General features: G+C 46.7%; 3 protein-coding genes, 1 long non-coding RNA gene and 1 pseudogene across 8 annotated transcripts; 2 read left to right on the top strand and 3 right to left on the bottom strand.

The window, feature by feature from the left end:
* Positions 1 to 14386: 14386 nt before the first annotated feature.
* LOC138823907 (large ribosomal subunit protein eL33 pseudogene) lies at positions 14387 to 14827 on the bottom strand (annotated as a pseudogene).
* A 12301-nt stretch (positions 14828 to 27128) lies between these two features.
* LOC138805318 (uncharacterized) lies at positions 27129 to 31356 on the bottom strand. Its single transcript, XR_011365493.1, has 3 exons — positions 31151 to 31356; positions 27688 to 27820; positions 27129 to 27529 (listed from the first exon to the last, which is right to left on the bottom strand). It is a non-coding gene; the product is annotated as an uncharacterized lncRNA (long non-coding RNA).
* A 6591-nt stretch (positions 31357 to 37947) lies between these two features.
* Vash1 (vasohibin 1) lies at positions 37948 to 56759 on the top strand. Its single transcript, XM_070029204.1, has 7 exons — positions 37948 to 39155; positions 44599 to 44687; positions 45818 to 45874; positions 47532 to 47606; positions 50090 to 50471; positions 52042 to 52154; positions 52946 to 56759. Exons 1-7 carry the CDS (start codon positions 38853 to 38855, stop codon positions 53016 to 53018), a joined length of 1092 nt encoding a protein of 363 aa, XP_069885305.1. The 5' UTR covers positions 37948 to 38852; the 3' UTR covers positions 53019 to 56759.
* Positions 56760 to 59852: 3093 nt separating this feature from the next.
* Angel1 (angel homolog 1) lies at positions 59853 to 109778 on the bottom strand. Of its 5 annotated transcripts, none has more exons than XM_070029136.1 (11): positions 109737 to 109778; positions 83823 to 83937; positions 78450 to 79028; positions 77433 to 77659; positions 77011 to 77080; positions 76028 to 76461; positions 73531 to 73657; positions 73107 to 73217; positions 63511 to 63580; positions 62658 to 62821; positions 59853 to 61967 (listed from the first exon to the last, which is right to left on the bottom strand). In XM_070029136.1, the coding sequence occupies exons 1-11, from the start codon at positions 109764 to 109766 to the stop codon at positions 61807 to 61809; spliced, it is 2088 nt and encodes a 695-aa protein (XP_069885237.1). In that variant the 5' UTR covers positions 109767 to 109778; the 3' UTR covers positions 59853 to 61806. The 5 variants fall into 5 exon arrangements, with proteins under 5 accessions (XP_069885237.1, XP_069885258.1, XP_069885247.1 ...); XM_070029157.1 differs by lacking the exon at positions 109737 to 109778 and adding an exon at positions 109517 to 109533; XM_070029146.1 differs by lacking the exon at positions 109737 to 109778 and adding an exon at positions 91179 to 91683.
* On the top strand, positions 92043 to 116094 carry Lrrc74a (leucine rich repeat containing 74A). Its single transcript, XM_070029189.1, has 15 exons — positions 92043 to 92163; positions 93607 to 93732; positions 96200 to 96372; positions 98377 to 98484; positions 99749 to 99845; positions 100719 to 100768; positions 101518 to 101599; positions 102124 to 102209; positions 102664 to 102858; positions 105922 to 106017; positions 110917 to 111063; positions 112283 to 112390; positions 113097 to 113179; positions 113336 to 113466; positions 114699 to 116094. Exons 1-14 carry the CDS (start codon positions 92127 to 92129, stop codon positions 113346 to 113348), a joined length of 1401 nt encoding a protein of 466 aa, XP_069885290.1. The 5' UTR covers positions 92043 to 92126; the 3' UTR covers positions 113349 to 113466; positions 114699 to 116094.
* The last annotated feature ends 26823 nt before the right edge of the window (positions 116095 to 142917 follow it).

The raw sequence follows: 142917 nt of genomic DNA, 5'->3' as shown, positions 1-142917 counted from the left end.
CTCAAACAATTGGCCCTCCCTCAAGATCATGCCTTGCTTGTTCCTCTCTTCCAGAAAAGTAGGGACAGAATGTCTTTGTTCACAGAGGCTAGCTTTCCTCACAGAGCAGTTACCATCTCAGAATCCCTGCCATGGACTTAAGTCTTGCAGAAGGTATAGGCCCATCTGGCCACTAGCATTGCCAGTCTGTCACTGGCTTACTTTGTGATGGCATTCCAGCTTCTTTCCTGGGAAGAAGGAAAGGGCTTGGAACTGCTCGTTGCTTTTCTCTGTTGCTTCTATACTTGTGGTAGCTCGTTCATGGTTTCTGTTTCTCTCCTTTTCCTGTTTAGGAAATAGAGTCTCTCCTGTGTTAACTAACTCTTCTTGCTCACGGAGTCAACACAGTGAATGCTTCCTATCCACCATCTTGCCGCTCTGAGCCCCAGGCACCTTCTGTTAGAGTATATTAGACTTTGCCAGAAAACCATGCAGACATCCAGGTGCAAAGAACAGAGAAAAGGTTTATTGCCAGTAAAGGGACCAGCAAGACCCCTTCTCACAAGAGAGAAGAAGCACCAGCTATTGTCCAAGGTGACCTATATAACCTAGGAGGTTTAGGAGGGGCTAGAAGGGTTTAGGAGGCAGAGACCCTGGTGTGGACATAAGGCCAGGGGCTTCATCATGGTGGACTAGGATTTATGGCTGCAGCCCAAGTAGTAGATAAGGGGCCTTGCAGCTGCCCAGACCTGAAAGTCACTCTAAGGGGATTGTGCTGCCTTATATGGTGGTGGCTACTCCAAAGGAGTGTCATGGTAAAGGGGGGTTGGAGGCTGATTATTTACGGCCTTTACTAAATGGGCCTAGTGTTGCCTAGGAAAGGAGCATGCTAAACCATGGGAAGGGAGCTTACTAGGCTAGCACCTTCCACACACTCTGTAGCAGAGGGTCTCAAGATAATTATTGTAGCTAGTTTCATTGTTTGCTTGTTAGGGTATGCCAGTATTGTGTTTGAACTCACAGCCTTGAGCTCTCAGTGTTTTCACTCAAGGCTGGTGCTCTACAATTTGAGGACCTCTCCACTTGCTGATTTTTATTGGCTAATTGGAAACACGTGTTTCTTGAATTTCTCTACCCAAGCTGGCTTCAAACCTCAGATTTCAGTCTCTAGAATAGCAAAGGCTAAAGGGGTGAGCACCAGCACTTGTCTCCCTTATTCTGCTTATGAGGATTCTAGGTTTTTCCACAGGAAAGGAAGGACAGTTGAGAGCAGAGATGGGTGTACTTCTGCATGGTTCTACTTCCTGGCATTACCCCTGGAAGAGCCTGTGGGGGAATGTCACTATTCTTGCTCATTTTGTGGTTTGGTAAATCACTTCATACGACATGTGAAATGATTGACTATGCCAGTGGGTCATACAGGGTGTCCTGCCAAAGCATCAAAAAGCAAATGAAGCCAGGTATCAGTGGCTCACACCGGTAATTCTAGCTACTCAGGAGGCTGAGATCTGAGGATCACAGTTCAAAGCCAGCTGTGGCAGGAAAGTCTGTGAGACTCTTATCTCCAATTAACCACTAGAAAACCAGAAGTGGGGTAGAGGGCTATCCTTGAACAGAAAAGCTTAGGGAGAGTGCCCAGGTCCTGAACTCAAGCCCCAAACAGGCAAAAAAAACCCGATGAATGAATGACAATAGTGACCAACAAACACCCAACCTGGTAAATGAGCTGTGGGTCATGTGTGTAATGAAGAAGCCAAAGTCAATGTGGCCTTCTTCAATCACCCTTCCATCCCCTGCTCTAGGCAACCTGCTTGCTTGGTTCTGTGGCCAGAAGTGCCTTCCCGTCATGTGACCCGATGTGTAAACAGGACAGTATCCACCAGGGCTGAAGAAGTAATGGACACATAGGACACCAAGAAGGAAAAGTGTATCCGCATCCAATTCCAAATGAGGTGGAAAATGCGACAAACTGGTCCCACTATCCAACATCTTACACATACAGTGATGACTCTTGGCCCCGGATGGTGTTTATGTTTATAATGATATGCAAGGAAAAATAACAGCAGTGTCAGCCACACCAGAAAATATCTTGAGACTGTACAGAGATAAAACACTAGGTATACTTGATTTGTTTGCTATGTCTGTATTTGCTTAAGCTTTGATCGTACACATACACTATGCGTGATGTACTGAGTACTCCTTACCATGTATGTCTCCCTGCTTTTCCTTGCTTTTTTCTCCCATCTGTTTAATGTTAAGCCACACCCAGGCTCCTCCCCCTCCTTCTGACCTCTCCCTCTCCAGCTCTGGCCACACCACTCTGTTCTGGAGTCCTGACAATGACCTTCCTCCTTTCAAGCATCCCTTGTCTCCTCTTACTCCCTCCTGCGCCTCCCACAGACAGCTCAGCACACTGCAGCCAGCTCAAGCTTTCAACCCACTTGTGTGGTCTACCTCTCTTCCTGATTCTTACTTTGCTGAGGATAAAGAACTTACAGGTTCTTTGTTCTGGTCGCTGCCTGACTCCTGCTTCATCTGGTTTTTACTTCCTCCCTCTCAGGAAAACCCCACATCCTCTCAGTTTCCTTCTCAGCACTTACGTGCCTGCTTTTATCTCTGCACATGCATGTGTGCGTGCACACACAGACACATATGTACCCTTTCCCTGGTTAACCCATATGGACCAGCAATAGCACTGACTTCTCAGGTGTGTACTATCTAGTTCATTGTCAATGTCCTCACTTGAGACAGCACATCTTGCCAGTGTCGGAGCTCTACCCTAAGCCCAGCACCCAGAATAGGGTCTAGCCCCAGTGAAGTTTTCATTAATAAAGCCAATCATTTTTCATTAATAATTAGCTAATAGACCAGTGCTGATCAGTCTTCCATATTTTATAAGCTGCCAATTCTTTTATGCCCCTCAGAGGTGAGACTGTCTTTTATTTGTGCTTTATGCTGATATTCTTGCCTAGGCTCATGGTCCTATGGGTTGGTCTCGTCCCATCCCCAAGGCTGGATGTTTGAAGTTTCCCTGGCCAAGCCTTTGTCATGTCAGGCAGTGTGCTGTACACACTCCCCAAGTCCTAGCATCAAGGCTCTGATTGGAAACAGAGAAGGGATAAGACTTTCCAGTCTTCGCATTCCCTCCTACCCTCAGCAGAGCTTCTAGATCCTCCTCCTCTCCCCCGCCCCCATCACCTCTTCACAGACACCTGGACTTCCATGCTGCTCCCTTCTGGCACCTTTAAGGCCCAGAGCCTCTGACCAGGGCTTTGAGCATTCTTACATCCCATTACCTAAGAACTGATGGGCAGTCAGACAGCTCCAGCATTGCCTCTTGTGAAGATACAATCTAAGAATAAACCCCAGCTGGTATCCCTCCCTACCGCCTGCAGTCTGAGACCACACAGGACCTGAACAAAACTTAACAATTTTAGACCAAAGTGCTGCATGAGGGCTTGGCAAAGCTGCAGAAAGAATTTTGGAGCAATTAACTATGAATTTAAGAAGCCTCCCTGTTCACGTGGCCAGCCAAATCACAAGTGTATTCCCTTTTCTCATCACTATATAGATAAGACAATTAAATATTATAACTGAGGCACAATTGAAATGCTGTAATTAAGGACAGTGGGGGTGAGGAAGAAAGGGGCTCTAATTCTGAAAAGGTTGTGCAAAAGAATGATACACATGTTCACCACCAGAGGGCAGGCTTCCTGCTTTGTTCTCACTCAATTTTAATTAACAGAGAAATGATTTCCCAACCAAACAGTCAAACAACCCAGCCTTCCAAAGTATGCAAACACATTTAGACTCCTAGAATGCCAAAGAGAAACAAGTTTTTGTGGGGTTTCTAGTGGTGGTGGTATTTGGCCAACTTTAACCTTTACAGAGAGAGAATTTTAAAGAAGCAAATTCCAGGTTTACAAATTGTCCCTGGCCAGCTTGATTTTCTGTTACTTCATCCTGCCTCTGGACAAAAATCACCTTCCAAAGGGACAGGATGTAAGTGTGCTCAGTTGACTCATGTCCTTCTGTATGGATGTAGTACAGAGAGGCTTGTTTATCGGCTTTCTGCCTTTTGTGCTCTGTGAATCTTATATAATGCCTAGCAAAACCAGCAGTGAGCAGCTCTGAGCTGGTTGAAGAGAATTCAAGTGGAATTCTTCGATCAGCTGGGTGACCAGCCAGGGGATGTGTTTCTCAAGATCTTGATTTCAGAAAAGGAGGGTGTGGAATTCACAGCTGCATGGAAATCCCTAATTGCAAGATCTACAAGAGGAATAGTGATTCCAGCACCTGAAATAGTGTGGGACAATGGCCCACTAAGGGTACCTTCTTCTTCTTTTTCTATTTATATAAGAATGGTTTTCTTTCTATACTTTAATAAATGCATAATACATCACAAGAGATGGAATGAAGTAGATATGAAAATCTATATACTGTAGATAAAAGAGGTTTACAAATTTGTAAAATAATACCATTCCATAAATGTCTGTTCTGGAAAATATTGCTGCTTTCAGAGAGCCTATAATCTATGACATTTTGTACTTACTTTAATCAATTGTATAATTTGTATTTTATATAATTTAAGACATATTGATGAAAGCTAGGCACCTAGGGCTCACACCTATGATCCTAGCTACTCAGGAAGCTGAGATCTGAGGATCTCGGTTCAAAGCCAGCCTGGGCAGGAAAGGTTGTGACACTCTTATCTCCAATAAACCACCAGAAAACCAGAAGTGGCACTATGGCTTAAGTGGTAGAGTGCTAGCTTTGAGCCGAAGAGCTCATGGACAGCACCTAGGCCCAGAGTTCAAGCCCCGAAACCAACAACAAAAAATGATGAATAAGTATTTTAAATTTTTACTTACAACAAAGCAAATATCAAAATGCCTCATGTAAACAAAAGCTCTTGAGAGTTCTCAATCATTTCTAAAAGGGATAAAAAGGCCCTGAGACCAAAATGTTTAAAAACTGTTGTTGTTGTTTTTTTTTAGTATTTTAATCAAGCCAGTATTGATGGTTCATATCTGTAATCCTAGCCACTGAGACCTGGAGGGTCTCAACCTGGGCAGAAAAGTCCAGGAGAGTCCACCTCCAGCAAAAACCTGGGCTGAAGGTGTGGCTCAGGTGGTAAAGCACCAGTCATAGAGCTCATTTGAACTGGGTGAGCATGAGGCCCTGAGTTCAACCCCCGTACCTGTCCTCTTAACCAATACCTTTCTTTGTTCTCTGTTACTTGTTTTTCATTCTACCGAAGGAGTTATATATTCATGGAGGTTAATGTCAGCATTCTCTACAATAGCAAAGAAAAAAGATGATCTGAATAGCTAATACCAGGTAAAGTTCTGATAATAACATATATGATGTAGTAGCCCACAGTATTCAGTATTATATAATAACAAAATGACTGGATAGTAATGCTAACTGACAAGATATGTCAGTAAAATGTGTAGTGAAGCCTTAGATACAAAAAAGAAAACACTAAACAGACACTACATTCTGCTTTGCATTTTTTCTTTAAACTAGTGGCTGTGTGTGTGTGTGTGTACACACACATGTATACATGGGAGTACTATGGCTTGAACCTAGGACCTTGGTGCTGTCCCTGAGCTCTTTTACTCAAGGCTGGTGCTTTACCACTTGAGTCATACTTCCACTTCCATCTTATCTTTTTATTATTAATTAGAGGTAAGAGTCCACAGTGTTTTCCTGCCCTGGCTACTTTCAAACCTAGATCCTTATATCTCAGCCGCTAAGTAACTAGGATTACCAGCATCCAGCTAGATATATTGTTTAATAAGCTACCAGTGTCCATCTATCTATCTACCTACCTATCTATCTATCTATCTATCTATCTATCTATCTATCTATCTATCTATATTTTTTATAAGCAGTATTTTTTTTTAAGTCAGTCGTGGGGCTTGAACTCGGCCTGAGTGCTGTCCCTCAGCTCTTCAGCTCAAGGCTAGCTCTAACACTTGAGCCACAGCACCACTTCCGGTTTTCTGGTGGTTTATTGGAGATAAGAGTCTCACCAGCTGGGCATTGGTGGCTCACACCTGTAATCCTAGCTACTCAGGAGGCTGACATCTGAGGATCGTAGTTCAAAGCCAACCCTGGCAGGAAAGTCTGTGAGACTCTTATCTCCAATCAACACCAGAAAACCAGAAGTGGTGCTGTGGCTGAAATGGTAGAGCGCTCACCTTGAGCTGACGAGCACAGAGACAGCACCTAGGCCCAGAGTTCAAGCCCCACGACCAACAAGAAAAAGAAAAGAAAAAAAAGTCTTGCGTTTTTTGTGGATGGGTGCTTGGGGCTCCCCCAAGTTTCTTACACTGGGGGCAGAGAACCCACAGTCCTTTTCTATTTAGCAAGCTGAAGAGTTTCTGGATTTTAAGAAGCAACTTGCCCCCGCAGCCCTCACCAAGTCCTAGTCTCCATGCTCAGGGGACAGCCCATGTCAAACTGCAGACCATACAAACCCACAAAGCTGCTCTGGCTGTGGCCGGTCTGGCCCAGGAGAAGCAGGCATTGCAGGGAGGTCCCACTACCTCCTCCGGTCCAACTCCCTGCATCCCTCCTCTGGGGTAAAGGGCACACTCACATTTGCTTCACAGTCATGCTAATGACCTCCCTCACTGCCTTGGAGGGCTTGAAGTGCAAAACTCTACCAGACGGAAGGTTTGTACTTCTAGACAACCCTCCTCTACCCCATCCATTAACCAGGTTCTGCTCCATCTCTCCCAGAACCAGGGCCAGAAATTCCTCCTCTAAACTCCAAAGGGAAGGGGCTGGGAAGGTGGCTCAGTGGTAGAGCACTTGCCTTGCAATGCATGAGGCCCAGGGTTCGATTCCCCAGCACCACATAAGCAAAAAGAAAAAAGCCGGAAGTGGCGCAGTGGCTCAAGTGGTAGAGCGCTAGCCTTGAGCTGAGGGACAGCGCCCAGGCCCAGAGTTCAGGCCCCACAACTGGACCCCCCCAAAAAAAACTCCAAAGGGAAGGTAGTTTTATTTCAAATTCTCCAATGGGCAGCACCAGAGGCCCCGAGTTCAAGACACAGTATTGGCATGCGTGTGTGCACACACACACACATTTTGTATTGTTTTTCTGGGGAGTGGGGGGATGGTGTTTGCAACTAATAACTAAGGATACATTTACTCAGTCTGTTGCAATAGCAGAGAATTCACTAAAGTGGAAGATGGTCTTGGAGAGAAAGGAGTGAGCCTGGAGCTGTATAGAGGGAACTAAATGAGAGTTAGGGAGGAAGCTGAAATCCTAGCTAACTTGGGAGGCTAAGATCTGAGGATTGCAGTTTGAAGCCAGACTAGACAGAAAAGTCTATGAGATTCTTATCACTAATTAACCAGCAATAAGCCAGAAGTGGAACTGTGTGGCTCAAGTGGTAAAGTATCAGCCTTGGGCAAAAATGCTAGGGGAGGGCAAGAGGCCCTGAGTTCAAGACCCAGAACTGGCACACACACACACACACACACACACACACACACACACACACACACACACACACACTCACACACACACACACACACACACACACACATACACATCTTTTGTCCTGTTGTTCTTTCACTCCCTCTTTCTTTCTCAAGTAACAGGAGGAGGATATGGTTGAAAGAAAAGGTTCAATTCCTTTCATTCCCCCTAAACACACATTCAAACACAAGGGCTTCTGTTCCAACCTTCTGGAAGGAAGCTGGCTGCCCCCCGGGAACTCCTGCCAAATCATGGGGTCCCTTAAGGGTGTCATTTGAAAAGAAAAGAGAAAACAGATTGCAGGGTAGCTACAGTCATGTGGAGAGTTACAGTTCTCCTGGGCAGTGTCTAACATCTTCTCAATAGACACAAGTCCTTTCCTACCCTGCCCCTCCAACCCTCTCAGCCAGATAAAGGAGTTTTTCCACTCACCAGGCACAGAGGTTCAAGTGGGAGGAAAGAAGAGGCCCCTCCCCTCCCTGTTAGCAACTCTTTCCAGTGTGTGGAAGGTTTGGATTTGCTCTGCTGGCAGTAGGTAAAACAATCCGGGGTAGGGGCTGCTTTGGACGCAGAGAGAAGACTGGCGACTTTTCCATCTCGAATCACGAGGCTCTGGGTGACAGAGCCAGATGGAATCATGATCTGGGTGTGGAGACAAAATGTCCCTTGAAACTGGTCATGCCAAGGAGAACATGAGGTTTTTGACTACACCACAACCAAGAGATGGAGCATGAGATTGGTTGTGACATGCCAAGGGCACACAGCTCTGACTTTGGAGGACTGAGCCTGGGATGTGATGTAGCAAGGGCCCCTTCCTGAGCTGATGCAAACAAGCATGGTAAGACTTGGTGTTCATGCTGACATGCTGGTTAAAAACTCCCAGTCATCAGGGCTCCATCCTCAAAACATCATCTTTCAGCCTGGAATGCACCTGTTTCTGTAGCATCCAAGTCATACATGGAAGTATATTACTGTTTTTAAAAAAATCTCTAAATGGTGACCTCCTCTGTCCACTCTTAATGAACATCCTCTAAGCTGCCAAATTCCAAGGTATAATTAGAAATACTGAACAACAATACAATGTGGATGGCAGTTTGCTCGAAGCTCCCCCTATCCAATTAGAGGAATGGTAACAGATTTCCCAGAGCCCAAGAGATGAAATCCATCTGTCACAGGCTGCTTCCCAAGTCCTTCTTTCCAGGATAGCACTTTGTATCACCTAATAAAGCCAAAAAGGAACACCTCTCTGGCCTCAGAGCTCTCAGTGTTCCAACCAGAGATCAGAGAACAATCTGTGGGCTAGCTAATCCTCTCCTCCTGAGGCTTTATTGTTCTCTTCTACAAAGTGAAGTGATTGGCCATGAACTGGTGGCGTTCAAACTTTATAAAGCAGTGGAAGCTTTTGGTTTTTTTTTCCCAAGAGGAAGACTTCTGTAAACTTCTCCTTCTCACGAGGAAGAAGTATACTAAATGTGCCTCCAATTTCCAGGGGGAAAGAGCTTATCTCATTGTGTCATAAGTCCGGATTGATGATCAGTTCACATGCATTGGATCGCTGCCTGCAAGCATTAAGTACTTAATGTTGAGGAGGGAGATTTGGGCTTCTCTGGAAAAAGTGCATCATCGACACCCATCCTTCCAGGTTATTCCATGGTGATGCAGAGGCCAGGGGATCTGGGCCTGGGGGTCATTTTACAAATCTGGAACTGCTAGCAATGCAGGTGGTTCTGGCTCAGAGGCATACAAAGAAATTCTGTCCTGTGGAGGTTTGACTCACTCCGCTCTCCCATCCCCTATGAGAACAGCAAGTTTCCTTCTATAGTTAGCCCTAGAATGAACCATGAGGGAACAATCATAGGCTCCTGCAAGTCTGCATCAATACTGCAACTTATGACCTGTGACCAATCATACCAATGGGCTGAAAGTGCTATGCATACTGTAGGAACTGTATCTCACTGGGCATATGGCGCCTACTTATAATCCCAGTTCCTCAGGAGTTGGAGATAGGGAGAATCGTGGTTTGAGGCCAGGCAAAAAGTTTGCAAGGTCTCATCTTAATCAATTAAACAAAACTAGGTGTGGTGACACAGACTTGTTAGCCCAGCTACAAGATAGTTGTAAAAAGGAGGATCAAGGTTCAGGTTGGCCTGGCATAAACATGAGATCCTACTTGAAAAATAACTGAAGCAAAAAGGGCTGAGGACATGGCTAGCTCATGGGAGACCCTAAGTTCAAACCCCAGGACTGGAAAAAAGCCAACAAAGTCTACTTTGAATTTTGATCTTTTCCCAGGTTTGCGTTAGGAGGTAGGGGAATACTCTCAATTCTAGGCAGCAGCAGAGATCTGCAGCACCTGGTCAACTACTCCATCATGAGGAGAAACTACTGGAACTCCCCCATGAGCTGTGTTGCCAGCACAACCTGGATATTGCTTCTGGTGTTCACATCCCACCAAGTCCACAAAAGCCCATCTCAGCTCCTAAATCCATTATGTCACTCTGGTTTGGTTTTTATTTGCAGCACGTATTTAATTAATTATATAAGATATTCAGTGTCTTATTTCTCTGTGTATGCCAGCCAGTACTGTTAGCTATTTTGTTCAAGATTGGTGCTTTCATATTTGAGCCACAGATCCACTTCTGGTCTTTTGGTGGTTAAATGGACAAAATAATCTCCTGGACTTTTCTATCCAGAATTGGCTTTCAACCTCACCCTCAGATCTCAGCCTCCTGAGTAGCTAGATTTATAGGTGTCAGCTATCAACACCTGACTTATACTTTATTTTAAAGTAGCTTTGCATTAGGTAGCTTTGCTTAGCCATAAGCTAATTAATGGAAGTGTTCTGAGCAGAGAGCAGAACAGGGCAGAGGGGACATCACTGTCTTTTAGTACAACAGGGTAATTTGGAGTGAACTCAAACCATTCTCTAATTTTTGTATTTTTATTGTTATTATTAAAGTGATGTGCTGTGGGGTTACAGTGACATAAGTCAGGTAAAGAATACATTTCTCTTTGGACAATGGCATCCCTTTCCTTACTCTCTCCAAGCTTTTCCCTCCAGTCTTCACCCACAAGTTGTATAGAGTTCCTTCTCAACATAGTGTCCAGTGAGGTCCACTGTTGCCTTTGTTCATCCTTTGTCCCTCCATTTCTGTGCCTCCCCTTATACTCCCAAAGACATATAAATGAATAAATGGAACAACAACAAAAAACAGCAAAAAGAAAAAGATGCTCTGGCTTTCATTTCCTGGAGTTCATTTCAATAAATAGTATTTTGTGTGATCAGATGCACTAGGCATTGCGCCTTTCTCAAACCAGCATGACTTAACTCCACTGTCTTCATCAAAACAATTTTCTAGAGTTGCCAATAACCATCCATCCCAGGAAACTCCCCAAAGGACAAACAAGAAAGAATGCAAAGGTGGTTAACACACCAAGATTCTTCAAACCTCTCAGGTGAAACTCCTCACTCTACTCCCTGACCCCCCCCCACCATAGTCCTCACCAATCCTAACCAAGCAACCCGCCTCCATAAACCCCTCAAATCACACTTCAAAGTCCTCACAAATCTCCCAACTTTTCCCTCTCTTACTGGGAAGCTACTAAGGTACAGAGGTGCTGCTGCTGCTCCTTGTTACCAGGAGCAAGAAGTTCAGTCCTGCTTCAGCAACTGGCCGCCATGATAACCCTGGAGAGACAGGGCTCCACAGGAAAGAGATGTGTATACAGGCTGTGTGTGTGTGTGTGTGTGTGTGTGTGTGTGTGTGTGTGTGTGTGTGTGTGTGTGTGTGTGTGTGTGAATTATCCAGGGACTTCTTCCCTGCTCACGTCCAGTGGGGTGATGGCCTGAGTATTCTTTTTCCTCTGTGGATGCAATATCCAAAATGCTTGGGCTGGATGGAGTCCCAGAAATGACCTCATCTCCCTTCTTTTATGGATTAAGTCATTGGAGGGAGGTCAGCCAAGGAGCTGGGATTGGAACTCTGGGCCTCAGCTCTGGGCCAAGTAGCCTGCACTTGTGCATTCTTTTGTTTGCTTATTTTATTATTAAATTATTATTATTATTATCATCATCATCATTATTACTTGAGCAGTCATTTGCTGCATGCAGGGCTCTGTGCCGTGTGACAAGTGTTCAGAAGTGAAGTTACGTTTTTAAGAATTTGCACTCTTGTAAGCAAGGCAGGGCCCCATGTTCTTTCCTGAAGAAAGCAGAAGGAAGGCAGGAAGGTGAACCTGGTCTGTGAGAGCACCCAGCTCCTCAAGCCCTGAGATCCAAACACTTGGAAAGCGCAGAGAAGAATTTAGAGAAAGACTCAAAACTTCTAGGAAAGGGTGTTCCTGGGCTGGAGTTCGGAGAGAGAGGCTGGGTATGGAAAAAGGGAAGGATCATGAGAGGGACGGTGACCTGTTCTCGAGCAAAGTACCAGGGACATCCACGGCAGAACACTGACCGGGAGCTCTGCGTGGATAGGAACCTTCAGGGGCTCAGGGAGCTCTGGGACACAAGGCAGCAGAGTCACCCATCCCTGCACAGCCATGTGAGTGGGATCAAGGGAGAGCTCAGGGGTGGCCGCTAAGCAGGCCCAAATGTCCTGGCACCATGAAGGTCTTAGCACCTAGATTCTGAATCTTTAAAACCACCCTGAGGAGCTGGTGCTGCAGATCACAGGAGCAAACATAAGAGCTGAGGAGATACTAGGGTTGCTCCCCAAAACTGGGTCAAGGGAATGGTCTTCTCCTTTCCTTCCCAGCCAACACTGGGAGTGGACATTCCAGAAGTCTGGACAGCCTGTTTCCCAAGAATCTGGTTTTAGGAGAAGGAAAAACTGTTTCTTGTGTTTGCTCCTTGAGAAATAGAAATCCATGCAGGCTCTGCTGTCTCACACCTGTCATTCTAATCAAGAGGCTGAGATCTGAGGATCCTTGTTTGAAGTCAGCCTAGGCAGATTAATCTGAGAGACTTATTTCCAATCAACCAGTAAAAAGATGGAGCAAGTGGTAGAGCACCAGCCTTGAGAAATATAGTTAAGCAAGAATGTGAACCCCAGAGTTCAAGCCCCAGTACTGGCACACACAAAAGAAAAGAGAAGATGAGAAAAGGGAAGAGGAGAGAAGAGATGAGGAGAGGAGAGGGGTGAGAGGGAGGAGGGGAAAGCAAAGCAAAGCAAGAAAGAAAGAAAGAGAGAGAAAAAGGAAGGAATAAAGAAAAAAAGAAATGAAGGAAGAAAAAAAGAAAGAAAAAGAAAGAAATGAAGAAGTCCTGAGTAATGTGATATTGGGACAAAATATGAGGTCTCTATGGTGAAAAATGTTGTGATAAGCATGGTTGTGCTGGTAGCTTTAGTGTGGCCTTGTTTGTGATCATTCGGGTAAATGCCCAAAAGTGGGATTGCTGGGTCATAGGGGAGTTCTATGTGGAGTCTTTTGAGGAACCTCCATTCTGCTTTCCAAAGTGGTTGAACAAGTTTACACTCCCACCAACAATGCAGTAAGGTTCCGTTCTGTCCACATCCCCTCCAGCATCTGTTGTTATTAGAGTTCTTGATTACAGCCATTCTAACTGGGGTGAGGTGGTATCTCAATGTTGTTTTGATTTGCATTTCTTTTATGGCTAGGGAGGTTGAGCATTTCTTCATGTGACTATTGGCCATCCTTCTTTACTCTTCAGAGAAGTTTCTCTATAAGTCTTGAGCCCACTTATTTATTGGGCAGTTGTTTCTTTGAAGATTTGTTGTTGGGGGATTTAATTTTTTGAGTTCCAGGTATATTTTAGATAAGAGACCCTTGTCCATTGTATGGCTAATAAAGATCTCCCAATCCTTGGGCTTTCTATTGATCTTGCTAGCTATGTCCTTTGCCATGCAGAAGCTCTGCAACTTCATGCAATCCTATTTGTCCAACCTTTCTTTGATTTGTTGTGTTTCTGGGTCTCTATTAAGAAAATTTTGGCCTGTGCCAAGGAGATCTAGGGTTTCTCCTATTCCATCCTGTAATGTTTTCAGAGTGTCTGCTTTGACTCCGAGGTCTTTGATCCATTTGGAGTTGATTCTGGTGCAGGGTGATATATAAGGATCTAGCTTTAGTTTTCTACAAGTGATTAACCAATTTTGCCAGCACCATTTACTGAAGAGGCTGTCTTACTTCCATTCTATTTTTAAGCTCCCTTATCGAAGATTAGATGGTTATAGGTCTAAGATAAGGAACCAACCCAGATGCCCCTCAGTAGATGAATGGATCAAGAAAATGTGATATATATACACAATGGAATTCTATGCCTCCATCAGAAAGAATGACATTGCCCCATTTGTTAGGAAATGGAAAGGCTTGGAAAAAAATCATATTAAGTAAAGTAATCCAGGCCCGAAGAAACATAGGTCCCATGGTTTCCTTTACTTGCAATAGCTAATATATGTCTGAGACAAGCAGAAATGGTCAGATAAGTTGATGTTAGGTGAACCCCAAGATAAGGACTCAAATGGTTTTTCTTTCTTGCTATTGTTTCTAACATATTTATAAGATATTTCTTTGTTGCTTTGTATGTCCCTCCCCCACGGTATAACCCCTGTTTTCAGTGTATTTGATGTTGATATAATTTGTGGAGGGGAAGGGAAAATCCAATTGTTTAAATTGGGATACAGGTGGATCCATTGCAACAATGAGATGTACAAGACCTTATATCGAAAAACAAACTTTACAACTTTGGCAAGGGGCGGCAGGGGGGGGCGGCGGGGGAGGGGATGGGAAGGATTGGGATGGGAAGGGGAAACAAAGGAGGAAGCAACAATGCTTGATAAGAAATGTACTCATTACCTTGTTCATGTAATTGTAACCCCTCTGTACGGTTTTTCATAATAAAAAAAATGATGTCTCTGTTTTTAAAATGATCCTCCATCTTCCCAGAAAATAGGATTTTTTTTACAAGAGCACAGATTTACTTTATTTAATTTTCATTCGTTTAAATTCTGGAGGGATATAGCATCATACGGATTCTGTGTCCAATGGCCTTAGCAGGAAGGTTGCTTCAGAATTTGGCACGAACTATGCCACTGTTTCCATGGGCACGTGTTACCTTTCCCCTCTGGTTTTGTTAGGTTTGCTGCCAGGAGCCACTGTGTTGTTTTTTGGTTTGAATACATAAGCACATCTCTTGCCCAAGTAGAAATTGGCATCCCCTTGGGCATAAACGCCTTCAGTTTTAAGGAGAGCTGTATGCTCCCTTTGGTTCTGGAGACCCGGCTTACAGCCTTGCACCACAGCCTTCCAGACATTTTGCCTTTCAGAAGTCCTGTTACCAGCAGGCCTCCACAGGCTCCAAGGAGGCAGAGAGAGGAAGGTGAGGCCCCGCCGCATGGCTTCGTGGGAAAAACACTTCTCTGCCCCATCCCCTCCCCTCCATTTAGGCATCTTCCACAATCGCCAGAAAAACAAGACGAAAATGTAGGGTGGATTTTGAATGGCACAAAGGACACTTCTTTTCTCCTAGGAAGGTACCTCTATAGGGACTTTCTTGTTTTGTTTTGTTTGACCAGTTCAGGGCTTGAACTTGTCCTGTAGCTTTTTACTCAGGGCTGGTGCTCTATCACTTGAGCCACAGCTCTATTTTCTGGCTTTTTGGTGTTGAATCAGAGATAAGAGTCTCATGGACTTTTCTGCCCAGGCTGGTTTTGAACCATGCTCTTCAGATGTCAGCCTCCTGACTAGTGAGGATTGTAGGGGTGAGACACAGGTGCCCAACTGATTTTAATTTTCCTTACACTCTTCTGTACTGTTAGCATTTGCTACAATGAAGACATACTAGTTTTTTAATATTTCCACTAGAGTGTCTAGAAATGCTACTGTCCCCTGAATACTATAAGCACAGTGGATAGCTTTATTATCAAATCTTCCAATACTTATTGCATGCCAGCTATTTGCAAAACAATACACTATATTGTTGTTCAGAAGCCACATTTTAAAATACAGAATATTGGGGTCTTTATTATACAGTTAACAGGCTGCAGGCTGCCAGTTGTTACAAGGGCCTGCAGCATGCAAATACACATAACAAAGCTAGGAAGCATGCTAAAGAGGAAAGAAATAACAAGAACAATACCAATAAACCAATTCAACTCCAATGGAGAGCTGAATTGGGGACTCCATGATAATTGGAAATGAGCCAGGAGACAGGACACAGACACAATGACAGAGACACACATGGCATGGAGTCCAGCAGCTAGACTGGTCCTGGCCTAAAATAGGTCGGCACAGGGGGCATATCCTCAGGAAATTCCCAGTCCCAGACACTAGACTGACAAATTCAGTAACCTATCAGCCAAGTGCCTGCCCCTGTCTCCAGGAGTCCGAGTATGCCCATTACCTGGGAGGCAGGTGATGGGGGTGGGGGATGGGGTTCCTTCCCCCAGTAGGAAGATGCCAGACCCTACCATCCACCATGTGGCCAATATGGTGCTGACCAGACCTGACCTTCTTATTCAATATGAAGACCAGACTACACTCTAGCCATGGCGCCAAAGAACCAAATGTTTACTTGAGGAGCTAAGGTATAAATATGTGCAACATAGCATCTATTTCTATGAGTAACAGAACATTTGTCACAAATCCCCATAGACAAACTTTGAATTGGAAATAATTGACTTATACAGAAAAAAATTCTCAACATATTGAGCATGTTCTATACAGAGGATGTAAGTCAGGCATTGTGAATAGCTCTGGAAAATACCTCCACGCCTTCAAGGTTTTGCTCAGGCACTCTGTCAATCTGACAAAACGTTGTCTGGCAGATACAACAAAACCCTTTGTAATTTCTCAGAATCCCCAATACAGCAAAGCAGCTCTCCGTTTTGAGAACACTTTGGTAGTTAAGTCATGTGACTGGCTTAAACTCCATGGCTTGCCTGTAGGGAACTCGGAAGCTGAGCTCTAAGATCAGGAAAGGGTTAAGAGGTTGGGCTGCAGCTTCACCAGTACTCCCAAGGCTGGGAACTGGACCCTGTTGAAGGGTGAAATAAAGGGAGCAAGATAAATGTCAAAGTCACAGCTGCAGATTTCAGAAATATTTACCCCAGTCAGTTATCACTATGTCCACAAACTATCTCATATCAATAGCTGTAACAACAAAATAGGTTACAGTCTTGCTTTCTGCACATACCTATGGTATCCTTCCCTGTACTAAACTAAATCAATGGACGTGCTTACGGGAATCTGGTGTTCAAGAGCCTTGAATCCCCCGGTTCCCCACTTCCTCTACTCTCTGTGTGTTTTTCCTCATTTCTTCGGCTCCAGTATCCCATTGTCCTGTCTCAGGTTTGCGGGACACAGCAATGCCGGTGGTAATCAGGTCATGGAGTGCCATTCACACATGCTTTAACTCCTGTATTTGACTCTCTTTCTTTGCTTTCCAGTATGTGCTAGTTCACATTTCAGTGTTCCTTAGACTAGAACCACATTAAAACAGTTGTCTCTATGTTTGAGTGTGGTAGAAGATGATCTACATTCATGGCGCTGAGCTCCGTATGACACTGACTCATGTAGGCTGGCAGCCACCTCTACCTCTGAGCAGAATGACTGTATTTGGGAGTCACCCCACATGCCACAGACCCAGGTAACTGGACTCCATCACTTCCTTAAATTGCATTTGTGAGTGTCTTTGATGAGGGTTCTACCAGAATTAGCATACCACCCCTCTCATCTCTTTCCTTCTATGTCCAATGGCAGGCACTGGTCGGTCTTGTGTTGCTGAAGTTCCTGTGGGCCAGAGCCCTCCCACTGCACCTTCTATATTCACTCAGCAACTATTTATTGAAGTCCTACTATGTGCTAGGTGCCCAGAGAAACAGTCATGTTCCTTCAACTTCACAAAGCATAAAATCCCCTGGCAAAGACAAGCCCTATTCAAGTCCTATTCACATAGTCAAGTAGAGTTCCTCTAAGTGCTTTTCTTGGGGCTTGAACTCAGGGCCTGGGTGCTTTCCCTGAGATTTTTTCACTCAAGGCTGGTGCTCTACCACTTGAGCCACAGCTCTGCTTCTGACTTTTTTTTTAACTAGTTGCTAGGCTTTACGGCCCTGGCTGGCTTCAAACTGCAATCCTCAGATTTCAGCTTCCTGGGTAGCTAGGATCACAAGAATGAGCCACTGGTGCCCAACCTTCTAAAGGCTTTTTAACGTTTTTTTGGAATTATCATTATAAAGGTGATGTAGAGAAAGGTGGCAGTTACGTAAGACAGGTAAAGAGTACATTGCTTTTTGGACAATGTCATGCTTAACTTTGAAATAACTGTACACATGCATAAAAGTACACAGAAATGCCTTAAGTTCCTGTGCACGCTTTACCAGCTTCCTCCAAGGCTAACAACCTTCTACATCACAGGACAAGCTTGGGAACCACGAAATTTACCTGGCTACAATACTGTCCACTGAACTGCTGCTCTTCTAAACAGTCATCTGTAAACACCTTTCCATACATTGATTGATATTCATCACAAGCCTAAAAAGCCAAAACTATCACCATCCCATTGTATAGATGCAGAAAATGACATTGAGAACAGTTAGATAACTTGCTAAAGACAGGATTTACGAGAGGACTGCAACTCCACACAGTTCTGTGGGATTTTCTCTCCATTGCTTGCCTTTTCATAGAAGCCAAACCAGCCCAAGCCAGCCCAAGCCAGCCCACTCAAACCCAAGCAAACCCAAGCCAGCCCACTTTCTTGTTTAAAGGCAAAGAATCTATCTGGCTCTCGATAAATGGCTGGGTAACTACTAGAAGTTCTAACGCTTGGAGGCCTCCTTTTAAAGTCAACACATTTGCTTTCAAAATCAAAGTTGGTTTCAATGGCGAAGGCTTCCCAAAGGAAATGACTGCTTCCATCAATGCCTAAGGAACAATGTTCAGTGGGTTCACAAAAGCTGAGCTTGCAAACATTTCCCTCCTGCGGAAAAAGGACTTCTATTGAAAGATTGTAACTCTCAGAAGGAAGTGTCTTTGTTTAAAACGACACAAAAATAACCCTGCAAAACTGCAGGTGCCTTTAAGGCAAACCGCAAAACAAAAGCCTCAGAAAACCGAAGGTTTCCTCACTGATGGGGGCAAGGAAAAGGGGGCAGATGAATGAAGGGTAAGCAAATACAGTCAGTATATCCAGCATACATATATATGTAAAATGGAATTGCAGGGGGGTGGATGGGATTGGGAAAGATGGAGGAGAACAGTGGAAGGGGTAACATTGATCAAGATACAGTGTATTCATAATCTGACTGGTTGAACTGAAATCTCCTTGTACAACTACTTAAACATTTTTAAAAAGTGAGAAAAATATATACACTGTTTTTGACTGCCTTGTTTCTACTAAAGTAATTAGGAACAAACTCCCCACAAACTGTTTTCTGGTCCTAGCGGCTGCTTCAGAGGTGTGAGACAATCCCACAGATCTTCCTTTTTTTTTTTTTTTTTGTCAGTGGTGGGGCTTGAACTCTGGGCTTGGGCACTGTCCCTGCACTCTTCAGCTCAAGGCATGTGCTCTACTGCTTGAGCCATAGCACCACTTCCTGTTTTCTCACGAACTTTCCTGCCTGAGCTGGCTTTGAACTATGATCCTCAGATCTCAGCCTCCTGAGTAGCTAGGATTACAGGCATGAGCCACTGGCACCCAGCTTTCTTTCTGTTTCTTAAAGTGGGACGTGGGACCCCCATTCCAGTACAGAGGAACTGGATTGTTCATCCACAATGGAAAACAGAGACCCAAGGAATTCTATTCTGCCCTTCTGAAAATAACTCCCTTCTAGTAGTTCCATATCATACTCTTTGTGAGTGCTCAATGCTAGCAATACCTTTGCGTCTTCATTCCCTCATGCAGGTGCTCAGGCTACATAAAGTTTGTTTTCAATAAATCTGTTCATATGTTCATCAACTCAATGACTTCTCAGGGCTGGCTGAAAAGACTTAAAAGGATGGCGGTAAAATGTTGCCTCCTGTTCACCACATACCTCTCAACCTAGTGCAACCAACAACCGATGCACATGAATCCCATTACCATTGGAAAGCATCTATTCCAACTGAGAGAAAATGGAGGAAAGAAACTGAACAGGAACAACGAAAACAAAAAAACCCCCAAAAAACCTAACACCCTTCCATCTCACTGAGCATGTATCATTTAACAGCAGGTGTCATTAATAAAGTGCAGAAGTTACTTACATGACCACAGAGCACCCCATCTCCCCTCTCTCCTTCACTCGGTGGTTCTTGAGCCAGCCCAATGGCTGCCATAAAAAGTGTCTCTGGTTTGGTTTGGTTCTGCTTCTTTTTTTTCTGCCAGTCCTGGATCATAAGCACAAGGCCTGTATGCAGTCTCATAGCTTTTTTGCTCAAGGCTATAATGCTCCACTTCTGGCTTTTTGGTGGTTGAGATAAGAGTCTCATAGATTTTCCTGTCCAGGATGTCTTTGAATCACGATCCTCAAATCTCAGCCTTCTGAGTAGGTGGGATTACAGCAGTGAACTACCGGTGCCTGGCGGCAAGAGTTTCTTTTTAAAGGACTTACTGCTGATGTTCATGTTTAACAATCGCATCCACAGTTGTCATTTGAGATGATGCCCATCCTCTGATTTAAACCAGGAAGCCAGGCATTTTGGAGCATTCACCTTGAGCATTTTCAGAGCAGAAAGCAAATGTGCTTTAAGTCAGCATCTCCTTTGCTACTTGATGTTGGACCAAGAACTAAGGAAATGTAGTGATGTGTCCCACCAGAAGAAAGATCCCTCTGGCATGCAGAAGGACGCTTCTAGCTCTTTCTGGAATGCTCTGATGGAACTGATGGCCATGTAGCCCATACAGGGTGCTGAGCTCAAGCACCAAAGGCTTCAAATCCTCCTCAAGAGCCAATTGCCCCAAATGTGGCAGAGATGCTATGTTGGTAGGAGCTGAGAAATAGGTGTGAGGGGCTTAACAGAGGCCAGGTGAAGCTTTAGTGCCTAAGGCTTTATAACCTGGTGCAGGTGGAGGCCTGGTCTTCAGTGCAATTTCACATCCTGCCAGTTTAACAGGTGAGATAAATCCAGGTTGACTTATGGAGCCCAAAGAAATGTCAGTGGTGTCTTTGGATTTCTTTGGATGGCATTGCAAATTCTAGGCCATTTTCATACCCTTCCCTTCCACTGAGAAACTGAGTGTGATCTCTTTTAGGGGAGACAAACTTTACTCTCTCAGGAACAGCGGGAAGAGGGATGCATCTGCAGTTTTATTGCTTATGGCAGGAGAAAACCAAGAGGTAAGAGCATACAGCGCACATTTATTGAATACAAATTTATGTGGCACATGTGGCTCATAAGAAACTGAAGACCCAATACATAAAGCTAAACACCTGATTTGGACAGAAGAAGTAAATTAGGAAAATGTGGCAAGGCAAAGGGGCTTCAGCTAGGTAGTTAATTAGGTAGAGAAATAACTAGAATATGAGAGATAGTCTAGGCTTATTTGTAGGATTTTCCTCAGCCTCAACTTCCACTCTTTTTTTTTTTTTTGGTGCAAGTCCTAGTCTTGAACTCAGGACCTGGGTATTGTCCCTGAGCTTTTTTGCTTAAGCCTCATTAGTGCTCTACCACTTAAGCCACAGCCTTACTTCTGGATTTTGGCAGTTAACTGGAGATACGAGCCTTCTAGGCTTTCTTGCCCCAGATGGCTTTGAACTACGATCCTCAGATCTCAGCCTCCTGAGAAGTTAGGATTAGAAAGCATGAGCCACCAGCACTCAGGTAGATAGATAGATCGGTCCATACATAGATAGATAAGATTTTTTTAAGTAGCATTTTAAATTTGCCTTGGATAGGTAACTGAGGTTCCCCGAAAGCCAAGAGCCCAATAACATTTTCTATTTAATAAGCTAAAGATCTTCCCAATTTTGAAAACCCGTAATCCTAGTAACTTGAAGATATTCCAGGCAGAAAAGTTCAAGAGACCTCTTCTCAACCTGCCATCCCAAGATACATTAAGGCTGAGATGGAGAGCATTGAGGTGCTAAGCTAGTCCAGGCCAAAGGAAAAAAAAAAGGCTGTGAGACTCCATCTCTGAAGAAGGGAAGCTGATGCAGTGGTGCAAGCCTGTGATCCAGAGATGACAGGAAACAGGAAGTAGGTGAACGGAGGCTCAAGTGCATGGCTGGCAGGGAGGCAAGACCTTATCCTGAAAATATGCAGTGGAAACCATGGCTGCAAGTGTGGCTTAGTGGTACTGCGTTAGCCTAGCAAGTGTGAGGCCCTGAGTTCAAACTCCATAAAAGAAGTGGGAACCAGGAAATGAGTCTGTGGGGAGGGAACAAAAGGAGGGGGGAATGATGGAAGACAGCGGTGAATCTGATCCAGAAGCACGGCACAGGGGAGGGATCCAGGATTGCAGACTAGGGACAGAGCAGTATCAGAGCTCTGTCTGCTCAGTCAGAAACACAAAGCTCTAATCAAGAAATCCAGCTCAAGGGCTGGGAAGGTAGCTCAGTGGTAGAGTGCATGCCTTGCAAGCATGTGGCCCTGGGTTCGATTCCTCAGCACCACATAAACAGAAAAAGCCGGAAGTGGCGCTGTGGTTCCAGTGGTAGAGCGCTAGCCTTGAGCTGAAGAGCTGAGGGACAGCGGCCAGGCCCAGAGTTCAGGCCCCATGACCGGCAAAAAAAAAAAAGAAAAGAAAAGAAATACAGCTCAAGAGTAGACAGGCAAAGGCAAGCAATCAGACCCCAGGACTAATCAAGAAATATTAAAACATAGATCTCAGAAAGAAGATAAAAAGCAACATCAACAACAAAAAATACCAGTTCAAGCGAGGTGCTGGTGGCTCACACCTGTAATCGTAGCTACTCAGGAGGCTGAGATCTGAGGATCCCAGTTTGAAGCCAGCCCAGGAGACTCTCTTTTTAAATTTTTTTGTTTTACTGTAAAGATGCTGTACAGAGGGGTTACAGTTACATGAGTAAGGCAGTGAGGACATTTCTTGTCAAGCATTGTCACCTCCTCCCTGTTGCTCTCCTACTATCCCTTTCCCCCCCTCCCCCACCTTCCTTACTCCTCTTCCCCCCACACCCAAGTTGTAAAGTTCATTTCCAATATACTGTCCTGTGGGTATCATTGTTGCAGTGGGTCATCCTGTGTCCTCATTTCAGCATTTTGTTATTCCCCTTCCCCTCCCCAGATTAGACATATATATATATACAAGATTCAGGGTGCCAAAATCAAGTACAGTGACAACAGGGGATATACCATAGGGGGAAGAGCATACAAAGGAAACAAAAACTATGCAGAAAAAACTGGACGTGGCACTGTGGCTCAAGTGATAGAGTGCTAGCCTTGAGCAAAAGAAGCTCAGGGACAGTGCCCAGGCTCAGAGTTCAAGTCCCAGGACTGGCAAAAAATAAAAAAATAAAATTAACAAGTTCACAGAACCAGATATATAGCAGTAAGGCACAGCCCCGTGCTCAAAGCCTACCCTACTATATGTTAGATTTCAACCATTCTAGACTGCGAGAAAGTACCAAAGCTAACATATATCCCACATCAGTAGAGAGACATGCCCCATCAAAACATCAGCTACCTAATCAACTGAACACAACTCACTAGGAAGTTCTCAGGCACTCAAAAGTCAATACCAAAAAGGGCTTCAAGACAGGCACCAGTGGTTCATGTCTATAATCCTACTTACTCTGCAGGCTGAGACCTGAGGATCACAGTTCAAAGCCAGGCTGAGCAGGAAAGACCATGAGGGTCTTATCTCCAATTAATCACCAGAAGATGCTGCTGTGGCTCAAGTGGTAGAGCATACGCCTTGAGCAAAAAGAAGCTCAGGGACAGTGCCCAGGCCTAGAGTTCAAGCCCCAGGACTGGCAAAGAAAAAAAAAGGAAAAAAAGGGGAGGGGGCTTCAGTGGGTAAAACCCATCACAGATATACAAGAAATATGAGAAATCAAGGAAATGCCACATTTCCAGAAAACAACAACCACTCAGCAATAGAACAGAAAAATAATGATCTAGAGGAAATTTCATTCACAGGTAGAGCTAAAAGATCTACTGATAAAAATGACTGGTGAGGACTGGGAAGTTGGCTCAGTGGTAGAGTGAGAGTGCTTGCCTCACGCCCTGGGTTCAATTCCTCAGTACCACATAAGCAGAAAATGCCAGAAGTGGCGCTGTGGCTCAAGTGGTAGGGCACTAGAGCTGAAGAGCTGAGGGACAGCGCCCAGACCCAGAGTTCAGGCCCCATAACCGACAGAAGAAAAAAAAATGACTGGCAAAAAGATAGAAAACCTCTACCACACATTTCATGGATGTGATGAGACTAACCAAAGAATAATGGAAGAATAATGGAAGAATTCATGGAGAACACAAATAAAAAGCCAAATGAATTCCAAAAGATGGCAAAGGAGTCCAATGAAACAGTAGTCACTCGATAAAAGGAGAGGAGAGAAGGCACTGATGAGCAAATCAAATTGGAACCTCTGTGCCAACCTTTTGAAAGTCAGAAAACAAAATAGCTGCAAAGGTGTTTTTTGACTGAATAGGTGTAAGAATGAATATAGTCCAGGAGCTGGGAAGGTGGCTCAGTGGTAGAGCGCTTGCCTTGCATGCATGAGGCCCTGGGTTTGATTCCTCAGCACCACATAAGCAAAAAGAAAAAAGCCAGAAGTGGCGCTGTGGCTCAAGTGGTGGAGTGCTAGCCTTGAGCTGAAGAGCTGAGGGACAGCGCCCAGGCCCAGAGTTCAGCCCCCACAACCGGACCCAAAAAAAATTAAAAAAAAAAAGAATGAATATAATCCAGGCTAGACCCATTATTATATGTTTATTACAATATTCACCTTTCTTCTGACTTTAGAAGAAATTATAAATAGAGCATATTGTGGGGTCTCGGCACTAGGTTTGCTGGGCTGTTGATGGTCCTCAAGGTTGGACTCAGGGCCTTGTACTCGTAAGGCAGACACTCTACTACTTGAACTAGTCCTTTTTTGCTTTTGTCATTTCAAACAGGCCATGCATTTTTCTCCAGGCTGTCCTGGACTACCATCTTCCTATTTACGGGATGAAAGCTGAGTGGCACAATCAGCTACTGACTAGATGAGGGCTTGCCCAGGTTGACTTTAAACCTGGGATTACAGGTGTGAGTCACTGTGCCTAATATGTTGGTTCTGATTTCTGAGAACTAGGATATTCTCTCTCTCTCTCTCTCTCTCTCTCTCTCTCTCTCTCTCTCTCTCTCTCTCTCTCTCTCTCTCTCTCTCTCTCTCTCTCTTTCTCTCTCTCTCTCTTACTCCCTTCCCCCCTGTCTTTCTCCTTCCCTTTCTTTCCTAAATGTTTATTCATTACAATGAAAATATATTTAAGCAAAGAAACTGGGGCCGGGCGCTGGTGGCTCACGCCTGTAATCCTAGCTACTCAGGAGGCTGAGATCTGAGGATCGCGGTTCAAAGCCAGCCCAGGCAGGAGAGACCGTGAGACTCCTATCTCCAATAAACCACCAGAAAACCGGAAGTGGCGCTGTAGCTCAAGTGGTAGAGTGCTCGCCTTGAGCTGAAGAGCTGAGGGACAGCGCTCAGGCCCAGAGTTCAAGCCCCATGACCGACAAAAAAAAAAAAAAAAAAAGAAACTGGGAAACATAAGAATATGACTCATTTTATGACATACCAATGCTGAAACTGACAGCAGATGCAGGGACCCGGGTCACCCCTCAGCATGGCACTGATGGACCTGCTGGTGCAGCCCAGAACATGATTTCCCACTGGAACCAACCAGCAGGACAAACCCTTTGGTTCTTGGAACAAGATAGCTCTCTGACTTTCCAAAGAGAACAGGCCCATGTCCTATTCTTATATGCAAAGATAACACCATTATCTCACACTGGCCTTATTTCTGCAGAGGTGGAGATGGCTGGCCTGGCTCCAGCCTCCCTTTTTCACCCAGTCTGATGAGCATCTGGGCAAGGAAGACAGGTTGTGGTAGCAGAGAAAAAGAAGAAGTACCCAACCCTTCATATATGAGTTTCATATATGAGACCAGTACCTCATTAGCTGACAATTTTTGCCACAAGGTAAAGTTAGGCAAGACTTCATAGGTTCAAATTTATGAAGTTAGCCATGGAAGCCATTTCAGTGTGTAGTAATGGAGTATGTTTGAGCTTTTCATCATAGTGACTCTAAAGAGAAAAGATTTATTTGGCTTCAGGCTCCGGAGGTCTCAGTCCTTGGCCCCTTCACCTTATTGATTTTGGCCTGTGGTAGGAGCATGATGGTAGAGGAGAACAGCTCACAGAATGGTGTCTGGAAAGTAAAGAAAGGGAGTACTGGGGTCCTAACGTACGCACAGCCCCAGTGACCTAACTTCCTACCACTAGATCCCACCTCCTAAAGGTTCCATGTTCCAACAGTACAACAGGCTGGAGACCAAGCCTGTGACATGGGACTTTGCGGGATATTCTAGATCCAGACTATCAGAGTGCTGTGTGGTCATGAGGAGATTGGATGGCCTGAAACTTGGGAGTGGTCTTTGGATCACTGTTGACAGACACCACAAACACAGACTCTTACGATGACCTCCGTGTGGTTTAAACAACTGGAATAGACCACAGATACACACTGTGGCCCCTAAAGCTTCCCAGATAGCAGCACTTGCTGTCCTTGTAAAATAGTTATTGTAAGTCTTGATTCTTCCGTAAGCATTTTCATTTGTGTTTGTGTGTGTGCGTGTGTGTCTGTGCATGCACATCCAGGTACCCCAGTCCTAGGGCTTGAACTCAAGGCATGAGCACCATCCCTGAACATTTTTGCACAAGGCTAATGTTCTACCACTCAGCCACAGCTCCACTTTTGGCTTTTTAGGTAGTTAATTGGAGATAATACGCTCACAGACTTTCCTGCCCAGAATGGCTGCAAACTGCAATCCTTAGATCTCAATCTCCTGAGTAGCTAGGATTATAGGCATGAGCCATCAACACTTTACATTTTCACTTTTTCTTCTTTAAGACTGTCTTTACAATCTTTTTTTAGCTTTTTTAGAAAAAGCTTATTAATTTCTTACTAGCTTGATAATTTCTTAATATCTTATTCATTTCTACAAAATAAAATCTTCCAGGATTTCTGAAAGATTGCATGAACTCTAAAGGATTGCAATGATTTGCGAACAGTTGACATCTTCTCAGTCTTCTAGTCCATAAACATCATCTACCTACTAGATTTAGAATATAATTTCTTTTCAATGATATGTCATTTTCAATCAAGAATTTCTGCACATATTCTATTAGATTTATTCCAGGATATATAGTAGTTGGCCATTGTAATTGCCAAACACTAAAGATAATTAGTTAAATGAGATAATGTCTGCGGAAAGTAATTTATAAAATTTCAAACTACACAAATTTGAGATCTTCATTCTCACCAACAGACTTAAACACACCATTGTTGAAAGCCAATAAAATATTTTTGTTGTTGGTGGTGTTGGTTGTGGGGCCTGGACTCTGGGCCTGGGTGCTGTCCTGCAGCTCTTCAGCTCAAGGCTAGTGCTCTGCCACTTGAGCCACAGCGCCACTTCCGACTTTTTCTGCTTATGTGGTGCTGAGGAATCGAACCCAGGGCTGCATGCATGCAAGGCAAGCACTCTACCACTGAGCCACCTTCCCAGCCCTCCAATATTCTTAAATCACCCTTCCCAGTAACTACTGAGGCCACACAGCCAGAAAAGAGACTTCAGAGACCAAGAAGAGAATTAATTACTGGCCTGAAATGAACTCTTGAGCATTCTCAATTGGAGGCTGATTTTCACACAACAGCCACTAGGGGGCCCTTGGTGGTGGAGCGGGGGAGGAATTTCATCATTCAAAACCCAGAAGCTCCAAGATTGCATTCAGTCCATGAACTACTGAAACTGCCACTGAAAATTGAGGTATCTTCACAGGAATCATCAGCTACAGAACAGACTCGGATGGGCTGCTTCCTTGGGAAGGTCCTTGATGAGGAGACACTGGCTTTCAGCTGCCTCTGGGTCTGAACTGGAAACTCCCAACCCTCTCCTCTCCTTCCTTGTTCCATCAGTCTGGAGAAGAAAAAAGACAACAATGAAACCTCTGGGTCAATAATATTACTTAGACAACACCAAAAGAGAGGAGAGAGAGAGAGAGAGACAGACAGACAGACAGACAGACTGTTGTTATCTGCCCCTACATCATTCCATTCTAGTCCCTTGCATCTCACCTGGATCAGTGTAGCAGTGACTCTGGAGGTGGCCAGTATCTGTGTTTGTTAAGTCTTCCTAATGACTTAGGGGCTGCCTGAGGATTATCTGATTCCATAGGAGTATATATTCATGGTTGTCTATTTTATTACCCTGTAAGGATATGCAGTTTATTCTCGACCATAGATATCCATGCTAGTTCACTTTCTGGCAATATAATAAGACACACCTTAATATCAACTTGTAAAAAGAAAAAGGTTATTTTGGCTCCCAGGCTGCAGTTGATTAATTGGCCTTGTTGCTTTTGGACCTTATGGTGTGAGCAAATCTGCTCACCGCATGACCAGGAAGCAAGTGAGAAAGGAGGGGGCTAGAAGTTCTATAATCCCCTTCAGAGGCATTTTCCCAATGATTGAAGGACCTCCCACTAGGCCCTACCTCTACCTTTTAGTTTGAGAGACACTCCCCACCACCACCCCCTTAGGGAATGATGGTAGAGGTGACATTGATTAAGATGCCTTGTATTATAATCCTAGCTACTCAGGAGGCTGAGATCTGAGGATCACAAATCAAAGCCAGTCCAGGCAAGAAAGTCCATGAGACTCTTAGCTCCAATTAACCATCAGAAAACTGAAAGTGGCTCTGTGGCTCAAGTGGTAGTATGCTTACTTCGAGCTGAAGAACTCAGGGACAGCGCCCAGGCCCAGAGTTCAAGACCCACGACTGACAACAAAACAAAACAAACAAAAATAAACAACCCCCCAAAAAAACATTGTACTTATAAACTGACATGCTGATTATAAAATTTTTGTGTGTGTTGGTCGTGGGGCTTGAACTCTGGGCCTGGGCTCTGTCCCTGCCCCCTTCAGCTCAAGGCAAGCACTCTACCACTTGAGCCACAGTGCCACTTGCAGTTTCCTGGTGCTTTATTGGAGGCAAGAGTCTCACGGATTTTCCTGCCTGGGCTGGCTTTGAACCATGATTCTCAGATCTCAGCCTCCTAAGTAGCTAGGATTACAGGCGTGAGCCACTGACACCCAGCTATAAAACCTTTTGAACAATGACTTAAAGATATTTTTTAATTAAAATAAAAAAAACTTCAAAAGGGTGATATTGTCCAAAAAGAAATGTACTCTTTACCTGACTTATGTAATTGTAATCCCTCAATAGATAACCTTTATAATGACAATAAAAAGTAAAATACAATGTTTATTGAAAAAAAAGACCCTCTCTTAAAGTGAAGGGCCTCCAAACATCATTCAAGGTCCAAAATAGCCACATACAAATTAACTTTGTCCAGTAGACATACATGTATTTCGGGAAAGATAATCTCATTCCAATTCATAAGCAATCAACAAGTTTTATGACCATTGCAAATTTATTTTAGCATTGCTAATTATATGTATCCTTAAATTTTCCCCTTAATGAATTTTAACCACTGTCTCGTTCTCTCACTAAGGAGTCAAGTAAATAAAAATTTTAAAACAAATTCATTTTATATTTGTATGAAAGCTATAGTTGTTACATTTTGAAAAGCATATTTTAACATAATGATTCTCAAAATGAAGTCCTAGCTGGTGCCAGTGGCTCACACCTGTAATCCTAGCTACTCAGGAGGCTGAGATCTGAGGATCCCAGTTCAAAGCCAGACAGGGCAGGAAAGTCCATGAGTCTCTTATCTCCAATTAACCACCAAAAAACCAGAAGTGGAGCTGTGGCTCAAAATGGCAGAATAATAGCTTTGAGCAAAAGAGCTCAGGGACAGTGTCCTGGCCCTGAGTTCAGGCCCCATGACCACCACACCTCCCCCCTTCATCCCCCCTCACCGCCCCCCCCCCCCCCCCCCCCCGCCAAAAAAAATCCACACCAAAGTCCTAGACCTGCCATAGGATGGGCCTGGAACTTGACAGAAATGATGGAGCTCAGAGCTGACCCAATCCTACTGAATGGGAAGTTCTGGGACAGGACCAGCCATCCATGCTGTAAGCAGCCTCCAGTTTCTTCTGATGCTTACTCAAGTTGGTGCAGCCATGCTTCAGCACATTCGCCAAGCACCCCTGAGGCACCGCTTTCCCACTGACTCAGCTGAAGCGCTGCCACCTGACAGCTGTGGAACTTCTGACACAGCCCCTGTGGCAGGCGAGAACAGGCCAGCCACCCTGGTATTTCATCTCCAGACACCAGCCCAGTGGTCCTGTCATTCACTCCTTGTGTCTCTTCCCACCAGTCAAAGAATAAACAAGGGTCCTTTGTGAGCCCAACAAAAGAGGACTGTCAAGATTGTTTTGAAGGGGTCACCTGGGGCTTGTTTGTACCTGTTGCTTTGACCCTGGAAATGTTAAACTACCGCCACCTCAAGCTTCACAGTTAATTTTTCCAAAGGGGCCAAGTCCCCAGAGAGAAGATCTGAGGACAGAGAAACATGATCGCAGCCCAGTCCCAAGCACTGTGCTTATTCTCTGCCTCCTGCAATAATAGAGTGTTATTTCACTGAGGGCAGATGCACAATCACAAACCCATTCTGTGCCAGGCGGGGCACATATGCCACCCATTTGTCTTGCAGCCCAACTGGGCATGCTGCCCTGCTAACAGGAAGCCCTTCCTAACTGCAGAACACCACACAAGCCAGACAATCACTCTGTACCAGGAGAAAAGCTTCCATAAACACTGCCTTCCCTACCCCCACTGCCTACCATCCACCCACCCCTTCCAAGCCTGCTGGGGCTGGCAGCTGTGGATAGCACAAGGGTACAGAAGGGCCAGGGGCAGCACACCAAGGGACAGGCATCTGGGGAAGCACTAGAGCATAGTGATCAAGAAAGAGGGTTCCAAATGCAGGCCAGGATGCTATAAAGGCACTTGCACACCCGTGTTCATTGCTGCACCATAGTCAAGTTATGGAAACAGCCCAGATGAGTGGTTCCAAAATAACATGGCACCTATAGACAATGGAATTTTACACAATATAATATTGTTATTTAAAGGGAAATAGATAGACTAAAACAAGTCGGTTTAAGGTAAGCCAAGCTCAGAGAGACAAACAGAGCATGTTTTCTCCCATGTGCAGTAGCTAGACCTAAAACACACAGGGACACAGATACATTCTAAAGGACTCTAGGCATTCACACACAGTGAAACCAAAGGAGGATACTCTTAGGGGAGGAACACAAAGGCTCAATGCCTATGTGCATCTAATCCTATGACATAATATGTATCACAATAAATTCCAGGAAATGGGAACATGAGGCTTTTTTATTGTTGTTTTTGTTTTCTTTTCTTTCTGTCTTGTTTGTTCATTTATCTATCTTTGGGAGGGTGAGGGGGCAAAGAAATGGAGGGGCAAAGGGTGAACAAATGTAGCAGTGGTACTCACTAGACACTACATTCAAAATGAACTATACAACTTGTGGGTGGAGATGGGAGGGAAAAACTGGGAGAGAGCAAGGGAAGGGGCAACAATACAAAAAGAAAATGTACTCATACCTTGATTTATGTAACTGAAATCCCTCTGTACATCACCTTTATAATAACAAATTTTAAAAAAAAAAAAGAAAGAGAGAGGACTCAGCAAGGTCTGGGTTCAAATTTTACATTGCCTCATTTAGCCAGGCTGGGAATTTGAGTGTGTTGCTTCCTTCTCTTAACTCCTATTGTCTCCAGTAGAATGGGTGATCAGGGTACCTTCCTCCAGGGGGCTGTAAAAAGTAAAGACCACACAATTATAAGGTCAGCATCACATGCAGAGCCACTCCCCAGAACCCCAAGTTCTGGGCACCTGTCTATAGATGTTGATGGCTGTTCATGATGAAATAAGTCCCCTAAAAATACCCTTAGCAGGGACAGGAACATTAGCTGCAGTCAAGCTAATAGAGGCTGGGGTGGGGGTGGGGGGGCGGGGAGGAGGAATTAGGTATGGAGGAATCTTTCCATCAGCGAAAAGCCCAGTCAGCAGCCCAGTGCCACCTGCAGTCCAAACCCTCGGGTTGAAGAGCATCTTCCTACATATCATCCCATCCCAGCTAGCCCCCAATATACACAACTTAGCCACACCTGACACAAACAAGAAGACCCTCTCTATCGCTTGCCCCTCCCAAGCTCTAAAGGGCTCATCTAGAACCAGCTTCTCCCCTGCTAGGGCACACCACAGAAGAGGCAGACTCAGACAGGAATGAAGAGAGCCCTGAGTTCAAGAGTGATCCCCATCAGGCACAAATAGTTCAGGCCTACAATCATAGCTATTCAGAAGGCCGGGATCTGAGGACTGAAGTTCAAACCAGCCAGAGCGGAAAAGTTTTATAAACACTTACCTCCAGTTAACCAGCAAAATAGCCAGAAGTAAAGGTATGGCTCAAGTGGTAGAGTGCCAGAAAAAAACCCAAATGAGAGTAAGAGGTCCTGGCACACACACACACACACACACACACACACACACACACACACACACACACACACACACACACACACACACACACACACACACACACACACACACACACACACACACACATTAACTGCCTGTGCAAACCTAAGCAGGTCTTGTCGCCTCTCTGAGCCTCAGCTTGCCATCTGCGAAATGAGATCTAGACAAGAAGGTTATTAAAGGTCCTTCCAGTGGTGATTTTCTGTGCTCTGTCACCAGCAGAGGCTTTGCTTCCAGGTAGACCTGCTGAGTGACACACCCATGAAGCCTGATCCACTCTAAGTCTGGCCCTTGCCGCTGTCCAAGGTCTGGACCTGTTATTACTGTAGGAGGCGGCCCCCAGGGAGAAGCAGGGGTGTGATTTCTTGGTTAGAATCCTTTAGAACAGACACAATGTGTTCCAGCCTCTTCCCAGCCCTGGCAGCTAAGCCAGGCTGCCCAGGAAGTCTCAGGCAGAAGCTCAGATTGCACAGATATATGGCAACACAGACACTCTGCCAGCCACAGGAATCCAGCCAAGAAGAGATAATGCAGACTCTGAAGCGTGCATCCTAATTGCTAGCTGCTCCAGGTACAACAGTGTTCCAAGCTGCTTCCTCCAAAAGCCCCTACCTTCCAGACACAAGGGTTTGGATCATATGGGCTCCAAGGCCCCTACTGACACACAAAGATCGCAGCTCACTTGCATGGAGTTTCTTTCCAGTGAAAGTCCAGAGCAGAACAAGATGTCTGCCAACTTCCCCAAACTCTTAGCTATGAGCTAGCCACCATGGGGTGGCTAGAATAAGAACTCTGGAGTTGGAATTCTGGCTGTGCAAACTTGGACAAGTTATACTCTTTAACATATTGACTCTGAGTTGGCTGTAAGCTATAAGCTGGTGTCAGCAATACCAGCCTTGCAAGATTGCCCTGGGATGACAGGAAACTACATGTGGAGCAACGACATTGTACCTGGTGTTCAGGAAAGGGTAGTTATTTTGATAGGGACATCACTCACTTAGCTGAATAATGCACAAAACACAGGAACACTTTAAGAAAGAAGCAAAATGGACCTCCATCCAAAAGTTCTTTGGGTACTTTATGTAGAATGGATTGGCTTCTGTTTGGATGAAGGAAGTAGACTTATTCTCCACTGCGAATTTTATATTCAATTTGGACAGATGCCAAACCTACTGAGAACTCTCCAAGTTTGTTTTAAGTCACCTGGAGAAGACTCAGGCTGCGTCAGCTTTGCAGGTTGTCACCATTTGAGGGGTCAGATCTCACTTCAGTGATGTCCCAGCCCAGCTGCCATTAGCATTACCAAGCCCCACCTCTAAGCAATTCCATCAGAATCCCTGAGGCTGTGGTCCAGGTAGCAGTAATTGCCAGAGTTCCCTGGGTGGTTCTAACATGAGATCCATTTCACTGAAACATCTCTGGTTGTATCCTTGGGGCCCACAACCAAGCACGATTCAAAGTAGACACTTCCCCTATGCTTGGTGAATAAATGAGTGAAGATTATGACTCACCTTTTTCTGCTGCTTCTGTGTTCATAATTAATGAGGGAAAAAAGTTCAACCCAAAGTAACAACTACAGAGCAGCACTTTCTAATAGTAAATCATACAAAGAAGAAAAAGTTCTAAAATCTGTGCTGTTCACCACTGTAGCCACAAGCAAAATGTGGCTGTTGCATACTTGAAATGTGACTGGTATGATTGAAGAGCGAGATTTTCCATTTTATTTAAGGGTGAATTTAAATATCTGCATATGACTCATAGTTCCATATTGGACAACACACATATGGAATGTCTGCATTTATAAGCTATGCCTGGTACACCTCTATATCCCTTTTCAGGGTACTAACAGCAACCACCATTACTCCCTGCCTCACCACCTACAATGTGGCCAGATGTCTAATTTAGTTGCCACTCACCTTTTCCAGCCAGGGGAGAGGCCCAGGACCCAAGCTAAGTTCACCAGACTCTCCTCTCTGGGAATTAGACTCCAGCTTTACTGTCTCAAGAACAGAAAATGAGTCAGAGCAGATTGGTTAGATTGTTGACGCCCTACGACAGTATGGATTCTTTTCTAGAACATAATTACTCCAGAGTGTGATAAGAACATTGGTAATATACATGATGTGTGAGCTAATAAACATCATTATCATCATTCTTGTCATCATCAAAATCACTGGCACCCAGCAGTTCCGAGGTAACAGTTCTTGTACGGGGGACACAAATGCCTAAGCTTCTCTTAAGCATTATTGCTACATCTGTAAAATGGAATCGTGCCAGTCCTTCTTCCAGAGTTTTTCTGATGACTGCAAAAAAGTGAGTATGATCGAAATAGCTTTGAGCCAAATAAGGAGTTAACCATATGTCTGTTATAGGTGCTGCTCCCTGGATGTAGGTGTAGGGGTGTCATGGGAGAGGAACAGAAAGAAGCCTGGATCCTGTTGACAAGCTTGCAACCTCAGATAAGATATTTGTCCTCCTTAGGTGTTTGGCTGAGACTGAGTTCAACTCCTCCCTTTCCAGTTTCAACATCTTTTAAGATATTTGCATATTCCCTTGTCTGAGGTGTATTCTTTCCCATTTCTATATATGTGTCAGAAATGTTCTAGTCTAGACCATGGTATCTGGAACTCAACTTATTTCTTCTTTCCTCATCCTCTGCTTCAATGGATATTGTCCTGAGTATGCACTACTTGCTGTCTCAACTAACTCTCTGGCAGAGGATTTCATGTGAATCATGTCTAACCATCTCCTCTACTAGTAGACCCCAAGCACTAAAAGAACAAAGACCACATTCCTCTTGTTTCTGTAACCTCAGTGCCTGGTACAGACCCAGGAAGACAGAGGTGCTACTTTAAAAGTACTTGTTATTGAATGGTTTGCCTGAATACTTTCTCTATTATTATTTATTATAAATGGTCCAAATCTATTTCATTTGAAGAAATCTACAGACTCAGTTACGTGATACTGCATAACAAATTACCCTTTAAAAATTATCATATTTAAAAAACCAGTGATCATGTGTTATCCCAATTTCATTTTTTTTACATTAATGATTTAATAAGTATTCAACCATGGTACTTCATTAAATGGAGGTGTTATCCCAATTTCTGAGCGGGGGGAAATGCAGATAGAGAACAGTCAGGTTGGCTTGTCTTTAGTCCATGTTTGGGACCTTGGTGCCAAAGATTGAGGGACTAGAAATCTCTGAAATCCCAGTTTACTAGCTGTCTGATGAGTTTTCTGGCTGCCAGCTGAGGACTTCTTGGGTGATGTCAGGCAGAACACCTTCACCTGGCCTTGCTCTGCAGCTTAGGCTTCCTTGTAACATGGAGGGTGATGACTACTGAGAGACTTCTGTCTCCTTTGTAACCTAATCTTAAGAGTCACACACTGCCACTTCTATCACAGTCTATTTATTAGAAACAAGTCCCTAAATTCAACCCACACTCAGAGGCAAAAAAATTGGACTTTGGGGGCTAGGAATGTGGCTTAGTGGAAGAGTGTTTGCCTAGCATGCATGAAACCCTGGGTCTGATTCGTCAATACCACATAATCAGAAAAAGCTGGAAGTGATTCTGTGGCTCAAGTGGTAGAGTGCTAGTCTTGAGCAAAAGAAGCTCAGGGACAGAGCCCAGGCCTAAGTTCAAGCCCCAGGCCTGGCAAAATGAAAAAAGAAAAGAGTAGACTTTTGAAATGAATGGTAAAGAACTTGCAGACTTATTTTTAACAAATTATAAGTACTTGGCTAACACTATAAGAAAGAATAGGGTGAAAATTAAGTTCTGGAAGAAGGATTCCAGTTCAAATTCTGGCTCTGTCACTTTTTAGCTATGTGAGCTTGGGGAAATTACTCTGAGGCTTGGTTTTCCCACATATACACAGAAGGTGGCCGTTGTTGCTCTTTCATGACATTGACCTCCTTGGACTCTCCCCTCAGTAAACCTAAGAGAATGGAGGGACTTTCTTGGATTCCTGGGACCTAGTGTCCTGGAAATGACTCCAGAGGCAGCAAGAGGCCATGACTCAAACTCAGGGGACTCAGGAAGTTCTGGTTTGGGGGAGAGTTTTAAGGAACAGATGGGGAGCCCGTGAGGACCTGAGAATTCTCTAAGGCCTTCTTTGTCTAATGGAAACCTCCGAATGTTGAGAAATATAGCAACTATGAACCTAAAGAGTAAGATGGAAGGAACACACTGCTGGAACCGTGTGAATTAGTTTGCTTTGAATTACTACCATGAAATACCTATAGCAATTAATATAAAAAGAAAAGGTCCCATGTATAGCTTTGGACTTGAGAATAGAGGAAAACCCTTACAATTCCAGCTTTGGGGGGAGGGTGAGAGAAGGGAGAAGAGGGAGAGAGGGAGAGAGAGAACAGACACAAGGAGAGGGAGGGAGATACCCTGATCCCAAAATCCTCCAGGGGGATCTGCCCCCAATGAGCTAAGATCCAATAGCATCATCCGGGGGCCCAAGGCACTTTAATGAATGTGCCTATGGGGGCCTGTCAGCACCGAACTCAGAATTCAAGAACTGGCATTTCCCACGGGATAGGGTTGCGAAAACTAATTACTGGTCGGGGGAAGGGAAGAGTCTTAAAGCACAAACTCCGCTGCGGACTTTATTAGTACAGTTCTTTTTGCTTGTGCTGGCGTGCTGCTGTGTTGCCATGTTCTGGGTGTTACACCCTGTAGAATGGGGGAGGCTGAGTCTCCCAAGTCCATAAACCACACCCAAAGGTCAACTGCACTTTCATTCTTTGGGGGTGTGGAGGGGAAGGGGGCCTCAATTCCCCCAACCATCGCCTCTGGCTGCTCGGTAGCAGTCCGGCCTCCCCCCACCCTGTTCTGCAGGAGCCTGGGCTCCAGAGCGCGCAGTGCAGGGAGGGAGACGGGGCGACCTCCCGGGCAGCCCCTTCCCATCCGTGCGGGTTCTCGTGCGGATGACCAGGTGTCTCTTCAACCCCTTTCCATAGGTGCTCACTCCCAGACCCTAGAGCTCCTCTCTTTAAGGATTTTTTTTTGCCGGCAAAGGGGACTCTATCTAGTCACCTAGGCTGGAAAATGGGGAAACTGAGGCTTAAAGCCGTACGGGACCTGTCAAACTTTCCCAACCCAAACAAGCGCTCTGAACCCCTGCGCTCGCTGCTTCCCACCGAGGGCCTGTTACCGACCGTGGGAATTCCTGCCGCGCCAGCCATCTCCCGGAGTTTGCGCGGTTGGCCCGCTGTGAACTTCCTCGGCAGCTCCGCAGCGACTGGAAGAGAGCTGGGAGGAAGGGCGGGACAGCCCGCAGCATCCCGGCGCTAACCTGGGGCCGAGCGACGGCTGCGGGAGGCAGAGGACCCGGCGGGAATGCTCTGGCCCTTTAAGGGGGGGACCAGGCGCATGCGCGGCGCTGGCCCCAGTCGAGCCGGGTGGGCGGCGGGCGGACGGGGTACGAGCGGGCAGCCGCGGGGCCCTGGGGCGGAAGGGGCGGCTGCGGTGGTCCCCGCCTCCGAGAACCGCGGTGCTGCGGTCGGTCCCTCTGTCGCCGGGCTCCGCGGCCCGCAGGCGGCTCCTCGGGGACCCGCGCCGCCCGCGCTCGCGCTCCGGCTTTGTCCCTCGCCCGCAGCTCATCCTCCGGCCCTAGCTGCCCGGGCCCGCGGGCTTCGGCCGCCCCGCCCGGGGTCCGCTCCTCCGCCCCCTCCGCCGGGCAGCGGGAGCCCGCGCGGACCGCCACTGAGCATCCTCCGCCCGCCCGGGACGCGCCGCCGCCCATGCTGCAGCCGCTCCGGGGCGGCGACCCTGGGGCCCGGAGCCCGCCGCTCGGTGACCTCAGCCTGGCCTCTGCGCGTCGCCCAGGCCGGCCCCGCTGAGCCCCGGACCCCGGCGTCGAACCCGCGGCCCGCCCGCTGAGACGCGCGGAGCCCGGGGACCCCGCGGGGCCTCGGCGCCCCCTCCCTCTCGCGCCCACCCCGCCGCTGCGCCCTTTCCCCTCGGAGGGCCCCGCCGCTGCTCGTCGGGGGGCGAGGGAGCCCGGGGAGGGGGGCCCAGACAAAGCCCACTTTGTGCGGGGAGCCCGCCGCGGGCGGGGGGCGGGGGGTAATGTACGAGTCCGCGCGCGCCCCCTTCCCGGGCCGCGCCGGCTGCACCCCGAGCCTCGGCACCCCGACCCGTGGCGTGGGGCTGGAGAAGTCGCCCTCCAGGGCCGCCCAGCCGCCGTGGGGTCGGGACTCGCAGCTCACGGCGCCCCACCGGCCCCCGGCGAGGCGCGCGCGCCGCTGAGCGCGCCAGGGTGTTGCAGGGGGGCGGGAAGATTGTCCTTCCCACACCCCCCCCCCACCAATTGGCATTCAGGACGCCCCGTCGGCGTGGACACGGGTGCCTTGGCCCCTGGCTTTCCACGGTCGCAGGCCTGAGCTGTCTGGTCTCCGACTTTTCTCCTAGATTGCTGCCTGTCATTGTTCTCGCTGCCAAATGGGGGTGCTCGGTGAGGGCGGCCGAGTTGGGGTTTTCTCAGCAACACCAGGCCTCTCGGGCTGACCCCCGGGCCCCCAGCCCCCGGGCTCTGACTTCTTCAGGTGGCTGCGCGGATTTTCTTTCTTTCTCACCGAGTAGTATTTTATTGTACAGGAGCCACGCCCTAGTTTCTTAAAGGCGCGGCGCCCTGTTTGGCCACGTGTTCTCGCTGCAGCTGGTGTGTGGGAAGCCTCCTGTGAGCCACCTATTTTTTTTCCCGCCCATTTTTCTGGTCCATCCTCCCACCCCCGTCAAGGATTTAGGGATGCCCGTGGGGAAGAAGGTGATCGGGACTGGCAGTAGTGCTGTCCCCATTGCTGCCGCCGCTGCCCACTCCGGGATCCGGCGTTTGGAGACCAGTGAAGGGGCTTCAGCCCAGAGAGATGAGGATCCCGCGGAGGAAGGGGAAGAGGACCTGCGAGACGGAGGTGTCCCTTTCTTCATCAACAGAGGTGGTCTGCCGGTGGATGAGGCCACCTGGGAGAGGATGTGGAAGCACGTGGCCAAGATCCACCCTGATGGGGAGAAGGTGGCGCAGAGGATCCGCGGAGCCTCCGACCTGCCCAAGGTGAGGTGGGGTGGCGGGGAAGGAGGTGAGCCCTGGGGTTGGTGACCTTGGTGCTAAAGGGGCGAGCCACACACTTCTTCCTCCGATGCATGGTGTTGGAAATGACCGGTGGGGTTTACCATTTTAGAAATAAAGACAGTCATTCCTAGTCCAGAACTTTCAGTCCACTGCTGTTGGGATTGTTGTATGAGGTTCAGGGCCCTGTCTCCAGGAGGTCCTTCCCTTCCCAACCCTGGGGATTTTATAGGTGGGACTAGCGTACAGACACATGCTAAGACAGAGACCTGTGAGCAGAGAAATCATGAATGCCTGTGGAGACAGGGCTCTTTCTAGGGTGAGAAACTATTTTCTTGCATTATCTCACTGAAGTCTCTGAAGGACATGGAGTTTAAGTCCCTGTTTTATGGATACAAAAGCTCAAAGTAGAAAGTCAAGCACCCACAGGCAGTAAGTGGCAGGGCTGGGGCTCCATGCCAGGTATTTGGCCTTCAGGTTTCCAGCTCTGTTCAGGAAAATTAAAAAGAAGTGCTCTGGAGAAGCGTTGGAGACTTCTCTACATGAGCTGGAGCCTCTCCTCAGCAGCAATCCTTTGGTTGTGTCTGTGTTGTCAAGGAAGAAGCCAGAGGCTGTGTCTCACTCATCTTTGTCTCTCCAAGGTCTCCTGTGTGCCTGGCACAGAAGGAGCACTGTGTATTGGAGACTGTGGGCTGTACAGTGCTATATGGCAAAGGGTGCTTTTAAAAAAAATATGTTGATGTCTAAGGAGGCACTGTTCTCAATGTACAGCCCTCGACACCCATCAGGGCTCAGTGCTTGGTCCGGTGCACTCTGGTGAGAAGGGAGGGTGCAGGGACATGGAGTTAGTGTCACACGGAGGGGGGCAAATGACCTGTTTGGTTTTCACCAGGTTACTGTTAGAGCTATCAGGAAATGACCCCTGGGGGGTGGGGGGAGGTGGGGAGAATCAGAGGTTAAAGGTTAAGCTGCAGTCTAATGTTTCCAGAGGGGAAAATGTAGGTTGATGTTAAATGACTGCATCATTGTCCTCTAGATTCATAATTTATTTAGTTAATACATGGTCATATATCATGATCAATATTTTCTTTAAATGATCATGGTACTGAACACTCTAAAGCATAAATTTTGGGATCCAGCTCTGATTCCTCCTCCTTTCCCCCTTGAGATAAACTGGAAAAGAAAGTATTGTGGAAAAAAGGATGTGTGCGTTAGTTTGGCTCACCTGCCTGTCTTTGTGGCCTTAGGCAAGCCTGTTTGAACCACAGTGCTCTCATCTGTAAAATGGGGTTGGTTGTGGGGAAGATGGAATCAGAAATCATGTGTTAAGGCACTTGACAAACTCTCCCTGCCCCAAATACTGGTTATAAGCATTCTACTTTTTCTCCCTTCCTTCATAAGGAGGGAAGACTGTATGGCATGGAGAGCATTTGTGTCAATGAAGCGAAAGCCACATGCTTGTCTCACATGGGCAAGTTGGCTGAGCAGACAGCTCTCCAGCCATCTTGCTTATGTCTGAATGGCTTCCTAAAACTGATCGCTCCTGGGAACTGAAAAATATGTGCCCTCAGATCATCTTCAGTCCTCAGTTTCAGTAAAGACATGGAAGAAGGCGTAAAACTACTGAGGGAACGGGGTGGAGACAGGACTCCAGTCAGGTAGAAGGAATTTCATGAGAAGTTTGGGGATATTTTGAAATTTCTCATCCTCAAGTCTTTGGAAAAGTGTCTCAGATGGAGAAGGTACTTTCCTTCCATGTTCCAGAGCAGAAAGGAGTCAATCAGGTTCAGGTCTGAGAGGTGTGAAGGATCCTGGGAGGCTTTCAAGAAGGGCAGCTGTGGCTGGATGCCGGTCTACCAGCTGTAGAGAGTCTCCACCCTGAGTGGCCATGCAGGTGGGGCTGGCACAGAGGCATCTGCAGAGATTGTACTAGGGTGAGCCCAAGAAGGGCTTTGTTGGGGCTGCACAATGTCTTTAAAGACTGCATGAGCCATAAGTTAAAATTGGAAGATTTCGCACATAAGGATTCGGGGTTCTGGCATCTTTACAGAAAACAAAATTGGAACAGAGAATCTGCAATCCTACATGGCAGCTGGCAACTGGGGCTGAAGAGAGATTCTCTTTCCCCTACTTTGCCACAAGCCGCCTCCCCATCCCCCATCTTCCCAGCCTGCCTTTTGGGTTTGTGACCTGCCAGGTGTCTGCAGTCAGCTGCATCCTGAGGTTTCAGGGTAGTGTGACTAAAGGAGAGCACTCTGGAGTAAGAGCCACAGTGTTCAAATCTTTGCTTTTTCATAACAGTCTCCTTGCCTCTCACTTTCCACAGCTATCAAATAGGCACAGTGGCAATGCCTGCTACGGAGGGAGGTTGACAGGAAATGTTGATATAATGCATACCGTACCTCATTAGGTGGGCATCTAATAGGTGCCTATTAATGCAAAAGGAGTAGGCATGCAGCACACCAACCCATAAGCACTTAGGGAAAGAGCCTCTGTAAGGATGACCCTGATATGGTAAATGACTTGTTTCTAGAAGGATCTCAGTGCCTGCAGCCCTGCATGCTCTCCTGGATATAAATCTTTGTGTTGCAGGTTGCCATCACCTTTACAAGCCTCACAGCCACTTAACCAGGCTCACTAGTTCAAGTTCTGACTGTGGGTCTGGTTACTGATGCCTGAAGAATGGGAATTGGGATATCTCTGAAAGGGTCACATTGTCTGGGTCCTATCTTTGGTACACACCAGATGGTTGTCAGGAATCGCGTCTTTGCTCTGTGCCAGGCCCTGTTCTGAGTGTCTTCACACAGCATCTCAATGTCATTCTGTTACAATGCCCATTTTAGAAAGTGGGCATCTGAGGCCTGGGAAATTCAGGAGCATCATGAAGTCAGAGCTGGGATTCCATAGTGTCCAGTGCTTGCATCTTTTCTGCCCATCTCTGGGCCACCCTGCCTCTTGGCCACACATCCAGCTGCAGATGCTTTGCTTTCTCCAGGCCTCCTTATTGCACTGGATGGAGAAGCTCCTCCAACTCAGAGGGTTCTAGGCCTCATGGCTGTCAATTTCTGAAACAAGGGACGTAATATTCTTGACCTCGGCAGTAGAAGTGGAACCATCCCTGAGCACCCCTAACTGTACCCACTTAATTCCACCACTCAAAGGCAAGGAAATGTGAGGTGCTGGTAGCTCATGCCCGTAATCCTAGCTACTCAGTAGGCTGAGATCTGAGGATCACAGTTGGAAGCCAGTCTGAGAGACCGCTTATCTCCTATTAACCAGAAAAAAGCTGGAAGTAGAGGTGTGGCTCCAGTGGTAAAGCACCAGCCCTGAGCAAAACAAACAAACAACAACAGCAACAAAAGCCAAGTGATGCTGAAGGCCCTAAGTTCAAGCCCCAGTACTTGGCACCAAAACTAAAAGGCAAGGAAGTTTTTCCTGACCCTCATTTCAGGGGTAGGAATGTAGGGCTTGTGGGGACCATCCGGATAACCAGGCCCAAACTGGCTTGGTATCTGGATGCCTAGTGTTTCTTGACTATGTGCGTGGGTGAATCTGTTTGCAGTGAACATTTGGGGATAGGTGAAGTTACATGGGGTGACATGACTCAAGGAGCTTGCCAGATAGCTCCCTCCAGCTTAGTATCAGTGATGGTGGCCTTTGAAGCCTTCCTTGGGAATCTCAGCTGGGTTTTGACTTGGCTTTTCATGAGCTTGGGTAAATGATTCTTGGACTCAGGCTCCCTCTCAATCTGGAACTTTCCCTGGGAGGGTACCTCGCATTCCTCCAGGTGGCTGGATCCCCACTTGACAAGCAAGTAGAGATTATCTTGCCATGCAGAGAATGCCACCTGAGGTCAAGTGACCAGGTGGATGTGCCATGTTGTTTATAGGAAACAGTAAGTCCTGTAGTACCATTCCCACCTTGCCGATCAAATATCCTCCTCACAGGGGAGGCCAGCCAGGCCTTCGGAGAGTTCTGGAGTCCATTTGGCACAGGGTGGGCAGGAGGAAGAGGCTTGTTTCCTTCTGGTGACTGTAATATCTGGCAGCAGTTGGAGGAGGGGAGCAATGTGAAAAGGGGAAATAGCTTCCCCAGGCGGAGAGATCAGCTGCTGGGGACTGTCCAAACAGGAAGGAGAGGACTGTCCAAAGTGGTGGGGAAGCAAAGGAAGGGACATTTACATCCAGCTGTGCCTCTGGAGCCAGGGCCCTTCCCCTCTGCATTTCCACCCAGCTAGAATATCTGCTAGATACTGTCCCTGCTCCCCACCATCAGCAGCACCCCAGGCCTTAGAGTGTGGGGATAACTGGTATGCCACTTCCCTTCCTGTCAGAGCTCTTGGCAGCCACATGATTTCAAAGCCTGTGCCTTGTAGGCTCGGCCTCTCCAGAACTGGAGAAAGGACCAAGGAAAAGAAGGAAGGATCGCAAAGCCTCTCTAATACACCCTGAGTTTGCACAGGGGCTTCTGATACTCCTTTTGTTTTCTTCTTCCTATACCTGCAAATACAGGAAAGCTATGTGGCCTTGGGAGGCCAGGGGGTGGCCTGTGAGGTCTGTTCTCCTTGTGAAGAGTCTGAGGCCAGCTCACAGCTGGCTGTGCTAGAGACAGGAAGAGCCCGGAGGGAAGGGCCTTGTCCCCATGAGTCTAGTTCTTCTGTACAGGAAGTCAGTTCTGAAACCCCAGAGGCCCCTCACTAGTGCACCTCCCAGCTCCCTGGGCCTCTCTGACTTAACTGCATAGCCACTTCTTTCCTGGACATTTCCTGATGTCTGGGGCACTGCTGAGGTTCTGCCTTTTCCTATCTGACTCCCAGCAGCTCAGCGGCCACAGCCTACTGACTCATCCTCTGTCTTCCCTTTGTGGGCTTGGTGCTGGGAAACCCCTTCTGGTGGGGAGGACTGCCTTGTTGCCCTGTAGTCTGTACTATTTGAGCTGTGGTGCTGGTGAGCAAATGAGATGTTGAGGAAGCCTAGGCCTCTATGCCTTTATGAGACCTCCAAAGTGACCATGCCCATTTGCATGTATACATGACCAAACAGACTAAAAAATATGGTATAGGAAGGGATAGGGTTCCATGGTATAACCCATCTGAACAGTGAACAGACAAGTCATCAAAATGGAATACTTGGAGGGAGTTGGAACTGAAGGGGAAGGGGAGGACAAATGGAGAGAGGAAGGGTGGGCACATACGGTCATAATACTCAATGTACATGTGTGAAAATGGAACTAGGAAACGACGGTGGGTTAGGATAGATGGAGGTGGGCAATGATGGCAGTGGTGACATGGATCAAGGTGCATTGTACTTATAAATTGACACAGGTTGACTTAAGACCCCTTTGTACAAGTATTTCAAGGTAATTTTTAAAGAAAAACAAGAAAGATGTGTCCCACATCATATGATCAGAGCTCTTTCTCTGTCCCCAGATTCCCATACCAAGTGTGCCTACTTTCCAGCCGACTACGCCTGTCCCCGAGCGCCTGGAAGCTGTGCAGCGCTACATCAGGGAGCTGCAGTATCCTCTGGTCCACAGCTATGACCACCACTGGTTGGAGTGAAGGCCCCAAAGCCTAAGTGGGGCTTATTTCAGACAAGGCTGGAAAGAGATCAGCAGAGCTGCCTCCCTCCCTAACTCCAGAGACTCGATTACCAGCCATCTCTGTATCTCTGTGTTCCCTGGAGCAGAGAGGAATTATTTGTCTGCTGAGTGCTGGACCCTCTTGTTCTCTGTGTGTGTGTGTGTGTGTGTGTGTGTGTGTGTGTGTGTGTGTGTGTGTGTGTCTGTCTGTCTGTCTGTCTGTCTGTCTGTCTGTCTGTCTCTGTGTGTCTGTGTTTGTGTGTGTCTGTGTGTGTCTGTGTGTCTGTGTCTGTGTCTGTGTTGGGGTAAAGAGAGGGAAATGACACTGAGCAACTTGCTAGGGAAGAGATGGCCTCAGTTTTCCCTCATCCCTAGGACTACTGAAAATCTGACTATAAAGGTAAGGGAGAAAAAGAATCATTTATATTCCACATCTTGGAATTTTTTCTCCTGACTCTTGCCTTTCTCTTCCCTCACAAGAGGGAAGCTGCCATCCTACAAAGAGCTGGCCTCCATGAGTCCCCAGTCTCCTGCGTCCCCTTGCAGGGGACCTCCAGCCCGAACCTATTTACTCACCCTGGCCCCTACCTCTCATACAGGTGGAGTTCAAGGTGGGAGAACTGGGTATGGGTCCCCCGTGGGGAAAGGCCAGCAGGTGACTAAAAATGCCATGAGGGGAATGGCTGGCTGTAACTGGATTCCCAGTCTTCTCTCTGCTCCCATTGCTTCTTAGCCATTGGGGGAAAGACTGGCTCAGAATTCTGTCCTAGGAAAGGAGGCCAGGAAGAAAAAAACAAGGGCCAAAGATGAAAGGAGGAAGGAGAGGGAAGTAGAAGGGGAAGGAGAAGCTCCATGTTGTGTTCTCCTTTCTCCTCCTGCAGAGTCCCCAGTCCTGAGCATCCCCCCCAGCTGCCCTGTGACAGACACTATAGGATCCTTACCCAGCCTGCATTGGGAAGCTGCTGGGCTCCAGGGTCTGCGGAAAGGGTGGGGAAGGGGTAAGGAGGAGGAAAGAAAGGATACCCTCTTTCAGACCAAACCAGAAAGCCCTTAACTAGTACCCAAAGGTACAATCACACAGGGACACAGTTCTTTGAAATTAAGAAGAGCAGACCTCTGACAGGGTAAGTATGGAGGCCTATCTCCCAACTGGGCTCATAGAAACCCCAGGCTGGGTTGGATGGCAAGGGGGTGCTCTGAGGTTTGCTTTTAAGTAACAGCTTAGAGTGCAGATAGGGCCTCTCATCAAGGAAGTCCCTTGGGCAGGTACCACCCTATGTTCCTAAGGATATCATAAAGAAGAAAAAAAATCTGTCACAGATAGACAGCAGAACTACCAGGATGAGAGGAGAGGAAGCCAGAGGCTGAGTCTGGGGGCTCTGTCCAGAGGAACCAAAACCATAAAACTCCTAGGTATTAAAAGTTAATGTAAACCAGGTGCCAGCAGCTCATGCCTATAATCTTAGCTACTCAAGAGGCTACACTCAGGATCATGGTTTGAAGCCAGCCCAGACAGGAAAGTCTATGAGACACTTAACTAATCACTTAAAAACCAGAAGTGAGCTGGGTGCTGGTGGCTCATGCCTATAGTCCTAGCTACTCAAGACATTGAGATCTGAGATCATAGTTTGAAGCCAGCCTTGGCAGGAAAGTCCGTGGGACTCTTATCTTCAACAAACTACCCCCAAAAAAGCCAGAAGTAGAGCTGTGGCTCAAGTGGTAGAGTGCTAGCCTTGAGCAAAAAAAAAAAAAAAGAAAAAGAAGGGGCTGAGAATGTGGCTTAGTGCTAGAATGCTTGCCTAGCATGCATAAAGCCCTGGGTTCCTCCATACTACATACACAGAAAAGCTGGAAGTGGCACTGTGGCTCAAGTGGTAGAGGGCTAGCTTTGAGCAAAACAAGCTCAGGGATAGTGCCCAGGCCCCTGAGTTCAAGCCCTAGGACTGGCAAAAAAAAAAAAAAAAGAAAAAGAAGCAACCGCAGCTCAGGGATAGCACCCAGGCTCTGAGTTCAAGCCCAGGACCAGTCCCCACCCCTCCACCCTCTCACCCCCCCCCCTGCAAAAAAAAAAAAAGCATGAAATTTTCACATCTCTCCATGTATACTGTTTGCATTCTCAAGAAAGATGCTTTAAATGATTACCTAATTGCCCCCTTTCAGAGCCCCCGGGTGGAACCCAGCCTCCCTGCCAAGCTTTGCTCTGATTTTGCAGCTGCTGAATGCTGGGGTCCTGCAGAATCTGGCAGGAGATGCTAGAGTCCAGGCAGCTTCCTGGGCAAAGCCCCAGGGCTGAGGGTAGCATTCAGGGAGGAAGGAGGAGCCAGCCCTGGAGGACTGGCTGTCTGGAAATGGCCTGAATTCCAATTTCAGGAGCAGGCTGGGCAGGCACCAGGCAACTCTGAATGGGGAGCACTTGCCATCAATCAGCAAGCTCTTCCTAAAGTGTGGTTGAGTGAGAAATGTCCAGTTTACTCTAAAGGGGACAAGAGCAATGCCAAGGTCTCTGCCTCCACCTCCACTGCCTTGTAAGCACAATGGCGCTCAAGTTCTGGCCTCCATTCATGCACCCCTCCCCCAGAGGTCTTTGTGCTACAGCCTGAGTGGGAAGAGTAGGTGAAAAGAGGAAAGGGAATGGGAAGTAGGTCTCCTTCTTGATGGCCCTTGGCTGCCTGCCTCACCTCCTCAGGCTCCAGACTTGGGGGAGAGGAGGGAGAGTCTGGGCCTAGACTGAGAGCAGCCTGGGGATGAGACTCCATTTATCTCCCTCTTCCTCTCTCACAGACTGATGGACTTGGCCAAGGAAATGACCAAAGAGGCTCTGCCAATCAAATGCCTGGAAGCCGTGATCCTGGGAATGTATCCTTCCTCTGGCCTCAGCTTCCTGCTCTGGAAGGGCGAGGGGATGGAGCCTGATGGAGGTCCAGGGATTCTCCTTCCCCCACTCCCCCCATGCAGTCCTGCACTTGGCCCCTAGGTGAAGGAGCCTCTTCCAGGCAGAGGAGCCTCCAAGTTGAGGAATCTCTCCAGGGTGAAGAAGTCTCTGAAAGGATGGAGAAATGGCCCCAAAATGAAGTGACCTGAGGGGCTCGCTGCCTTCCCAGGCTTGCCGGGAAGCTCTATTTTGAGTCTTGTGGACACAGTTTTGTCCAATTGGGCTAAACAGTCTTGAGAGAGAGAAGCAATCGAGAGGCCCAGTGGTGGCACATCTAGGACACGTATGTTTATAGAGTCTTGAAAGCAAAGATGTGCACAGGGTTTCCCAGCCAGTGTCTGAAGGACAGAAGTAGGCCTGTTGCTCAGTCAGCAGCATTGGTCACCATGGGAACAGACAAGCTCCCAGGAGAGACTGCCCTCCACAGAGCCCCCAGTTTTTATGTATAACACATTGAAGCTTATACAAGCAGAACACTCTCATGAATCCCTGTGGGCCCATTACTCGGCTTCCCAACTTGAGGCCAGTAGCTTTTACCTCCCTTCCCCCATTACCACCACTGTGTTCCCTGCTCCAGCCTTTGAATAGGTTGTCAGTCACCCAGGAGCAGAACTCAGAAGACCACAGGTTATTGGGTGGTAAGAGGGGAGGAGGAGGAGCCTAATGGGACAAGGGATCTGTCCCTAGGACCTGCACCAGGAGGCAAAGGCAAGGAGCCTGCTTTTCAGAGGGGCTGTGATCCAAGGGGTCATGTCCACCCATTCTTAGCTTAGGTTTACACAGAGACTTCGGGCTTCCCTCCCCACAGAGGTCTTGAGTGCTACCTGCATCATGGCAGTTATTTGTAACTGGGCAAAACCACTTTCAAGAGCCCTGCCAGTGTTGCCCTGTTTATAGTGTCTTTTATTAGTTTAATCTGTCCAGACCTTCATTGTACACACAGGCTCAGCCTGCCATAGGCAAAATCAAGGTTTTAAGACCATTCTGGGGTTGCCTGCCAGTTTTTGGGCACCAAGAAAATAGAAGCAGTTCCCTTCTGGGTGAGGGGACCCTCTCTAGTGTCCCCATTGTCCCAAAACATTGTGAGCCTCTGCCGGGTGGCGCTGTGTATTTCTTTCATATCAAGGGACCGGGCTCAGTGAGTACCAGTAAATCAGCTTGCCTATGTAGGTGTATGTATGTATGATTATTGTCTTCAAATAGTTGTAGAGAAGGGTTTTGATTTTACATGTCCGCTTATGTGCCCAATGCAACTAGAACAGTGTCACCTCTTCCATCATTCTTCAGCTTGGCTCTTGAAGGTAGTAGGCCTCAGGGCACTGACTTTGGGCTCAGACTAGCTGGGCTGGAATCCTGCCTCTGAGCCTCAGAGTCCCTACTCTGCCAAAGGAGGTGTGTGTGTGTGGGGGGGGAAGGTAATGATAGTATCTGCAGAAGAGTCTTGGGACCCCAAGTTAGTCATGCATGGAAGGCACAATGTCTGTAAGTGGTGGCTCTTCCATATTTTAACCCATCATACCCATGTGTGCAGGAGTTCTACAGAGTAACTGTTAAGTGCTGTCTCTGTGCTGAACCCTAGAGAAATGGCAAAAGACATGAGTTCCCTGTCTGCAAGAAGCTTACATTCTAGTGGGAGAACCAGGAAAAGCAAGGAAACAAAGAAAGAAAAGACAGATTGCACTGTAAGGAGTGCAGTAGACTTGCACTTGTGAGGGTGATGCCAGCCAAGCCTGAGGCCTGCGCAGGAGAGGAGCCCTCAGGGGTGAGGCCCAGGTGGCTGGAGAGGGAGAGAAGTGGGAGAATGAGCGGTGTGACAGGCTGGAGTGGGCGTGGCGCTGGCCATTGCAGGCCTCTGAGCTATGGTGAGGCGCTTGATTCTATTTAAGGGCAGTGGAGTTGGAGGGGGGGGGAGACTGAATTGTCTGCATCTGTGAGGAATTCCATGTGTGCAAAAGGAAAAAAATGATTGAGAATGTCTCTGAAGGGCCCAGAAACTGAGAAGTGAATGATTGACAGGAGCAGGGAGAGGAGGAGAGAGAAGGGTAAAAGGAGAAGTGTTCGGAGGCCTCTCTTGTCCCTGCTCATGAGCGCTAGAAAGCCCGGCCTCTTGAGTGGGGAACCTTTGATAGTATTATTTGGAGATCACTAACTGACCACCTACAAGTGGCCACTAATGATGGCAAATCCTGTTCCCACAGAATTCACTTTATCAAGCACCTACTGTATAGTAGGTTGGCTGATAAGAGGGCAGGAATTTGGGGATGAGCAAGATGGAGTTTCTGTATTTAGATGCCGGTGGACTAGAGACCCCTAGGGCTTATACAGGTCCCATGAATCAAGGTGTCACGGGCCCAGTCCTGGTCAGGTGCCTCTCCTGGCCCTTTCCTTAACTTGGGTGACTGGCTAGTTACCTCACCAACAGCATGCCCACCCTGGAACGCTTCCCCATCAGCTTCAAGACCTACTTCTCAGGGAACTACTTCCGCCACATCGTGCTGGGAGTGAACTTCGGGGGCCGCTATGGGGCCCTGGGCATGAGCCGGCGTGAGGACCTGATGTATAAGCCGCCCGCCTTCCGCACGCTCAGCGAGCTTGTGCTGGATTATGAAGCCGCCTATGGCCGCTGCTGGCATGTGCTGAAGAAGGTGAAGCTGGGCCAGTGCGTGTCCCATGACCCACACAGCGTGGAGCAGATCGAGTGGAAGCACTCGGTGCTGGACGTGGAGAGGCTGGGCCGAGATGACTTCCGCAAGGAGCTGGAGCGCCATGCCCGAGATATGCGGCTTAAGGTCAGGCTCTGCAGACCAAGGGTAGGGAGCTGCTTCCCAGAGGGACCCGACACCAAGCCCTTACTTTGCTGTCCATGTGGTGTGCGGATGGAGGGCGATGGGCTCAGTGGTGTCTTTTTATACTCAGGGTAGGGCTCCAGGCAAGGTCTCTCACTGTGATGGTCCTAGGCTGGATAGATCAAGGACAGCTGGGGATGGAGGAAGAAGCTGGTGAGCTGGGTTTGCATAGTGGTAGGTCTTGGACTTGAAGCCAAGACAAAGCCCTGGTGCTTCAGGCCAGGAGACTTTGGAGTCAAGGTGGGTTGGTCTGATACCTTGTCTTATCTGGGAGCATGGCAGGCAAGGTGGTAAGCAACTTCACCCGGCCTCCTGTTGCCTCCTGACTTGAGCCCCCAGCCCACACCCTGCAGTCAACAATCAGGAGAGGTCAGAAGAAAGAGGGAAGTCAGACCATGGGAGGACATTGAGCATGGTAGTGGAGGTAGGGAGTTTGTTGTACCTACAGCAATTGAGCTAAGGTGCTAAGAACCCTCCAGCTGACAGAATTTGGGGCTTTCCCTGGGTCCCCCCTGAACAGGTGATGTGAATGGTCTGTCCCTCTAGGCACCGCTACAGCCAGCTTGCGTACTTTCACCTCCCCATACTTCTCCTGACAGCTCCCAGAAGCCAGCAGGCAGGGGGCAGAGGCTGGTGGCAGCTGTTTTTAGGGTAGGAAGCTTAGGGCTTTGCCATAGGCAGTGAGAGCAGACAGGGCTGGAGCTGCTCCCCCTGAGGGGCATCAGGTTTGTCATGGGAACCTGCAGGGGTCCAGGCAGAGGCCTAGGCTTGGTGAGCCTTCTTCTAGGACTGATGCAGCACCAAGTAGAAAAGGGGTATGCTGTGCTCCTGGGTGATCCTCTTCACTAGGGAGGTGCCTCTGAGTGCTGGTTCTTGATGCTGGGAATATTAGTATGTCGAAGGCAGCAGGTTGGAGCCAGTGGCTAGTGCTCTAGTGCTATGATTCTCAGGTCTCTTCCCCATGTTATTCCCTCTGGCTCCCACACTGCAGCCCATGTTTTGAAAACTCAAGGCAAGATGATCATGCTGCATCAAAGATGATTCATTTGTTTTTCTCTCTCTCTTTTTTCTCTCTCTCCTTTAATCAGAGACAGAGCTATTAGTCTGACTTTTGATTGGCTCAACATAACCATGGCCATTTTGAAGGTGATAGGATCCTGGCTCAGAGCTGAGTAATGGGCCAGGTCCTTGTCAGGCACATGTTTAGCTGGCCTGGGTAAATGGGCCTTTTCCTGAAAGCATTTTCCAGTTTGTGACAGTGGTGTGCAACTTCACCACTTCTGAATGACTTTCAGGCCTGGTGGGGACCATCCTGATGGCTTTAGTGCCTGGGAAAGAAGAACCCCAGACAAGGCAGTAGTCCCCTTAGGGTTCTTGGGCCCTGTCTCGGACAGCCTCCAGGGGTTAGTGGCTCTCCACAGGGCAAGGTAAAGCAAGGCAGGGCAGGGCAGGGCAGGGCAGGGGGGTTCTGGAGCAACCCTGGAATATACTTTCCTTTCTTTTTTCCATCTAGATTGGCAAGGGGGCAGGACCTCCCTCTCCTACTAAGGACCGGAAGAAAGATGTTTCCTCCCCACAGAGGGCCCAGTCCAGCCCCCACCGCAGGAACAGCCGCAGTGAGAGACGGTAAAAGGAGGGACTTTGGGGAGGCGTGGGTGTGGAGGCAAAAGGCTTTCTGCTTTCCCTCTCTTCCTCTGGCTTTGCCACGTCTCCCTATCCTTCTCCCTTTTGTATTTCTGCCCGAGGGCAGTGACTTGGGATTGAGGGTACCTTTGACAGTAACATGGTGCCATTTCCTCACCTGTGTGGACTGTCAGGGTCCAAACAGCAAGTCTGAGGCAGGAGCAGAGGGCTGTGTGGGAGGTGGGACCGGTCAGGCTCTTGAAGCTTCAAGCTCTTCAGTTGTCTGCTAAGGTTGAACATGACCCGTGGCTCTATGCTGCTTGGGTAGGTGATCTTGGACACAGCTTTTATCTGTGTGTAGATGGCAAGGGGGAAACAAAAACCATTAAAATACCAAGCTTCATGCTCTGATTCCATCCCTGTATATTACTGTGCTGTAAATGTAATTGTCATTCAGAGGCTACCTCTGAATTAAGGGGTACCTAGCAGACTCTGGCACCAGAATATCCACCATTGACTTGACCTGAGTCCTTTCAGGAAGATTTATACTGGAAGCTTTCTCCATGCCCTCCCTGCCTAATGAGGTAACCTCATGCAAAAGGCAAGAGGCATACAAGACAACGTGACTCCCACTTCAGAGAACAGACCGGCTAGTCTGAGAGTCACACTGCTTCCTGTCCTCTGCTGCTGCCCTGGAAAATGGGAGACAAGGAGGGGCAGCTACCACTTGTTCTTCTCTGCCATCTCCCTACTGACCACCCTCTCCCCTCCTGCTTTCCCCTTCCCCCTTGCAGGCCCTCGGGTGAGAAGAAGCCTCCAGAGCCCAAAGCCATGCCAGACCTCAATGGGTACCAGATCCGAGTGTGAGGTGGATGCCAGCACTCCAGACCCTGTCCTGCTCCTGGAGGCCAGGATCTATCTGCTGGAACCTGCCTCGCTCGAGGCAGGAGCTGGTGATGGGGCAAAGCCAGAGGCTACAGGCAGGGTGCATTGCAGCTCAGCCCTCAGGCTGCTCCCCTCCCATTGGAGCCAAGCCCCTAACTTTGGGCCAAGATTCAGTATTTTCTTCAGAGTTTTTAGCTCTAGGACTGAAGTTTAAGGTATTTGGGGGAAAAGGACAAATGGATGTGCTAATGGCTTGAGGAGGGCAAAGCTGAGAGACCTGAGAGCCATGGAGCTGGGTGGGAAGGCTTGCTGGTCCTGCCACTGCTCCTATGCACAGACCCATGGGAAGTTTCCTGACCCCGCCAGTCAGTAGGGGAAGGTGGGGTAGGGTGGAGGTGTTCGTTTCTCCAGCTAGGCCTGTCCTGGCCAAATCTTGACCAAGGGAACTGGAAGCAGGGTTGTATTCTTCCTAGAAAGGTCTGGGTGGCCCATAATCAGGGAGCTTGCTGCAAGCTACATCTGCCCAAGAACCAGCCTGTGGGCCCAGAGTGCCCTGGAGCGCCCACAGCTCCAGAGGGAATGTATGAGCCTGGGCCATGGCCACCTGGGCCACCACAGGAGAAGAGGCTTCTGCCTCTAGCAACTCAGGGGCTCCCTGCAGAGGGTCTGGGCTTTGCAGATGGCTCAGATTTGCACTATGGACAACGTGGTTGTGCAGACAAAGCAGACCTTGATGCCATGGCTGGGCTTAAGGTAACAGCATGAAACCCTCAGGCCTGGGTCATTCCTCTGACAAAGTTTAAAATGGGGTCTATTGTCCACCCTACCCCCTGACACCTCAGCCCTTACTGAAGAACTCAAGACAAGATAGACCAAGATGCCTGTGCCCCAGGACTACCTCTCCTGCTTTCAAAGCCTATGTAGGCTTGGGTGGCAGTGATGGCTCGTCACATTTGGCAGGGCCTTGGGGCTCTTGTATCTACCTAAGAGCTGCCCGGATAGCAGGAGTTGACTACATTCTGCCTATGAGGCATGTGATGGAGGGAGTAAGATAATGTGGAGAGAAACTGGCAAGGGGAGGGGAGGTTCTAGGCTCCAAAAAGGAGAGAGTCTGAGAACTGGGGGTGTGTGAGGGGATGTGGGAAGTAGTTTAGGAACAGGCTGTGCTGAGGGCTGGGTTCCCTGACTGCACAGGGCTCTGGAAGCTGGAATTCAGATTGTGGAAAGGCCAGGTGAGGTGACCATGAAGGGTTGGTCGGTTGGTTTCCTGAAAGGCTATGGGTCAGCAAGGAGCAACTCAGTAATGTTGTAGAGGGGACTGGAGGCCTGGATAAGGGAAGAGTAGAACCAGGTTTGTAAACTCAGAATGCCTACAGGAATAGTAGGGGCTACACAGGAAGGCTGCAGGGCTGCTGGGTAGTAGAAGAGCTACCACTGTTCTGCTGTGCCCACAGTACTGGCTTAGGGGAGCCAGACTGTTTTTTTTCTTCTGATTTTGTATGTGAAGTCTAACTCTTAAAAGTTAGCATTTGGTTCAAAAAATTTAATAATCCAGTATAGGTGACAGAGTGCCAGTCTGTGACATGGGAGTGGAAAGCTTGTGCTGAGAAGGACCCCCCACCCCAATGCTTTGAGTGGGAAGTATGACAGTTTTGAGTTTCCCAGGGCTGGGTGAGGCAGCTGAAACTCCTGGAGGGGACAGCTTCCTGTGTTCATCTTCTTTGCAGACAAACCAGAGACCCCGTGTAGTTGCTGGGCACCAGAGGGGTGGAGTGAACTAGCCATGGTACAGCTGGGCTAGCCAGGAGATGGATGGTGCCTGGAGACAAAAACAAGGAAGAGAGGGAGGAGCAGGCATGCCTTTGCTGAACAGATGCTCTCCAGGGAGGGCACAGGGGCTGGCAGCTTGTCAAAGCAGCAGGTTTTGACCAGCCAGGCCCAGCTGGGTCCAGCCAGAGGCATACTGAGAGGCCAGCTGATTGGCTTCTTGCCTCCTTGGTTCATGGGCTCAGGGGGCCCTATGGTGATGCCTAACCTGCCCCATACTACACCCCCACCAGACCCAGGGGCATGCAACTCCCTATGCCAATACAGCCCTCAGGGAGTAGGGTTCCCACATTCCCACGCTCACCTGTGGAGAAATGGTTCATACTGGGAAGCATGAGGTTGAAACAAGCAGGGCCTAGATGTGGCTGATTGTTGAAGCCTAATGGGCCCAGCCATTTCTGGAAACTTCGGGAAATGACAGGGTATTGGGTAGGAGACGTGAGAGGGGCTAGGAGCTGGAGTCTGGTGGACATGGGAGGCCTAGGGTACTCTAATGTACAGGCACCCTCCTCTGAGCCCTTGAGTAAGAAGGCAGGATGGAGGCTCACCTACTTGCTGTCTGTGGGAAGGCGTAGGTCCCCAGCTGTAATCCCCTAGTGCTTGCCCCTCCTCGGCCAAGCCTCGGGCCTTCGGGGCTGGGCACAAGCCATAGTGGTGCTTTTTAATTTATTTGCAGCTCTTGCTCATATGTAGCATCCCCTCCTCTCCTCTGAGCTGTTTACACAGGCAATGCTCCCTGGGGCTGGCCTGCTTGTGAGGCCTCTGGGGAGACAGAAGCAGGGACTTTGGGGCCTTAGTCACCATCCATGCTATCACTGCATCTCACTTCCTGTGAGGGACAGAGGGGCCTGGTTGATATGACCCCAGCTTCCCCCCACCCATGCAAGCTTGTCTTCCAGCTCCTCTGCCCACCCCCTCAGGGTGAGGGAGATGCTAGCTGAGGTCGGGGTGAGGTAGAGAAGGCTGCTCAGTGGAGGTGGCCAGGACCGGGCGGGGGGCGGGGGGGCTGTCTCTAAAGCCTGGTACCTTGTGCTAGGTTGTCAGGTCACAACATGGGGATCTAGCTTCAGAGAGTTTTTCCCTCTACCCGGCTACCTGCCAGTCTGCTCCCTCCATGGCCTCACCACACCCTCATGTCCCGCTCACATCCATCATGCCAGACACCTCATTGTTATGTGGGCAAGTAGAAGCCAAGGGTAGAAGCAGCAGCCCACTGGCCCTGCACAAGATGAGGGAGCCTAGGGCCAGGATACCGAGAAGCAGCAGCTAACAATGACTTCTAGCCATACTATCATCCCTTCCAGTATGAACTTGACTTCGTGGTTTGGGGAGTTGGTCTAATTGTGTCTGGTTGGATGCCCAAAGGCCTGTGGGCATGCGTGCATAGTTTTCCTACCTGGAAGGTGTTCTGGCTTAGCATGGGTATCTTACAGACCCATCCTCTGCATGGTGTTCCTGGTTTCAGAGGACCAGGTTGATATGTTAATGGTGTCAAGGCATGAGTGGGGTGTGGGAAGTCACCCCACTGGGTACCACAGCTTCCCACCAGCATTTCCAGGCAGGCAGGCTGCACGGTGCTAGCTACAGGCCCATTGGTAGGACCCTCTCACCCCACCTTGGTGCTCTGGGGTCCAAAGCTTCCCTTTTTTCCAGTCTGACAGAGGAGACCTGGGTGTACTGGGCTCTTGGGCCCCATGATGATGGACTGCCCCTCCCCTAAGCCTTGTTGACTGCTGTGTTGTCTTCCCTTTTGTCCCTCCTGTCCTCAGTATTGCCTTTCACTTTCACACTTCATCTCATTCCTGTTCTCACTTTTCGCTTGAAACAAATAAAAGCCTCCCCATCTCCACTTGTGTGGGCTGGACAGAAATCCCAGTGTGAAGCCATGTCTCCTTTTACTTGCGAGCTGGGGCCCAGTCCACCCCCAACCCCCACCAGAAGTGCCTCACTGGCTCCAGGAAGAAACTAAATGGAGGTGAGGGGAACCCAAAACCAGGGAACAGGAAAGCTCCCCACAGCCATGGCAGAACTGATTCTGGGTTTCATGCTCAGCCTGCTAAAGCCAGAGATCTCCGGGCCAGCTGTAAATGAGGCCCTCTCCCTCACACAGTAGACCTTAGGTGTATCCTGAGCCCAGCTCTCCTGCCCAAGCCCACTGCCATCCATCCGGAAGGGGGATATCTCCCAGGAGATGAGCTTACTTTAGGAAGTCATGGCAACTAGGAAACACTTCTAGATCTACCCTTCTTCCTCTCCATTGTCCAGACAAGACCAATGAGTTGAAATCAGATGCACATAGGAAGTATCTCAGACCCCACAGCATTTTTTAGCCTCAACCTCTCTCCCCATGCCTCTGTTCTGTCAGCTTAAAAGCAAATCTCAAACTTGTAAGAGAAGAGGTAGGATGCTTCCTATTCACTATTCCAGACAATCCCCACAAAGTCTGAGCTGGAAGCGTAGTTGAGCATAGCCAGCCCTCCTTGATTTCAGTGGTGTGGTAGTGACTAAGGTTGGGGACGTGGCACTGGGAAGAGGATAGGCAATCTGTTAGGATCTGTTGTTGGCTTAGCTCTACCATTTCATAGATTTACTTACATTCAGCTAAGACAATACTCCCCAAGAGCCTTTCCATTAAAATAACCAGAACCTTGTACTGTACAGCCTTATACAGGAATGTTGTTTACACTGAAGTGTGTACAAGACAGGAGGCCTGGCAGGTTGGGGAATGCCTGTGTCACAGATCCACTGGTTTATGGCACAGAGTGCTGGGTAGCTTCCTTAGCATATGAACCTAAGTGTCACTGTGAAGCTATGCCACACTCAACCCAGCTTCCGGGGCGAGGGAGCTACCTCATTTCCTGTTGCCTAGTCCTCCCAGGCTCAACCTGTGCCTTCCTACTGGGCTGATATAGGTAACACTTCTCAGAGCCCTGGAGAGGTTAAAGTTGTTCTACCAGGCTTTTAACCTTTTACTATGGAGACCACTGGTAATAGGATGCAGTTGTCCTAACAAAAATGAAGCAGACTGGCCCAGACGCACGTTGCCTTGTAAGTTCTGCTACTAGGGACAAGGCACCAGATGTTGAGACCTGGCAAGGGGTAAAGAGAGGCTACCTCAGGTCAGCTGGAAGGCTAGCTCTGAGTAAGCCCATTTGACAACTTCTAGTCAGTAGCCAAAAAGTTTGGTCATGGGAAAGACCTCTAAGAGTTTAAGAGTCTGTTCTTTCCACAGCTGTCTCATGAGGTCCCAAGCTTTAGAGTTGTAGGAACTGAATGGGGATGGGACAGAAGGCAGAGTTCTCTACAATGACATGACACATGTGAACCCAGCAGATCCTCACTCTACCGCGCTGCCTTCTGGCTGACCTTTTCTTATAAGTTTAGTTTTGTACATTTGCTCAGGAGAGAAAAGAAGAGCTAGTGTTGAAACCCAGAAACTATAGTCAGCGCCACCTAGTGGAAAGTAGAGGAGTCAGCCTCTCCCACCCTAAGAGAAGGAAAGCTGCTGCACCATGCCTTATATAACCCAAACCAATCCTCCACTGAGTAGCTACACCAGGCTAGGAACTAGAAAGAAAAGGCAAACAAAAACAATCACACTGTGGCTGACCGTTCCTCTTCTGGGAGTCCCACTGAAACTGTGCTCTTCTCTGAGCTCCCTCCCAGGGCATAAGCCTCGTCGTAGGGAGTCTGCCCTACACAGTGCCTGTCTCCCCTCACTGTGTTCTGAGCTGCTGAGGCTGGCAAGAAATGCACTCTCAGCATGTCTCAGGGATTTGTTTTCTCAGATAAGGGTGCACTCTGAATAGCACCTGCACTGCCCCCTGGCTGTGCTGGTATGGACAATGAAATAGAAGCACCAAAGTGCTGTGCACACTTTTAGTGCCTGAGACATCCAAGGGGGTCCTGTTAGGGAAAGGGTTTTTAAAATCTCCCCAGCCCATAGGTTCAACCATGCACATTGGGTGGGGACCACTATCCACTCCCAACTTCTACCATGACACTCTGAGAGTTTTAGCATCCCTTCCACAAACAGCAGATCTGAAAATTCCTCATAAATCAGAGTCTGACTTTAATTTCCACTTCACTAAGGGATGTAAAGTGAAGCACAAAGGGATTAAGTAACTTACCTAAGTCATCGACCAATGTAGCCAAGATGAGAAGTGTTGTCCTAACCCCTGGCTTCATTTTCCTTCTAAATCAGGGGATCCCGACCAAGGGAGTACAATGGAAGTGAGTGTACTTTAAGTAACTTAGGTCCCAGAGACTGATTCAGAGGTTGGGTCTGAAGGCTGAGAATCTGTTTAGGTAAGATAGAAAGCCACACTTGATTTCACAAGGCTTTAACTGGACTAACTGCACAGAGGCTGGAGAAGGACAGAAGTACCACAGAGCATAGAAAGTTACACTTGATTTCACAAGGCTTTGACTATACTAACTGCACAGAGGCTGGAGGACAGAAGTACCACAGAGTTATGCGCAATGAGGAAAAGTGTTTCCAGTAACAGATGGCCCTTACTCAGCTCTGGCTCTGGAATGCAAAAGAGAGGATCAAGAATACACACTCAACAAGAGGCATCTGCCACAACAACATGCTTCGCACAACTGCCATAGTTCTGACCAGAAAAACTCATCCCATTTTCTGCACAGGCCTTTGTGAAATGCAGTGTGGGCTATAGGAGGCATGGAACACAGATGGAATAGAACAAAAAAGCAGCCAACTGGAGCCATTCTCACCTAATATGCTGGAGACAGAGAAGGCAGAAGTACTGGGGTGAAAGGACAAGAGGCTTCATTCAAGCTCTTCCTTCCAGGCCTCAGAACATAGGGGGTTAATACGGGCAGCGTCTAGTTCTAGGCTTAGATCTTGAGACACACACCCCTGACCCCAAGATCAGGCTCCTCAGTCTCTTCTTTGCTTACTTCAACTGCCAGCTCTTTCTCAACCCCTTTCAGGGTCTTAATAAAAAGACCAACAATCGTGGGGGAAAAGTAAACCTTTATTTGGAAAAAGCTGTTCCAGTTATGCAAGCTGCAGAGTGCAGTTTAAATGACCATTTGAGTAAACCCCCCATTTCATTTCTAAAACAGAAACAAGAAAACAAGGAAAAGATAACCTGTCAGCTCTGACCCCCTGTCACCTTTATCATTTGAACCTACATTTCCTGGCAGACAGTGATGGATCCTCATCCTAGGAACCAACAAGGCACTGTCTTGAGACCATCTCAGGAGGTACCCAGGGAGAGACAGTGAACAGTGGGATGTGGACAGACAGGCCTGGGGCTCAGACAGGCACATGCCCAGAACCTAGGAAACAAAGCTTAAAAATACATAGACAATGAAATTCTCCAGAACTTAGGCATGGAGAGCTTTATAGGCAGGAACACAGCAGCAGAATTCAGCTGGCTCTTTGGCTTTTGAATTAAGAACATTAACTTCTGGCCCACTGTCCTTGACTCCAGCCTCCTGGCCAGATCTCCCCAGTCTCATTCTGGAGACAGAGAAGGGCAACAGGAAGTCAAATAGGGCTAGCAGCTACTGAGTCAAGGAGCTGTGGGAGAAGCTCCCCCGACACCCTAGGCCATACCCCAGCAATAAGAGTAAGGCGTGTTGGTGACACAGTGGGCATGAAGGGCTCCTGAGAGGGTCAGGAGATCCTGTGTTAGGGGTGGGGAAACAAGGGCAACAAGCACAAAGCTCTTGCTGGATAGAGAAAATCCTCAAGTACTTCCATCCGGTGCTGTCCAAAGTCAGCTTTTCACTAGGATGGTTTGGCCTGAGCTCAACAGCATTTTCTCTATAAAGTTGGAGGGAATGAGGGCAGGAGGCAGCAAAAGTAAAAAGTGGTGTGAGAGAAACAGAAAACTCTTTCCTGGGTGTGTTGAGCAAAGTGAAGTATGAGGGCCTGGCTCAGATAATCAGTGGAACCTACCTGCTCTTTCCTACTGGTATTCCCACTCTTGCCCCATTCTGCAGAGTCCAGTGAGACCAGAGTTTCCTGAAGGTTCTTTATCCTTACACTTAATAGGTTTTAAAACTTCCCACCACTACCCCAGCCCACTGCATCCCACACAAGGGTTCAAACTTCTGCTTCCCTCAGGGAAGTCTGGGGAAATGGACTACTCCTAAAAAACTGCCAGGTGAATGGGAGGCTCTGATGTGAAGGTACAAAGCCTACAGGATGGGTAGTACATCCCCCCATCTGCTACCCTAGGCCATGAAGCCCATTTATTCCCAGAGCCCAGACAACATGTGTGCCTGGCTGGAGGGATGAAATTAATGAAACACCGAAGATAAAAGGAGAGAAGATTCCACACCCTGGCTGCCATCTGGCAGCTCACAGCTACTGAATCATGCTCTTACCAGCCCCTGTCCCATAACCCTAATGTGGAAAGAGGGCTGGGCAGAGACAAGCATGCCCGTGCTGAGCATCCCACCCTAAGAAGACACACACCACACACACACACACACACACACACACACACACACACACACACACACACACACACACACGCACACACACGCACACACATGCACACACACACACACCCCTCTCTCTCTCTCTCTCACATGTGCATGCCTGGCAAGAGGGCTGGGCCCAGAGGTTACCACCAAGAAAAGGCCTGAAAGCAAATAACCAATGAGATCGATAGCTCCCACAACCCTGGTAATTCAAAATCAAGGGGGAGCGCTGGGTACATGGAAGGAAGAGGGACCCCCTCCCACCTCTCCCAGGGCCACTGAGCATGTGGCACAGGATTAGGAAGAGGTATGGGCCAGGCAGGGACCACAGGCAGAGAGCGTGGACAAGCCTGGAGAGTCTAACCACGGGCGGGCAGGAGGGAACAAGGGGAAGGGATGAAGTTTCCACAGCTCGGAGCATTTGTACAGTTGCTGATCCACTGAGCTCTTCCAGAAGAGAAGCTCTCTTCTCTAGGGGCCATCATGGGGCGGTGATCTCCATGCCGAAGCTGGCCAGCAGGCAGAGATGGTCTGAAGAGCAGAAAGGGTTGGGCAAGCCATTGGCAGCCCAGAGAATCTCTTCAGAGAGGAGGGAGAGTCGGCCCAGTAGCTTGAGAGTTCCATCCCGATACAGCCTGTCACCTGTGGCATAGAAAAGGAGCCAGTAGGTAGAGCAGCCCCAGCCATGCGGCCTGGCAGGCAGGGCTAAGCACCCTTAAGTAGGCAGCATCCCTTTGGCTGATCCCTCACCTCCCCCTGAGGTTGTGGGCAAGGAAGCTTCATTTCCTCACCACTACAATTACATTAGTGAAGACAGATGGGTGCAGAGGGCCTGTGGCAAAATGGACACAGAGCCAGCGGTACAAGATCTTTTGACTTTCCAAGAAAAGCAGAAATGCAGACTTCTTACACAAAATCTGACTAAACATTGGCAATCAATGCAAACTTTCTAAAAACATACCTTAAACAAAATAGGCATGGGTTTGCTGAACCCTTCACTGTTACTTCTGTTATGGGGAGAGAAAGGAAATGGTTTGACCTTATCAACTGCTGCTCCTGAACATGTCTGGTGCTCTGTTTTTATCTCTGAAATAGGGATAGAGAACAAGTGTCCCACCCACCACTCTGATACTGAGCAAGGATGAAGGCAGAGGCAAGCAGTGATCTGTGGGAGAATGATGATGACAGCCAGTGCCAGGCTGGCATGGTAATGTGCCTTTGTTGTTCAGGTCCCAGCAGTCCAATCCCGGCTACCGAAGGCCTGACCTACCATCCGCTGCTCCTGAGGACCCCCAAGGTGGCTTCTATGAACCCTGGATCCACCAGGCTTACCAGTTCTGTTCTCATTCTCACAGCACTCAGCTGAGAAAAAGATGTAATCCACTGTCGCCCCAAGACCTAATGGCATCGTGGTGACTTCTGGACGGCCATGTTGGGGCAGGAAGTGGGTATACACTGAGGTCAGGTGGAGGCAGTGCTGGATCGTGCCTACAATCCTATAAAGTTGAATGGAGAGATATAAGCCAACAACATTTCTCCAAGGTCACTTTCTCTGATAATTTTTTTTTCTTTTTTTTTTTTTGGTCCGGTTGTGGGGCCTGAACTCTGGGCCTGAGCACTGTCCCTCAGCTCTTCAGCTCAAGGCTAGTGCTCTACCACTTGAGCCACAGCACCACTTCCGGCTTTTTTCTTTTTGCTTATGTGGTGCTGAGGAATCGAACCCAGGGCCTCAGGCATGCAAGGCAAGCACTCTACCACTGAGCCAACTTCCCAGCCCTTTCTCTGATAATTTTATGAGTACTTTTAAAAGAATGATTCCAAATGACTCAATTTCAGCAAATTGCTTCCCAGCCTGGTAAGAAGGAAGCGGTGTTAGCTAAAATTAGCCCAGAAGTAGGCACACTGACATTCCTCATATCAATTCACCTAATAAAGAATACTCGAAGTTCTCCTGTCCACGAGCTCCCTGCCCCCATCCCCAGGAATATATGGGCTTTCCCCACCTGCAAGAGTATCGGGGGATCATCTTGCTTCTGCATACTTATTTGCTCCCATGTAAAATTAGAGGAAAACAGAGTTTAGCAAAAGTGTTCCTTTCAAATCAGCCCCAATACAGCTAATGGTAATCTCTTATATCCAGGCAAGAGCTGGACTGAAGCCCGAAAAGAAATGGAGTAAAGTTTACCTGGGGAAGACAGGTTCCATCTCGGATGTGTTCTCCTCAAGGACAGATTCAGCCCAACCAGCAGGTCTCTCTGTATAGGACCAGACAGAGAGAGAGAAAAAAAAAATATCTATCATCCATACAGAGTAAAGCAGAAAAAAACTTTTATCATCCACATAGAGTTAGAACCTTTCACCTTAAAATCCCTCTCAGATCCTTGACTAGATTGCTCCAGAAAGATCTGGAAGGGGAAAGAGAAACAGTGAGAAAGAGAAGAAGAAAACTATGAACCAAAGTCAAGAACCTTAGCCTGCAAACACAGACACTGCATTCGTTGGCTCAGCACTTTATTTTATTTAAAGAACAAGTCATACAAAGCTGAACATTGAGAGGTTGAGGCTGAGACCCTGTGTCAAGAAAATTAAAAATAAAAAAGGGGGGTGGGGGGCAAGAATGTGGCTTAGCGGTAGAATGCTTGCCTAGCATGCATAAAGCCCTGGGTTCAATTCTTCAGTATCACATAAAAAGAAAAAGTTGGAAGTGGTGCTGTGGCTCAAGTGGTAGAGTGCTAGCCTTGAGCAAAAAGAAGCTCAGGGACAGTGTCCAGACCCTGAGTTTTAGCCCCACAACTGGCAAGAGAAAGAAAAGAAAAGAGAAAGGAAGGAAGGGGAGGGAAGGAAGGATGGAAGGAAGGACAGGAGGAGGGAGGGAGGGAAAAGAAAAGAACAAGTCATTAAACATAGTCACATAGTACAAAAATCAGTGTTTTCTTCCCATTTGTCACCAAATTCAACTCTCCAGAGGTAACCAATGTTACCAAGATCCTCATAAATTCTTTTAGAGATTTTCTATTACAAACCACTCATGGTATCTATATATACGTATGTTCACCATATGTACATACGAAGAGAAAAAAAGATACAAATTACCAACATTGAGAGATGGGACATACTACACATCCTACTGACATATAACAAAGATCAACACTGACCAACCTTAAAGATAGACTAAAAAAAGAATATTCAAATTACTAAAATTGCCAGGCACCAGTGGCTCATGCCTGTAATCCTAGCTACTCAAGAGACTGAGATCTGAGGATCTCAGTTTGAAAAGCCCGCCCAAACAGAAAAGTTCCCATGAGACTCTTATCTCCAACTAACCACTCAAAAACCAGCCTTGAACACAAAGAGGCAGGGACACCACCCAGGCCCTGAGTTCAAGCCCCACAACCGATTAAAAACTTATTAAAATGAGAAATGAAAGAGGAGCCATCACTACCAACCACAGAGGGAAAAGAAATCTTTAAGCAAATACTATAAACAATTGTATATAAATAAATAACTTAGATAAAATGGATAATTCCTAGAGAGCATAAACTATGTAAAATGAAATGACTTAAGAAGAAACATAAATCTGATTAAGCCTATGACATATAAAGAGACTAATCAATAATTTAAAATATTCCCACAAAGAAAAATTCAGGTTTAGATGGCTTTACTGGTGAATGCTACCAAACATTTAAAGAAGACATCAGGAAGTGGCACTGTGGCTCAAGTGGTAGAGTGCTCGCCTTGAGCTGAAGAGCTGAAGGACAGTGCCCAGGCCCAGAGTTCAAGCCCCCTGACTGACAAAAAAAATAAAATAAAGAAGACATTATACAAAACATTCACAAAAACGTTCAGGGCATAAGAGCACTGTGCAACTCATTTTATGAGATCAGTATTACCAGAACCAAAACCAAATAAATATATCACAAAGAAAACTACAGACTAATTATATCTTATAAATCTAGACACAAAAATTCCTTATTAAAATACTGTCAAACCAAATCTGTCAAAACATAAAAATGATTATATACAAATTAAGATTTGTTCCAGGAATATAAGGTCAGTTAATACATATTAATAGAATATTTAAGGGAAAAAACCCACATGATTATTTCAACAGACAAGAGAAGACATTTGACAAATTCCAACACCCTCTGATATTAGAAAACACTCGACATAGGTAGAAGAGAATTTCCCCAATGTTATGATGAAGGGAATCTATGAAAAAGAAACCACAGCTAATATACTTAATGGTGAAAAGCTGAAGGTTTCAATCTCCAATTAACCACCAAAAAACTGGAAGTGGCACTGTGGCTCAAATGACAGAGTGATAGCCTTGAACTGAAGAGCTCAGGGACATGGCCCAAGCCCAGAGTTAAAAAAAAAAAAAAAAAAGAAAACCACTAAAAACTAGTAGAATACTATAGAATACTAGAGTACAGAATGATGTGGAACATAATATAAATGTACAAAAATCATGTTTCTATACATGAGCAATAAAAGATAATTCCATTTACATAGCATCAAAAGAATAAATTTAACAAAAGTGGTAATAAGGCTTGCACAAATCTCGCTACTAAATAAGCAGAAAGACATCCCATGTTAATTGATCATAAGACATTGTTAAAATGGCAATAATTTACAAACTGATAAAAGAGATTCCTATGAAATCTAAGCTGGATCTGCACATGTTGGTAAGCTGATCCTACAATTCATATGGAAATGCAAAGGGGCACTATAACTAAACTTGAGAAACATTAAGAGGACTTACTCTTCCCTCTTACTAAAACCACAGCAATCAAGAAGAGTGTTTACTGAGATAAAAAAAGAAATAAACATGAATGAAATAGAATTGAGTGCCAGAAATCCAAGCATCTATGGACGTTTTATTTTTGAGGTGAGTCAGGGGCTTGAACTTGGGCCTGTGTGCTGTCCCTGAGCTTCTTTGCTCAAGGCTAGCACTTTACCACTTTGAGCCACAGATCTACTTCTGGTTTTTTGGTGGTTCACCAAAGAGTCTCATGGATTTCCCTCCCCAGGGTAGTTTCACACCATGATCCTCAGATGTCTCAGCCTCCTGAGCAGCTAGGATTGCAGGTATGACCAGAGCCTGGATGGACATTTGATTTTTGGGACTACCCTATCACTGAAACTCCCTTGCATTCAGACTGTGAACATTAGTGTCACAAAAAAATAAAATTAAAAAAGTAGTGTCACAAAGTGGCATGTTTTAATATGAAGTTAGGTTGGATAACACTGATATTTTTAAAGTAGTACTCATTGATTCTTTTTTAGCACACACACACATATATATACACATATAATCATATACTAATTAGATATGTAATTTTTTTGAAAGGACTGGGATTTAAACTCAGTTCCTCATGCTTGGTAGGCAGATACTCTGATAAATGAGTTAAGGTCCCTACCCTATTAGCATGTATTAATTGTAAAAATACTGGATTTCATTGTAACATTTTCATATATGCATATCATAAAATAACTGTATTCATATTTGCCCCTCCGCTTCCTCTGATCACTTTGATCTTCTCAAATAGTGGCCTTTTACTTTCATGATTTTTTTCTTCCTAGAATCCACATGAGAGAAAACCTGTGATACTTGTCTTTCTGAATCTGATTTTACTTAACATTCTCTATAACATGCAAATGGCATGATTTCATTCTTCATGGCTGAATATTATTCCATGATGTCCATTCATTGATATGCACTTAAGTTGATCCATTGCTTGGCTATTGTAAAAGTGTCATGATAAACATTGATATCCAGCTATCTCTGTTGTATGCTGACTTTGATTTCTTCAGGTATATACACACAGGAATGGTACTCCTGGTTTTTGGTTTGTTTTTTTTGTTTTTTTTTTTGCCGGTCATGGGGCTTGAACTCTGAGCCTGGGCGTTGTCCCTCAGCACTTCAGCTCAAGGCTAGCGCTCTACCACCGGAGCCACAGCACCACTTCTGGCTTTTTCTGCTTATGTGGTGCCGAGGAATCGAACCCAAGGCCTCATGCATGCAAGGCAAGTGCTCTACCACTGAGCCACCTTCCCAGCCCTGGTTTGTTTTTTTTTTTAAGGAATCTCCATGGTGATTTCCACAGTGACTAATTTATATGCACAGTGCATGCATGCGCATGCACATGCACATGTGCACACGCGTGCGCACACACACACACACACACACACACACACACACACACACACACTCCTAGCCAACCTCCTCAGCGCTGATTTTTTTTTTCCTTTAGTTTGAGATGAGATTTCTCATCTAGATAGCCTAGGCTTGACTTACGTGCCTTAGACTGGCCTCAATCTCAAAATTCTCCTTCGTGAATCCTGGGATTATACATCATCATGCTTGGGTTGTTGTTTTTTTTTCTTCCTCCAAATAATTTTTGTTATGTTGAGGTAGAATCTAAATGTGATTTTGACATGCATTTCCCTGATGGCTAAAGATTCTTTTTCATGTATTTATTGGTCATTGTTATTTTCTTTTTTCTTTTTTGGGGGGGGTCCGGTCGTGGGGCCTGAACTCTGGGCCTGGGCACTGTCCCTCAACTCTTCAGCTCAAAGCTAGCGCTCTACCACTTGAGCCACAGCGCCACTTCCAGGTTCTTTTTTGCTTATGTGGTGCTGAGGAATTGAACCCAGGGCCTCAGGCATGCAAGGCAAGCACTCTACCACTGAGCCACTTTCCCAGCCCTCATTATTTTTTTTTTTCTTTTTGCTTATGTGGTGCTGAGGAATTGAACCCAGGGCCTCTGGCATGCAAGGCAAGCGCTCTACCACTGAGCCACCTTCCCAGCCCTGTCATTATTGTTTTCTTATTTGCCCACTTACTAATTGGATTATTTGTTCTTTTACTCTTCAAGTTTTTGTTTTTTTGTCGGTCATAGAGCTTGAACTCTGCACCTGGGCTTTGTCTCTCAGCTCTTCAGCTCAAGGCAAGCACTCTACCACTTAAGCCATACCGCCACTTGCAGTTTTCTGGTGATTCACTGGAATAAGGGTCTCACGGACTTTCCTGCCTGGGCTGGCTTTGAACCATGATCCTCAAATCTCAGCCTCCTAAGTGGCTAGGATTATAGGAGTGAGCCACAGACGCTTGGCTAACTTTTTATATTTTATTTATTTATTTTATTGTGAAAATATTGTATAGAGGGGTCACAACTACATGGGCAAGATAACAAGTACATTTCTTATCAAGCATTGTTGCCTCCTCCTTTGTTTCCCCTTCCCATCCCCCCCTCCCTTTAGTTTTTTTTGTATGGTATGGATATTAATCCATTGGATGAGTACTTGGCAAAGCACTTCCATTTTGAAGACTATCTCTATATCCTGCTAATGTTTTCTTTGTTGTACATAAGCTTCTTAATTTGATGCAATTTTTGTGATTCTTTAACTATTGGAGACCTACTCAGAAAGTCAATGCCCAACGTCTTGAGATATTTTCCATACCATATTTTCAAAGTTTCTGGTCTACATTAATGTCTTTCCTCTATTTTGAGTTATAGATAGGAAATCTAGTTTCAGCCTTCTACAATTGGATATACTATTTTCCCAGCATAATTTGTTCATGAGTTATTTTTTCTCCAATGTATGTTTTTGGCATCTTTGTTAAGAATCAGATGGGCTAGGTTTATTTCTAGTTCTCTATTCTATTCCACTGGTGTATGTATCTGATTTTGTGCAAGTACCATGTTATTTTTGTTACTATAACTCTGGTGTTTTGTTGCTATAACTGGCAATAGTATTTATTAACATATCTATACAGATTCTCTAGAAAAAGAATTCACACATCCTGATCTACTTTTATGGTACTTCAATTATTCTCCTTGTAATCTTGGGAGTCTTTAAAAACAGATGCTTCCATGGCCTGTTCAGCCCTGGGCAGGGACACTGAATCAATTGGAGGTGAGGTACCTTCACAGTTTGTGGTGAACACGTGTTGATCCAAATTTATTCTGAGCTGTGCAAATACTGTCATTTTGTTGTTGTTGATCTTTCCCCTCATAGAACAGTTCTTTTCTGCTTACAAAGTGATTGTCAGTCTGTAGCAGTCTAAAGGTGCTTGGTTAATCTTGTTTATTGAATTTCAATGCTGTTTTGTTTTGTTCAAGTATGCCACAGATATTTTTAAATAATCTTTTCTTTTTTTGTGCCAGTCCTGGATCTTGAAATCAGCACCTGGGCACTGTCTCTTGGCTTTTTCGCTCAAGGCTGGCATTCTACTTGGGCCATAGTTCCACTTCTGGCTTTTTGCTAATTGAAGAGTCTCAAACTTTCCTGCCTGGGCTGGCTTCAAATCAGGAACCTCATGATTTCAGTCTCCTGAGTAGCGAGGATTATAGCCTATTTTTAATATAAAATTACCTGTGTGGGATTCTGAAGTATTTAACTTTCGGGTTTTTTCACTCCAAAAACATTAAACTTCTGCTCCTTTGGTTGAGCATGATAGATGTACTTATCTCATCCCTGGCCTATGCTACCTATCATTACTAATACTGCTTTTGCCACAATAATTAGTAATCCTTAAGCTATGAAATTTGAAAAAAAAAAAAAGCCAATAAAATGTCTACTCTGTACAAAATGCCAAATCAAATGAAATTCCTACATGCAAAACATAAACTCTCCATCATCAGTCCTTTGATTATATATAGTCCCCATCTACTGATTAGTTGCCTTCATTTATTCCAGTTTTTGTTTGTTTTTTAAAAGCTGTTGATTGGACATAAATCTTGAGCTATAGGAAGTTGTTCTGTGGTTCAAAGTGGTAGAGTGGTAACCATGAGCAAAAAAGCTTAAGGACACCACCACCACCAACAACTACTACAAAAATCTTGACCTATGCCATTTCCCCTTAAAGCTTTGATCCAGTCTTGTAGAAATGAATATCAAGGTTAAGAAGCTTGAAGCCAGCTTGGTTACATCATCTTTTGGTTCAACTGCCTAACGGGGTCTTTTGTCTTTTGACATCAAGTCTTTCGGTCATCACTTTTTTTTTTTTTTGGTCAGTCATGGGGCTTGAACTCTGGGCCTGGGCACTGTCCCTCAGCTCTTCAGCTCAAGGCAAGTGCTCTACCACTTGAGCCACAGCACCACTTCCAGTTTTCTGGTGGTTAATTGGAGGCCTGGGCTGGCTTTGAACCACAATCCTCAGATTTCAGCCTCCTGAGTAGCTAGGATTATAGGCGTGAGCCACTGGTGTCCAGCTGGCATCACTTTTTAGTAAGACATGATGTGTCCTCTAATCTCAAGATTCAGACCTTTTCATTTTCTGCAAATCTTTGTGAATTCCAGTTTTGTGTGTGGTGAATCTCCATTACCTTCCCTCTCTCATCCTTTTTATGCTTCCACTTGCTTCTCTTTTTCAGTCGTGGGGCCTGAACTCTGGGCCTGGGCGCTGTCCCTCAGATCTTCAGCTCAAAGCTAGCACCCTACCACTTGAGTCACAGTGCCACTTCCAGCTTTTTTCTGCTTATGCGGTGCTGAGGAATCAAACCCAGGGCCTCATGCATGCGAGACAAGCACTCTACCACTGAGCCAACTTTCCAGCCCCAATTTCTCACATTCTTTTTTTTTTTTTTTTTGTCATTGGGCTTGAACACTGGGCCTGGGTGCTGTTCCTCAGCTCTTCAGCTCAAGGCAAGCATTTCTATCACTTGAGCCACCACACCACTTCCAGTTTTCTGGTGGCTAATTGGAAACAAGAGTCTCACGGACTTTCCTACCCAGCCTGCCTTTGAACCGAGATCCTCAGATCTCAGCCTTAGGAGTAGCTAGGATTACAGGCATGAGCCACCAGCACCCAGCTACTTCTCATATTCTCGTTCCCTTTTAATTTCCTGGCCTGTCTTCTGGCCTTGTTTCTACCAGCATCTATTCTGTGCTTCAACCATCTTTATCTTTATTTTGTTTTATTTTTTTTCTCTTTTTTCTTTTTTCTTGCAGTGCTGAGGATTAAACCACAGCCTTGCATATGCCATAGCTCCACCACTGAGCTATATCCCCAGCTCTCCACTTCTAAATTCTAGTTTAGGTTTCCTCTCTGATGTTTTGCTGTGTGCCTGAACTAATTTTGTAAAGGCAATTACTTTATTTTTGTATTTTTATTTTACAAAGGCCAATTACTTCATATTTATATTCATGGGGAATATCTATAATTTCCATATGTTCCTGTAGCAAAAAATTTTTATCTTAGAAATACTGTTTTCCTTAAAAAAAAAAAAAAAAAAAAAAAGAATTATCTGTCTGCCTTTTGTTTTTCCATTCCTCCTTCCCTTTTTTCTTTTAGTATTTTAGAACAAATTCTATTCTGTTCCTGTAAGGTAAACCCAATTTCACATTAACTGAGATTTTTCATTTTTGTTTTTGTTGGTTGTGGGGCTTGAACTCTGGGCCTGGGCACCATCCCTCAGATCTTCAGCTTAAGGTGAGCACTCTACCACTTGAGCCATAGAGCCACTTCCAGTTTTCTGGTAGTTTATTGGAGATAAGTCTCACAGACTTTCCTGCCCGGGCTGGCTAGCTACGCCCAAGTAGCTAGGATTACAGGTGTGAGCCACTGATGCCTGGCTTAACTGAGTTTTTTCTATCCCACTTTTTGTATAAAGCTTATATAAATAAAAAGCTAGGCAAGCATTCTAAGTAGCAGGAATTTTCCTTATGGCCCAGGATTGTATATGGGATCTTTCAATCTTTACTTCTCCCTAGTTACAGAGGTATATAGTTCTAGAACACACTTCTTACTACAAATCAGTCCTTTTATCCACTGCCTCTTTTTTTTTTTTGGCCTGCTCTTGTTATTTTATTGAAATTATTTATAAGATACTATCACATTGCAACATCCTAATTACAATGCAATTAAAAAATATCTCTATTAAACAGAAGTTTTCATATATGTGGCATTATGGGTTTTTTTAATTTTATTTTATTTTATTTGTGAACATACTGTACAGAGGGGTTACAATTGCATGGGCAGGATAATGCTTACCAAGCACTGCAGCCTCCTCCTTTGTTTACCCTTCACATCACTTCCCAGCCTCCCCTCTCCCCTCCACTGCCTCTTAAGACTCAAATAGTCCAGAGACTTTCCTTCCTTGTTGGAAAAACAAGGAAAAACAAGGAAGTTTGGTTTTGTGCCTCAAGATATATACCTCACCTGGGGAGGGGAAATATACACTGCTGATTCTAAAATCTACATAAAGCTATACACAGGCAGTCTCTCTGTATTTCCTCCAGCATCCTTGTCACATAGCAAATACTTTTTGCAGCCTCTCTGTATGTATATGGATCAAAATTTCAGATACCTTTAGATTGTATAAAATATAGCATTTATATTTATTTTTACCTGTTTTCCTTGTTCCTTTGAAGTGGTTTTAGAGACAAGAATGTCAAGACTACTCTGATACAGTCAATCTGGACATTCTCCGTAGGAACTTTTTATTGCAATCAGGTCTACTATCATCTTACAGTTCTTGAAAGCCCATGTGTATCTTCTCCCCTAGAAATGCTATATGTATACTAGTTACTAGAAACTTAAGCCTAAAAAGGCTCAGTGTTTGTCTCAAGGTCTTAGCGCCAGTACTCTTACCATACTACAGAGATCCATCCATGCATGCACGTGGCCACTCAACTCATCTTTCTCTTTGTAAACTTATTACCAAAAGCTGAAGTCTAAGAATTGTATTTAGGAAAAACTGAGCATCTCAATAACTGACAAATGTCAGAGTGAATAAGGAAGAGGACCAAGAAAACAGGCTTAGTTCCTATTACCTGGCTTAGTGTCTGTCACTCCTTCCATGAGTACCAGTCCTATTGGGCGCTGACAAGCAATGTCACAGAAGCGGAAACGTAGCAGGAAGTCTCGGCCATACTTACGTCTCTCTGTAAACCAAGAAAAGCACACATGAAAGCAAAAGGAAAAGAAACTACATGCTGGGACCTCTTTTTAGTTCCAAGAAAGTTCCTACATAGCAACAGAGGAAGTCTGGCTCTGAAGACAAGGAGATTTTTCCAACAGTTATGACTCAGAATTGTCCATTTCATAGGGTGATCGTATGGAGGACAGTGAGAAAAACAAGAGGAACTTGCTCAAAGCAAAGAGATTACAGTCTCTCTTGTTACTGAGGACCAATCTTTCTCCCCCAACAGGTGTAAGGATACAGAACAGTCAATAAAGAATGTGACATATGCTTACCTCTTGTCTTGGGGTGACAGGAGGTGACATACTGACAGCAATCAGTGATGCCCAGGGAACTGGGCCACAGAGGAGCCTGCAGCTTCCTCTGGTAAAGCTGATGGGAGAAGTCTTCCTGCCCTGATACCTACAAAGAATGAGCAAGGTGGCAATGAGGAAACCAAGACAGAAAAAGGAAATGGCAACCCATGTTTTGGGATATGAGGATGAATACGCACACACAATCACATACTACATACATGGTATAAGCAAGTCATATAAGTCTCATGGAAAGGTTGAAAAGAAAGTAGTTAAAACATTACTTTTTTCACTAGAAACACTGAAATGCCCATGAAAAAGGAAGGAAAGAAAGGAGAAATTGAGTCAAGGCAAACAGAATGTAGGAGCATGTGATCCTAAATTTTACCTCAGGAAATTTGCACTGTTCCCCATAGGGAACAGCAGCTCTTAGGGGCTTTCGCTTGCAATGGGAAAGGCTTAGTCTGGTCTCAGGGTCTTGTGGATCAAGGTCTAGTAGCTTGACTCTATGACTGGGAAACCACAGGGTCAAACCAAATGGGAAAAACACTGAAGCACTTTACCGTATCTACGTCACCATCCTCGGTCAGCAGCTGGGAATGGACAGAACATAGTAGGGCAACGTTCGGCAACATCAGTCATTTGCATATATCCAACATGGGGTAGCAAAATTCCCTTTATTTCATTTAACAACAACAAATATTTGAATGCCAACCATGTACAAGACACTAGCTAGTGCTGGGGAAAGAGGGGTGACAAGACTGTCTTTTCAAGGGCACAAATGTTCAATATGTCATACGAAGTAAAACAGACCTGAAATTCAGTGACCATTTAATAGCTCTGACTTTAGACAAGTGAGTTAACTCTCTTTGATTCGATATCCTCTACTGTCACATAGAATACTGACATTGTATACAATCAAAAATATTAATAACAATAACCACTACACCAATTGCTGACTGCACTTCCTTTAAACCAGATACTGAAAGTACTGAAAACACTTTTTATACATTATTTTATTTAATCCATTCAAAACAACAATAAAACAAAAAAACACAAAACCACCACGAAAAAATCCCATCTCTAGTATACATCCCATTATCTCCTGATGTACAGATGAGACAACTGGGAACTGAAAAAGTTAAGTGACTTTCCCAAGGTGGCAGAGCAGGGATTTGAACTCAGGACCCCTATGTGACTTCAAAGCAAGTGCTCTCATCCACTATGTCTAACGGGCAGACTGCCCCTGTCACATGGTAGGCAGGTGCTCTGCAGACTCTCCTCCAGTGTCCTGAGACCCTGGACTACAGCTTCCTTACAGCAGGATAACGCCCCACTCCACGCAATCAAGACATCACTGGCACTTGAGTTACCTCCTCATCAAAATGAAAGCCCAAAGTGCATGGCAATAATTCAGTCATTTTGTGTCTTTTCTTCACTGTGGTCTGCCAAAAGTTAAGCAGTAAGTTGGATCAGTAAGGACAAATCAGAGGAACAAAGTGACTGACTGACATACACAGCAGTCAGCACAAGCTAATAGAGCTGCTATCTATGCTACCAATATTCAGCAGTTAAATGAGATAGATTCAGATAAAAACTGTTGACTGAAAGAAAAATCCACAAAGCACTATGTCATGTTTATAAAACATATAGGATACATTACTTTGCAACAGTTACAGCAATCACTGCTTGGCACTAGACTAGAGAGCCCTAGGACATGACCCCTTGGTTACAAATGCAAGATCTACCACTAACTACTTGCATAACCTAGAGCAGATTACATAAATTCTCTATGCCTCATCTACGACATGGAAGCAACATCAATAGTAAAAAGCAATGAGTTAATACATATACAGTGCTTTAAATAGCACCTGGCACACAGGTAAAAGCTTAGTAAATATAAGGGCTAAAGGCATGGCTCAGTGGTATTGTGCCAGCCTAGTAAACTCGAGGTCCTGAGTTCAAGCCCCAATATTGCCACACACACACACACACACACACACACACACACACACACACACACACACACGAGAGCTTAATAAATGTAAATTGTGATATCACAGGAACATAGTTATCACTATAAATGCACAGAAGCTGGAAGAATGATGCCAAACTTAGAACTACTAGCTTTGTAGTTTTGTAATTTTTTTTTAGCAAGTCACACACTCATTACTTGACTCTTAAGAAGTGAGGGCAGGCAATAAAGGAGACTTTTGCCTCACTTTATGTATGATTTCTTGCAAAAGTGTACTTATGTACCACTTATTTAAAATAATGACAAAAACTGAGAGTCAGGCTTTCAAAGGTACTCTTTGAGTTCCTAACTTCTGAGCTTGGGCACAGGTTATTCAACATGAGAAAAGACTTAGGAGGGAGCCAGAACAAGTATAAGTTAGGCCCTGCCACTGAAGCACAGTAGATGCCAACATCTGACTCTCTAAACAGTGCTGCCCCCCATCACTGGCCTCCCCAATTTCACCTTCCAGGCTGGCATCCCATTGTACTGGAGCTCTCCATCCCTGATGAAGTTGTAGAGAGGTGACTCAGGAACAGAATTCAGATCCCCACACAAGATGATAGGGCAGTGACTGCCATCTGACAACCTGGACACCTTATCCACTTCAGCCAGGAGAATGGCCATCTGAGCCAGCTTGACATCACCCCGGCGTGGGTTGTAAAGAACATGGGTATTTGCCACGCACAGAGGGGCCACTGTGACATGTCCCAAGCCTTCTGGGACTAGTGGCTGTAACAGCAACACTAAGCCCACATTGTCCCGATTGAGAAGCTCCAAGCCAGGCCGAAAGTACTCCACAGGGCTGGCACAGAGCAGACGGAATCTGGTGGGCTTGTAGCAGACAGCACAACCATCTGTCTTACACCCCGTCCTCCTCTTGTAGAAACAGGTAAAGCCTATAAGGAAATCCAACCAGAGAGATGTGTCAGAGTCCTTGAAGACTGAATCACTTGCAGCAGCATGAGAGTGTGTGCCTCTGATACTGTTTGTTCCTTGCTGCTTAATAAGGAAAGCCTTTGCCTTTCCCATGTCTTTTGTTCTGCAGAGATGCTCTCAGAATTGCAACCAGAAGACCAGGGACTCAACAGGCAAGGACTCAACAGGGCAGAAAGGGCAGAAAGAAATAACATAAGAAGAAGCTGGAGCCCAGTAAGTTGGGAATCATATCCCCACAACCTACTAGCTATGTAGTTTTGTGATTTTTAGCAAGTCACACACTTTCAGAACCCTAGTTTCCTTATCTGTAAAATGAGGTAATGACATCCTCATTGATTACTGTAAGGATTATATGGTACCATGTCAGAATTACTTTAAACCACAGATGCAGAGAGGTATCTCATAAGTGAGAGGCATATCACAAGACACAAGGAAAAGATGGGATGTTCAGGAGAAAGTAAAAGGGTGGAGGAAGAAGGGCTACAAAACATGCAAGGGAGCTGCCATACCCATCATTCGTAGAGAGGGTTCCAGCTGCTCCCAGTAATGATCTTCCTGGACTTCCTGGAGACACAGGATCTGGAAAGACGAGAAAAACAATCACTCAGGCCAGGTGGAAAGTTGCTGTGGATCTCAGGTAGAGTCAATAGCAAAACCAGCCCAGGCTTAAGCTGAGGAGGCCAGACATGCATGCTAAATTTCCCTGTTCCATGAATCCCTCAGTTATCCTTCCTGCATACAAGTCCTAGAAAGGGAACACTTTGGGAGATTTTTCTTAGCATCTATCAAAACTCTGACTCCAGGCAGGCAAGCTCCAGTCCTAGGCAGAACTGTAACAATTTGAGAAAGTTGAATTCATTCCCTAAGAACAGTGGGAAACCACGCAGGCCCAGTGCCAATGCATCACAGCTTATTTCTGCTCTTCACTCACATCAGGGTCCCAGTGCTGGAATTCCTGCATGAGGTTCGCAAAGCGATAGTTCCAATTGAGGATGTCTGGGTGGCAATGCAGGTAAAGCTCCGAGCTCTGCTGCATCAGGTCCTGGGACAGGATGTTATAAGACATCAGAGTGAACTGGAACTGAGGACCATCCCCTGCCTCCAGGCCCTGTGCATCTGGCTGAGTAGAGAAATCCTCCCATTCTCGCCACAGGATTTCTACAAAAGGATTGAAGGGAAAAATTCCATGACAAGTACAGGTTATTGAGAGGCCAAACCATCTCCACCCAACTCCATAATATTTTGACTTAAGTTCCTCTCTCCTGTCACCATTTCTCTGTGTTTATCTGAGCAACAATCTTCAGACTAGACTAAGCTCCTCAGAGCTGGAGATATTCTTGACCTATTTACTGCTGCATCCCCAATAACCACCTAGTAGACATTCAAAAATTCTTAAACACTGACAACCTTTTGCTTAGTAGCTATCCATGAGTCTCTGGAAAATTATTAGCTGGTGTGATTAACAGTTTCCTGAAGTTTAAAATATTTTTAGAGTAACTTAAGCTTTGTGGGATTTTTAACCATTATATCTGGTTACAGCAAGGTGGGTTTCAAACTTATTTGAGCACAGAATATTACTCAAACTAATGGACTCTCAATATGGAACACAAAAGTGGAGTTATTCTGCTTCAGGCCATGTGGAGGTCCTGACACCCTTCCATCCCTCCTCCCACAAAAGCCAAGAAACCTCAGAGAAATGACAGTATGGGGAGCTAGAGTTGGGTCTTTGTTCTCCCAAGAGAACTACCTAGCTGTGTGATGCTAGACCTGAACCCTACCTCTCTGCACTACCTCACTGGTTATTTCATCTGTAAGTCAAAGGGCTAGAAAGTCTTCAAGGCCCCTCTAGATCTGACACTGCTAGTCTCAGTCTGCAGCAGCAGAGCTCCCCACCAGTGGCTCCTGTCCCAGACAACCTGCCACCCTGACTAACTCACAGCTAACTCACCATGGTAGGGTATTTCCATGGGGGGAGGTTGCAACTGTCCCAGGCCCTCAAAGGGCCAGATGGGATTCTCTTCCTGGGGCAGAGGCTCTGGTGCTATGCTCCAGGCCACCACTGCCGGGTCCTCTTCCCATTGCTCTGCAGCCACAGCACCCATGGGGAGGACAGCACAGTCAGCATACTGGGGCCCCGTCTGCATGGGAACAGCTGCCCACATGGGCCCTGCAACCTCTGGCACTTGCTCCTCTCCTAGCAGCTCAGGGAAAGGCTGCTGCTCTGGGTTCTCTGCTGCCCGCAGGTCACTCAGCTGCCTGCTGGGCCACTTGTCCTCTGAAGTGGCATCCTGCTCTCCAGGCGTATCCATCAGGAGTGCCAGACTGCTCTGGGCCAGCCCTTTATCATCAAGGGGACCCTCACTCGCAGTTGGGAGCACCTGGCTTGCCCCTTCTTCTCGCCACTGCTGTAGCAAGCCCTCACACTCCTCCTGGTCAGGCCCCGGAGGGGCCATGGTAAACTTGCCCTCTACCTGGGGGGACGAGCTCTTCGCCAAAAAGGCATTTTTTCGACATGTAAAGAAAGCATCTAGGAGGAAAGCCAAAATATCAGGTTATAAAAAGACAGTATCACCCACCCCACATTATTCTCCCAGCTAGATACGAATCACATCCATACCACTCATCAATGTGTCATCATGGAGCGTGCCTACCTTGATGCCTGCAATATCACCTCCACTGCAAATGCTATGTGCTGGGTACTGTCCTAACACTTTCACTTTACAACTATTTGTGAATTTACATGGTAGGATCCTGAGAATGTCAGTGCATAAAGGGAAAAAAAATGGCTGTCCCAACTATCTAGGACACAGGTACACATAACCATACCCCTTGTATCTGGAGGTTAACACTACTAAGATCAATTCCCTGGTTCTAAAACTGCATTACAACTAACACAAGTATGAGTCAGCATGGTGAGTTAGGAGCTTGCACTAAAATGAACAGAACTGTCTTTGGACAATGCCCTTAGACAGACATAAAATGGACACGAGAAGGTTAAACATAATCTCCAAGGGTTTTCTAGATCCACAGATCCCTTAATTAATATTAATTTATTTATTTTGCTGGTCCTAGGGCTTGAACTCAGGGCCTGAGAGCTATCCCTAGCTTTTTTGCTCAAGGCTAGTGCCACTTGAGTCACAGCTCTACTTACTGCTTTTTGATGGGTAACTGGAGATAAGAGTATCATAAACTCTTCTGCTTGGCCTAGCTTTGAACTATGATCCTCAGATCTCAGGTTCCTGAGTAACCAGGATTACAGTCGTAAGCCACCAGTGCACCTGATGATCCCTCAATTTATGAAGGAATTCCAGAAGAAAAACTCCTAGACAATCTTGAAATCTGTACAATTTACATCTTAGCAAAAGGCCTCTTCTCAATTTTCTCACATTTCATTACCTGATTTCCCATCCCCCAATACATCAGACGCTATAAATTAGGAGGAGCCAATAACTGACAGCTGTCATCTCTTTACTACAGCAGCCACAAACGACAGTCAACCCACAAGAAAATCTCTAAAACTACAGCTCTGAAATCCTGAGCACAGTAATTTGTTTAGTCCCTTCTACATGCACACTATAAATCACTTGTTTACATGCATGATTTTGAACCACAATCAACTTTTTTTTTTTTTGCTACTATGTAGCCAGGCTGGCCTAGAACTTACCATCTTCCTACCTCAGCCTCTCCAATGCTAGGAATTATAGGCATATGTCATCATACTTGTTGACATTATTATTCCTTAGTTGTTTAAAAGTATTTTAACTGATAATTTTTTTAAAGGAATAAACACTAACTCAGGGCCTCAGGATTGCTCAGGTAGCATTCTACCATTTAATCTATGCCTCTAGCTGGTCTTTTTGGAGATAAGTTTCAAGGACTTTTCTGTCTAGGCTGGCTTGGAATCTCAGTCTCTGGGTCTTAGACTCCTGAGTAGCTACAATTATAGGTGTGAGGTACCAGCACCTGGCAAGAAAAATTTCAAAATGGGTCAACTAGTGAAGGTTCAAATACTTTATGGCCTATGTGAATTTATGCCCTTCTAAACCACTGGTTTTTCAACTGGATGGGATGGGGATAAATTTTGCCTCTAGAGGACATTTGGTCGTACCCATAAGCATTTGAGGTCACAACTATGGCAATGCTACTGGCATCTACCTACTGGTTAGAGGGCAGGGATGTTGCTGAACACTCTATAATGCACAGAGCAGATTCACAACAAACAATGTGGTCTGAAATGACATGCAGAGACCTTGCTCTGAACCCATGGGCTGGACTGCTGGCTTTAGTCTCAGAAGCTTGCTACTTATCTGCCCCTTGAAACATCTTCTACTTATTCCAGATAGCCAAGGTCCTTTGGTTCATTGCTTCATATTCAGAAGATTTTGTTACTGGTAATGGCTTGTGTTTCAAAAGCAGAACGACTTTTAATCTTAAACACTTTAAGATTGGACTGGGAATGTGGCTTAGTGGTAGAGTGCTTGCCTAGCATACATGAAACTCTAGGTTCAATTCCTCAGCACTACATAAACAGAAAAAGCTGGGAGTGGTACTATTGTGACTCAAGTGGTTGAATGCTAGCCTTGAGCAAAAAGAAGCCCAGGAACAGTGCCCTGGCCCTGAGTTCAAACCCCAGAACTGGCCAAAACAAAAAACAAAAAACAAACAAAAAAAAAACCCTTAAGGTTAATATAAGAGGAATTTTAATGTGTGGGTGGGGAAGGAGCTTCCTCTAAGACACCTACCAACTGTACTGAGGAGAAATCTCTGGACTAGTGTATGCCAATCACTTAAGACTAACCTTCCACAATGGAACTGTGGACACTCCATAAGGATCTCAAGACACCATAGCATTGTTGTTAAATATGCTTGCCAGATACCTAATCAGGAGGCAGAGGTCCAGGGAACCATAGTTCAAAGCCAGTTCTGGCAGAAAAGTTCATTAGTTTATATCCAAAATTACTAGCAAAAGGCAGGGCTGGAGATACAATTCAAGTGGTGAAGCCCAGCCTAACAAGTTGGGGAAGCGCAAGACTTTGAGTTCAAACTCCAGTACCAGCAAAAATCAAAAAAGAAATATGCTTAGTGCTCTAAAAATAATGACTGACAAGCTCTCCCATTCTTGAGACAAACATTGCTGAGACACACAAACATTCTTGAATTTATTGAAGACTTTACTACTAAGCAGTATGTTAGCACTAGATAGTGAACAAAAGGGGCAAGACCTTGCCCTCCTGAAGCTTTAAATTTTGTGGTAGACAAAACAAAAGAGAAAAATTATTTTATGTGAGCTGGGCATATTTCATCTGAGCAGCTGATTTCTATAATCTTGCTATTCGGTAGACAGAGACATGGAGGATCAAAGCTGGAGGCTGGCCAGAGCAAAAACATATATAATATATACAGTATAATATGTATACGTGTTATATACATATATAATATTCGTACATATATACATATATGTATACCTGTGAATGCACATATGTAATGAAACTTCTACTATCAATTACCCACAAAGAAAGAAAAAAGAAGGCCCCAAATGCTGCTGAACTTCTATTTCTCAAAGTCGTTTTGGGCTTGCTCTCTAAGCTGCAGAAGGGCTATCAGAGGAACTGAGGGTCGCATGATAGCCCCAGGACTTCAAAGACCAGGAACAAGCGGAGGAAAGGGGCAGGGGTAACCCTGCCAATGTCTCTAAAGCCTCCCCGGTCCGCTACCCACCCCACCACCTCTCTCCCCGCCCCCGCCCCCCCCCCCCCATGCTCCAATGCTGAGGTTTAAACGGCTCTCTAGCTTTTGCGCATCCATTTCAGGCTTCGTGAGAGGACAATGAGTTGGGAGAAGCCTGTGAAAGGTGGGTGCGACAAAGACTTCAGCCCGCCTCCCGCCCCCTCCCAGGGCGGCCCCGCCGCTACCCGCAGAGAATTCGGGCTCTCGCCCGGGCGGCCAACGCCCCCGACCCCGGGGAAGCGGCTCCACCAGCCTCAGGACCTCTGCAGCTCCTCGACCAGGGAGGGCCGCGCCTTCCCAGCCCCCGTCCACGTTAACCGTGGCTCCACGTCACCAGACCACAGCCTCAGCAGCGGCCACCCACGAGAGCCGCCGGCCAGCCGGAGCCTGGAGAGGCCAGGACGGCTCCGAGGCCGAGTCGAGGCCCGCCTCCCACACCTTGGCACCGCCGGGGGCGGTGGTCGTGAGGCCTGGCGCTCCGCTCGCTACCTCAAGCCCCTCGGAGCCCCGCAGGAGTAGGCCCCGGCTCCCGCCCGACAGGACGCGAGGCCGGTACCTGCGAGGGCGCGGAAAAGGCGCGCGGCCAGATGCAGCAGGTGACACAGGAACGACGGGATCATGGCTGGCCGCCCGCGCCGCTACCACCGCCACTGCCACCGCCAGGTCTCCCTCAGCTCGGCCCCGCCCCCGCCCGCGCCGCCTAGGCCCCGCCCCCACGTCGCTGAGGACCCGCCTCACGCCGCCCAGGACCCGCCCCCACGCCGGACCACGCGCCTCGCGTGTTCCCGCCTCCTCTTCTCAATAACAATTTCATTGGGCACTCAGATGCCGGGTGGGAGGAGTCAACTTCCAGGGAAACGGGCATCCCGGCTCCTAGAGGTCCCCGAAGCCCGGGCTTAAAATGGAGGGCTTCGCTGGAGGCCCCTGTAGAATTATTCCGAGATCACAGTTTTGCTCTTGCTTCAGGCGCCATCTGCCTCTGCCCCACCCTCAGTTTCCCTTCTGTACTACGAAGGGCTGGGGTTTTCTCCAAAGCCTCTCTTAACCCTGATTTCTAGAGTTGGCCCTTCTCTCTCCTCCATCCCACCCCACTTCCTGCCTTTACTGCCTTCCCAGTTTAGATTCCAAGTCACAGACTGAGTCCTTCCTGGCTTCTGCACCTAAGATGTCTCCTTCAGCAAAGATGGCGCTCTTTTCTTTAATATGGGAGGAGGGGAGGTGGTGATGTAATCCTATTCCCAAGAGGGGAGGGGGGACAGGAAGGAAGGAAGGGGTGGTAGTGGGGTGGAGGGAAGGAAGTGGTGGAGGGAAGAGATGGGTGGAGGAAAGGCGAAAGAGAAGGAAGAAGGAAGCTTCACAAGGCCAGGGACCAAGTCTTGTGGTTTCTTTATCTCAAGGTATCTGTCTAGTAGCCTAGGCACCTAAGTAGGATCCAGTAATTGTTCTGAACAGAGTGTATGCCACCAAATAAAGAGCTAGTTTCATCACCTCTGTGCTAACCAATGACCTCTTTGAATCTCTCTTTCCCAACCCCTCCCCAAATCTGCTCTAACCATGCTCTGAAGGAGGACTATAATACACCCAACATTAGTACCCAGTGTCTGAGCTGTATGATTTCCAATTTGTGGCTGGAGCCTTGGTTGTTCAGGGAAGCCCTCTGGGGAGTCACCAGATCCTGGACCAGCTGGGTACATCATAACACTGAAGGGCTAAAAGGAGGAAGAAGGAGAGAATCAGTCATGTGGTCTTCCACAACTTACCCTTCAGAGGCAGCAATGTCTGCCCTCTGCAGCAGAGCTCATCCCATTGTCTGAGATGAGCCAGAGGCTCAAGCAATCTGCAGGCTTGCAACTATTGGTACTACCTAAGGAGCCCAGAGATCAGGTGGTTTAATTAGACCCTCCTATACCCTCCTTTCCCCTCTGTATCCATAGTTACACAGAAGGCCAAAGTCCAAGTTAGATCTTAAATCATTTTGTGAAGTAATGATTTTCTTGGAAAATCATTATATTTTTATAACATTTCTTAAATCACAGAGTTCAGCTTTCACAGGTCTGGGATTAGACCTGAGACACTAAGTTATTCTGAACTACAATTTAGGAACTTGTGCTGAAGAAGCTTTGCCTGGGCTGTTTAGTGCACATATGTGGGCATGGGAGTTCAGGTCAGCTGATGCCATGGCTCTTCCAAAGGCTGTTCTTGAGGCCAGTCTCCTAACCCATAACCAATGAGGTTGGAAAGTGTAGGATCACAAGCTTTGGAGTTAGACTTCCTGAGTTCAGATTCTGGCTCTGCCGTTTCCTATCCATGGAACTTCTTGGATACCTGAGTTTCTGTGATCCAGTGTTTACTATTATATTTCTGTAACTTGGGCAAAAGCTGTGAATGTAGAGTCTCTTCCATGACACTGGCTGAGATGAAGCTCCTGCCCTGACACAGCAATATGGCATTGCTAAGTGAGAAACTACAGGTTCCAAAGAGATTTAGCCTATGACATGCAGCCTCATTATAAGCATGATCTACACTGTTCCCAGCTTCATGGCAGAAATAATACAGGAGGGAGGGGGGGAGGGGGACAGAGAGACCCCTCAGTTTCATCCCAACTGTGATAATGCAATGATGCTCACTGCCTTCATTGTCAACGTGGTTTCAAAGTTGAGAATGGAACAAAAACCTCAATCCTCAGATCTCAGCCTCCAGAGTAGCTAGAATTATAGATTTAAGCCACTGGCTTGAAATGCTCCTTTTAAAGGGAAATGCTTATGTGTAGGAAATTTAAATATTTTAGGGCTCAAACATTACTGAAGTCAACAATTATATATGGAAATTTAGAGTGGCTGCCTTTATTAACTTGTTGGTTAAAGCTCTGTAATATACAGTGGGCAACATAGTGCTTCATAATTATGGGGGCTGCTCACCAAGGCCTGGAACAATGCTGCCCACATAGGTACTTTAAAATTTTGTAGTAAAGGGTGGGGATGTAGCTCAGTGGTACAGTACTTGCCTAGCATGTGCAAAGCCCTGGGTTCAGTCCCCAGCAACACACACACACACACACACACACACACACACACACACACACACAGAGATTTTTATTATAGATTCATATAAAAAGCAAATACATGAAACTAATAACGTTCCTAACCTCACAGATCAAAAATTTGCATTTTAACATACAATCCATATCCTAAATTGAAATGTTTTACTTTTATACTCAGCCTTTGAAATCCAGTGTGTGGTTTATTGGACATCACATCTCTGTCTGATTGCAAGACACACAAAGATGGTGCTGTCACCTTCTGTCCATCCCCCCCCCAAAAAAAATACTGCCTCTGTCCCTTCATTTTCTTTCTGAACAGCGCGATCATCTTTTGACCTATTCTGACTATGTATGTTTTCTCATCTTTTGCTTATTTTGGGGGGGATGGTCCGTTGTGGGGCTTGAATTCAGGGCCTGGGCAATGTCCCTGAGCTTTTTCACTCAAGGCTAACACTCTACCACTTGTGCACTGTCCCTGAGCTTCTTTTGCTAGTGCTCTATTACTTTGAGCCACAGGGCCACTTCTAGTTTTCTGGTAGTTAATTGGAGATAAGAATCTCACAGACTTGCCGCCTCCACTGACTTTGAGCCTCAGTCTTCAGATATTAACCTCCTGAGTAGCTAGGATTACAGGTGTGAGCCATTAGCAACCAGCTCTGCTTCTTTCTACTTCCTAATTTGGTTTCTACCAACTTCCTTTCCTTGTTCTTTTGTTCTCCATTCTCTCACTTGAACTTGGACCCTTAATAATCATCTTATGCTCATGACCATCAAATATTATTCCTTAAAGAGCCAGACAGGAAATGGTTTTGGCTTTATAACAGATGTTTAACTCTATTTAGAAATCAGCCATAGAACAAAACCATCATGACTGTGTTTCAACAAAACTTTACTTATATACCAATAAGCAGTGGGCCAGGTGCCAGTGGCTCATGCCTATAATCCTATCTACTTAGGAGGCTGAGACCTGAGGATCACGGTTCAAAGCCAGCCTGGGCAGGAAAGTCCATGAGACTCTTACCTCCAATAAACCACTAGAAAACCAGATGCGGCACTGTGGCTCAAGTGGTAGAGCACTAGCCTTAGCTGAAGAGCTGAGGGACAGCGCCCATGCCCAGAGTTCAAGCCCCATGACCAACAAAACAAAACAAAACAAAAAGCCCATGGGACAGTGCCTGGTATTTTAAGGACTGTATAAAAGGTAATTTACAGGGGCTGGGAAGTTGGCTCAGTGGTAGAAGCGCTTGCCTTGCATGCCTGAGGCCCTGGGTTCGATTCCTCAGCAACACATAAGCAAAAGGAAAAAAGCTGGAAGTGGTGCTGTGGCTCAAGTGCTGGAGCGCTAGCCTTGAGCTGAAGAGCTGAGGGACAGTGCCCAGGCCCAGAGTTCAGGCCCCACAACCGGACCCAAAAAAAAAAAAAAGTAATTTACAGATATTAAGGGTCCCTTCTACCTTGAATCTCACTATTAGAAGGAACTTCACTATAGCAGGAAGGTTGGTGATAAAGATGGATCTTTCTCTTGGTATCTGACACCCATACACTGCCCCAGAGGACATTCTTTAATTCATTTCAAATCAAAGCCAAGTTCCTCTTCTCTTTTTTTTTTTTTTTTTGCCCCTGCTGTATGGATTGTAGAGTCAAGGTAAGTGCCTCAGCACCCCTCCCAGCTTATCTCAGTAACTATAGCTCAAAAGTACAGCAGTTTAATCATATGGGACAATACTACCTGCTGGTTATATGGTTTCTGAACAGTAACACCAATGGGACACAAATTCAATGATTAATGAAAGAAAGTGGTGGAAAGACAAATGGAAAAAGAACAGTCTCTTCAATAAATGTGCTAACAGAAATGATCACAGGCAAAACACATGAATCTCCAACCTAAACCTCAACTCAGATATTTAACTCAAGACAGATTATTGGGGCTGGGAAGGTGGCTCAGTGGTAGAGCACTTGCCTTGCATGCATGAGGCCCTGGGTTCGATTCCTCAGCACCACATAAGCAAAAAGAAAAAAGCTGGAAGTGGCGCTGTGGCTCAAGTGGTAGAGTGCTAGCCTTAAGCTGAAGAGCTGAAGGACAGCGTCCAGACCCAGAGTACAGGCCCATGACCGACCCCCCCCCCAAAAAAAGATTATAGAAAAAAATCTGGAAATAAATGATGTAATATTATATGATATTATGAATATATTTAACACAACTAGATCGTACAATGTGAAGGTTAAAATATTATACATACTTTCCCATAATTTTTTTTAAAAACTTTTACACTGGATACAGTAGTTCATACCTGAAATCCTAGCTTCTGAAGAGGCTGAGATCTGGAGGAGAGTGGTCCAAGGCCTGCCTTGGGTAAGGGGTGTCTACAAGACTCCATCTCAGGAGCTGGGAAGGTGGCTCAGTGTAGAGTGCTTGCCTTGCATGCATGAGACCCTGAGTTTGAGTCCTCAGCACCACATAAGCAGAAAAAGCCAGAAGTGGCGCTGTGGCTCAAGTGGTAGAGCGCTAGCTTTGAGCTGAAGAGCTGAGGGACAGCATCCAGGCCCAAAGTTCAAGCCCCACGACCAACAACAACAAAAAAAGACTCCATCTCAATAAATGAAAAGCTGGATACAGTGGCATGTGCGTGTCATTCAATTACACAAGAAATGTAAATAGGAGTGTAAAGAGACCCTATATAAAAAATAAAAAAAACACAGAAAGTAGCTGGAGTGGCAAATCCTAATAAGCACAGTGTCCTGAGTTCAAATCCCAGTACCACAGAGTTTGAAATTAATCATATAATTAAACGTAAAAGCTAAAAGAATAAAACATAGGAGAAAAAACTGTGTGACCTTGAGTTAAAAGCCTGTGATATGACCCCAAAAACATGATCCATAAAAATTTAATTTTTATAATATTTTATTGTTATTATTAAAATGTACAGAGAGGTTACTGTTTCATAAGTCAGGTAATGAATGCATTTCTTTTTGGACAATGTCACCCCTTCCTTTGCTTTCCCCCAGTTTTTCCCTCCCATCCCTGCTCACAAGTTGCATAGTTCATTTTCCACATAAGTCTACTGAGCATCATGTCTGCATTTGTTCATCCTTCCTCCTAGAAAATATTAATTTTTTAAAAATTTTAACAAAGTTTGACTTCATTAAAAATCTTTTCTCTGTGAAAGATGTAACTGTTAAGAGAATAAGAAGACAATTTCCAGATAATATTTTCAAGTCATATTTCTGACAAAGGACTTATAACCACAACATATCAAGAATTCTCAAAACTCTTCAATAAGAAAATAAATAACCAACTTAAAACAAGCAAGAGACAGCCAGGTACCCATAGCTCATACTGATAATCCAAGCTACTCAGGAAGTTTGGATATAAGGATCATGGTCCAAAGCCAATCCCAGCAGAAAAGTCCTTAAGACTCTATTTCCAATTAACCAGACCAATGCCAGACTGGTGGCACAGTTCAAATGGTAGAGCACAAGCTAAGCAAGAAAGCTAAGCAAAGGTGCCCTGAGTTCAAGACCTGAGTTCAAGTGAGAGAAAAAAAGAAAAAAAAAGGCAAAAGATGTGTATGACCAGCAAAGACATAGGAATGATAAATAAGCTTACAAGATGGTGTTCCACATTATTAATCATTAGGGAAATGTGAATTAAAACCACCATGAAATATCACTATACATTTAATAGAAGGACAAAACAGAAATAGAAATGGGCAGTACTAAATTTTTCCCAGAATGTGGAGCAACTGATACTCAAAACATTCTCACTAGCTGGGCGCTGGTGGCTCACGCCTATAATCCTAGCTACTCAGGAGGCTGAGATCCGAGGATCGAGGTTCAAAGCCAGCCCGGGCAGGAGAGACCGTGAGACTCCTATCTCCACTAAACCACCAGAAAACCGGAAGTGGCACTGTAGCTCAAGTGGTAGAGCGCTCGCCTTGAGCTGAAGAGCTGAGGGACAGCGCCCAGGCCCAGAGTTCAAGCCCCCACAGCCGACCAAAAAAAACAAAAAACAAAAAACATTCTCACTAGCAATTCAAAACAGGAAATCACTTGACAATTCCCCTAAGGTTAAACCTCCACTATCATATGACCTATCAATCCTATGCAAGCTCTTCACTCACAAGTTGTGAGAGCTTATGTTCATGGAGAAACCTGTGTGTTTATAGCACCTTTATTTATAATTACAAAATAAGATGAAATAGAAGGTGTCATTCTGTGGGTAAAGGGAAAAACAAAGTGTGACTCATTCCTGTAACTAAATATTACTCTAAATTGGAATGGAAAATTCCTATAACTTTATGTCACAACATGGAGGAATCTTAAACGTGTTCTGTTAAAAGTGAATCTGGGCAAAAGGAAATGTACTCTCTACCTGACCCATGTAATTGTAATCCCTCTGTATATCACCTTTATAATAACAATAAGGTAAATAATAAAAAAATAAAGAGAAAAAAAGACAGTGTAATGTTTTTAAGTGAATTGAGGGGTTGGAGACATGACTTGGTTGGAGAATGCTAGCAAGTGAGTGAAACTGTCAGGTACCAAGATCAAGTCCCAGTCTCAGAGAAAGTAAAATAAAATAAATATGCATCCTTGAAAGAGGATAACTTGGGGGGGGTGGAAGGAACAGAGTATGGGGGGGTTCCCAATGTAGGCTCTGAAGGCTGCACTTGGACAGCTCCACACAACCTCAGATACTGAAGGGTAAATCAGAGACTTAGGAGGCAGGGACTCTAATGGTACTGGGCAGAGGCACTGCTAGTCTGGATCTAAGGACACACTGGACGTGGAAAAGAGTTGTGAGGCAGATGCTCTGGAAGCTCAGGGAAAGTCAAATTTCTTCCCACCAAGGGAACTTCAAGTTTATTTAAAAGCAAAAGAAATCCCAGCATTGGTGGCTCATGCCTGTAATCCTAGCTACTCAGGAGGCTGAGATCTGAGAATCATGGTTTGAAGCCAGCCTGTGTAGGAAAGTCCATGAGACTCTTTATCTCCAATAAACTACACACACACACACACAAAAAAAACCAGAAGTGGCACTGTTGCTCAAATGGTAGAGAACTAGCAAAGAGGCTCAGGGACAGTGCCCACACCTTGAGTTCAAGCCCCAGGATGGGGGGGGGGGGGAGGGGGGGAAGCAGCAAAACAGACTCTTGGTAGAGAAAGACCCTAAAGATTGGGTCCCTCAATGATGCTTTCTTGTCCTCTACACCAATCAGATATACTGTGGATCTCTGGAACTTGGTCTTTCTGATCAACCTTGGAGCTGACCACACCTCAGATTACGGTATGTTATTTTTGAGGGACCATCATGAGATTGAGACACCAAAACAGTGATGTGTGCTGATTGAGAGGAGCCCAAATTAGCTCAGTGAACAGGACCTCTGCCAAAAATATTTTCTCATGATCCTAACCATGTCAATTTCTACCTTGTATTACATAACCCTTGAAAAGTCCCTATCTTAATTGTGTCTGTAATCCCTGACCCTACAATATTCTTTGTACCTTGTAACCTCGTAGATGTTCTATAAGTATCTCTCAGCACAAATGCTGAAAGGAATATCATCTCAGGTGCACACATTTGAAGGGAGGCATGATACTGGGGTTTGAACTCAAGGTCTGGAGCTTCATAGGCTCATGCTCAACTATTTGAACCACTCTGCCAGTCATTTCACTTTATTTTTAAGATAGGGTCTCGTGCTTTCTCCTGAACTGGTACAATCATCCCGCCCCTACCTCCTGAGTAGCTAGAATGACAAGTGGGCAGCACCACACCCAGCTACATGTTTCTTTTTGTTCATGGTTCTAACTATGTCTCTCTTACACACATTTCTAGGTCTGCCCCAGTCTTCTAAATGGCAGCAGGGATTTTTCACCTCCCTCCCACCCTAAGCTCTCCCAGTCACTCACCTGACGGTTGATGTGTTGAAAACTTACACAGATGGAACAGAAACGCCTCCAGATTCTCTTAACAGCAAAGTGCAACTGAACTTCAGTTCCACAACTTGTAAACCCAGCAGAGTATAAGAGTGACGGCTGAGTGGTTTCAAGTTAGGCAGCCCAGTAGTTTGGATTGAACAAAGCTTTGGCTGCAACAAACTGTCGCGACAGATCATAAGTTTCTCATGCTTTGCTTTTGATCTTCTGCTCCAAGGTTGAGGATGCTCTTCCAAAGGGGAAAGAAAAAATGAAGAAGAGCTGGGTGGAAGAAAACTGACTTCACCCATCACTGAAATACTTCGTACCCGAAGCACAGCCATCTTGAGAGAAGAACATGATGGCGGCTCTTCACAGTCACCTGATTAAGGGCCTTGAGTTTGATCCTGATCAGAGGGAAATACGCTGTCACTGAGAGGCCTCCCCACAGCACCTGAGCACTCACAGCCAAGCCTGGGCTTGGCCCCAGTGGACATATGAGAAAAGATGACCACAAAAGACACGAAGAGGCCTCTGTCGTTGCCAGGTCTACCCACATGGATCACAATGGTTGCGTGAGGTCACGGAATGTTGAAGATGCATTGAAAGCAGCTCCTACATCACAAAGTCACAGGGTGGGTGGGCATCTTTTTGACAAGGTTCCTATGTGTAGAACTATACCATTCTCCCTGATGAGCTGGGGCTGTAGCTACCTCTCCCAGACAGAGTTCGGATCAAACCCATGCATGTCCAATTCCCACCCAAGCTTGCTGTCCTCCAGGCTTTCTGGGATGAAAAGATAGGTGCAAGCTCCCCTGGAACTTGCCTCTGCCAGGGCAATATACATAGTTTAAGACAAAGCTGAATGGAAAAGTGTGCTGCTTAGGGAAGCAGTCTCAAGTTGGCAAGAAGCTGGCATCAGCCTTCTAGAGTCCTGGCAGCATGGATGAGGAGGAATCTCTTGAGTCCAAGACACAAGGTGAAAAGGCATTCTATCTCCAATCCCTGGGCCCTCCTGGGCTGTGGGAAATAGCACCTGATGATGACACAGATTCCCCCAAAGCACTTTTTCTCTCTGCCTAGTTCCTTCTAGAATTGGGATGTTGTGTTATAGTGGCTTGGGCTTGAGGGTTGACAGAAAGGATGCTGCATTGAAGCTGGTTTATATTGGCTCTAGCCAACCATCATTTCCATTCTGTGGGCTGGCTGATGTCATATTCATAGTTAGAAGGTAGCCATGTTGGGAATATTTACGCCACATGAATTGGCTGACACTGTAAGTCAGGATATGTGTGTCTTTGCAAGAGGGACAATTGTTGAACATTTATCAGCATTATACTAATTTAGAAAATGTTATTCTAAACTTGTTTGACTTTTTTTCAAGGTCCTAGGCAGCAGTTTACAGCTCAGAAGCTGCTTTAAGTCTTCTGACCATCAGGCCTCCACTAGTCATGTCATGTGTTACACAAACCTTGTCTCACACAGTGAGAAATAAAAATGGGAGCCCAGGTCTATGAACAAGGACCAACAGAGATACAGGTCTGTCTTTATGGTACTATTAGGCACCCTACCATCCTAGAACCTGGGTGGTCAAAACTACAAAAACTGATGAGTAGGCTGAGAAGCACAGTATGACTGCCTGATGCCACTAGAATCCTAGGGATTATGGAAGATTGAGTATTGAGCCTTGTGAACAGCTTTCAGGAACCCACCCCTGGTCCCAGATCAGTGGCCCTGTAGACAAAACACGAGCAAGTCTTAAGGGCTGCTCCTCCCGCCAGCACCTCAAAAACCAGACTAGAGTAGTTAATAACAGCAACTTCAAGCCAGGGAATCTATCTACTCAAGCCCTCTTTGCCTACTCATAGAAACAATATAGGATTGGAAGAAGCTAGGTGAAATTCTTAGAAATCAAAAATTGCCTTCTATTGCCTGCAACAGATCCTATTTTACTTCACAGTTGACCCCAGTCACCACCTGCCCAGCCCTTTCCCCTTCTCCTTCACTCCCCAGCACTATTTGCATCTGGCAATAAGCAAGACAGGTGTTGGGTCACATCCTTTCATCTGAAAGAGTAAGAGTGGGCAGTTAAAACCACTCAAGCAAATGAAAGGGGACATGTGTGAACATGGAGCTCACCAAGACCATCCCAACAAGGAATGGGGCAGGAGCAACCAGTGCCCAGGGGACATTTAGAAGCATCCCAGGATCTTACCAACAACTATTCAGTCCCAAGGCAGCACTGTGCTGCTTGTTAGAAGGAAGGCTTGCTAGAACGGGAGTTACCTAGTAACATGGGAGGTTGACATTCGATGCTGCAATGCTGCAGGGACAAAAGCTACAGCCAGGACCTGGGAGGCCAGGAGGAGCAGTGACCCTTCCCCCTTCCAACAGAAGCCAAGGAGATGTTTTTTTCTTGCAGATGACACAACAGAGTTAGCAACTCACAGCAGTGATGACATGCTCTACTGTGAAGCCGAAGCACCCTCCAATGTCGAGAAAGAAAAAACAACCCAGGAGGACTCAGAGACAGATCTGGAGATTGAAGGTGAGGTGGGTATTTGAGGAGAGGGTGGCTGGAGAAAGCTGGCTCTGCAGAATGGACCACCCTACATGTGGGATAGTGCAGAAAAGCTATGTTTAGTTCTACAGCACCTCCTCCAGGCTGGCCAGGAGAGAGCAGATGCTGTGCCAGGCTATGGCCTGTCTCCCACATCAGCTTGTTGAAAGCAGAATCAAGATGCAAATGAGTTTCTGGCCATTAAATGTTTCCCTATGAACCAGGTGCTGGTGGCTCATTCCTATAATCTTAGCTCATTCCTATAATCAGGAGGCTGATATCTGAGCATCCCAGTTTGAAGCCAGCCTGGGCTGAAAAGTCCAAGAGACAAAATTACCTTCCCTTCTCTGACCCATAGGAAAGCTCTAATGACGGATTTTTTTTCTTTTCTTTTTCTTTTGTCTTTCTTTTTTTTTTTTTGTCGGTCCTGGGGCTTGAACTCTGGGCTTGGGCACTGTCTCTATGCTCTTCAGCTCAAGGCAAGCACTCTACCGCTTGAGCCACAGCGCCACTTCCTAATGACTGAATTTCTTAGCAAAAGTTCTGTCCCACTGAGTGTTGGTGGCTCATGCCTATAATCCTAGCTACTTAGGATGCCAAGATCGAACATCATGGTTCAAAGGCAACCTGGGCAGGAAAGTCTGTGAGACTCTTATCTCTAATTAACCACCAGAAAACCAGAAGCAGAGCTGTGGCTGAAAGTGCTAGCCTTAAGCAAAATAGCTCAGGGACAGTACCCAGGCTCTGAGTTCAAGCCCTACATCTAGGAAAAAAAAAAAGTAAGTTCTATCCCAAGCAGACACTGGAGCCTAATTTGTTCTAGTTTCTAGTGTCCCTATGCTGGTGCCAAGCTGCTAGAACAGGGCAGGAAGGGCTTCCTGGAAAGAGCAGTGAGCGGATGGGGAATCCACATGAGGGAGATAGAAAAAGGATTTGCTCACCCAACCACAGGCTGTTTCCTGAACAACAGTGATTTTCTTACCCAGAAACAACTATGCAGCTAGGGGACATTTGGCAAGCTAGGCCCTGGACGTTATTGGCAAATGGTGTGTGCAGGCCAGGAAATCCTACTAAAAATCCTGCAATGTATAGGACAGCCCCTTACAGTAGAGAAGACTCTAGCTCAAAATGTCAATAGTATGGAAACTGGGAGACCTGCTAGGCAGCCATTCTAGCTCCTTCCCAGGAGCTTCCCTGGGAAGCTGTCCATTCCCCAACAGAGTTCCATTGTCTGCCTTAGAAATGCCTGGGGTGGGTTGGCCAAAGGCCCATAGAAAAATCAAATGCAGATTAAATGCCAGCTGGACAGAGGAGGCCCTGCCACCAAGTAGACTTGCCTAATGAGGACATCATTGTATGGGAGAAGCAAGGAGAACTGTGCCTACTGCCCATGAGCCAAGATGGTCTAAGGAACAAAGGGCCCAAGGGTTGGAATGAAGACGAAGTCTATACTTCTGCGAGCTTGTTATCACTGATCAGCTATGTAATCAGGAGCTACACTTGTCATCAGGGATGGCAGATGGAAAAAGCCCACTCAGGAACAAAGCTGCTTGTTTCTCATGAGTTCCAAAGTCTTTCTGACTTGTGTTGATTTGCCATTTTGAGTTGACCTTCTATCCTACTTGGGCCTTCTTCTAATTGACCCAACTCAAAATGTTGTCAAAGTTTTATTCATGGCATATATAGATATAATGATACTGGAAATCCAATTTGGTCCTTGTGCTTGCAAGGCAAGCATTTTGCCACTTGAACCATGCCTCAAACTCCTTTTTTGAAAATAACCAAGATTTAAGATTTAAGAATCAGGTCCAAGATTTAAGAATCTTGCTTTATGCCTCGGCTGAGATCTGACTACTTGTGCTTCCCTGTGTCATAAGAGATCACAAGCACGCACTATTGTGCACAGCCTTTGGTTGAAATAGTCTCTCAAACTTGTATGGCCAAACTGGCCTCAAAACTGCTATCTTCCAATCTCTGCCTCCTAATAGCTAGGATTACAGGCTTGAGCTACTGTACCTACGTCATGGCTCATATTTTAATGGTGGTAGTGAAACTAAAATTGAAATGGGAATGCTCTGAACCATCAAAAGCTGCTGATTCCTTTCAGGATTGTTCCAAGGTGGGCAGGGGAATGAGTCTTTATATATCTCTGGTGACCACTCACTGGATAGGGCCAGTCTGAGAAGTTTGGGTAAAATAGACTGTTCACCTCTCCTAGAAAGTCCAGGGGCCTAAAACCCCAGTCCTCCTCCCTATAACCCAAAGTGAGATATCCATTTGGGGCTATCTGGAGTTGAAGTCTCCCTCTCCAACAATAGGCTGACTTTGGGCCTAGAGTTGGCTTCGAGCTAGCCTGCACAGGGATAGATATCTGAAAGTGGGGAGTCTAGTCAAAATTAGACATTGCCTGGGGCTAGAGAAATAAGGCAAAGGTTTCATGTGTGTTTCTCCACAGATACAGAGAGGTACTACACCACTGGACAGAAGGAGCTATACCTGGAGGCCTGCAAACTGATGGGCGTTGTGCCTGCCTCCTACTTCTTACGCAACATGGAAGAGCCCCACATGAATCTCAACCACCATGGGCTGGGCCCCAAGGGTACCAAGGCCATTGCTATAGCCCTGGTGGTAAGCATGCAGGGGGAGGGGGAGGGAGGGAGAGGAGGACACAGAGGTTTGTCAAGGTGGCAAGGCCTTTCCTTTGGAACTTAAACATCAACCTTTATACACAATCTTTAAACCCTGGGCTCTGCTCAGCTGCCAGTTGCTTTTTCCCTGTAGTTCTTGGGAAGAGCTGCTAGGTAGCCCTTAAAGTCATAAAGTCTGTGCTTTTTTTGCACTCAAGATATAAGGTGCCATCCTTGAAAAGTGGCTGGCTTAGGAATTAGGCCCAAAATTTAAATTCAGAGCACAGTACAAAATGCAAACCTGGCCTCTATTTCAAAGCTCGCCTTTGCTATAAATAGGTCTGCTACTGAGCCTTTCCATTCAATGTCTGCCTTTTGCAATAATTATGATTTTCAAAGACCACATTGTAAAATTCTGCAAGAATAATGTTATCACTTGGCATGGCATGGCCAAACAACCACCTGAACTTGAATTTATCATAGCTTTTATAATTATAATTGAGTGCATACAAAAAAACCTGGCTTTCAGCACAGAGAATTAACAATTATATGTGAGTACAGCACTATTCATTTAGGAAGGTAAAGCACTGATGGAGAGGTAGCAGAAGCTAGGTAGAGTCATGAAAGACAAGGGCCAAGAAGGTGGATGCAGCTGAGTCCAATGATGCAGAAGTCTGAGGAGATGAGTAAGGAATTAATGCTGTGCTTTGAAATTTATCCAATTGGGAAATGAATGGCACCATTCAAAAGTCTTGTAATGTGCCCTTCTGATTTTGGCTGGAAAGTAATCAGTCAGAACATATTTGACAGTGATTCCTCAAGGTATATGATAAATGGTGTTCATTTGAGGTGTCCAGGCTCTACTTGGCATGGAACAACATTTATGGGCAATGTCAGGGGTTGTTTTTCCCCCACATGCTCATTCTTTACATACATACACACACACACATACACACACACATGCACACACACACACACACACACACACACACACACACACACACACACACACACACACACACACACACACACACACACATATATTAAACATAGCACTATTTGGTAACAACTTGTGTGCTAAATATTGATAAGCAGTACCCAGTCTTCAAGGCAATGGGGACATCTTCCTTGTCCTTGAGCATGAATGAATTTGGCCTACCCCACTAAGTCCAGATCCTTCCACAGCCCTGAGGGTGGCTCCTATGAAAAGAGTATCAGGTAAGGCTAAGACCAAACTGGAAGAAAAGATGAAAAAACAAACAGTTCAAAGGAGCTCCTTGCAAACATCTTCATATTTCAGTTTCTTTAAGAAGCACACCACATTACCCTTAAGCTCACAGTAGGTAGCAGTCTTCTCTCTGGGGGGAGGGGGCATTATTTTAAAAAATGTTTGGCTCATTCTTGTCCACTTGCTCACCTTTTATTCCTCTAATAGAACTAATAACCCTTATCTGAATTCTTCCAGTTTCTAGCAAAACTCAGTGACATTGCTCATCTGTATTATTTTCACCTGTCCTCTCCACTCCTCAGAATTCCTAGTCTGCATCTCTATGCCTTCTACATTCATCCATTTTTCCATTGCTATAATGAAACACCTGAGGCTTGCTAGTTTTACTTTTGAAAAAAGGAGATTTTATTTGGCACAGTAGGTTCAAGAGCATGGCTCAGACACCAGCTTGGCTCTAGGAAAGGTCTGTGGCAAGCAGCATCACCATGCTGGAACGATGTATGACAAGACAGGAAGCCAAAGAGAGAAGGGGAAGAGCCAGTAACGACTTTCACTAGGCCCCACCTTTTAATGTCCCCCCCCCCTTCACATCACCACACAGGGGAATAAGCCTCTGAAACATGAACCCTTGGGGGACAATCCACTTTTGACCATAACACCCTCTCATATGGAATGCAAGAGAGGGGCCAAGTTGAAGACTAGAAACCACTAGGTCACCAATCCTTTCTGTGTCTTTCTCCTCTCTCCTCTCCCACCCCTGCCTTATGGTGGCTAAAGTCCAACACAACCATCATCAAGCTGGAACTGGAAGATAACTGCATCACAGAAGAGGGTGTTCTGAGCTTGGTGGAAATGCTGCAAGAGAACTACTATCTCCAAGAATTGGTACTGTGCCATGCTCCATGGGCTCCTAACACATACACAATTCAGAAGTCACCCAAACTAAGCCAGAGGCCCCTGCCTAGAATCAGGCCACCTTCTGTCTGACATGACTGCTCAGAGAAGGAATATGCATCAGAAGCTGGAGGGGGACTGTGTTCTCTGGAAGGAAATTTAACAGCATTTCTGTCTGAACTTTAGAAGTCTGTAAATGGATGTTTGCCTCTGCATAGTTGCATGAAACAATTTCATCAAACAGAATATGCCTGGTGACAGGTGGTGGTGATAGCTGTACAATAGGAATCTTATACATCTAAAACTGGTTAGGCTGGGAAATTATGTATGTATTTTGCCAACATAAAAAAAAACAATCTGATCTGGGCACCATTTGGTCATACCTGTAATCCTAGCTACTTAGGAGGCTGAGATCTGAGGACTGCAGTTCAATGCCAGCAAAGTCCATGAGACTATTATCTCAAACTAACCACCAGAAAACCAGAAGTGGCACTGTAGCTCAAAGCAGTAGAATGCTAACCTTGAGAAAAAATAAAACAAAAAAAAAAACTCAGTTGGGCTGGGAACGTGGCTTAGTGATAGAGTACTTGCCTTGCATGTATAAAGCCCTGGGTTTAATTCCTCAGCACCACATAAACAGAAAAAGCTGGTTGTGGTGCTGTGGCTCAAGTAGTAGAGTGCTAGCCTTGAGCAAAAGAAGTTCAGGGACAGTGCCCAGGCCCTGAGTTCAAGGCCCAGGACTGAAAAAAAAAGAGGGAAAAACAAAAACAAGTAAGACCATAATGGCTGGGCTATACAAAGTCTGTCCCATTGGCCTAAAAATATTCTGTCCATGGGTAGCATTCTTTTTAGTGAAATGATTCATAATCTGTGGATCAATGAATGGAATTCATGCTGATTATTTACTTCAAACTAATTTTTTTATTTGCTTCATGGCAAATTCTTCAAATGAAGCTGCCTTGTTTCAAAACAAAAAAAAAAACAGTCTCATCTGAAATAGACAGGGTAAATTGAGGAAATGGAGTTATTGAAGTAACTTCAGAGGAAAACTGAGACCTGCTGGGAAGTCGAGGGGGAAGCAGGGACCAGGTTTCCTCTGTCTATGTCATCCTTTGCACTAATCCTTTCACCCTAGTCTTCTGTCCCCACCCTCATGCTATACTCCCTCTGAAAGTCCCCCTCCCTCTGACCTCACTAGTTAGGGAGGGCCCTTTGGTGCAATTCTTGCATACATAAACATGATTTTTTCTTTTAGAATATTTCCAACAATAAGATTGGATTGGAAGGGGCTAAGATCATCTCAGACTTCCTCCAGGGAAATACCTCTTCACTCTCAAAACTGAAGCTTTCAGGTGAGCCCATGGAAGGAGAGGGAGAGTGCACTGGGAATAAAGGAAGAGGAGAAGAACAGAGAGAATCCCAAAGTCTAGTTCAGCCAGGCCAGCTTCTTTCATCCTTCTTCCTCCTGGCCACACTAGCTTCCTGCTTTCCTGACAAAGCTTCTCTGATGTGCTTCACAGCACCCTTCCCTCTGCTTAAATGTCTCCACCTTCAGATCCCTACCAGGCTAGCTTGGATGGCTCACTCCATTCATGCCTCCATTCAAATGTCATCTTCTTGGAGATCCAAGAAGAGGACCTACCTACCACTTTAGCCATGCCTTGGCTTTTTATATGTGTGCTAGTCCTGGGGCTTTAACTCAGGGGCTGGGTATTCTCCCTGAGCTTTTTTGCTCAAGGCTAGTCCTCTACCACTTGAGCCATAACTCTATTCCTGGCTTTTTGGTGGTTAAATAAAGGTTAAGAATGTCACAGACTTTCTTGCTCAGGCTGGCTTCCAAGTGCAATCCTCAGATATCAGCCTCCTCAGTAGCTAGAATACAGGTGTGAACCACAAGCACCTGGCCTCTTTGGTTATTTTTGAGACAGGGTCTCACATTTATACCCAAGCCAGCCTGGACTGTGCCTTACACCACACCTGGAAAGTGTTAGGTACTCTTTATAAGCTACAGATATTCATACTCAAGTGTCAGAGACAAAAGGAGAAATAAAGCAGATAGTAAACACAAGTTCTCCTATTTCCTCATGTCTACATATTTGCTGTAAATGCTTGTCATCTTTGTATGCCCAATTGTTCTGAAAGGGCAAGGATGGCAGGGCTACAATATGGGAGGGCAAGGGGGTCAGGGTCTAAAGTTCATTGCTAATACAGAACACTCACTACAGGAAATAACTTCAAGGAAGACTCTGCAGTACTCTTATGCCAAGCCATGTCGGTAAGGAGCATGGGTGCAGGTGAGCAATGTGGGAATGTGCCTGGGAGACCAGGAAGAACTGCTCTAGGCATAGTGAAACAAAGCCATTTGCATGATTTAGGGAGCTGATGAATGTTTTAGCACTTCCCAAGTGGTAGAGCTTTTAGGATAGCACTGAATTCTCCCAGGCCATTGATAGTTAAACAAACAAACAAACAAAAATAATAAGAAACTGTTTTCCTTTTACTCTAGCCCACCCAGGTTTTGGTACCTAGAACCTCCATCATACTGCCCTGAAATGAGAAAATTTCAGTCTGAAGACAAAAAAAATAACTCTCTTGCAAGGTGTGGTAGTATACACTTATAATCTCAGTACTCAAAAATGTGAGGCAGGAAGATCTTGAGTTCAAGGCCAGGCTGAGCTACACAATGAAGCCTTGTCTCCAAAAACCAAAAAATTAATTAATTGATTAATTAATTAAATTAAAATAAAACTCTTAGCCAGGTGCTGGTAGCTCTTGCCTGTAATCCTAGCTACTCAAGAGTCTAAGATCTGAGGATCGTGGTTCAAAGCAAGTCCAGGGCAGGAAAGGCCATGAGACTCTTATTTCCAATTAACCACCTAAAAACCAGAAGTGGAGCTGTGGCTCAAAGTGGTAGAGCCTTGAGCAAAAAAGCTCAGGGACAGAACCCAGGCCTTGAGTTCAAGCCCCACATCAACAAAAATAAATTTTAAAAATGAAATAAAACTCTACCATTTGTTCCTTTAGTCCAATTACCGAATTAAGACATTGGCTCTCAGTCACAACGACTTCTCTGATATAGGAGGAGAACAACTGGGACAAATGCTAGGTAGGTTTCTATGGGGGAAGGGAACAGCCAAAGGGAAGGAGAGGAAAGAGGGCTTCTTGTACCTTTATGTGCATGTAGTTCTGAATGTTCCAATTATGAACATGGTGGTATGCTTTGCCCTTCCACTGTGAGTCACAAAGCTTATCTTTATTAATGAATACTTATAGGTAAGTTTTCTTTGATCCAAGTATATAACCCTTCCATATTCTGTTCTGTCTTCTTAAAGGTGTGTGAGGGGCTATCTTAATGGGAAAGTATCTGTGATCCTATTAATATTGGCCAAATAGATAATACCAATGTACTTTGCACTTATAATAGAAGACTATGGATATTTTACTTTGTCTTTCCCAGCATTGGGGATCCTCTTGCAATTTTGTGTCTAAACTGAGAAAGTTATTTCCTGAGGGTTCTGCTTTCCATGCCCACTGATTGCTCTTAGGCCTCAACACCATGGCTCTGTTAACTCTGATGCTAGGTTCTTTGGGATGTAAGGGATTCTAAGCTGAGCCCTTCCTCCATCCCAGGCTTCAATGTAGGGCTCCAGTCACTGGATCTAAGCTGGAATCACTTCCACACACAGGGAGCTATAGCCTTGTGCAACGGTCTCCGGGTAAGACTCCCTGAGAGTGGTGTGATAAGCCCAAGTGAGGTCAGCCAGGCCCTCCCTTCCTGCCATCTTGAATCTCTTCCCCATAGAAACCATTGTGAAGGCATCCTGAGCCCTCACCAAATGCTTCTGAGTTGTTGGCTCCCTGCCATAATTCCTGCATGTGCATTTATATATATTTCTACCTGCTGAGGGCTAGGTGACATGTTTGGGGATCCTTCAAGAAGAAGTATACTTAAGGAGTGGAGAAACCAGAACCCAAATGGGACAAGTCTCAAGAGTGCTTGAGACTCTTAACTCCAGCTGGGAGGGATCTGAAGTGATGGAGCAAATCTGCCTCTCCAAGGGACCACTGGGCTCTAGGGGACCAATGAATGCCAGCAGGGGATAGAAGGTGAGTACTTGTCTGGGTGAGACTTACACAACCTTGATCATGATACTCTTCCCTTCCCTGGAGACTAATGTGACCCTGAAGACACTGGATCTCTCCATGAATGGCCTTGGGAATGAAGGGGCCCTAGCCCTAGGAGAAGTCCTCAAAGTCAATTCCTGCCTTTGCTACTTGGATGTCAGCAGTAACAACATCAATAATGAAGGGGCCACTAGGATCAGCAGGGGCCTAGAACTCAATGAAACCCTCCAAGTGCTGAAGGTATTCTTGGGCTGGGAAGGCCACAAGAAGGGGTGGGGAGAGTAATGAGGGCAGCAGGGTGGCAAGGCTGGACAATGTTGGAGAGAACTATTGGGTCCTCCATCTTATACTTCCTGTATGTGCATCTTCTGCCCCTCTGTGCTATGAATCAATGTATCAATATCACCTCAGGGCTGTTCTTTCCTGTCCCACCTGGGTCTCCCACAGCCTTTTCTTCACACTGAGGTCATGGTATGTTAAGCACACAGAACTGATTTCTACTCCCCTCCATGCCACCTTCAATCTCTTACCTTCTAGCTTAGACCTCAATGACTTCCTGTTACTCAAATCTAATCCTCTGGTCTTGTGTGCCTCCCCAGCCTCTAAAAGCTCCCCGTGGTTTGCCAGTGAAGGCCTCCCTGTCCTCTTTCCTCCCCTTCCTACCACACGCCACTCCCCGGCCTGCTTGAACTTCTGCTCTGCTGCAGAGCTCAGTGCACAGCAGGTCCTCAGCCCTATGGCCTCCTGCAGCTCCTAGAACTGAGCTCACTCTGCCTGCAAAATCTGCTGCCTTCATCTAAGTGATTGCAAATTGTCTAGCTTTATGCTAGTAGAGTGGTGGGCACATAGTAGATGCCAATGAATCTGGGTTAAGTGAACGGATAGATGGATTCATGGTTCATTTTTACTTACAACATGGATACTGCTGGGCAGTTTGAAAACAGATGCAGGAGGAGGCCTTCTGTTACCAGCTCCTCTCTCTGGGGCTATCATGAGCCGCACATTGCATCAACCTGAGCTATGCCACATCATCACTCACAGCCCAGCCTAACAAAAGGGGCTCCGTCAGCTCCACCCATTAGATGAGACAACTGAGACCACACAACTAGTAAGAGGCAGAGGGCAGCCAGTGATACCTGCCTTTACAAAGCCATTCCAACTCACTCAAGGTGTGGAAATTCTGGGAGGATGCCAGATATGGAGGTCCTTGTATTGAAGGAAGGAGTGTGAGAAAACTGATGATGAACCTGCAATTCTAAAGAACTAAAGCCAGAGCTGTTAAGGAACAAGAGGAAGCTAAGATCTGTGTAATGCAGGGAGAACAACTAGACTGGCCATCTAATGACAAAGCTGAAGTCTCAGCTACATGGAGTAGAGCCAGGTATAACTCAGAGAGGTGACTAACTTCAGGGCCTAATGAAGCCAAGGATTGTTTTGAGAATCTGTTTTGTTGTTTCATTTTTGTGTGTGTGTGTGTGCCAGTTCTGAGGCATGAATTCAGGAGCAGCAAGCTATCCCTTAGTTTTTGCTGCTTAAGGCTGGCACTCTACCATTTGAGCCACACCTTTCTGGCTTTTGTTCGTTAATTAGAGATTCTCACACTTTCCTGGCTGGGATGGCTTCCAAACTCCATCCTCAAATCTCAGCATCCTAAATAAATAGCTAGGATTACAGGCATCAGCATCCAGCAGAACCTGAACTTTAAAAGTCTAAGAAGACAAGTGGCAACAGGGTTATCTCTGGTTCAAACATTTTTTTGAACTTTTTTCCTAATTTCTCCATAGGCTATAGGTAATAAATTCTAATTTTTAAGTGTTTGAAAATTGGAAGAGGGAAGTAGAGATCAAAACTTCTTAGTTTGGTCACAGATAAGGACACTTGGCTTTGCCACAGGGAGTATCTATTTATTATTTGGCACATTCAGACCCAGGCCAGGCCCTTTCCTTATCTTGAAAACTAGAAACATTTCTGGAGAAGTGAGTCTGCAAAAACTGGAAGCTCTTCCAGGGCACAGCCTACACTGACCTTTTATCCCTAGACTGCACCAGAATCTGGGAAACATCTATTCATAGTAAATGCTCAATGGATCTTTCAGCCTTCTTCCTAAACCCAAGTGAAGACTTTGGTAACAATAACCCCCATTTACTGATCACATACTATGCACCAGGCCCAAGTCTGAATGCTCCATCTGAGATGTAACACTGGACCTCGGAGCAGCTCTACCACAGTGATAGGTACAAAGTGGTCAGGGAATTAAATGCAAGGTCAGGCAGCAAGTAAGCAGAGCTACTAGCTCGATGTGCTCTACTCTTCACCTCTATCCATGCTGTGATGGCTCCCAGAACCATGACAATAATGTCCCAAGCCACAAGGTCTGTGCGGCTGACCCTAGCTCTGGGGCCTGCTTACAAAACATGTGCTATGCCAAACACCTCATATGGTTTCATATCTTTACTCCTTTGTACTTGCCTGCCCATTTTTTTTCCTTTGATGAATCTTTTTCCTCCTGGATTCTCTCATTTCTTCAGAAGTATCTGTCCCACAAGGCTTAGCTCAAGGATCCCCTCCCTGGTGCTTCATGCTCCTTTCCTCATTCCTACAGTAAACCTGTGTACCTCTGTCACCGCTCTCATATCACATCTGATACCATCTGCTTACTTACTTTTCTTCCCAACTCAACTACTGTATTACCTTACTTGAAAGCAGAAAACCTGTCATGTCTGCTTGTGCATCTCTTGGTGCTTAGGCCAGTGGCTGGCACATGGCAAGCCTCCAACCAATATTGGATGGATGGATGGATGGGTAGATGGGTGGATGGGTGGGTGGATGAACAGGAAAGGAGATGGGGAAGTTGGTGGGTGAATGAATGAATGGATAGGAAGGGAGATAGGAGTGAGATGAATGAGAAGTGAGATGGATGGACAGAGGATGGATGGATGGATGGATGGACAGACGGATGGGAGGAGACATGAATTGGGTGGGTGGGTGAGAAAGATGAAAAGGGGAGGGATGGAGGGATGACAGAGTACATGGAGGGGTAGTGAGTAAGACAAGAGAAAGGATGGGTGAATGGGTAAGTGGATGGATGGACAGATATGGATGAGAAAGGAGATGGATGGGTGGATGGATGAGTAATGAGGCAAATGGGTGGACAAGCAGATGGACAGGGAAACAGGTACTGATAGAAAAGTCTAGAAAGGAGATAGTGGGTTGTGATTTGATGGGACGAAATGGAAGTCCTGCCTTAAACCAGCCTCTCCTGCCTCATCTCAGCCCCCTCCTGTCCTGCCTCTCTTCCCATAGCTTTTCTTGAACCCTATGAGTATGGAAGGAGCAGTTGTACTTATCACGTCCATCAAGAAAAACCTCAAATCCAAGATGGAAGAGCTGGACATTGCTGTGAGTAATCAAATGGTAGCTGTTTCTACTAGGCATGCTTTCATGCCACCAGCTCCAATGGCTCAATTCCCGTAGTCCTCACAGAAATATAAAACAAAAAGACTCTCCTTTTGATATTACTACCATCTCCAGAAGGGTCCTTTCTGAAGGAATAGCCATTGTGTCAGTAACATCACAGTGAAATAATTGACCAGATTTGGGAACCCAACACATAAACCTGAGAGCCAAAAGAAAAGGTAGAAGAGCTCCAAAATATCATTGGTTTACTACTGAATGGACTGAATCATACAATGTTCCATAATCACAGGAATTTATAGCAGACAACAAAGGTATTTTTATTATATAACTTGGCCTGTTGCATTCAGAACAGTATTTGGAGGAGGAAACCCAGCTAGGTTACTTTGGACTCCTGCAAGGGGCTCTAGCCTGAATCCTCAGAGCAGCAATGACTGATACTAACAATAGTCTATACTTGTCTGCCATTTGATGGTCTTTGTCTCTAAGCAGATTTAAAATCCCAGCTCTTTTAATGCTACTGTAGCAAGTAGGGAGAAAATTATGTTCTGTCCTAGGACTGAGGCTTAAGCAATAAAAATGCATTGTTCCTTGGAGGTGCAGCCCGGGCATCCAAGACCAAGGCATCAGGCAGACCAGTTCCTTTTGAGGGGGCTGCCAGCAAGGGGAAATTCATTCTCCACTTCTCTCCTAGCTTCAGGTGGTAGCTGGCAGACCCTGGTGTTCTTTGGCTTGTCCCTTTACTTTTCTTGGCTTTCTCCTGCGTGCATGTCTTCTCCACCAAAAATTTCCTTTTTTTTTCTTTTTTTTTTTTTATTTTGTTGGTCATGGGGCTTGAACTCAGGGCTTAAGCGCTGTCCCTGAGCTTTTTTGCTCAAAGTTAGCATTTTATCACTTTGAGCCATTGTGCCATGTCTGGTTTTTTGATGGTTATTTGGACTTTCTTACCCACTTCTAGCCATGATCCTCAGATCTGAGCCTCCTAAGTAGCTTGGATTACAGGTATAAGCCACCAGCACCCAACTCAAAATTCCTTTTTACAAAAAAAAATAAAAAGTACTGGGATTTAAACTCAAGGCCTCATGTTGGTTAGGCAAGCACTCTAAGGCTTGAGCCTCACCCCCAATCCTTAATGCTTTGGGGAATTTTTGTTGTTGTTGTTTTGTGCTGGTCCTGGGGCTTGAACTAAGGACCTGGGTGTTGTACCTTAGCGTTTTTGCTCCAGGTTAGCACTCTACCACTTAAGCTACAGCTTTTTGGTGATTAATACGGAGTTTTCTGTCCAGGCTGCTATTGAACCACAATCTTCAGTCAAGATCTCAGCTCCCATTGTTCAAAAACAAACATCTTCTTGACCTGACCTATGTAACTGTTACATTTCTGTACGTCACTTTTGTAATAACAATTAAAAAAATTTTTAAATCTCAGCTCCTTAGAAGCTAGGATTAGAGGGTGAACCCCTGGCACCTGGCTTTATTTATTTATTTATATTTACTTATGCCAGTCCTGGGGCTTGAACTCAGGGCCTTGGCACTGTCCCTGAGCTTCTTTGCTCAAGGCTAGCACTCTACCACTTGAGCCACAGTGCCACTTCTAGCTTCTATGTGGTACTGAGGAATCAAACCCAGGGCTTCATGCATGCTAGGAAAGCACTCTACCACTAAGCCACATTCCCAGCCCCTAGTTTATTTTTTTTTAATAAGGTCTCCAAGCCCGGTGCTGGTGGCTCACACCTGTAATCCTAGCTACTCAGAAGGCTGAGATCTGAGGATCATGGTTTAAAGCCAGCCCAGGCAAGGAAAGTCCATGAGACCACCAGAAAACAGGAAGTGGTGCTGTGACTTAAGTGGTAGAGCACTTGCCTTTAGCTGCAGAGCTCAGGGACAGCGCCCAGGCCTAGAGTTCAAGCCCCACAACCAACCAAAATATAAAAATTAAAAATTTAAAAAAAAAAGGCCTCCAGATTTTTTCCTGGGTGACTTCAGACCATGCCCCTCCTATGTCTGCCTCCTGTATCTGAGATTTCAAGTGTGAAATACCATATCTGGCCTCTAAATCCTCTTTTTATAAGGGTACAATCATCTTGGGTTAGGGACTATCCAAATGACCTCATTATACCTTATTTATCTGGTTCAAAAACCTAATTCCCAAAGCCGGGCACTGGTGGCTCACGCCTGTAATCCTAGCTACTCTGGGGGCTGACATCTGAAGATCACAGTTCAAAGCCAGCCCGGGAAGGAAAGACCATGAGATTCTTATCTCCAATAAACTACCAGAAAAATCAGAAGTGGTGCTGTGGCTCAAGTGGTAGAGCACTAGCCTTGAGCTGAAGAGCTGAGGGACAGCACCCAGGCCCAGAGTTCAAGCCCCAGGACTGACAAAAAGAAAAAAAAGAAAAAAAAAACTAATTTCCAAATAAGGTCACATTTACAGCTACTTGAGGTTAGGACTTCTACTTCTTTTGGATGAGAAGAAGCAAAATTCTAGACATAACAACTACTTTTTCTCATTTTCTCTTTTTACCTATGAGGGAACTAAAACACAGAGGTTAGGTAACTTTCCATAGCAACTGAGAAACAAAAGAGTAACTCCAGAGCTTTGTCTCCTATTTGAGAGCTCTATAATGGTAAACCAGGTATGGTGATGCACAGCTGTAATCTCAGCTACTCAAGAAATGGAGGCAGTAGCATCAGGAGTATAAGGTCAGCCAGGGTATAGTAAGACAGTAAGGGCTATGCTCCTGGGTTCAATCCCTAATACCACAGAAAAAGAATAACAAGGTTATAGTCATTTTTAAATGCCTTTCAGGGTGGTGTTTTGTGAGATAATTGTCTTATCACGTACTAAGTGTGATATATTGAATATTTAGAGCCACACGACTTAGAAATAATTAGTAAAATCTGCATTTTTATTGGTCACAACTTAAAAGCATAGCTGCTTTCCTTTCACTGAGTTCCTTCATTCCTTCCTCCCTGATCCTTCCATACTCTGTCTGCCCTCATACCACAGCTGTGCCTTTACAACCAGGATGTTACTTGAGTCTCAGCCACAGGTCCAACATTGCCATTGCCCCTCACCCACTGGCAGGTTGGAAGGTGTAGACCCAGGTTCTGCTCTACCACTTGAGCCTCAGCTTTTGGGGTACATTACAAATGGTACCAGAAGAAAGAAGAGAAAGAGGGGGGAGGAGAAACACAGAGAGAGAGAGAGAGAGAGGAAGGAAGGAAGGAAGGAAGGAAGAAGGAAGGAAGGAAGAGAAAGGAGGGAGGAAGGAAGGGAGAGAAAGACAAAGGAGAAAGAGGAAGGTACCATTTACAGCCTGGAGAGCACCCAAACCTCCGACACGAGCTCACTATAACAGATAACATGGCTTAACGTGTGTTCATCTGTTTTCTTTGCTGTAAAAAATACCTAAGGCTGGTATTTCTTTGGTAAATTCGAGGGTTTTGAGCCAGGCCCTGGTGGCTTACACCTGAAATCTTACCTACTCAGGCGACTTCAGTTTGAAGCCAGCCCCGGAAGACCAATCTGAGAGTCTCTTATGTCTACCCCACCATCCAAAACCCCGCAGCGGAAATGTGGCTCCAGCGGGCGAAGCATCAGCCTGGAGCGGAGTGACGCGCAGGAGGCGCGGCCTTCACGCCCAGCGCCGCCAGGGGAAAAACAAATTAATTAAAAGTAAACAAATATCTTGTTTAGCTCACAGTTTGGGGGACCAAACACCTCAAGAGCATGGCACGGGTTCTGTCGAGGGCCCGGGACGGCACCCATCACCACCAGGCACGGGGGCGGAAGTATGCATGGGAGGGAAAGAACCATGAGACCGGAAGCACCCACGCTTTGCTCCTTTATAACCACGCCTTCTCATGAGTTCCCGCGAGAACTTCCTCAAGTCCTTGCCGGTGGGCGGTACCTGCAATGACCAATCAGTTTGCACTAACTACCCACCACCACCACCACCACCACCACCACCACCACCACCACCACCACCACCACCACCACCACCACCACCACCACCACCACCACCCTGCAATGACCAATCAGTTTGCACTAACTACCCACCACCACCACCACCACCACCACCACCACCACCACCACCACCACCACCACCACCACCCAGGGCACTAAGCGTCCAACAAATGGATCTAGAGGGGGAGGAGGGGAAAGCACATCCAAACCCTAGCCCAGACCTTTCCTTCTGTTTTGTCAGCTACACTGCCATACTTCTACTAACCAGTACCAGAGTTTCTGCTTTGGAAATGCTACTAGGACCAGGATATCTACAGTTTTCAGTCCATAAAGCAAGCGTTTAATTCTTTGAAAAAGCAAAGGATACTCAGAACCCCATCTAAAGGAATGATACAGATGGATCAAACTGGCAGAGGCATTCTGTCCCAGAAAACATACCTCCCCACCTGTAGCCCATAAAAACCAGCTCTGAAAGCACTTCCAAAAGGAAGTCCCCAGTCATCGTTTTGAGTTATGACAGGATAATTGGAACAAGGACCCTCTTCTGAATCACCTGCTCTAAGAATAACACATGTAGATTTGGACATTCTGGGTGTTTAAGAACCAGTTTCTCGACTCCGTAGTTGTATCTTGCCTGCTAAATGCAGGCTTTTAAGCAGAGCTGAGCCGGCAGTGTGTCACAAACCATGGGCACTCATTGAAAATATCTGATCCAAATCACGGAATAAACCTAACAGCCAAATCACAGGGTCTAAAACAGCACTTCTGAAGCAGGTCTGCAGAACAAATGAAGAAAGAAAAACGTTCCTGCACTTGGCGTGGGCAGGAGAGGAGAACCATGTGGTTGGTGTGATGGTGGCACAATAGCAGCTCTCTCATCATGGGCCTCTCTCTCTCTTTCTCTCCTTGCTGCAGAATGTGCTGGTAACTGAACAGTTCATTCGAATACTGGATGGGGTATGTGCCATCCACCCCCAACTGGATGTGGTGCACAACACAATGCAAGGGATCTCCACCAGGAAAACCTTCTTGAACTGGACAAATCCTATGAAACTGATCCAGGTGAGCTCCAGCCTTCCTCTCAGAGTTTCCAGGGAGTCCTGGAGGAAGCTGGCATATGGATTCTAGTCATCTACTTAGCCTTTCCCGGAGTGTCTGTACAATCCAATGCAACAGGGTCCTCCATGGGATTCTCCACAGTAGTGGGTAACAGTGTGGGGAATCAGACTGAATGGATTCTTTTTGGATGGGCTAGATTGAGGTGCTGGTGGGATGGCCAATGGCTGTTAAAGCTGCACACCTGGAATTGTAGGTTTAGAGGGTCTCCCCGTATGGCGGGAAATAGTGCATTCTGGAAAAGGAGATGTGGGAAAGACAAGCAGGGGACCAAGAACTGAGGACATAATCCAGGAGTTGGGCATTGCCGGAATGTCCATTCATCTGGAAGGACTGAGTAGGACAGGAAGAGAAGCAAAAAAAAAAAAAATATATATATATATATATATATATATATTTTAGAAGGACCCAAAATAGTATTAATGACATTGGAAAGATGTTCAAAATATGATACTACAGAGCATTTTGTAAAACAGTAGGAACAGTAGGCAGATTGATAGATACAGATAAATCCAAGATGGTGGGGTAGATTTATGGGTTATTTTTCATTTTCTTCTTTTGGCTAATCTAAAATTGTCTTCCAATATGAGCACTGTTTTTAAGAAGAAAACAATGAAATATTATCTTTAAAGTTGTCAAACAAAGAGCTTCTCCATATGTGCATTTGTGGTAAATGGAAAAATCCTAAGAGTGCCTAGAGTTGGTCCAACCCATCACACTTGGTGGCTATGGTTTAATCTGTGATTTCTGAGCCAACAACAACAGCCCGCCCCCACCCCAGCCCACAGTGCCCCATCTGTACTTGTACTAGTCCTAACAGAGGAAGTCTCCAAACCAAATGGGACATGGGATGACTACTGACCCTACACCCTTAATGCTACCTTAACAACATCATCTTCCATCTATTAAGTCAATGGATAGATGGAGTAGGTGAAGCTTCTGGAAACACAAGGTCCATCATCATGACCTCCATCGCACCTGTGCAAGGTCCTTACTGTACAGCAGCTCTAACCTATGGGGCTTCAAGTCACTTGAGTTGCCTTTTTCCATTCCTCTCAGCCTTGCTGGGCCCTGGAGCTTGGGCTGCCCTTTGGGGAATGGGAGGGGAGGTGTGGTAGCTGTGATAAGGCCACAATGGCTCCTGGTGTCTCCTGCTTCTCCTCAGAGCTATGCAGATGAGCAGAAAATCACAGTTTTGGAGTTCCTCAAGAGCTTGAATCCTACAGGATCAACGACAATGCCTGTGGGCGAGTTCCGGAAAGCTCTGGTACAGGTGTGCTGGTTACTGGTGGCTGCAGGCATGGAGGAGGGGCAGAAAAGCATGTGTAAACTTCATAAAGCTCCCTGGGATCGACTGCAGGCATTCACCTCATTTATCTAGACCCAGAGGGGACCCCAGGCCTTCAGCCCCCAGATGAAGCTATTCTCTATATCGTATGGCCTGAGGCTCCCAATCACACATTGCTAGGTATGGTGGCACATGCCACCCACTTTTTGCCTTAGGCCTTTCTCCTAAGTGAAGAAGGCAACCATACCCAACATCTCCAACATTTCTACTTTGGTTCTACCATGTGGCCTGAAATCCTGCACTCCATAGGCCCCCAAAAATGTGCCTGTGAAGGCTTAGTCTGTAGTGAGAGCAGCCTGAGGCCCAGACAGAAATGGGAAGACACTGGTACCCAGGCCCATGGTGGAGAGGTCTGGCTGGCCAGAACTGGCTAGGAGGAGCATGGATGGCCTTTAGATGCTGTAAAAGAGAGTTCCATCTACCCCCAGGGACTACCCTGGGCCCTGATCTTCCCCTTAATTGCTCCCCAGAAAGGGAGATCCTCTGAGAGTCTTGAGAGCCCCTCTGTATGGTAGTACAGTGCCCTCTGAGCCACCATGGTCCCAAGAAGCACAAGGTGTTTATGGGGGTGGGGAGTCACTGGAACTGGGGCAGCAGAGAGCTCTGGAACATACTCCATTCACTTCCTTAGCAAAACAAGGTCCCTATAAACCGTTACCAAGTCAGAGAGTTGATAAAGAAGCTGGATGAGAAGAAAGGCATAGTGGACTTCAGGTGAGCTCTGGCCTTTCCTGCTCTCTCCAAGGGACCCAGATGGGTGAGTGGGAGGCCCTGGGATCATCTCATCTACATTCTGAGAGTTAGAAGACATTGCCTGCAGCCGCTAGCTGCAAGGACAGCACCACCAGCCTCCTGCCTTCTCCTCCACAGTTCACTCACGTAGCATGGCTTGAGCCTCAGCATATGCTTCTGGCCACTGGGATCAAGGCTGGAACTGAGACCAGAGGAGCTCCAGCCCTACCCAGCTGTGTAACAAGGGGAAAATGCTCAGACCCTGACAGGTGAGAGGAACAGTGGCAGTGCATGCCAGGTGCCATTGTGGTCCGGAAGAGGCATCACTGGGGAGTGGGTGGTAACATTTCTGCTGAATATATCAAGCTGGGTAGAATGGACAAGAGGACAAAGGAATCACAAGGGTGAAGTGTGAGCCAGCATTGTGCTCTGGGAAGCCACAGGTATTTGCTCTACTTTTGAGTAGGGGAGGAGCTAGTTAGGTTGTGACTCAGGCAGGTGAGAGGGAAAATGAAGATGGTGAGAGTAGAAACGATAGTACTGTCTACAGAGTCTGAACTGTGTGCCCAGCATGCACTGTTCACCAGGCAGGCGTGGGATCTGACTCCCACTGTGCCCTTGTCAGTACTGCCTCACTGATGATGTGATGAATGATGAAAGAGATGTAGAGAAGCGAAGCCCTCCAAGATGATTCTTGACCTCAGGTCTCTGTAGTTTTAGAATGTTCTATCACCCACCACACTAGACCACTGCTCCTGAGAGGTCTGGGTCTGTAAATGGGCACCCATGGGTGCCTGGCCTATGTCTAGATTCCTCTCTGTTGTGTTTTTTTTAAGTGTAGCATGTTATTTCATAGGATAGCAATCTCATAACTTAATCCCACTTTCATGAGGTTTAAAGTATTATAATAGTTGAATTTACATAGTTTGCCAATACAAATTGTTGTCACAAACATCCTTGCTAAAGGGTATTTACACTTGTATTCTTCTAAAACAAACTTGGTGGGGTATACCCAAGCTGAGTCAAAGGGTAAGCATGTTGTAAAATTATTTAAATTCAACCTTTGCTGGACACCAGTGGCACACACCTATAATTCTTATTACTCAGGAGGCAGAGAGCTAAGGATCACAGTTTGAAGCCAGCCTGGGCAGAAAAGTCTATGAGCCTTTTATCTCTGGTTAGCCAGCAAAAAGCTAGAAGTGGAGGTGTGGCATAAGTAGCAGAGCACCGCCTTTAGCAAAAAAGCCAAGGGAGAGCGAGAGACCCTGAGTTCAAGCCTCAATACCAACACTAAAACAAATAAATAAATCCAACTCTTGCTAATCACTGAGCCAGCACTCCACCAAAGCTCCCCGCCAACACTGACCGTAACCCACATTCCCTGTTCTGCCGAGATGAGAGCTAATGTCTTAAATGGCATTATTTGAATGTGAGCATCAGCCACGTGGCTGGATTCACACTCACTCCCTTCCTTTTCAAACCAGTTTCTTTCACATTTCAGAAGCCATCCCGGATTCACCTGGAAAGAAGCTTGAGCAAAGAAGTCTTGCCAAGTCAACAACAGTGAAACAGAAGAAGTGACTGGAAAGCTCAGCGGACAAGCATCGTGGCCAGGGCTGTGCACAAGCAAATAAAGTCTGAGTCTGGCTTGGCTCTAGGCGTCTCTGGGCTGCTGGGCTGTGCCCTTCACTGGGTAGGGACACCTTCTGTATCTTGTGACCACCAGGGACTTATCCCCAGTGGTCTCATCAAGAGCCACAAGACAAGCTGGGAGTAGAATGGGGTTCCAGGCATGGGGAAGGGAGCCAGTGAGTAGCAGATCAGGGGGCCAAAGCAGTGGACGTGCATGGTCATTGTGTGAAGTATCAAAGGGAAAGAGTTCCGAGGTAGGAGGCAGTAGCAGAAGAGACAGAAGTTGAGGAAAGCAGAGGAGGAGACAAACTGGGACAGATTGAGACCTCGCCTCATGTCACGGCGGGCAACGACCAAGCCGCGTGTCCTGGGTGCATTGGTTGTCCCACGTGACAAATGGAACAGACAACATGAAGGCTGACCACTCTGCATTGAAATTTTATATTCCTTGGGAAACAGTGCCAACAGGAAGAGCTTAAAGAAGATGAGGAATAGCCAAGAACAGATACCAGTGGGCAGAACAGACCCAACAGAGGGGTTTGATGAACTTCTGCAGTCACCATGGGCCAGCTGGGCAGGCACTGTGTCACATGCACTGTGATCAGTATGGACAAGGACAAATGGCCTAGAGCCCACAGAGCTTCCCTGACAGGTCAACCCTTGCAGAAGACTAGACCCTGAGAGCTTCCTGGAGTTGAATTTCTATCCACAATGGTGAAATAGGGACTCAGAATCAAAATGAGGATAACAAAGAAAAAAATAAAACAATAAGGCAGTGATGGCCAAAATTCACATCCAGTAGACACCGGATGGAAAGATGGAAATGAAGGCACGGAGGAGTTAAGCATTCTGCCCAAGCTAGGAACAAGCATTGCTGACCTTCACACACCGGCCAGTTGGCTCTGGCTCTATGCTCTTAACCACAATCCTCCTCTGCCTGCCAGAGGATCCCCTGGATCCATACAGGGAGCCACCCTGCAGGCTTCCTACTGCAAGAAATATATAAACTGATAAAGCCCCAGCCCAGCTGGACTGGCCAGTGGGTGGGAGACAGAGGCAGAGATTAGACCCTTCCAGGTGCTTTGACCACTTCTGCTTTGTCTCCCCAGGAAAAGGTAAGCCTTTGACATCCACGATGTCTTTCACTCCTCTATAACCCACAAAACCCTCCAAGTTCTGTGTCTTACTTCTGTGTCTTGTGATCTGGGTAAGACCTGCCCCCATCCTGAGGAGGAGACCTTGAAACATCCAAATGTGCAATTGTATGTATCAGGATCTATTAAAAACTGTCTTTTTACACTCCCTAGATGCTTCTGTTTATCTTTTGCAGCAACTGAAAACAGTTATTCTTACAAATCTTATTTTTGCTTGTGTGGATTCTGGGTAATGATGGGCAATCACAAGGAGCTAAAATCTTCACCACCACAACCTCTGTGACCCTCCAGGTGACCCCTTCATACTGACTCCTTCTTTTCAAGTAAGTGACAGTCCCAAACTGTCTTTCAAAAGTCTTTCAAAAGTCCTTGCGAGGGCAGAGCTCTAAGCTGCAAGGGAAAAGTTCTTAGACTTGGAGTTGGCCTTGCCCTTCCTCCAACCAATCTCTCTGTAAACCTGAACCCTAACAGTCCAGCAGTCTCCTCCAATACCCCAGGTTCTCTCAGTGAGTGGGGCTTACTCATGTGCCTTTGTACTGAGGAAGCACTGTGTAATGTGTTGTTATGCCACTGAACTGACTTAGATGGCCCTAGACAGCCTCAGCATGAGAACTAGTCACCAAAGACCAACCAGTGTCTACAGATGAGAGCTCTAACCCAACCCTCAAGATCCTGGGCTAGAGATGGAGTTCAACCACTTGGCCAGGATTCACTCAGTCATGGCTATCCAAAGCATTCTCATCAAGCCTGGGACACCAAGGCTTCCTGAGTCCCTGGTTAGGAGGAAGGAATCTTCACCCTCCCTTCCATGTCTTTTCTTTTTAGTGTGTATGTCTCTGTGTGTGCACACGCACATACACATGCATGCTTGAGCTCCAGGCCTTGGCTGTTGCTTAGATTTTTCTGCTTAAAGCTGGTACTCTACCATTTGAGTCACATCTTCACTTTCAGTTTTTTGCTGGTTATTTGAAATAAGTGTTTCTTGGATTTGTCTGCCGGGGTTGGCTTTGAACCTCCACCCTCAGATCTCAGCCTCCTGAGTAACTAAGATTACAGATGTGAGCCACAGTGCCTGGCTACACCTTGCACCATGCATATCTTCATTTGGCTGTTCTCAAGTCGCATGCTTCAGAACACTGTAATTGTGGTCATAGCACATCCAGTGAGTTGTGCATCGGTCTAGTAAGACTAGCCAAACTGAACTTGCAGCTTCCCTCAAGTTTGTAGCAGACCTGTCAGAATACAGGTGTCCTGAGGACCCCAACCTGCAGCTGTGTCTGAAGTAGGGCAGTCTTGAGAAAGAAGGATCTCTTAAGCCAGTCAAATCTGATGCCACCTCTGGTGTGGGTAACATCACAATGGATTGTGGTATTGCCCTGTGGTGGGTGGAACTGAGACACCTGTACCCAACAGCATTTCTGTTTAGAGATGTAGTGTGTACGTTCCAGTGCATTCACACTCAAAATCAGCTTCCCTTACCAGCTTGTCAAGCTGTGCCACTCCTGGTTATACTCCTGTTTGACCAGCAGAGGACAGTACAACCCCACAAGTTCTGCATCCTCCAAAGCTTTTCCCGCTGCGGAGGTCCAGTGCAAAAGGCACAGAAAATGGAAGAAGCACAGAAAATGGAACCAGGACGCAAATTGGCTCTGGAAAATTAGATTCTTACTAGAAAGGCTCCTGCACCCAAAGGCAGCCATACTTCTGCCTTCAGCACATGGACACGGGGCAGGAGTGGAGGGAGGAGGGAAAGATCAGAGATGGGGCCAGAATCCTTAACCGACCTAGGAAACAGATTCTCTATAGACACTAGTGGCTCACACCTGTAATCCTTGTCACTCAGGAGGCTGCGATCTGAGGGTCCTGGCTCCAAGTCAGCCCTGTCAGGAAGATCCATGAGATTCTTATCTCCAATTAACCAGCAAAATGCTGGAAGTGGAGCTGTGATTCAAGTGACAGAGCACCAGTCTGGAGTGAAAAAGCTAAGGGAAAGAATGAGGAGGGAGCCGGGCTCTGGTGGCTCACGCCTGTAATCCTAGCTACTCAGGAGGCTGAGATCTGAGGAGCATGGTTCAAAGCCAGCCCGGGCAGGAGAGACCGTGAGACTCCTATCTCCACTAAACCACCAGAAAACCAGAAGTGGCGCTGTAGCTCAAGTGGTAGAGCGCTCGCCTTGAGCTAAAGAGCTGAGGGACAGTGCCCAGGCCCAGAGTTCAAGCCCCACTGCTGACAAAAAAAAAAAAAAAAAGAATGAGGAGGGGAGACTGAAAATGTGGCTTAGTGGTAGAGTGTTTGCCTAGCATGCATGAAGCCTTGGGTTCCTCACTACCACATAAAACAGAAAAAGCTAGAGTGGTGGTGTGGCTCAAGTGGTAGAGTGCTAGCCTTGAGCAAAAGAAGCTCAGGGATAGTGCCCACGCCCTGAGTTCAAGCCCCAGATCTGGGATGGGGTGGCGGAGGGAGGGGGGAGCATGAGGGAGATAAATCAAAAGTGACCCATTCTTTTAAACCCAACAATGTCATAAGCATCAAATCATATAGGTCTTGTTGCCAGGGGGGCTCCCTGCAACCCCAACTGTTACAACTCTGCAGAAGGGAGGTCGGGGGCCACCAGCCAGCACCCCTTTCCAATGAGAGGCCTGGCTGCTTCCTGAGCAGACAGCCGGCTCTCCATGTTTCTTCCCATTGCTGGCCCCAGCTGTAAATACGCTGGGATCAAGGGAGACACAGTCCTAGCACCGCCGTGCCATCCCCAGTGTTTCACACTGTGAAACCCACAGCCCTCACATGCCTTTCTAGGATAGGAGAAAAACGTTCTTCCTGACATCTGCAGGGAAACACTTTGAATGTAAATCCTCCAAGAGAGAACAAACACTTCTACTGCAGTGTGACTCTAATTCAATTTTGTACACACTTATTGCGGGCTTATAGGTGTCCAATGTATTTTAGATATATCAGTGAGTTAAAAAGACAAAGCCATCTCTCAATGGAGCTTACATCTCAGCAAGAGAAGACAGCAAATGAACAAGCAAACATGCAATGTGTCCGGCTGGCTGTGGGAAAACCGAGCCAAGAGAGCTGGATGGAAATCACGGGTGAAGAGCTATTCACACAGAACAGCCTTGGCAAAGGTCTCAAGGCTGGTGTGTGCCTGGGCATCTGAAGACAAGCATCCAATGTTGGAGAATTCCAGGTGGGAGGTGCTAGAGGCCAGAGAAGGACAGAGAAGAGAAGGGGATGAAGCCTAAGCTAAGGGAAATCTGGTCACAGCCCTGTGCAAGGTGTGGCAGAACCGGAAGAGGAGAGGAGAGGGAGCCTCACAGCTGGAACTCTGAGCACCATTGAGGAAAATGGCCCACCAACAAAGACTCCTCCACAGCCCTTCCTGAGGACAGTGGGGTGCAGGAGGGAGAAGAAAGGTCCTTGAGTCTGAGCATCTGCTGGAGGAGTGTGATCCAGACAGAGCAGGCAGCGGGGCAGAGGTCTAAAGGGTACCTAGAAACTACTTTTTGCTGAAAAGCACTGACTCTTCTCAGGCTGGTGAATTAATGGAAAGCAGGAGAAAGCTTGACATCCCAGCCTCCACTTTCTACCCTTGTCCTTTGTCCTGTGGGCATCTTGGAATCCAAGAAGGCCTAACTGAACTACAGAAGAAACCCCCTGTGATGAACAGAGGAGGAAGCTCCCCTATTCTTCTTTAATAACTTTTGTATTGTAGCCAGGCCCTATCTGAAGAATTCTGAGATAATGAGCAACCATATGTCAGACCACTTCAACACATCTGTAACTGGGACTGTTCAATAAGCATGCATTCCTCTCTCAGCCTGCCCACAATTTCTTTCTCTATTCAAACCTAAAAGCCAGGTCGCCCTGGTGGCACACACCTGTCATATCAGCTACTTGAGGGGCAGAGGTCAGAAGGATCACAGTTTCAGTCCAGCCTGGTAAAAAGGTGGTAAAACTCCATCTCAACCAACAAGTCTGGTATGATAGTGTATGTAGTTATAATTCCAGCTATGTTAAGAAGCAGAGGTAGGGTAATCTAGATCCAAGGCTAATCCCTATCAAAAGCACAAGAACCTATCAGAAAAACGAACTAATGCAAAAAAAAATGCTGGGCTATGACCCAAATGGTAAAGCGCCTACCTAGCAAGAATGAGATTTTTGAGGTTCTGGTATTCTAGTACCATCCAAAGCAACAATAAAAACAAACAAGTAAAAGCCCTGAAACACATCTTGTACAAGTTACATGCATATCTTGCTCTTCCTGCAACCTGCCTGTGCCACATTACTTTAAATCTCCTTTTGCTGCCTCCCGCCATTATTCATCTCCTCATCTCTTTATTTGGCACATTGGGGTGAGTGGTATCCTGGGAGTTTGGCTTGTGACCTAAAACTCCAATTATATACAGACTCATCATCATGGCTTCATTCTGGCTTAAGTTGTGCGGTCACATCAGCCAAAACTGTCCAGGGCCATCAGACCTCTCATCTCTGTCTTTAAGAGGAGGCATCTGCTCCCAAGACTACATCTGCCCCTGCCACTTGAGTCACTAGGGAAATAACCCCATATGACGATAGTCACCAGTCTTGCAGCAATGCCATTATCATGCAGACTCATGCATGTCAGGGTTGGTGAGCAGAAGAACAGGGGGATTATGGACTTGGCACTGGATAAGAGGAAGAGCTCCATGGTAAGGCAGATGCTAGTGTATATGATCTCCTGCATTCCATCTCCAGCATGGACCAAATATAAGTAAAATCTTAGTCCATCATTCTGGCCATATGACAGGACACTAATTTCTCTGAGCGTTTCTTTGTGTGTAAGTGGGACAGTAGCATCTGCCTCTCATGACAATGGTGTAGAATAAGATGATAAAAAGAAAAGTGAATCGTGAATTCTGTAGCTGAATAGCAGCACCACTCATTCTCAACACGTACCTTGAAAGATGGATATGTAAGGAGGGGGACATTTTTCTCCACCTCTCCAGCTCTGTATTCTCTCCACTCTTCACCTCTCCTTTGGAAGGCGGAAGCCTTCAACTATGGATTGGATGTTTTGAGTGTATCCCAATCCCCCCACCACCACCATATGCTGGAAATTTGGTGGCCCATTGAGGGATGATGGAACCTTTAAGAGGGGCAGCCTGTGGGGCTGGGAAGGTGGCTCAGTGGTAGAGCGCTTGCCTTGCATGCCTGAGGCCCTGGGTTCGATTCCTCAGCACCACATAAACAAAAAGAAAAAAGCCTGAAGTGGTGCTGTGGCTCAAGTGGTAGAGCACTAGCCTTGAGCTGAAGAGCTGAGGGACAACACACAGGCCCAGAGTCCAGGCCCCATGACCGGACCCAAAAAAAAAAAAAAAGAGGGGCAGCCTAGTAGGAGGTCATTAGGGCATTAGGAGAATCACCTTCAGAAGGGATTAATGCTGGTCTCCAGGAATGATTTAGTCCTCTCAAATGTGGGTTGGTATAAAAAAAAATGAGCCTTGCCTCTCTCTGAATAGTGTTGTTTTTCTGACTTATCACACACACACACACCCTCTCTCTCCTCTCTCTCTCCTCTCTTTCTCTCATATTTCCACCATTATAGCATCTACCATGTTGTCAGGAGCTGATGGCACCCTCATCAGAGGCCAAGCAGAGAGGACCACCCAATACTAGACTTTCAGCCTCCCAAAAGTGTGAGCTACATAAAACTCCTCTCCTCTCCCTTTATATAGTACCCAGCATCAGGCCTTTTGTTACAACAACAGAAAATGGACTAGAAATGCTTTCCTATCTCCTCCAAATGGCTTGGGAAAGATCTAGATCAGCAGTTCTCAATAGACTGGGAGAGGGGGATTGCTCTCTTTTCTCCACCCAGCAGAGCATACTTGGCAATGTCTACAGATGTTTGTTGTCATTGTTGGAGAGGGGCATATTTTAGAGTAGAGGCCAAGCATGCTGCTAAACATCTTACAAGTCACAGAAGACCCCTCACAATAATTATCCAGGTCAGAGTGTTGTTTGTATAACAGCAGAGACCCCTTCTGTAGATGGAGCAGGAACAGGTGACCTCTTCCCACTCAATGGCCATGGCCTCTCTCCTGTCTTCCACTGAGACAAAGCAGAATGCCTAGGAATACTCAATTTCCCAGCTTCCTTTGCAGCTAGTGACCTTCATGTGACCAAGTCAGACCAGTGGGATATAGAGCATTGAGGGCTTCTGGGAAGGGTTTTTCTTGTTTTGTTTTGTTTTTGTTTTTGTTTTGTAGGTTGTAGGGCTTGAACTCCGGGCCTGGGCACTGTCCCTCAGCTCAAGGCTCAAGGCTATAGTTCTACCACTTGAGCCACAGCTCCACTTCTGGCTTTTTCTGTCTATGTGGTGCTAAAGAATCGAACCCTGGGCCTCATGCATGCAAGGCAAGCACTTTACCACTGAGCCACCTTCCCAGCCCCAGGTTTTTCTTCTTGATACAAGGAACAAATGGAAAAGGAGAGCCTGCCCTTCCACTCTTGAGTTCGAACATGATTGTGGGAGAATACGATGTTCCAAATTATAGCATCCATCCTGCAGATTACAGGTGGCATTGCCAAAAGAATGATAGAGAAGAAAGATAACTACCCAGAGATGATATCACTAAGCTCCTAGGCACCCACCTGAGCCCTCCCTGTGAAGAATCAATTAATACCCATGTCTAGGTGACTTTGGGTCAACTTCACTGTTACTTGCAGCCAAAAGCATCCTAGAAAATAGCCACTTGTCCGTGTTCCCTGTGGTTACCCAACCCTCTATGTGCTCAACGACTAGTGACACATCACCCTCTTACTGAACTGTGAACCCTCTGGGTACAAGCTGTACTACCTCTCCTGATCTCTGTGCATGTTCTCAAGAGAGAAGTGACAAATGAATGTAAAAGGCGTGGGAGGAAGGGCAAACAGATCCTACTCTTGGCAGCCCAGCTGTGGGGTTCCCCAAGAGCCCCAGCAGCTGCTGCCGCCCAGCTGCCTGGCAGCGCCTGTGTGTGAACATGTCTGCGGTGAACGCCCTGGGATGCCTGGGAGGACAGAAGGGTTGGCCCGGAGGCTCTGGTTCCAGCAAAACTAGGAAAGCAGACACCAGCTGTACTGTGAAGCCCAGAACTGAACTGCTCCACGGGCAGGATTAAGCACGCTGCAAATGCAGCTGTTTCTTCCAGAAGAGATCTCCTACTAGAAGCCTTCTCAGCTACTAGGCCCTCTGGGATAGACACCAGAGAGACTCCTGCCCAGGATCATCTCAGGAACTGGACAGCCTAAGGGTGTCACCACCAGGGGGCGCTGGGGCAGCTGTACAGAAGCCAAGAACAGAAGGGGGTGGATGTCAAAACAGACCACATCTGAACTTGCCATGCACTTGCACTATGCACTGTCCCTCAGAAAAACAAAATGACAGGGTAATAGGCCGTCCCTCACCCCAGGAGCATGCATTGTCCGTCCCTGAGAGGATGAAAGGCCACCACTTCCCCCATCCACTGAGATCAGGAGGCCCCAGCCCCTGCTACCTCTTTCCCTCGGAGGAAGGCTGGGGTAGGGCATGAGAAGATCTTCCAGCTAAGACATGTCAAAAGAAAAGGAGCAGAACAGGATGGAAGTCCTGCTTCCAGCTAATCTCTCCAAGGCACGTCAGAGTTTAGAGAGAATGAGGAGGAGGGTTAGGGAGAAGTCTGATTTTGTGGGTGTACAACTGGTACAGTCACACAAGGCCACATGATGAGTTTTATACTGTTTTTGCTGTCTTGTGTGCATGATTATATGTGTTGTATCTGCATGCATATCTGTGGGAGGGTGACAGGAAGATACAAATCTGAGGAAAAAGGATGAAAAAGTGCAACAGTGGAGTGCACTGGACATTGATGAAAGTCAACTATACTATACAACTCTTGGGTGAGATGGGAGGGAGGAAATGGGAGAGAAGGAGGGAACAGATGACACTGTATAAAAGGAAATGTACTCATGACCTGATGCATATCACCTCTATAATAACAATAAAACAAATTCTAAATAAAATAAAATAAAAAATGTGTATGTGTGCCAGTACCAACGCTTAAATTTATGCCCTCTCATATCACTTGGCTTTCTTGCTCGTGGCTGGTGTTCTACCACTTGAGCCATGCCTCCAGTCTGGCATTTTACTGGTTAGTTAGAGATGGTATCTTACAGATTTTTCTACCTGGTCTGGCTTCAAACCCAATCCTCCAGGTCTCAGCCCCCCTGAGTGGATAATAATAGTGGCATGAGCACCAGCTCTTGGCTTAACATTCTTAACTTTTTAATTTTTATTTATTTTTTTATGTCAGCTCTGGGGCTTGAACTCTGGGCCTGGGGCTGTCCCTGAGCTCTTCAAGTCAAGGCTAATGCTCTACCACTTGAGCCACAGCGCCACTTCCAGTTTTCTGGTGGTTAATTGGAGATAAGAGTCTCACAGACTTTCCTGCCTGGGGTTGGCTTAAACCAGGATCCTCAGATCTCAGCCTCTGGAGTAGCTAGAGCCAACAGCGCCCAGCAACATTCTGAATTTTTAAACAAATGACCCCACAAATTCAATAGCTGGTTCTGCCTGGAGTGAGGGCATTTCTACACAAAAGGCTTTTCTGTATAGAAAAAGGAATTCACAGAAGTGGAGGTGTGGCTCAAGTGGTAGAGAGCCAAGCTTCAGCAAAAAGGCTAGTGCCCAGACCCTGAGTTCAAGCCCCACTACCGACACAAATACAAAACAAACAAAAATACATGGATTTCTTTTGGGGCTGGGAAGGTGGCTCAGTGGTAGAGCGCTTGCCTTGCATGCCAGAGGCCCTGGGTTCGATTCCTCAGCACCACATAAGCAAAAAGAAAAAAAAGCCGGAAGTGGCGCTGTGGCTCAAGTGGTAGAGTGCTAGCCTTGAGCTGAAGAGCTGAGGGACAGCGCCCAGGCCCAGAGTTCAGGCCCCACGACCGGACCCAAAAAAAAAAGAAAAAAAAGAAAAAGGAATTCACTGGGGGGTTTGGGGACAGGCAACCCCTCCACCTACTCCCCCAATCCCACAGCCTCTCCCAACTCAGCCAAGTAGAATATGTTTCTAGAAGAGAGGAAAGAACATGCTGACCTCAACAGCAGACAGGTAAGGGTGGGGGGAGCGGGTGGGAGCCCCTCTCTCTCCCCAGGCCCTCTGCCGCCACCTCCACCCTGTGGGGAGTGGGTGACACCTGAGGCTCCCCTTGGGCAGGAAATACCTCTAGAGGAAGCAGCTGATCTGAGGTGGGCAGGGAGGGGAGGCCATGAAGCCTAGAGCCAAGAGGTTGTTGAGGGCCTCAGCCAGCAGGGCCCGCCCAGGCCTCTGGTCTCCAGCCAGGAGGTAATTCAGAAACTCCTCCACATGGCTGTTGGGGCCTGTTTGCCCTGCTCCTCCCAGCTCCAGCCAGCCGCAGGGTGGGAGATGCTTGCCTTCTTGCTTTCCGCCTCCCAGATGCAGTCCTGGCACTCACAGTGGGTCCAGGGTCAGGCGGTGCTGGGAAATAAGCTGGTGGGAAGGGAGCAGGCTTGGGTCCTGGCCAGGACTGGGAAGGATCCAGGCTCCACAAGAGAGGGACACCCCCCTGTATGTGCTGGGGCCAGGGCAGAGCAGACAGCCTGGAGAGCTGCCTGCGGTCCAGCCTGAATCCCAGCCGGCTCTTGGAAGCCAGGCCAGCAGAACCTGGCCCTCCCTTGGCAGAGACCAAGCTAGGCAAGAGCCCAGGCTCCACACCCGACTTTGTGTCCCAGAGACTGAGAACTGGGCCACAGAGTCTCCTTCCTGGGCATCTCTCTCCATCCTCATTGCTAATTCCCCTCCCAATTAAAATGAAAATGCCCCCCCAAGCCAGGAGAAGGTGAGCACCTTTCAGGCTTTCCATCCTCACTGTCTTAGGAGGTTTGTGGTCAGCTCACTTCCAATAAAGCCTATAGGACTGGTGAGGGGAGGACCTTGGTGAGACTTGGAGCAGCAGATTCACTTCTGGGAGGGAGAGGAGGGCAAAATGCCCATGAGTTAACCAGTTTCTAGGATGCACCATCTCACTACCATGCACCATCAACAGAGCATGCCAAGGCATTTTTGCCAACAGGAAAACGTGGTATAGGTTCAAATGACAGGGTGACAGCCCCCAAGAAAGACTTCTGCAGTCACCACCCAAGCTTTCCTGGACAAGGCAGCTATAACACACTGGGAAAAGCCTGTGACATCTAGCTGTGAATCCTCCCAGGGTCATTGCAGACACAGGCTTCTCAAAGGGTTAGGAGTGACGGTGTGTCATGCTTTGGCTCACTGGAAGCCAGGTCAACAGATCCTGTCTCCATCCATCACAGTGACTCCACCCACCCTAACCCATTGGCATCCTGCATTCTCGGGCCTGTTTCTCAGACTAAGGGTGTTTACAGAAAGCGTTGTCCTTGGAAGAGCCCCCAAACCCCAACTGAAGTTCTGGTCTGGCCTTTCCTGGGACCAGCCTCCCCAGACAGAGGCCAAGGACATTCTGACTCCGAAGGACCCTTCCAAGCTGCCTTCCACTGTGGAAAACATTTGACAGTATTTGACCCACCTCCAGGCCTACCGGTCTACAAACACAACAGAATGTAGTCCTCATTAACCCTCTCCTGGGAGAACAAAGGAGGTGCCCGGAAACCGTGGGTCCCTGCCTCTACAGGACCTTTGAGCATCTGAAAGCAAATCTTGGCCCTCGGCTTGCTCTGGAATGGCAGCTCTGCCAGTTGTTCCCACCTAACCAGAAAGTAGTCCCTGTTTGGTCCTTCCGTATCCAGCCCACCCCTGCAGCCCGTTTCTCTCTGCTAATTTGCTTTTCCTCTAGAATTTCCACTGAATTTTGCTCCTCTTCTATTTTGACCGCCCCTCTCCCTGCCTGAGCCCTAGAGCTCTAACTAGGAGCTCCACACATCTGGCTAGATACGAGCCTGTGACCGCGCCCAGCCTGTTACCTGTACTGCTTGATGTTCTAGTCCCTAATGGCCCAAGGTCTCTGCAAAGTGACTCCCAAGCTTTATCAAGAGTTTCAGAGCTGGGCACTGGTGACTATGCTCACTCCTCCATGCCTTCTCGAAGTCCCTTTCTGCATGATGGTGAATTAAATTTAAGCCTGTACCCCTCCTTCCTCCTGCCAGCCACCATACCCTGGCTGACCAGGTACAATGGGCACCTGTATATCTGAATAGGTGGGAGAAGGCAGGGAAAGTCCAATGATAGGAACCAAACTTTAGGCTCTGGACACTTGGCCATGTCACCAAATAATGAACAATCCACCACTTTAACCTGCCTTTCATGGTAGCCAGCAGTGACAATTTGTGTGTGTATGAGCATGTGTGTGTGCATGCACTCACACACACACACACACACACACACACACACACACACACACACACACACACACACACACACACACACACACACACTGCTATTGGAACTCAGGGACTAGGCACTGTCCCATAGCTTTTTTTTTCTCTCATGGCTGGTGCTCTACCACTTGAGCTATACCTCCACATCTGGTCTTTTTTTTTTTTGCCAGTCCTGGGGTTTGAACTCAGGGCCTGAGCACTGTCCCTAATGCTTCTTTTTGCTCAAGGCTAGCACTCTGCCACTTGAGCCATAGCGTTTCCAACTTTTTCTGTTTATGTAGTACTGAGGAATAAAACCTAGGACTTCATGCATGCTAGGCAAGCGCTGTACCACTAAGCCACATTCCCAGCCTCTCAATTCTGGGCTTTTTTGCTAGTGATTTGGACTTAGGAGCCTTATGGACTTTCCTGTGCATGCTGGCCTTGAACTGGGATCTGCAAATCGCAGCCTCCTGAGTAGTTAGTATCACACACATGAGCCACGATGTCAGCTGGAGCAGAAAACAGGGGAGAAACTGAGGTAAATACCACCCTAAGTTTCTGTGCAGGACTCAGTTTCTCCTCCAAAAGAGTGCTGGACAAATACATAAATAAAACTGTGCACCTGGGTGCCAGTGGCTCATGCTTGTAATCCTAGCTACTCAGGAGGCTGAGATCTGAGGTTTACTGAGGCTGAGATTGCAGTTCAAAGCCAGCCCCAGCAGGAAAGTCTGTTAGACTCTTATCTCCAATTAACCACCAGAAAACTGGAAGTGGCGCTATGGTTCAAGTGGTAGAGAGCTATAGCCTTGAGCTGAAGAGCTCAGGGATAGTGCCCAGGCCCAGAGTTCAAGCCCCACAGCTGACAAAACAACAACAACAAAAAACTGTGCAGCACATCTGAATTGCTGACATGCAGGGTTCACATACCCCACCTGGCCCACTGCCCCCCTACACCTAGAACTTTCCTAGGGGAGCAAGACCACATCCTAACGTGAGCAGGGCGTTGTGGTGAGGACAAGGTCCGAGGGTACTGTGAGAAATGTCTTCAAGACTGCACCCCTTTTCTCTGAGAGCTTCAGCGTCCTGCTGGAAAGTCTAAGAAGAGAAAAGGAATTGATGAGCAGTCAGGCAGGGAGATTTTTTTTATACCACTTTAATCTAATAATTAAAACTTAGGGCTCATGCTTTGTATGTCTCTTTTTTTCCTTCCTTTCTTTCTCTTTCTCTTTTATGAAAGAACCAGGCCCATAATTGAGTAGAAATGAGAAAGAAATAATTAGCTCTTGGCCACACAGAGTTGAAGAAGCCCTGCTCCAGATGCCTTAGCAACCTTCATACCAACACCTAATGCCAAAATGAGCCACTGAGGGGGACAGGGCTCAGGGCTGGGCCTGACCAGCTATGCACCTGACTCTCTTACCTTGGCTATTCAGCTCAACTAGGTGACAAGCCCTCCCTGCCATCCAGTTCCCACCACTGTCTCCCCCAGGACTTTCTGTCCCCACCACTCATTTGGCCATTTACCTAATTAAAAAAATTATAATAATTGAGTGCAGGGCTTTGTGCTATGAAACTTCTCAGGGACCTCCTGGAGCTTGTCCCCATTCTGTCCCTCTGTGGCTATTTCACAGCCCCTTTCTGGATTTGGAAACCTCACGTACTGGCTTCTAGGCTGCTGTCCATGTTTCTCACACTGCCTTGGTGGGCAGCAGGCGCTGCAGTTGGTAAACAGAGGTAGACAAACAGACTCAGCTGTGGCTATGGGGTGGGGGGGGTGATGTGTGGGAAAGGAAGGAGCAGAGGACTCTTCTCTCTGCTTTTGTTTCTAAGCACTGGAGCTTTTGCTTGGTTTAAAAATATTTCAAGCTTTTAAAAAATCATACATGTACAAGGTAAAAATCTGAAAATCTATAGAAAGCAGGAAGCAAAAGAGGGTGAATGTACAGCCTGCTGACACACATGCATGCACACATATGCATGTTCATGTGTGTGGTGCACATGTACACATGTGTCTATGCATATACAGGCATGTGCAGTTGCATAGGCACTGTGCATGCATATGGATATGCATGATGTGTGTGCACATACATGCACTTATAGGCACATGCATGTACACCATTCATAAATATGCGTGTTGCATAACACATGCACACATACATTGTGCACATATATGCACGGGCATGTGTGTGTGCACAGCGATATGCATATTTACATGAGCAAATGTGCGTGCACACATGCACATACAACATGTGTGTGCGTGCCTGTGCATATAAGACACATGTGTGCATGCTCCAGTGTGCGCCTGTGCTCACCCATGCACATGTGCAAGCTCATATAGAAGGGGAATGAGTGTACAGCCTGCTCACATACATGCACACAAGGCACATATACATGTGCATGTACACATGCATTCCACAGAGGCACATATACACCATTACATGTACGCATGCATGCATGCAAATGCATACACAGGTTACACAATCCACACACACACGGCTCTGTCCTCTGCAGCTGCTTTTGCACTGTCTGCTCTGTTGTTCTCACCTCATGGCAGCCTCCACCAGTGCCTCCTTTGTTTTAATCATGGATCTTGCAGCTGCTGACCATTTTCACATGCTTTGCTCAGATCCTCTTCCTCCAGAATCTAAAACTAGAAACCCTCGCTTCCAACAGCATCCTACTGGGGCCTTGGGTGGCTGTCTGACTGTGTCAGTCACCTGACACAGGTGACTGTGGAATCCAGGGCCACAGCCCACCCAGGGGGTTGTGGAGGGTGCCTGAAATTCATGTGTTATTTTTTCAAAAGATCCCTACCTAGGGCTCTCAGCAAGTCTCCCTCCCTACCACATTTTTGCCTAGCAAATTGTTGAATCCTTTCTCATGAGGAGACTGAAGCTCAGAAGAGGGGTGTCAATCAGCTTTCTCTCTACTATAAGCAAAATCCTGAGCTTATTAACTTATAAAAAGAACAGTTTGGGTCAGGTGTAGAGTACTTGCCTAAAATATAAAAGCTTCTCAAGTCTTCTGGGGAGAACAGAGCCCCTTTATACAATGCACCCAGCCTGAGGAGGGAGGGGAGGAAGGAGAGAAAAAGAGAAAAGGAGAGAATGCACAGTCGCAGTTTTGGGGGTTCCAGTCCAACATTGGGAGGGCCTACGAAAAAGAAGGAAGGCTTATTTCTTTACAGGTGGGAAAAAGACATGATCCTGCACTGCAGCACCCTCCAATTTCAGGGTCACACAACAACATTCCTGAGCCTCTCACAGCTCTTCATCCAGTTGCATTTAGGGCCCTGTAAGCCCTGCTCCAACTTTCCTGTCAGTCAGAATTCCCCTGGCTCACCCCCTCCAAGAGTCAAGAACCAAGCACACTGCTAGGTAGTCCTTCTGCCATCTACCTGACCCTGCATGATTGCCTGCACCTTCCACAGTCCCAAAGTCTGCCCTCCAGAGCAAGTTGGGACAAGGCAGCCCCACTTCCAAAAACAGTCCTTCCTGCACTGCAGGATCGCTGTATTCCACTACATCACACAGAAGCCAGGCGGCAGTCTTAACCAGTCTTATCATCAGGCTGTCCTGGGCAGGCCAGCGCCGGAGTAACAGTCCTAGGATGTCCTCAGTGTCCTTGGTCCCTAATAGCGGCTTTTATCTTCATGACTGCTTCACACTTACAAGGTTGGCTGCTCCATCTCCACCCTGCAATCAAGTCTCCAGGAAGGAAAACAAACAAGGAAGGCAATAAAAACGTCCATCCCCTTCCCTTCAAATCCTCTTCTGCCACATCAACTAGAATGTGTCACGTGGCCTCCCCAAATTGCAAAGGTGCATGGGCTATCCTTTGTACTCTTATTATGTTTTAAAATCTGGGTACATGGCTGTCTCTCAAATAAACTGTGCTTGGGAAGAAGAAGCCCGGAGACAATAGCCTTGGTAAGTGAAAGTTGCTTCCAAAGCTGCCACCAGACAGAAGTCTTTCATGGAGAAATAGCACTGGAGCCAAGCTAAAGCCTTCACTGCAGGGGGTATCTCTCTCTCTCTCTCTCTCTCTCTCTCTCTCTCTCTCTCTCTCTCTCTCTCTCTCTCTCTCTCTCTCTCTCACACACACACACACACACACACACACACACACACACCAAACTCCAAGTGCAGCTCGCTGCTTGCTTCCCCGTGTAACTGCCCGAGACATTCATAAGCTCTTGGAGCTCCAGTTTCCTCACTCATGTTGTCTAATGAGCATCCATGTGTTTTTCCTCAGAGCCCTTCTAAGCAATGTGCCCTCACAATCCAGACACCCAACAAATACCAATTCTTCTCTCGTTTCCGGTGAGGGCTCATGTGACATGTGTCTGGTCCTTTCTTCCTGGACCTGCTCCCAGGCTCTGCTAGAACATCTCTTTCTAAATGCAGCCCCAGGACAGCACACAGAACCCCATTGTGTCTCCCCAGCAAGGAGGACAATGGACCCTTTACATCCCTGCTCTGAGTACACTGCTTCCTTCTTATAGGACCTAGACAGCCAATTTTGGGAGCCTTGTGTGCCCATAATTGGGGTAGGTATGGAGGACTCTCCACTTAGAAAACAGATGGAAGGAGCTGGGATAGCTGGGTAGTGGAGAGGGAGGGGCCACAGGTCATGCTTTCTGAATGTCAAGCTGGGCTGGTAAGGCTTGCTTCCCACACCCTGTACGGGCCTCAGTAGGAGGCCTGTAGGAGAAACTGGATCCCAGGGAGCCAGAGCCTGGCATGATAACCTTTATAGAGATGGGAAACTCATAGTTCGGCACTGGTGGCTCATGCCTGTAATCCTAGCTACTCAGGAGGCTGAGATCTGAGGATCATGGTTCAAAGCCAGCCTGTGTAGGAAAGTCCTTGAGACTCTTATCTCAAATTAACCACCAAGGGCTGGGAAGGTGGCTCAGTGGTAGAGCGCTTGCCTTGCGTGCCTGCGGCCCTGGGTTCGATTCCTCAGCACCACATAAGCAAAAAGAAAAAAAAGCCGGAAGTGGCGCTGTGGCTCAGGTGGTAGAGCGCTAGCCTTGAGCTGAAAAGCTGAGGGATAGTGCCCAGGCCCAGAGTTCAGGCCCCACGACCAGACCCAAGAAAAAAAAAAAATCAAATTAACCACCAAAAAGAAAGAAATGGAGGTGTGGCTCAAGTGGTAGAATGTTTGTCTTAAGCCCAAAAGCTCAGGGACAGTGCCCAGGTCCTGTGTTCAACTTCTAAGACTAGTACAAAACAAAAAAACAAAAGCAAAAATATAAAGTAAGCCTGGCACTAGTGACTCACACTTGTAATTCTAGCTACTCAGTAGGCTGAGTCCTGAGGATCACAGTTTGAAACCAGCCTGGGCAGGAAAGTTCATGAGACTCTTTTCTCCAATTATCCACCAAAAAAAAACAGAAGTGGAGCTATGGCTCAAAGTGGTGAAGTGTTAGCCTTGAGCAGAAAAGTTCAGGGATAGAACCCAGGCCCTGAGTTCAAGCCCCACAAAAAAGGAAAAAAGAGAAAGACAGGAGGAAACAGCCACAGAAAGGTTAAGGAACTAAGGTAAAGATCACACAGTCTAAACCCAGAGGAAGGCCTGCTCTATCAGCTTACTCCAAACCAGCCCAAAATGGAGCCCTAGCTGCTCATCCTCCACCCCCTTCCTCTACCAACACCAACACCATCACCAGGAGTGCCTGTCCTCCCCCCCCCCCCCCATGTCACATTGTCCTTAGCCTACCCTATCAGATCGGTGGGTTTGCCTCTAGCAGGCAAAAGAGTGAGAGAGCAATGAAACCAAACAGTGGCTCCCAAAGGCATCTTTGTCATCCTCACAGCCTGTGAGTCTATTACCTTACCCGGCAAAAGGGACTCTGCTGATGTAATTAAGATCCTGCTAGGAGAAGATTGCCCCAGGTGCTCCAGGTAAGCTCAGTGTGACCACAGGAGCTTGATAAAAGACAGGCAGGGTCACAGATGAAAGGAGTTGAGACAATGAAAGCCCGGGCTAGAGCAGACTGCTTCTAGAAGCTGGAAAAGGGAAGGAAATGGATTTTCCAACTAGCCCAACTGACTTTTGCTATTGATTTCAGCCCTTGAAAAGAGAAATCCTCCCAAGGATGTTGTGGTTGAAGTTACCAAAAATGATCCTGGGAGCTTTCTAGAAGTTTCAGGACCCAACCCACCTCCCCGCTGCTTCCTTCAACCTCCCAGCTTCAGCTCAAGGGCCCTCTTCTCTGGAGAAGCGTTTCCTGAGCTGACCTCACCTGATCTAACCTCACCTGACCCCCAGAAATCACCAACCAAAACCTCGTACCTACAGGACCTTCTGGCTATAGTTCTGGATTCTAGAAGACCCCATTCAGTGCTGTAGTTTTCTGTCTAGGAAAGTTGTCTGGAGAGTGGTACTAGAGGATGGCTCATGCCTGTAATCCTAGCTACCCAGGAGGCTGAAATCTGAGGATCATGGTTCAAGGCCAGCCCAGGCAAGAAAGTCCACGAGACTCTTATCTCCAATTAACCACCAGAAAACCAGAAGTGGCGCTGTGGCTCAAGTGGTAGAGCACTAGCTTGAACACAAAAGCTCAGGGACAACACCTAGGCCCTGAATTCAAGCCCCATGACGGATCCTGTCTCAGGAAAGGAAGGGGAAGGAAAGAAGGGAAGGATGGAGGGAGAAGGAAGGAAGGAAGGAACGAAGGAAGGAACGAAGAAATGAAGGAGAGGGAGGGAGGGAGGGAGAAGGTCCTTCCTCTTCTCTCTCAGTCTTGAACTTTAACCTAGAGGGTTCTTTCTTCCTTCCTTTCTTTCTTTCTTTTTCTTTCCTTTTTGTCAGTCATGGGGCTTGAACTCTGGGCCTGGTTGCTGATTCTGAGCTCTTCAGCTCAAGACTAGTGCTCTACTACCTGAGCCATAGTGCCACTTCCAGTTTACTGGTGGTTAATTGGAGATAAGAGATTCACAGACTTTCCTGCTGGGGCTGGCTTTGAACCTCGATCCTCAGATCCCAGCCTCCTGAGCAGCTGGATTACAGGCATGAGCCACCAGTGCCTGGCTCTATAATACTTCTGATTTTGCTTCACCCAGCCACACTGCTTGTAGCTCAGCTTCTCCTTCCCATCATTTGACAAGCCCTTTTTTAGTGTCCCCTCTTGGCCACCAGTTGAAACATCACCATGGAGACCTAGAGTTGTGTACCTACACACCAAGTTCTTCCCCAGGAATGTTGGATCAGGACCAAGAGATTTGAGCTCCAGTTGTTGCTCCCCTGAACAGTGGACAGGCAACTATGCTGCTATAGTTTCTGTCCCAATTCCTACTGGACATTTTCTATGCCCAGTCCCACATACCCACATTCCCTGGAAGGCCTGCATTAGGGCTCCAGCTGTGGAGAGGAGGAAGTGAAGGGCAGAGAGGGGAGGAGGAGTTCTGTGCCCCCACAGAACCCCAGCCTTGCTTCAGTCCATCCCTGAGGCCTAGCAGCAGCTCTGCTTAAAATTCTTGAGATATCTGTGATCTTTCCAATAGATTTCCTGTTTTGCTTAGCCTGGCCAGAGTTGATTTCTGTCACTCACAACCAAAGAAGTTCTAAAAATTTTGGAATGAGGGAATCTGAGCCAAGAACAGTGTTGCCACATTGTATACAGCATGGGGTGCATTCCCAAACCAAATATGGTCAAACTGTGTTTGCCCAGAAGTCAGGAGTGTGACACCACGCGCGCACGCACGTGCGTGTGTGCACACACACACACAGACACACACACACACAGACATACACACACACAGAGAAAGCCCCAGAAGGGGGAAAAGGGGATCTTGGCCTTTTTGTTCTCTGTGCCTGGCTGCAAGATGGGGGTTAGGAGGCACAGGAGGACAAGATGACAAAGTATCAAAGGCAAACCATGGAGTGGAGTGCAAGGTATGGCTGGGAACAGGACATGGAGAGAGACGTGGAGAGGAAAGTCCGTGAATCTCTTATCTCCAATTAACCACCAGTAAACTGGAAGTGGCACTGTGGCTCAGGTGGTAGAACACTAGCCTTGAGCTGAAGAGCTCAGGATCCAAAGGCAGATAGAAGAGATGCACCACAGGGTGGCCCCTGCGTCCCTTCCCTGAATAAAGTACCAGGATAGGTGTGTTTTGTGTAGACCACACCTCCCTAAGATGGAAGTTGAGCCCTAATCAAACCTGAGGCAGGGTTACAAAGCACAGTCACTTGACTTCTGGGGTTGCATTCAGCACCTTAATACCTTTTTACTCCTGTTTAACAGTCTTGTTTGTTTTGTGCCAGTACTAGGGCTTGAACTCACAGCCCTACACTCTCATTCGGCCTTTTCTGCTCAAGACTAGTGCTCTATCACTTGAACCATACTTTCACTTCTGGTTTTTTGCAGGTATATTTAAGATAAGAGTCCGAGCCAGGCGCTGGTGGCTCACGCCTGTAATCCTAGCTACTCAGGAGGCTGAGATCTGAGGATCGCGGTTCAAAGCCAACCCGGGCAGGGAAGACCGCGAGACTCCTATCTCCAATAAACCACCAGAAAACCGGAAGTGGCGCTGTAGCTCAAGTGGTAGAGCGCTCGCCTTGAGCTGAAGAGCTGAGGGACAGCGCCCAGGCCCAGAGTTCAAGCCCCACGACCGACCAAAAAAAAAAAAAAGATAAGAGTCCGACTTTTTTGCCCAGGCCATTTTGTTTTTGTTTTTGTTCGGTCGCAGGGTTTGAACTCTGGGCTTGGGCACTGTCCCTGCACTCTTCAGTGCAAGGCAAGCGCTCTACCACTTGAGTCACAGCACCACTTCTGGTTTCTTAGTGGTTTATTGGAAATAAGAGTCTCATAAACTTTTTTCCCCCCGGGGCTGGCTTTGAACTGCAATCCCCAGATCTCAGCCTCCTATGTACTAGCCAGGATGATAGATGTAAGCCACCAGCCCCTGTCTCTTACAACTAGTCTTAATAAAATTGCTTGGACCCTGAGGGATATTAGAAGTGAAACCAGAACCCCTAGAGCAATACCAGGAATCAGATATGCTGCACTCAGTCCCAAAGATGTTTGGAGCCAGCTACTTCTTTGTTGTGGGGCCAGTCCTCTGCCTAGCAGGACGTTAGAGGTACAGCTGGCCTCTGTCCACTAGAGGCCAGTAGTGCTCCTCCAATTGTGTCAAACAGAAATGACTTCTGGGAACAAAGTCCACCAGCAATCAGCAAAAGACTGAGAAGCCATCAACAGGGTTGGCAGTGCATACCTGTGGCCCCAGCACTCAGGAGGCTGAAACAGAAGAATTAGAAATCCTAGGCCATCCTGAGCTTCATAATGAGACCCTCTCTCTCTCTCTCTCTCTCTCTCTCTCTCTCTCTCTCTCTCTCTCTCTCTCTCTCTCTCTCACACACACACACACACACACACACACACACAAAAGACAAATAAAGAACTAGGAAAGAGCAACAACCCAGGCCAGTGAGTTAAAGGGAAGAACCCAAGATAAGTCAATGACCTTAGCCCAGGTGTACCCACCCAGCACACCATCACCTCCATCACCTGCAGCTACCTTCAGCTCTGAGAGAGAGGCAGGACAAAGCTCTTCACTCGCCACCTCTGTTCTTAAAGAAATGACTAAGCTGAGGAGTGACAAAGTTCAGTCTGTTGGTTAAAGTCACCAGCCAGTCTATAGCTAAACAGAGGTGGAACAAAGGACTTCTATTTTGTCCTGCCCTCATGTTCTCTCCCTTACTTAACGATATTTCCCAAGAAGGCTGGATAGTTTACAAAGAAATAAAGAGATGTATTTCTTCTGATTCTGGAGGCTAGGAAGTCCAAGACTGTAGGCTGAATCTAGGGAGAACTTCTTGCTGAGACATGAAAGGGTGCAAGGTATCACATGATAAGAGAACAAGAGGAGCGGAACTCACCTTTATAACCATCTCTAACTCACTCCAGAAGAAATGGCGGCCTTAATCCATTCACAAGGACAGAACCCTTGTATCCAGTCACCTGCTCTTCCACCCCATTTCTCAACATTTGCATTGAAGATTAAGTTGTCAATCATAAACTTGGTATACTTGTTGAAATCACAGCAGAGGAGGGAGGCGTGTTTCCTCCCTCCTCCCCTTCAAGAAGCAGGGAAAAATGGAGAACTTACCTACAGAGCCTTAACAAGAAAAAACAGACTGAATCTTGGCTGCGGGGGAGGGTGTCCCTCTTTTTCTCTTTTCTCAGAATATCATGGCAAGCTGAGTTACTGCTGTCTGGCACACACACAGGATGGTTGCTTGTGTGTACGTGTGTGTGTGTGTGTGTGTGTGTGTGTGATCATGGGCATCTTTGAGAATGAGCGAGCATAGGAGGGTCTCTGAGGATTTGCACACACCGGTGCTAAACATGCATTTTCTGCCTGGGGTCATTTAGGGTCTGCCTTGGGCTGTTACAAGCAGATACTCAGCTGAGAATCCTCTTGTGTAATCAGGAGTGTGGGCCTGGGCCTTGCCTCCTGCAGAAGCATTGAGTGCTGTGATGAGTCATGCCCATGGCTGGGTAGAGGAGAGGCCTGGCTAGAACACAAGCCTGTCCTAACTGGTCAAGGGCAGCCATGAAAGGACATTCCCAGAAAGATGGCCTGTGGCAGTGTGTAACTTGAACATGGCACTGTCCTGAAGTGTCACATTTGTGGGTATACTACTGGAGGGGCACAGAGCTTGGCATGGCCCAGGGACCTGAGGACACCTACTGCAGTCTCCTTGGGAGAGATGGCTAGGAAGCCACTCCTGTTTTTTCCCAGAACTTCACATCATGGAAGTCCCCAAAGGATCTGCCCTAAGAAATAAGATTGAAATCCAAACTCAGCCTGGATGTAGCTGGCGTGGTCACTTTAGTCCCAGTCCTATTGGCTGCAGGTTCCCAGTTTATGGTTCCTCCCTGCTGCCAGGAACTGGACAAGAGACGCGCTGAGAGTGACAGGCCCAGGAAGAACCTGGGGCGGTCTCTCCCAGTGGCCATAATGAACCAGGAGCTCCTAAAGCAGCAGAAGGTGGCGCCGAGACGCTGTTGAAGAGTCACATTGAGAAAACACATTAGGGGATGTGGCCCAGGCATGGTGCCAGGTGCTGCGTCAGACACCAGCTCAGGGATCTTCAAAGCAATGCCCAAGGGCATTGGGGCATTAGACTGCTCAGCGGACCGATGAGCAAAGCCAGCTTCAGAAAGGCGGAAGTGACTTTTGCATTATCACACAGCCATCTAGAGGCAGAGCCAGGTCAGGGAATGAGGTACAAAATGTCCAGCGATCAATACACTGACTAGATAAACAATGGTTTATTTATGGAACGCTGGGCAGCTGCTGACATTTCTCAGTAGAGAAATATTGAATGGCCTGGAAAGATGTTCAAGATATGTAGTTAGGTGGTGGGAAGGGGGAGGGGTGGAACAACATGGAAAGAAAGAAAGAAAGAAAGAAAGAAAGAAAGAAAGAAAGAAAGAAAGAAAGAAAGAAAGAAAGAAAGAAAGAAAGAAAGAAAGAAAGAAAGAAAGAAAAGATCAAATAAAACATAGAGGTCTCACTTCCCCAAAGAAAATCAAAGCCTTAGCAGGGTGTTTTCTGAATATGAGCAGTAGGCGGGATTTCTACTCTGTGCGCTGTTGTTGTTTGTTTGTAACAAAGACAAGCCTGGACTGCGTTTTGGTGGGAGAGGGAAGGGGTGGCACTTATAGATGAAAACTGAGCAGGCTGGGGGGGGGGGGTTGGGGAGGGGAGGAGATTGGGAAGCCCCACCTTCCCCAAAAGGCCTCCCTTCCCCTGTTTGGGTGGAAGGAATTCATGTGGATCTGAATCCACACCCCAGGAGGTTGCATGACTTTCCAGACTTTCAGATGCCTTCCACTCCACACGCTCTCTAGCCTGTCCACCTCCCCCCACACACACACACCCCGCCCCACCCCAGCTGAGAACCTTGCACTTGCCAGACAAGGGCTCTTCCACTGAGCTAAATCCCTAACTCCAGACTTTCAGATGAATCATGCTGACCACACGTGCAGAGATGCCTCCTGTTTTGTAATCTCCCCAGATTCTTAGTCAGACACCCAGCCTTCAGTCCTGACAGCCATTTGCAGTCTTCCCTGGCCTCTGCAGGCAGAGGAGGGGATGAGGAGCTCCTGGCATAGGAGCTTGAGAAGGGCCAGGGGTGGCCATGCACAGGTCAGTGAGAAGCCTGTGTGACACCTCCTCACCTCATGGCTCTCACTCAGAAGACAAGGTTCTCAGACAGCCACTTGGCTCTTGACTGGAATAATTAGAGCCAGAGCCAAGAATGATGTCATGCCTCTGCAGGAGGAGAGAGGATGACTTTGAACATGGCCTTGGCCTGGGCCCTCTTGTTTGTCAAGTGAATTGAGGTAGAGTTGACGAGTTTCAAGCACTCCTGCACATATGTTCTGATTTGAAGACAGAAATCCTCCCAGCACATCCCTCTAAGAAGCATGGCAGCACTGGCTTTGCATACCCGACCCCCCTGTCTTACAGCACACCCAGCCATAATACGGCTGTCCACAGAGGTGCCCCCACACCCTTCCAAGGGTGTAGGATGGGCAAGTGGCCCAGGCTGCCAGTGCCTTGGGAAGAACCATCCCTATATTAATTGGTTATTAATGGATGGTTACAGGAAGATTCATGTAAAGTCTTCCCTGCTGTGTTAGTCAGCTTTCTACTACTACAACAAAATACCTGAGAGAATCGGCTTATTAAAAAAAAAAAGGAGGGGGGTGCGTTTATTTGGGCTCTCAGTTTTAAAGGTTTCAGTCTCGGGTTAATCCCATTGCTTTGGGGCCTGAGGAGAGGCAGTATTATACACCCTGCCAATGTTTTTCTTTTCTTTTGGAAAATCAGACCTCTGTGTTTTCTTTGACTTGTTTTTTGTTGTTGTTGTTGTTGTTTTTAACATTCCATTTGCACATGCTGCTTTGTAATGTGCTTTCCCCTCCCAGCCTACACCTAACTATACCTGTCTTCAACATCTCCCCAGGTCGTTCAATACTTTTTCTGCTGAGAAATGACAGTGGCTGCCCAGTATTCCATAAATAAATTCCATCCTGGAGACTGTGAGTGGTCAAACTGTTTCCCTCATGGCCAGGACAAGAAAGAAGAAAAGGAAGGGATGGGACTATCAGTATCCACTTCAAGGTCATACTCCAATGACCTTTAACACAGGAAAGGACAAGCCTTTAACACGGATGGGGATCTTTGGTTTGATTGGTTGGTTGGTTGGTTGGTTGATTGGTTGGTTGGTTGATTGATTGGTTGTACTAAGGTTGAATGTGGAGCCTCACACTTGCTAGCTCTCTACTGCTTCATAGAGCCATACCACCAGCACACATGGAACTTTGGAAAACACTTCCAATTCATTGCACTAGGAAAATGAAACACAGAAATTATGCTTGGAGTGGGGAGAGACAGGGAGCAGATGGGGCAGGCCTCAGGGGTATACCAAGGACCCTATACTGTTTCCCTCACCCATCATGGGTGTAGGGGACACTAGCACGGGATTTGGGGAACCTAGATTTAGAATTAGCCTATCAGACCTATTGGTGCATGGCAGGCTGGAATCACCCTTCTAGATGTTTTCTTGGGAAATCAGACACAGGGCAATGGCCAGGGCCAGGACCAGGAAAGACCTCATGTCATGACTAGAATTCTGGCAGCATCTGGGTGCTTCAGCAAGAATCACCATCTGAATCCAGCCATGTCAGCTCCCAAATCATGGATTTCTAGGCTTCTGAACTGTGAGAAAATAAATGTTTGAGACAGATACCAATCATTCATGCCTGCAATCCTAGTGATTCAGGAGGCTGAGATCTGAAGATTGCAGTTCGAAGCCACTCTGAGCAGCAAAGTCTGTAGAAACTCCATCTCCAATTAGGCAGCAAAAAAGCTGGACTAGAAGCATGACTCAAGTAGTACAGTATCAGATGTGATAGAGAAAGCCAAGTGAGAATATGAGGCCCTGAGTTCAAGCTCTGGTACCAGTGGAAGGAAGGAAGGAAGGAAGGAAGGAAGGAAGGAAGGAAGGAAGGAAGGAAGGAAGGAAGGAAGGAAGGAAGGAGGGAAGGAGGGAAGGAAGGAGGGAAGGAAACAAGGAAGGAAGGAAAGAGGGAGAAAGGGAGGGAGGAGTGAACAAACTAACAAAATACTTGTTTATAATATTTTGTTATGGCAGCCCAGCTAAGATATTTTGTTATGGGACAAGCTTTCCGGCCCATCAGAAAGCACCGTTCTCCCCATGTGCCCCCTGTGTTGGGGTGGGGAGGTTGTTCTTAGCCACCAGTCCTCAGCAGTGACAGTGGAGGGCCAGCCTCTAAGCACCTTCCATTCTGAGTTTACTCAATCCTCATAACAGCCCCACAAGGTAGGTAGCATCATAGCCTTGATAAAAAACAGACAGGAAGCAGGCACAGAGAGGTTAAGGAAACAGTGTCATACAGCAACACAGTAGAACTATTTTGAAATCCTGGCAAGCTAAATTCAGTGCTTCTTTACACTGAGAAATGGAGAAAAGACTGCCCACCCCACAGGAAACCACGGGGCAGAAGCTGTGGCCCATCAGGAGACCCACATGTAAATGTCCAGCAGTGCTCTGTTTGTAATGAAGTCAAGCTCTATAGTTCACTTTCCACAAGTCTACAAGGAAGTGGTCTGTTACGTGTCCCCTCTGGGACAGGAGATGACCCTTCCATTGAGTAGCTATGTGGCCTTGCTAAGTCACCTCATGAAAGACAAGGCAGATGACACACCTGTTCAAGCCCTTTCTCATGGTCCTGTGGTGTGAAAATGTGCAGCTATGACCTCTCAGCGCTGCCACAGGGACTGGGCAGATCCTAGTATGTGGACCCAAGTTTAAGACCTACCTGGATTCCATTTCGAGCCTGAGGAGGGCAGCAGAATCTGCTTTGTTTGTCTATTGCACTAGGAATGGAAACTGAGTCTCACCTTCAGGCCTAGGCCCTTCCAGACCTTTCTAGAACCTCACTCAATTCAAATGGCCATGTACCATGACTTCATACTTTCATGGGTAATCCCCCAACAGTCTGTCTGATGGGAAGCTGAACCCTTCTAAGACCTACTCTTTGTTCCTGTGACCCTCAGCTCCTGAATTTCCAGGTTCAGAATGAAATGTGGGGGGCTGGGAAGGTGGCTCAGTGGTATAGTGCTTGCCATGCATGCATGAGGCCCTGGGTTCGATTCTTCAGCACCACATAATCAGAAAAGACCAGAAGTGGTGCTGTGGCTCAATTGGTAGAGCGCTAGCCTTGAGCTGAAGAGCTGAGGGACAGCGCCCAGGCCCAGAGTTCAGCAAAAAAAAAAAAAGAAGAGAAAGGAAAAGAAAAGACAAGACAAGACTGAAATGTGGTTTTAGCCCCTTGGAGGAGTATGCTAGCAGGCCAGAAACCTAGGGGGGCCTAAGGGTTTAGCTAGGGAGGGGCTTCTGATGAATTCTTGTAATGACACCCATGATCCACCAGATGTCGCTGTGTAGCTGACTGAATGAAAGGTGATCATAAGAATTTTCTCTAGCACCCACCCTCAAGTCTGGGGAAGCCAAGG

The sequence above is a fragment of the Dipodomys merriami genome, unplaced genomic scaffold (genome assembly GCF_024711535.1).
Source record: "Dipodomys merriami isolate MVZ:Mamm:240054 unplaced genomic scaffold, mDipMer1.0.p SCAF_1, whole genome shotgun sequence".
In the NCBI taxonomy this organism is placed as follows: domain Eukaryota; kingdom Metazoa; phylum Chordata; class Mammalia; order Rodentia; family Heteromyidae; genus Dipodomys; species Dipodomys merriami.
This window is presented reverse-complemented; position numbering and strand designations above follow the sequence as displayed.

Coding starts and splice junctions, on each gene's coding strand:
- Vash1 (XM_070029204.1), top strand. CDS start 38,853: ATGCCCGTGGGGAAGAAGGTGATCGGGACTGGCAGTAGTGCTGTCCCC. Junction 47,607..50,089: donor GAAGCCGTGATCCTGGGAAT/GTATCCTTCCTC, acceptor GTGACTGGCTAG/TTACCTCACCAACAGCATGC. Junction 52,155..52,945: donor AACAGCCGCAGTGAGAGACG/GTAAAAGGAGGG, acceptor TCCCCCTTGCAG/GCCCTCGGGTGAGAAGAAGC.
- Angel1 (XM_070029136.1), bottom strand. CDS start 109,766: ATGCTCTTGAGGTGTTTGGTCCCCCAAACT. Junction 73,658..76,027: donor ATGGGATGCCAGCCTGGAAG/GTGAAATTGGGG, acceptor CATTCTTTGTAG/GTATCAGGGCAGGAAGACTT. Junction 63,581..73,106: donor AGTGACAGACACTAAGCCAG/GTAATAGGAACT, acceptor GGTCCTATACAG/AGAGACCTGCTGGTTGGGCT.
- Lrrc74a (XM_070029189.1), top strand. CDS start 92,127: ATGGATGAGGAGGAATCTCTTGAGTCCAAGACACAAG. Junction 96,373..98,376: donor CCATTGCTATAGCCCTGGTG/GTAAGCATGCAG, acceptor TGGTGGCTAAAG/TCCAACACAACCATCATCAA. Junction 101,600..102,123: donor ACAACTGGGACAAATGCTAG/GTAGGTTTCTAT, acceptor CCTCCATCCCAG/GCTTCAATGTAGGGCTCCAG.